General features: G+C 36.7%; 13 protein-coding genes and 1 long non-coding RNA gene across 22 annotated transcripts; 7 read left to right on the forward strand and 7 right to left on the reverse strand.

Moving 5' to 3' along the window:
• Positions 1-15,234: 15,234 nt before the first annotated feature.
• LOC147498720 (PRP38 family protein) lies at positions 15,235-17,706 on the forward strand. The gene is made up of 6 exons (XM_086560634.1): positions 15,235-15,579; positions 15,649-15,770; positions 15,841-15,931; positions 16,033-16,162; positions 16,233-16,306; positions 17,050-17,706. Exons 1-6 carry the CDS (start codon positions 15,290-15,292, stop codon positions 17,510-17,512), a joined length of 1,170 nt encoding a protein of 389 aa, XP_086416760.1. The 5' UTR covers positions 15,235-15,289; the 3' UTR covers positions 17,513-17,706.
• A 4,153-nt stretch (positions 17,707-21,859) lies between these two features.
• LOC147498721 (uncharacterized) lies at positions 21,860-24,313 on the reverse strand. The gene is made up of 4 exons (XM_086559065.1): positions 23,178-24,313; positions 23,055-23,106; positions 22,902-22,969; positions 21,860-22,518 (listed from the first exon to the last, which is right to left on the reverse strand). The coding sequence occupies exons 1-4, from the start codon at positions 23,316-23,318 to the stop codon at positions 22,072-22,074; spliced, it is 708 nt and encodes a 235-aa protein (XP_086415191.1). The 5' UTR covers positions 23,319-24,313; the 3' UTR covers positions 21,860-22,071.
• Positions 22,121-22,827, forward strand: LOC147498722 (uncharacterized). Its single transcript, XR_015194347.1, has 3 exons — positions 22,121-22,260; positions 22,369-22,420; positions 22,503-22,827. It is a non-coding gene; the product is annotated as an uncharacterized LOC147498722 (long non-coding RNA).
• Positions 24,314-26,633: 2,320 nt separating the features above from the next.
• On the reverse strand, positions 26,634-29,005 carry KIS (tubulin folding cofactor A (KIESEL)). Of its 3 annotated transcripts, none has more exons than XM_086560640.1 (4): positions 28,773-29,005; positions 28,493-28,651; positions 27,111-27,197; positions 26,634-26,881 (listed from the first exon to the last, which is right to left on the reverse strand). In XM_086560640.1, the coding sequence occupies exons 2-4, from the start codon at positions 28,643-28,645 to the stop codon at positions 26,783-26,785; spliced, it is 339 nt and encodes a 112-aa protein (XP_086416766.1). In that variant the 5' UTR covers positions 28,646-28,651; positions 28,773-29,005; the 3' UTR covers positions 26,634-26,782. The 3 variants fall into 3 exon arrangements, with proteins under 3 accessions (XP_086416766.1, XP_086416764.1, XP_086416765.1); XM_086560638.1 differs by having other exon boundaries at positions 28,719-28,998; XM_086560639.1 differs by having other exon boundaries at positions 28,493-28,978.
• A 267-nt stretch (positions 29,006-29,272) lies between these two features.
• LOC147498724 (fumarate hydratase 1, mitochondrial-like) lies at positions 29,273-43,315 on the forward strand. Of its 2 annotated transcripts, XM_086560637.1 has the most exons (15): positions 29,295-29,431; positions 29,552-29,635; positions 30,074-30,172; positions 30,307-30,357; positions 30,442-30,455; positions 35,986-36,022; positions 36,587-36,668; positions 36,796-36,890; positions 36,978-37,044; positions 37,204-37,254; positions 40,781-40,876; positions 41,171-41,413; positions 41,520-41,549; positions 41,667-41,732; positions 42,805-43,315. In XM_086560637.1, the coding sequence occupies exons 4-12, from the start codon at positions 30,314-30,316 to the stop codon at positions 41,273-41,275; spliced, it is 591 nt and encodes a 196-aa protein (XP_086416763.1). In that variant the 5' UTR covers positions 29,295-29,431; positions 29,552-29,635; positions 30,074-30,172; positions 30,307-30,313; the 3' UTR covers positions 41,276-41,413; positions 41,520-41,549; positions 41,667-41,732; positions 42,805-43,315. The 2 variants fall into 2 exon arrangements, with proteins under 2 accessions (XP_086416762.1, XP_086416763.1); XM_086560636.1 differs by lacking the exon at positions 36,587-36,668 and having other exon boundaries at positions 29,273-29,431.
• Positions 43,316-44,188: 873 nt separating this feature from the next.
• Positions 44,189-45,450, reverse strand: LOC147498725 (protein EXORDIUM-like 2). The gene has a single exon (XM_086560635.1). It carries the CDS (start codon positions 45,339-45,341, stop codon positions 44,358-44,360), a length of 984 nt encoding a protein of 327 aa, XP_086416761.1. The 5' UTR covers positions 45,342-45,450; the 3' UTR covers positions 44,189-44,357.
• An 8,954-nt stretch (positions 45,451-54,404) lies between these two features.
• On the forward strand, positions 54,405-63,069 carry FAS4 (RNA helicase family protein). Of its 2 annotated transcripts, none has more exons than XM_086560641.1 (13): positions 54,405-54,524; positions 54,594-54,656; positions 54,734-54,783; positions 54,858-54,918; positions 55,009-55,404; positions 55,981-56,226; positions 56,320-56,550; positions 57,957-58,070; positions 58,149-59,435; positions 59,830-61,495; positions 62,066-62,144; positions 62,403-62,507; positions 62,771-63,069. In XM_086560641.1, exons 1-10 carry the CDS (start codon positions 54,408-54,410, stop codon positions 61,306-61,308), a joined length of 4,044 nt encoding a protein of 1,347 aa, XP_086416767.1. In that variant the 5' UTR covers positions 54,405-54,407; the 3' UTR covers positions 61,309-61,495; positions 62,066-62,144; positions 62,403-62,507; positions 62,771-63,069. The 2 variants fall into 2 exon arrangements, with proteins under 2 accessions (XP_086416767.1, XP_086416768.1); XM_086560642.1 differs by having other exon boundaries at positions 62,066-62,092; positions 62,771-62,957.
• A 1,428-nt stretch (positions 63,070-64,497) lies between these two features.
• Positions 64,498-69,767, forward strand: ERS1 (ethylene response sensor 1). Its single transcript, XM_086560643.1, has 5 exons — positions 64,498-66,051; positions 67,355-67,723; positions 68,005-68,271; positions 68,631-68,758; positions 69,137-69,767. Exons 1-5 carry the CDS (start codon positions 65,146-65,148, stop codon positions 69,285-69,287), a joined length of 1,821 nt encoding a protein of 606 aa, XP_086416769.1. The 5' UTR covers positions 64,498-65,145; the 3' UTR covers positions 69,288-69,767.
• A 179-nt stretch (positions 69,768-69,946) lies between these two features.
• On the reverse strand, positions 69,947-74,307 carry LOC147498728 (putative protein phosphatase 2C 34). Its single transcript, XM_086560644.1, has 7 exons — positions 74,034-74,307; positions 73,631-73,835; positions 73,242-73,553; positions 71,867-71,984; positions 71,551-71,774; positions 71,228-71,440; positions 69,947-70,141 (listed from the first exon to the last, which is right to left on the reverse strand). Exons 1-6 carry the CDS (start codon positions 74,180-74,182, stop codon positions 71,261-71,263), a joined length of 1,188 nt encoding a protein of 395 aa, XP_086416770.1. The 5' UTR covers positions 74,183-74,307; the 3' UTR covers positions 69,947-70,141; positions 71,228-71,260.
• A 3,230-nt stretch (positions 74,308-77,537) lies between these two features.
• Positions 77,538-80,657, reverse strand: LOC147498729 (CST complex subunit TEN1-like). The gene is given in 5 exon segments (XM_086560648.1): positions 77,538-77,789; positions 79,790-79,880; positions 79,997-80,136; positions 80,139-80,149; positions 80,401-80,657. Coding segments are annotated over 5 exon segments (474 nt in total). The 5' UTR covers positions 80,511-80,657; the 3' UTR covers positions 77,538-77,667.
• A 248-nt stretch (positions 80,658-80,905) lies between these two features.
• PLDP1 (phospholipase D P1) lies at positions 80,906-97,278 on the reverse strand. Of its 2 annotated transcripts, none has more exons than XM_086560645.1 (20): positions 96,890-97,278; positions 96,711-96,812; positions 96,511-96,626; positions 96,249-96,390; positions 94,894-95,061; positions 92,799-92,972; positions 92,128-92,370; positions 91,908-92,024; positions 90,822-90,961; positions 90,546-90,695; positions 89,346-89,502; positions 88,728-89,264; positions 86,761-86,871; positions 85,498-85,644; positions 85,125-85,322; positions 84,869-84,970; positions 83,123-83,254; positions 82,776-82,841; positions 81,431-81,492; positions 80,906-81,337 (listed from the first exon to the last, which is right to left on the reverse strand). In XM_086560645.1, exons 1-20 carry the CDS (start codon positions 97,157-97,159, stop codon positions 81,088-81,090), a joined length of 3,384 nt encoding a protein of 1,127 aa, XP_086416771.1. In that variant the 5' UTR covers positions 97,160-97,278; the 3' UTR covers positions 80,906-81,087. The 2 variants fall into 2 exon arrangements, with proteins under 2 accessions (XP_086416771.1, XP_086416772.1); XM_086560646.1 differs by having other exon boundaries at positions 96,500-96,626; positions 96,890-97,277.
• A 626-nt stretch (positions 97,279-97,904) lies between these two features.
• Positions 97,905-101,758, reverse strand: LOC147498731 (uncharacterized protein C24B11.05-like). Its single transcript, XM_086560647.1, has 10 exons — positions 101,433-101,758; positions 100,653-100,719; positions 100,493-100,558; positions 100,313-100,410; positions 100,189-100,226; positions 100,016-100,103; positions 99,619-99,933; positions 99,356-99,421; positions 99,062-99,244; positions 97,905-98,137 (listed from the first exon to the last, which is right to left on the reverse strand). The coding sequence occupies exons 2-9, from the start codon at positions 100,711-100,713 to the stop codon at positions 99,089-99,091; spliced, it is 888 nt and encodes a 295-aa protein (XP_086416773.1). The 5' UTR covers positions 100,714-100,719; positions 101,433-101,758; the 3' UTR covers positions 97,905-98,137; positions 99,062-99,088.
• A 7,601-nt stretch (positions 101,759-109,359) lies between these two features.
• Positions 109,360-120,136, forward strand: LOC147498732 (uncharacterized). Of its 3 annotated transcripts, XM_086560651.1 has the most exons (10): positions 109,360-109,404; positions 109,786-109,958; positions 110,037-110,086; positions 110,169-110,238; positions 110,357-110,462; positions 110,709-110,747; positions 112,546-112,612; positions 118,259-118,334; positions 119,267-119,565; positions 119,744-120,136. In XM_086560651.1, exons 2-10 carry the CDS (start codon positions 109,805-109,807, stop codon positions 119,825-119,827), a joined length of 945 nt encoding a protein of 314 aa, XP_086416777.1. In that variant the 5' UTR covers positions 109,360-109,404; positions 109,786-109,804; the 3' UTR covers positions 119,828-120,136. The 3 variants fall into 3 exon arrangements, with proteins under 3 accessions (XP_086416777.1, XP_086416775.1, XP_086416776.1); XM_086560649.1 differs by lacking the exon at positions 109,360-109,404 and having other exon boundaries at positions 109,742-109,958; XM_086560650.1 differs by lacking the exons at positions 109,360-109,404; positions 110,709-110,747 and having other exon boundaries at positions 109,742-109,958.
• Positions 120,137-131,452: 11,316 nt separating this feature from the next.
• Positions 131,453-132,953, forward strand: LOC147498733 (uncharacterized). 2 transcript variants are annotated; one of them, XM_086560652.1, is made up of 4 exons: positions 131,453-131,916; positions 131,987-132,082; positions 132,164-132,229; positions 132,326-132,953. In XM_086560652.1, the coding sequence occupies exons 1-4, from the start codon at positions 131,802-131,804 to the stop codon at positions 132,688-132,690; spliced, it is 642 nt and encodes a 213-aa protein (XP_086416778.1). In that variant the 5' UTR covers positions 131,453-131,801; the 3' UTR covers positions 132,691-132,953. The 2 variants fall into 2 exon arrangements, with proteins under 2 accessions (XP_086416778.1, XP_086416779.1); XM_086560653.1 differs by having other exon boundaries at positions 131,580-131,916; positions 131,990-132,082.
• Positions 132,954-141,802: the final 8,849 nt, after the last annotated feature.

Raw genomic sequence — 141,802 nt, forward strand, 5'->3', positions numbered from 1 at the left:
GCGTTTCTAAAGTTTCATCGGAACCCGATAAACCCTAGATACACTACCCCTAGTTAGTACGTTAAGCGTTAATACTAGTTTAGCAATGTCGAGAGTGTGGACACGTGTCGGAGGAATTTGACGAATCGGACACCATTAGGTCGGAGTGAATTTTCATTTCGAGGTGCAGGGCGCGACCTGCGCTCATCTCTTGAAATTCTACTCACGCTCATTCTATGCATGTGAATTCAATAGGGCGCGGCCTATGCTCTTGCATAATTTTGAGAAATTCTATCTAATGTATCATACACTGAGTTGGCTCTTTGTGTATGTGCAGAATAGTCACCATGGATCCGGAAAGTACTAGTGGTGATGATGCTTCTGCGGATCGTGGTCGGAAGACCGAATGGATAGGCTCCTCTACATGATGAATCAAATGGCTCAAGCACAAAATGAGATGAGAGTCGATCGAAAAGTTTGAGGGCTAGTCGGAACGAGCCCCAAACTCTTCGACATCCATCGTTATTCCACAGTGTAACACCGGAGGTAGCATCCCGACCCGCGATGAGGGTTGAGGAGTTCGAGCCACCAAATGCAAAGTCAATCGGGGTTTTCTGGCGGCAAATTTCATCGAGTTCGTCCACCTGAATTTGTGGGGTCTTCCGAGGTTAAAGTAGTGAAGACCGGTTGTTAGACATGTCTAGTATCTTTGGACTCCATGATGTGTACCGATGCTGAGCGGGTTACTTTGGCTGCCTTCATGCTTAGAGGTGAAGCCAAACACCGTGGATCGATGTTAAGGATGTGGAGACGTTTCCTATGAGTTGGGCTAAGTTTGAGGAACTCTTCCTTTTTGAGGTATGTCAGCGGCGAGATAAGAAGCGAATGGAATTCCTCAAGTTAGAACAAGGAAACATGACCGTGGGACGGTATGAAGAGAGATTCAACGTTCTTTCACGATCACGGGAAGGAGATGATTTCCACGAGAAAAAGCTAAGGCTCGGAAATTCATTGGCGGTTTGAAACCGTATATCTGAGAGCAAGATGTCGGTCCTTGGTCGATACTTATCTTGAGGCTGTGAGAAGAGCTCAAGGAATTGAAAGAGTTGATGATCGAGTTATTGCTTCTGAGAGGCAAGAGGTTGGAAGGGTAAGGCGGTAAACCGATTCGAGGTAAAGCGGGATCACGGGGAAAGAGACAGTCTACCAAAGGCGGTGGTTCGTGGTCGCAAACGGATGTATAGGCGATCTTTCAAAGCCAGCACCACATGGAGGGCACCGGTATTACACGGGGTTTGAATGTGGTTAGGCGGCCACCTGAGTCTACCGGTTCGCGAGACCGATGAGTGGATCCGCGAGGCCACCGAGGTACACCTCCTTCTCGGACCCGAGCACCCGTCAGCAGAATTTGAGGCCTCGAGGTCGAGAGCTAGATTGCAATCTGTAATACCCCGAGTACCACGGTCGGGGAGAGAGTGTGGTTTGCTATGGTTGCGGTGAAGGGGGCATATCGGCGGTTTTGTCCCAAGTCGATTCGAGGGGGTGGAAAGCGAGACCACGGGCAAAGTGTATTATCTAGTGCGAGGAGGAAGAGGTTATGGATCCCCGCCCCATCGAGAGGAAGCCACGGTATATAATGCTATGGGGGCAGATATCGGTCTTTACCGATCAAGTGGTTGAAGGTATGATATGTCTGTTTACACATAAGGTGCATGTCTTGTTTGATACTGGGTGCTACTCATTCTTTCATTGCTAAAAATATGGTGGAAATTCTTGGGTTGGAAGTAGTTAATACGGGAGGAAGCTTATTTTATCTACTCCTCTAGGAAAGAAAACTATGTTCTTTGAAGTTTGTCACCATTGTGTGATAAAGATAGGTGATAGGGAGATGATAGTCGATCTAGCGGTGATGGACCTAAAAGATTTCGATATCATCGTAGGGATGGATTTGTTAGGGAAGTATCATGCCCATGTAGATTGTTTTGCCAAGACAGTGACGCTTAGAGTAAAGGACAGACTGAGGTTGTGTTTGAGGGATTAGAAATCGGTATCTCGAGTGGTGAAGGCCAAGTCTGACTTCAAGTATGATAGATACAGATTGTTAGCTGGTCTTAGTCTCCAAGGGCCGAAGTTCGAATCTTCCGAGCTTGTTCCTGTAGTTAGTGAGTTTGCGGCAGTGTTCCCAGATGCATTGCGGGATTGCCTCCACTGGCGTGAGATAGATTTTGTAATAGATCTAATGCGGGAGCGTCGCCTATTCGATGATTCCTTATCGAATGGCTCCTCTCGAAATGAGAGAGCTCAAGTCCCAATTAGATGAATTGAAAAGATTGGGGTTTATAAGGGAAAGTCAGTCACCTTGGGGAGCACCGGTGTTATTTGTGAAGAAGAAGGATGGGTCATTTCGGCTATGTGTGGATTATCGGAAGTCTGAATAATGTGACTATCAAGAACAAATATCCGTTGCCTAGGATTAATGACACGCTCGATCGGTTAAGGGGTGCCAAGTATTTCTCGAAGATAGATCTCGAGCAGGGCTACCATCGGATGAAATTGAGAAGAAGATATCTGAGAAAACGACTTTCCGCTACGGCTAGGGCATTTTGAGTTTTGGTGTTACCATTTGGATTGACCAATGCTCGGCTGCATTTATGGATCTCATGCACCGAAAGTGATGTGGAAATACTTAGATCAATTTGTTATCGTATTCATAGATGACATCTTGATTTATTCAAGACTAGAAATTTGAACCACGAGGAACACTTGAGGATTGTTTTCAAACATTAGTTGATCATCGACTTTACGCCAAGTTCAATAAAGTGTGAGTTACGGTTGAATGAAATGAGGTTCTTAGGGCATGTTGTATCGGAGAATGGAATCAAAGTTGATCGTTCAAAGATAGAGGCGATGAATAATTGGCGAGACCGGCGTCGGCAGACGGAAGAGAAGTTTCTTAGGATTGGCGAGGTTATTACCGTCATTTTGTAGAAGGATTCTCTAGCATAGCATCGTCCTTAACTAGATTGACCGCGAGAAAGGATGTGAAGTTTGAATGGACGAAGCATGTGAGAAAGCTTTCAAGAGCTAAAAGACGCGATTAGTAAATAAATTTTGACTATTCGGATCCGGAGAAGAGCTATGTGATTTATCTCGATGCCTGCCTCTAACACCGGGTTAGGATGTGTCTTAATGCAAGAAGGCCAAGTGATAGCGTATGCTTCTAGGCAATTGAATGCCCATGAGAAGAATTATCCTACTCATGACTTGGAGTTAGCGGCGATCATTCATGCTCTAAAGATATGGAGGCATTATGTGTATGGTGAGAAGTTTGAGATATTCTCGATCACAAGAGTCTCAAGTACTTGTTCTCATGAAAAGATTTGAATATGAGGCGAGAGGAGATGGGTTGAGTACATGGAGGACTATACATTCACATTGCAATACCATCCGGGTAAAGCAAATGTAGTTCTTAGATGCATTGAGTAGGAAGCGAGAACATGTGCGTGCTCGGATGATGATGATGAAGGAGTGGCAATTCTTTGGAGTCTGCTTTGCTTCTTATGGTTTTGAGATCACGGGGAAATGGAGGTGGAGATCCTCATAAGTGCTTGTTATTTAGCCACGGATAGCGATGTGCAGAAAACACCTTGGTTCAGGAGATTGTAGATGCTCAGAATACATCGAGGGATGGACCTAGGTACCGAGGATATGTGGATAATGCTGAGGATGTTGATTGGGAAAAATCCGGGGATGGAAGCATCAGATTCAGAGGAAGAATTTGGGTACCGTTTGATCACTCTTTGCGGAATAATATCTTGAGTGAAGCCCATAGATCGAAGTATACCATTCATCCTGGCGGTACCAAAATGTACAGAGATCTACGTCGTCAGTTTTGGTGGCCGGGCATGAAGCGACACATTGCAGAATATGTTAAGAAGTGTGCCACATGCCAACAGGTGAAAGCTGAACACCATAGACCACACGTCTTCTTAAACCTCTGGAGATTCGGAATGGAAGTGGGAAAATATAACCATGGATTTTGTATCCGGGGTTCACAGGGACCCGATGAGGGAATGGATTCTATATGGGTCATTGTTGATAGGTGACCAAGTCTGCCCATTTCATACACAGTTAAGACTACTTACTCTGGCTGAAAAGCTAAGTAGGATCTACGTGTCGGATGTCTTGAGGTTGCATGGGGCACCACTCTCTATAATTTCAGATAGAGGTACTTTCAATTTACCGGTTCATTTTGGAGAAGTCTTCAAAGGAATTGGGGACCAAACGAAATTGATCTGACATTTCATCCATGAACCCGATGGGCAATCGGAAAAGAGTCATCAAATCATAGAGGATATGCTTGAGGGCTTGCGTGCTTGATTTTGGGGGTAGTTGGAAGACTCATTTGGCATTGGCTGAGTTTGCTTACAACAACAGTTACCAATCTAGTATTGGTATGGCTCCGTTGAAGCGTTGTATGGCGGACCTTGCGAGAACACCTCTGTTTTGGTGAAACCGGAGATAGTATTATGTTGGGGCGAGAGATGGTTAGTGACACCACCGAAAGATTAGAGTGATCTGAATCGGTTGCTCCACAGCCAGTCGTCGAAAAAGCTATCACGGATAGGCGTGAAGCGTCCCTGGAAATTTTATGAAGGCGGCGGGTATTTACGAAAGTATCTCGAAGAAGGGAATTCAGAGATTAGGGATGAAAGGGAAACTTGCACCTAGATATGTGGGACCATTCCCGATTATTCAGAAAGATCTCGAGCTAGCTTATAAGCTCGAGCTACGAGAAAAGGTTATCACGTGTTCATAACGTGTTCCATATCTCGATGCTTCGCAAGTATGAGCGGATCCACTACATGTTGTCGATTTGGAATCGTTGGAGTTGGAAGAAGACATTACCTATCCGGAAGGGCGATTCAGATCCTAGATCACGAGAGAAGAAGAGATTGAGGTCAAAGGTCATTCCATTGGTAAAGGTCTTATGGAGAAATCCTGGCGTGGAGGAAGCAACATGGGAGAAAAAAGAAGCCGATATGAGGCAACAATATCGAAATTGTTCGAGGACTAAGGTATGATTTAATTTCGAGGGCGAAATTTTCTTTTAAGGAGGGTAGGATGTAAAGGCCTGAAATATTATTAAGGGTAATTTTGTAAATTTCATATCAACTCTAGGGTCGGTTATGTAAATTGGTTGTCGGGTTTATTTTTCAAACGTGCGTAACTTAAGAAAACTTAACTCCGACTCATAAGTCACGTTAGGTAAGCGACCATAGGCGAAAAAAAAAAAATTGACAAAATGTCGATTAGCGGCTTTTCCGCGTCGAAGCTGGCACGAGTTAACAGCTTACACGCTTGAGTGGGTTATTGTTATAGCCTGCGGTGAGATAGAATATAGGAGATTAAATTTAGCGGGATGGGCCGGAAAAATAATCTCGACGCGAAGTCAAATGACTTAGCGGTTAAGAGTGAATTAAGACTTTAAGTCTAATTGGGCATATTGGGCTTGGGCCTTAATAACCAAAAATCGACCCAACTAGAGAGAAAAAAACGAAAATCGCGAAATAGGCCCAAAAACCAAAAATCGCGAAAACAGTATCGCACCTTCTTCCCCAATTTTCGCACCTCTTAAAACCCTAATAGAGAGAAACTTAATTCTCCCCAATTTCAGTAATCCAAACCCATAATTCCTCACCCCAAACTTAGTAAAACTAAAATCCAAGCGTGAAGATTCAAAAAAATTATTGGATTGCTTCGTACCGCCGCTGCCGCCGCTGCCGGGTGAGTTAATCTGCTCCAAACAACTAGTTTGAATTCGAATTCAATAGCTTGAGTTGTATTTGATGAGAGATATTGAATGGGGGTTGTATAATTCGACAGTAGCTATTTGGAGAGGAATGGCTTGACGAAATCAGCCGAGAAGAAAGCAGAATGAAGCATTCTTACTAATTTGGTAAGAGATTGTGATATTCTCTAGTTCTATACTCTGTTTGATGAAGTTATTATGGTTGGAGTGTGGAAATTTGGATGGGATTGTGATGTATTGGAAAAAAAAATGATAATAATAATTGGAATTGGGTGTTGAATGTCGGCAGTAGCTGGTTTGGAGAGGAATGAGTTGAGCGACATCGGTGGAGCAGCAAGCTAGGAGCGATTTTTGGTTGCTGACTCGGTAAGAATTTTAAATATTCAATCTATTTTAGAGCATTGATGTTAGTTCACACTTGTTTACGAGCACGTTGAGTATCGAGTGAGTGAGAAAGAACACCCACTTAGTAGAATTGGATTAAATGCGAATTGAAGAGTGGAATTTGTTTGTAGTTAAAATTTGGAATTTGAATTGAGACGTGATAGGATTGACGTCGATATGAGGGCCTGCCATGGCCGAAATAGCCGTAGAGACCGTCAGAGTAACAGTGCCAGAAATGGCATGTAGCTCTGTTAACGGTAGTTAGATGGAAAGTTATCCGAAACCAAATTCTTAACGTCGAGAATTCTTCTCGACTTACACTAGATAAGAATTCCTCGTTGTTCGATCAATTCTAATAATCGACGTATTTGTATATGCTATTATAGGAATGAATTAGTGGATTGGGTTAAAAGCGGGATTGATTGATTAAGTGGGGAGGAGAAGCGGAGCTTGCTAAGGTAGGAACCTACATACCAATACATAGTCCGCTTATTTTCATGCATGATTTGAGTTGCTTAAAATGTTAAGAAATAGTTTATGTCAACCATGCATGTATATATGATATTCATGTTTTGCATTGTAGTTTTCCTCGATATGAATTAAGTATATGGATAGCTTTAGTGTGAAATGGTTTTCTGTAAAATCGGGGTAGCGAGGGGATTGTTTTCTTTGGTTAAAAGTGAAAAACTGGTTTTGGGGAAAGGTTAAGCGTCTCTTGTCTCGATGTATGGAGACAGAGATGGATTTTGTAATGCGGGTAAGGATTACCCGGTTGTTTGTAACTAGGTCGCGAAGTTAAGGATTGGTCCCCGATGGTCGTGTTATTTACGATGATTAGCCGTTTAGGAATCATCGGTTTGTTATTTACTATGGTAGCCCGTTTGGGAGTCATAGGTTGTTACGCTTTCGATTTCGGAAATCCGGGAACTCACACCTATATAATCAACAGTTTTAAAAGAAAAACTAGATATGTAACTAGAGTATTTGAAAATAATCGGTATCACAGTATATATATATAGATATTACTATGTTTATCACGAGGAGATTTAGAAAAGGAACTGTGAATTCTATAAAGAAGGAACTGCTTGTATCGCATTTCGGAGAGGCGGTTAAGCTCTAGGATTCAACTGTGGGTGTACACCTTCGAGGTGGTGGGCCACCTTTAAAGGGATGCATCAACTGGATGTAGTCCGGGAATTCCTTTTCTACTTTTCTAGATAACCATGCTTGTAGTGTCACTTGTATGGTGATTAGCTTGAGTGGGGTTACATGTTACCTCGATGAGGTTTTAGGCGCGAGAGTGAGAGTTTAGTCCACTCTCGGATGTGTCGGGATCCCGAAGCGTCTGCGATCGTCGAGCGGTTGACCACCGTAAGTTAGGTGACAGCCGTATGGGGATTAAGTGGTCACGAGGGCCCACACGAGCCCTAAAAGCTTTGGGGATTTTGTGTGTCTGAACACAACAACGGCATTCGACTCCCTGCCCGGTAAAATCGGGAAAACAACGGTGCATGGTTCACACCGGAAATCTTGAACCGAGATTGCTGTGTGGATCTGTACCGGGTCGTACCACCTCACCATTCTAATAGGATCACGTGACCACAATAGTTGTATGATGATTGTGAAAACTCTATTTTATATATCAATGAAGCATGTCAAGAGGATTTACGCTAGTTAGTGATGTATATATATACCTAGTCACAATATTTGAATACTATTATAGAAACCCGCATGTTTTAAATGTTTTCTATAAGTAAACTATTTATTGGCTATGTCGTTTCTCTGGGCATAGTTGTTTGCTCATCCTACTTAACATTTCGGAAGAGCGGTTCTTGGGAGGAGGGTTTCCACAACCCTAGTGATGGCGGGTATGGTGATTTGGGAGGATTTCCCCATGCTTGACGAGAGGCGAGTCAAGTTTATATTTTGAATTTGTATAGAGATGACCTAGGTTATTCTTTTGCTGTATATAATGAGCCTAGCTCTTTTCCTTTGGTTGTATAGAAAGAGACTAGTTTCTTTTGTTGTATATATATAGAGCTAGGTCATTTTGATGTAATAATCGTATTTGGCAACGGTTCTCCTTGTTTTGTAGTTATATCGTCATATCCCTGTAGTAGTTAGAGTTAAGTGTAGTATATATGGTTGTTGGATGTATGTATGGTTGGAGGAATGAATTATAAGATGTTCAGGGTTTATGACAGGTTTTTAGGGTTTACGAACGTCGATCAAACAAAGGAAACTCTGCCAAAATTTCGGTAGAATCGTGATAGGTGTCTGCCTCGAGATTCATTCCACGTCCTCGGGATGTGTGTTGGGTCTCGGGGCGTGACAAAAACCCAATTCTTTCAGTCCAAAAAGGCCTCTTCAGCTACAGTTGGCTTCAACAGACTTTTCGTCCCCTTCGGCTCCTCTGATTGGGTTAAGGCTTAGACCATTGGGAAGCTCTTTCCGAGCTGGTCGTTTTGACATAAGGTAGGCCCAATTCAAGTGTCGAGTCCAAAGATCTGACCTTCAAAGTTCTGGCGATTTTGAGTCTTTGTTTTACGCCCGCGTTGACTTTGACTTTTCAGCTTTGACCGGGCTTTAGAAAGGTTTTGTCTTCTTGAATCTTGGCCTTTAATCACAGAACTCCTTAGCAACCAACCATTGCTCCTTTATCTCATCAAAGTGGCATATTTACGCATAATTGACTTTGAAACACGAAAACGCATAAAAACACGTAATAAGTATTAACTCTTAATTATTACTCACATAATTGGTCTAAAAGTATGACTGTTACAGGGTTAAAACTACAGTTTTGGGCTCTTATCAGTAACCAGTAATACCAGTCCGACTCCCCTCCTTTTAGACTAGCCGGGAATATCATACACTGCAGCTCGTCATACCGAGACTCTTGCCATAGTGGCATCTGCTGTCGGAAATGAAAATGTGATCCGTTGGGTCTCCTTTACCGTCGTACCTCTCGAACCTAGGCTGGTTAAAACGCTTTGGGACCTCAGAAGCCCAGATACCGTCCGCTAGCAGATTGCGATTTAGCCCAGCCACCACTTGACTAGCGGCTCCCCCACGACCCTTCGTCTGCTGCCGGTTCACTTCCCTATCATTATTTATCATCTCTTTTTTAAATTTGTCAAGCCCGATCCACCACCGATTTTCAACTAGATTCGGCCCATCCTCTTCCTCTTCCGAACCCTCACTTGCCTCTCCACCTGCTTCTTCCTCTTCCCTTTCCTTCTCTCTTCTCAACTCCTCTCTTAACCTCCCGATCTCTTCTCTCATAAGTCGTGTCTCTTCTGTTTCCTGCTCCTCTCTTCTGTCTCCTTCTTCATCAATCACCGCCTCTGGCATTGGTTCCTGCACCGCCACCCTCTTCGGTCTACCTACCTGTTACTTGGGTGCCATTTCTAACTTGTTTTTATCTCTCCCCATAGACGGCGCCAAATGTATGAACCAAAACTCTCAACTTACAATAACTCACTCTCCTTTCTCACTCTCTCTCTCTTTCTCTTCTTGTCTTCCTTTTTCTTTCTTTCCCCTTCACTCTTCCGGCCCCCCTTTCTCTATCTATATCTTCTTCATCTTATACCCCTTCCCCTTTGGATCTCGATCATCCATCTGTCCTCTCATCTGATGACTACCTTTTCTGCCGACATATGCCATGTCCGCGGTCTAGGGTTCCGCGGCTAGGTTTCCATGCTCTCCGAGTTATTTTATTAAGCTGCATACCATTCTTCGTCCCGCTGACTTGGTCTCCTTCCTTTTACTGGGTTGCCCAATCCGGATCATCAATCTCTCTTTCCATCCATCGCTGCATCTTATAGCCATACCAGTGCCACGTCCGTGGTCTATGGTTTCGCGGACATGATCCCATACTCCCCAGCCTTCCCTGTTATACTACATCCCCCTTTTGTCTTTTACCCAGTCCACTATTCTATAACGGGCTACTACAGTACTCGTTTTGTTTCAATGGATCGGGGTAGGTTTTCCGGAGACAATTTCGAACCAGTGAAAAACTGTAGTTAAACCATAAAATTTTAAATGTATAATCAACCATATGAACACAATATGTATTCTCCAATTCCCCCGCATACAAAGTGAGCAAAAATAGAAACTTAAAATGAGCAGCAAAACAGAAAACTGATATCTTTATAACTTTGTCAGTAAACCCAAAAACATGCCGTAAGAGTAATAAGAGTAAGAAATTTCATGTTCAGTGAAGTGATGTATTCTCTACTCACCCGTAGTACGCTCTGACTATTAGCTAGCTATCATTAGATTTCCAGAAAAACTTTCTTTTCCTCTCTCAGTAAACCTCTCCCTTTTTTTTTCTGTGTTTCCAAACTCTCCATGCAAACTCCTTTTTGTTTTAAAACCCCGCGAAAAACAAGAAAGGAAAGTTTATCTTTTAACCTACGGGGTTTCTTATCCTTAACTAATGTTTATCCTATTTTTTGTAATATCTATTATCTTATCTATTATCTATTATTATTATTATTATTATTATTATTATAGTACTACGAAAAATAAAATAAATAAACGGGGTGTTATACTTGTGCACTATAGAGTGCGAGGCTTTGGATGTAGCGAGCTACGTGTTGACCAAGACACATACTGCCATCATATATTGCAAAGTGTGGCTGGATGAAATCATGTTGGGAGGGTTTGCTAAGTACCTCCGCTGTGAATGGGTTCGCTCGATAGGTTTTCAGCATTTTCTGGACGATCTAAGTGGCGTCCTTCACAGTACTCTGGTTAATTCGCTGGGACAGCTTGTTGATTTGCTGGTTCACCTCGTTTATGTCGTCCTTAGCGGTGACTCCGTTTGGGTTCTGGGCTGCCACCTAATTTTTTAGTGTGGCATTTTCTTGTCTTAAAAGGTTGATGTTGTCGTTCATGGCTCCCATCTGGGTGGCCATGCTCTTCATTTGGTCTTGGAGGTTTTCCATGCTTCGTGGGCTTGAGATTTGTTTTAAAGTTTTGTTTGAAGGTTTTTATGAACTCAAGAAATCGAGCCACAGACGGCGCCAATGTAAAGGTTATATTTCGTTTAACCTGACTAGTGTAGTCAATTTGGGGAAGAAAGGTCGATTGATTGAGTTTGACCGAGTTCGTTTGGATGAACTGCCTCCGTTTCAAGTTCTCTTTGATGGGGGCAGACTTGAATCAGGTCAGACGCAGTTCCTCATATATCCTCTTTATATAGGCAAAGCGCCCACGCCTCTTGTTTTCTTACGTCAGGTCAGATACAAGTCTTCAGGTCACTTGCGAGCTATGATGGCGAGTTAAGGACATTTATTACGAAGCGTGCCTGAAGCCTCAGTCTTGATGGCTGTATTAAAGACATACGTTACGAGCCGTTGTGGATGAAAGGATTAAGCGCTATGGAGGTCGGTTATGGGTGATCGAGAATGTTTACTTGACTCGAGTCGCTTCGAAGCGAGCTCGCAGGACGAGTAGATGAGATCGGTTGGTGGTGACATCGCCCTGGGCGCGAGTTGGATAGGTTGCTTACCTAAGTCGAGTCACTATGAAGCGAGCTTTGAAGACGAAAACATGAGGTTGGTTGGTAGTTATGTATATGCTGAACACGTGTTTGATATTCATTGGATTTTGAATATTACTCCCTCACATAAACCAATCTATTTTTTGAGCCTTCACAAAGTCTCCAATTATTTCAAAACACTATTGCTAATTACCAAAAAAAAAATACAAATCCCTTATTTAGTAGTTTCCAATATATAATCACGTAAAAAATTGTGAAAAAAATATTAGACCAAAAGAACTTGCGGGAGAAACCCGTAGTTTCCATTCATTTGACCCAGGATTGAGACAAAAAAGAATATTACTTATTAGAAAAGAATCAGTGGATTTACTTATCGAAACCATCTTTTGGCCGGGTGTACTGATCTATTCTTTTTGTTCGTCTTCTCGAAACACCAAAATTCTTTTGATTCTTAATTGGTTTTCCGACAATATTTTCATAAATTGTCACTTTTCCATTGATCATAATAGTACTAACTATCGATATCGATTGTGTTTTGGATGAGTCCATTCTCAACCTGGAAACTGGGTTAAATCCATTACTAAATTTTTCAATTGCTTGAATATATAAATGTTAGTTATGATCCATTTCATAAGAACTATAAACAAGAAAGAAGTTGGAATGTATCCCATCACTTCAATTTCTTAGCATCATCTACCAAAATAACAAGGTGGGATTTTATTTAGGTCTCCTCCATTCACAGTACTAGATAAATCCTTAAAGAGCCATTTCTTAAGTCACAAGCCACAACAACTCCTTGCCATTATCAGAATTCCAAGTTGGTCCTCTTTTTCCATTATTAGTGGCAGGTTTGCATCCTTCCTAAAAATATCTCCATTGCATGTTGTGTATTCCTTGCATATGAGTGTTCTAAAGAAGCAAAATTATCTCCATTGAAGCTGATTTTAACTCGAACCCTTTGTATCATGTGGCTAAGCAGCTAGGTTCATTTTCATTACCCGTTTCACTCAATTATGTGTCATATATTAATCTAAGAATATTACCAAATGAAGGGAGTAGTACCTTTGGCTTAATGAATTGAACCTTGAATTATATTGGAATCCTGCAATGGACATTGATAGTGATTATTGATGGTTTGTCCTCACCTAGGACTTTTATTGTGTTTTAGTGGATATTAGTATTGCAAGTTGAATTACAATATCTAATGTTTTGTAAAGAAACTCTTGCCTTTTCCTTTAATTTGTGGCTTTCAATTGTTAGTAACATTTACAGTGTCCGCCCTGCACAACTAATCGAATCACAACTATTACACTGCGACCAGATTTTGAACCACATAATACAAGATCACAATGCTAATGTATGTAAACTTTGTCCTTTTAGTATTTTTTTTAAACACTTTTAAATAATGCAAGCGAGACCACGATGCTTATGTATGTACACATGGAAATTCTTTTAAATTTAGGGTTTATATAATTCCATGTCAATTTCCACTAGATCTGGTTTTTTGTGTGTGTGGTTTCGCCTTCTTCTTAATGTGCATGTTAAGATATACATATTTATCAACTTAATAAAATTTAATGAAAGTTTATGTAAATCAAGACAACGGATTTCAGGCTTAGTGATTATATTCAATCCTTTAATCAATCTCTTCATTCCTCCCAACTATATTAAGAGAGGGAGTGCATAAACCATCTAATGATACTTTAATAGTAGCAGTGACATTAATTTTCTTTTTCCAACTTTGATTTTATTTTTCGAGCTTATAGGAAAAATGAAGATTACAATGTTCACTCTTTAGATTCAAAACTTTTGGTTTAGCGGTGACAAATAATTAGGTTAGCAATAACTCATCACTCATCCCATGACTCACTCACCCCACCCCTCAAGTGATATATAGTAAGCGAAAGATGTTTAGAATATTCTAGACAAAATAGTAACTACCTTTTTGAAAGAATTTTTTTGTTAATATATCAAGCTAGAGAAAGATGGACTTAGGATGTTTCAAAGAAAGAAGACCATCAAAGAGACATTGTAATCACGCATGAAATGGGATTCTTCATTTGTGCTGGTTAAACACATGGATCAATAGCTCCTTGATGAGAGGATTGGTAGTTCAAAAGTAAATATTTTTATTGTTTATTAGTCTTATAGTAGTTAGTTGATGTTGTATACCTCGAAAAAACAAAATTGTGTCAAGCTTGATTGATTGAATATATCACTATTGTTGAGTATACACTTGTGTCAATCTTGATTGATTGAATATGAAAATGACCATGTTTTTGTAATTATATTTTACTTTTTAGGAACTAAATTTGATAGAGGATAAATGGTATATAAAGACTTGGAACATGCACCTACATGGGAAGATAAAATGGTGACTAAATATTGGTCATTGATATTCCATGAACATGGCAAATACAATATATAGTCAAATGAAGTTTTTTTTTTTCCCTATGTATCAATCACATATCAATCACAGATTCATTATCGTTTAATCTCTTTGTTGTTGTTGCAGTACAAGATTGTGTATTCAATAATTTGAGATATTTAGAGTACAAAAGATCTTAACATAATGAATTCATTTTATTAAAGTTTCATCAATTCTACAAGAAGAATTTATTTTGGGCTCCTCAATGGTATGCTACATATGTTGATACCTTACCAAGTGACGAAATAGATATGAACCCTGCAACATTTGCATTACAAAGTCGGGTTGTCTTGACTAATCTTGAGTAAATGCATTGAACTAATCTAAAAAAATATTTAACGAGAAATCGAAATTAGATACAAATGTATTGAGCTAACCTTAAAGAATAATTAATGTGAAATCAAATACTATATGGAACTACATTAAACTAATCTTAAAGAATAAATAATGGGATTTCAGAAATTGGATGCAAATGAATTGAACTAATCTCAAAAAATAATTAATGGGAAATCAGAAACTGGATGGAACTGCATCGAACTAATCTCAATGAATAATTAACAGACAAAAAAAAAAAAAGGGTGGCTGCATTGAACTAATCTCAAAGAATAAGTAACGAAAAACTAGAAACTGGATGCAAATGCATTAAACTAATCTAAAAAATAATTAACGGAAAATTGGAAACTTGATACAACTGCATTGAACTAGCCTCAAATAATTAATAGTTAACTCGAAATTGGAAACTGATGTAAATCTTTTGTACTAACCTCAAAGAATAATTAAAGAGAAATTGAAAACTTGATGCAAATATATTGAACTAATCTCAAAGAATAATGAACAAAAAATAGAAAACTGGATGCAACTGCATTGATCTAACCTCAAAAATAATTAAGTAGAAATCGAAAATTGGATGCAGATATGCATTGAACAAACGTCAAAACAAAGTTGTATTATATATATTGGGAATGTCTCGACAAATATAGTTTTGCACTTAAAATGATGTTTATTTTTTGGTATGATTGGAAATATCTTGTTATTCAAGTAGTTGCAAGAAATTTAACAAATTTCTAGTGCACAAGGCCCAAGCCCAAGTACTGAAATACCGTCATATATATAAATAGCTGGCGATATTTTGCTCTTGTTCATCAATTTTTAGGGTTAGGGTAAATAAAAAAAAAAAAGAATGGCGAATCGAACAGACCCGACAGCAAAAAACATACACGGAACAAACCCACAAAATCTAGTAGAGAAGATATTGAGATCTAAGATATATCAAAACACGTATTGGAAAGAACAATGTTTTGGATTAACAGCTGAAACATTAGTTGATAAAGCAATGGAATTAGATCACGTGGGTGGTACTTTTGGTGGGAATAGAAGGCCGACTCCTTTTATGTGTCTTGTTATGAAAATGCTTCAGATTCAGCCTGAGAAAGATATTGTCGTTGAATTCATAAAAAATGAAGATTACAAGTAAGCCCTTGTTTTGTTTTATTGATAGATAAGTTGGGATCTTTTTTATGATTTGTTGTGTTTGTGCAGATATGTTCGTGTACTTGGCGCCTTCTATCTGCGTTTAACTGGGACAGATACTGATGTCTACCAATATCTTGAGCCACTTTACAATGACTATCGAAAACTCAGGCAAAAGTTAGCTGATGGACGTAAGCATTTTCTTATTATTTATTATTAATTGTCAGATAGCTAAATGTTTAACTTATATATCTCGTCTAGGTTTTGCTTTGACACATGTGGATGAGGTCATTGATGAACTTCTCACCAAGGACTATTCCTGTGACATTGCCATGCCTCGTATCAAGAAAAGGTACCTTTTATTTCTTAGTATAAGTTTGCTGCAAGAACTGGAATTTAAATATTACATGTATCTGAGTTTAACGACTTTACTAATGTATTCTATACGAACAGATGGACCCTTGAGTCAATTGGGACGTTGGAACCAAGAAGAAGTGCTTTGGAGGATGATTTTGAGGAGGAAGAAGATAAAGAAGATGATGACCAAATTATGATTGATTCGGAACCTGATGCCCGCGAAAAGGTTGGGATGCATTATTTTATTCAATCAAGTTGTCTGCTTTCGTTTTCATCTGTTTTTCTTTTTGTAACAGGATCACTATCGTGGTCGAAGTCCTGCAAGAGATCGAGATAGGGATAGAAAACGGGATAGTCACAGGCAATACAGGTATAACCTATTGGAATAAATATTTTTCTTCTTTGTCAATTTGATCAAGTGAAACCTGAGTTACCTCTCTACCAGTGTTCTTTGTCATCTTTAGGTTCTAGTAAATTTGTATTAGTTGGTCTTGTGGACGAGTCCCAGGTACAGCCATCAATGATAAATTCTTAACAAAAGCATGTCAGGCTCTAGGTTTACCTTGCCGACCTAGCCAGTGCCTGCACAAATTAAATGTTGGCGAGATGCTACAGTTTAATTTTCCCTTCATGCAAATCAGACCTTTTAATCATGGAATTTGCACATAGTCAACAAAGTTTATTAGGTAGTATTTGTTTTCTTATGCAAGAATTACGAATTTAGTGGCAATTTACTATTAACATCTAAATCACTGGAAGCTGGTACGCAACAACTCTCATTTGCAAGAGTTGGCTCTATTTCAAGAGTTCCGTTACTACCATGGTATTTCAAAGCCACGAGTAGAGTGAATGCTTCCTAAAGGAATAAATGATGACCCTACCAGGTTTCTCTGCACTGGCAGTGTGCAGAGAGAAGTATTATGGGCCACACAGCTATGCTATGGTGTGTTTGTAGTAATTTAAGTTCTTTTACTGTCAATTGGTTTGAAGATGGTTAGACGATATATGCTCTTCCTCCTTGTCTTTGATGAATGAAGTAATGAACACACATGAGCAACTTCTAATTTCTTAAAAAGTTGGCGAAGTGCTTATAGTTTGTTTCTCTCCTGTCAGGGAACGCGACTATGACCGAGATCGTGACCATGACCATGACCGAGATCGTGGTAGAGGACGTGACAGAGATAGAGGTAGAGAGCGAGAAAGAGACAGGGACAGATACCGCCTCCGAGATGACAGAGACCATGGCCGTGAGAGGGGCCGTGAAAGAGAGAGGGATGATAGGGAATCGGACAGGAGAGACAGGGATAGGTGTAGAAGGAGAAGCTACTCAAGGAGCCGTAGCAGGAGTAGGAGTAGAGACCGCAAGGAACGGGGTGGAGACCGAGATCACCGCAAAAGGCATGGCCGCAGCAGTGCCAGCCCACGGAAACATGAGGATGAAAATGGCAATGTGCGAGAGGAATCTAAAAAGAAGAAACAGAAGAAACCAAAGGAAGATGGAACTGACCATCCGGATCCTGAGATTGCTGAAGCAAACAGGATCAGAGCTTCACTTGGAATGAAACCATTGAAGTAGTGATGTGGTTATTTTGGTTGCCTCCAGTGACCGCTACTTGTAAAATTGAGGTCATGTAGTTATGTGATTCTACTTGCAATACCTGCAGAAAGAGTTGTTGATCATTTTGCATGTACACTAGTGGATACTTCATGTATAATCTCTAAATTCGTACTTATTGGGTATTATATTTTAGGGTGATTTGAGTTCCTCTACTTTTGATATTTTGTGGTAGTCAAATAGCTTAGAGCGGGATGACTTTCTCCGTCAATGAAAATATAGTGTTATTACGAAGATTTAATTATCCATAAGCTAGGTTAGAAGCTCAAGTTTCTAGTAGGATATTTTACCATAATTTTGAACTGTTTTAAAGGTTAAACTAAACAGCAGCTTCAAAGTATGGTTTGTGAGAATATATAGGAATTCCAATTGGTAATTTCGTACCATACACGATCAATGATTCTTTAGTTCTTTAGGTAGATATTTGAGATACCGTACATGATCATTGGTTCGTACTTGAACTGGATCAATGATGACTTACTTGCACAAGTCCAGAAGACCTATTTTGTAGACTTGTTAATCGGAGTAAAGTACGATGATTTACTTGGGTGCAGAGGTATTCCATAGCGAGACATTATCTCTGGTTGCACTTGTTTTAGTCGATTTGAGGAGTGAACAATACAATTTGCAAAAGTGACATTACAGGGACATCAATTCATGATTTAAAGATGCTCTTCACGACACATTTCTTTGAAAAACAGATTTCTGAACCTCATGTAAAATTACCATTTCTTTTTTCAGGCTACGTGTGGGTTTGCAAGTTACTTCTTCAACTCGAAGTCACTTCTTCACTGTAGATGTTAACTTAAATGCTGCAGCTCCGCAGTCTGGGAATGTTTTTTCATGAAGATGTGCCTTCTGTCCCTTTGTTGTGTTTAGAGTCCTACACAAATCCTCTATCTCTCAAGCTTTTAGGACTTAAAAATCATTTTGTGGATAGAAATAACAGAATAAGGATTCAAAGAAGGTACCCTCACTGAAAACCAATATGAGATGCCAAAGTGTACTTTCATTTGCTTCAGTGAGGCTAGCCTCTCCCAATCGTAGATATTGGTCACACCAAGACTGAAGAATCATGATGCAATGCATGGCATGGATGGTACAAAGGAATTAGGAATTAAACAGAAGTTGCAACACTCAAGTTGGCATGCTCTTTGCATTTGTGAAGTATTATGATTCTAAATAAGGATGATCTCTTGGAAATGTAAAACCCCTCAAGTTTTGAGGTAGCATCTAGTTCATATACTGAACCAAAGTTCAATTACGAGACGTATAGATAAACTTGAAACATTTGCTAATAGGAAAAGCTAAATCTAGTCAATGCTAGCAAATTACATTCTACCTTCAATAAAGATTTACAGAAACCTCAAATCCATTTATCTGCAATGGTGACTTATTCATTCGAGTATGATCCATTGAACATACTACCTTGGGTGATAGCTCTCACTTCTGATTCCCATTCTCATCGTTAAGAGGCCGACATTTCTCTCCCATTAGGATTTTCTTCTTACACAGCTCTTTGTCATCTACCTCTTCTTCCTTCGTTTTCATCTCTGTGTTCATTTTTTTACCTAACGAATATGGCTTCCATGCCTTGGGTCTAACAAATAATATTCTAGTTCGAGAAGACTTGCCATTTCTACCTGAAGAACTTGGAACACTTTTACTACTGCCATTACTACTACGAGAGGAACCATATTTATCTTTAATGAACTTCAAAGTTTTGGTCTTTGCCAGAAAACTCTTAATAGATGATTCAGGTTCGAAAGGCCTGTTGCAAGTTGGGCAAAGTTTTTGTTGAACGCTCTTTTCGCTGCATACAATTGGCTTCACATCTTCCTCTTCAATTATCGAATTCTCTTTCAATGAAGGGTGTTCAGAAAATGTAGAGATTGACAGCTGATCCGCGCTATTAAAACTATTACCTATGCTAGGAGTTCTAAAAGACTCTGAAGACTCAGATTCAGTCTTGTACAAGACCATGCTACCAATTATTTCGGAGCGAAGACTACCATATTCTTCCCCAGTCCTATCCATCATCAGGCTACTAATATTACTACTTCTACGAAGAAGACTATCTTGTCGATCACAACTATAAGTATTCTCTACCATTCTAGCACCTAAAGCATCAGACTCTTCCTCTGATTTCTTTGTAGAAAAAGTATTTGATATCAGCGACGTAACTTTCTTATTCCATTTCCTCACATTGCTCCGTTTGCTACCATCAGTAGCCTTCTTCTGATGTTCTTTCTTCCGAACAGATTTGGCAGTCTTAACAAGTAGCTTTCGGGTCTTGATTCTTACCTTTGTTAGAGGTTCATGGAGAGATTTTGATTTCAAGAAGTTGAAGTTAAGAAAATGGGACTTGCTTGAATCACTTTTGAGAATAAGTGCCTTGCAATTGTTCTTCTGTGCCGGCGTTCCAAACAGTGATGCTATTGTTGCCTTAGTACCAGAGAGAGTGTTTGTGTTCGAACTGTCTTTCTTCAGTAGTTGTGAAAGTGTGTAGGAGTTGCTCTTTTTCGTCCTCACTGATGTCATTTTTGCACTGATACAAATTTTTTGTTCTTCATGTACAAGGATAGAAAGATGTGTAGTTATTTTGTTGCTGGCCTTGAGGTAGTTATTGTTTCATCCAACCAAACTTCCAAAAACAACCTTCTTCATCTGTTGAAATTCTGTATTGGGGCGTTGTAACAGATTAATACTCATGGGCATGATAGACATTTGATGTTTTGGAGATTCAGAAATTGTAGGAAAGTGAGGCACGTTCCTAATAGAGGTTGAGAAGGAGTAGTAGGAGACAAGTTTCCCCACTATCTAAAGCAGTTAAAACAAGAAAGATACTTCCTATTTTTTCTCTCTTATCTCTTCAACAATTTTGATATGCTAGATTCTTTTGAAGATAACCTCTGTTTCATTTATATTTTCTGTCTCACGTGAGGTTGTTTCTTTTCAAACTTTAGTAGAAGGTCTGGATATCTCTGCAGAATGATTTTGTAATTTACAAGCTAAGTTGTATACTTGTATTACTGCATTTAGCTGCAATGTCAGCAAACATTTTTTTTATAATATCGCCCCCGTAGAAGGGTGAGTTAAGCCGCGGTAGAGAACCAAATGAGATCACTGTCAATATAACAAAATTTCCCTTGCATTCTACATTTGGGCTTGTAGTAAAGCTGTTTTTCATCAAATCCTTAACCGTTTTGTGTTAGTGGCTTAGTGCAATCCTAGAATTGGTGGAACCTAACCGAAATTAGTGGCTTTTCATCATATACCAACAAAAACCACTCAAGATTTTTAGTAAGTATATGATGCAATCCCAAATGTAGCGTAATGGTGGAACCTAACCAAAATTTAACTCCCAGAACTTTGCCAAAACATATCACGTTAATTACTTTTCAATCATTTGACTGCTTATGAATTTTATATGTAGGTGCCTGCCCTCTTTGAAGTAAATACAGATATATGTCTTTCAGTAAATTTGTCATTTGGACGCATCTTAACTATGAAACAGGACAAACATGCTCTTGTCTTTGAGGGAATAAGGGCATGTGACCTGTAACAAACATTTTGAAGTTTGAAATAAAAGTGAAGAATTGGTTGAAAATATCCTTAGTCAATGGGCTGCTTCACCTTTTCTTTTTACTCTATTCAAGAAAGTGAGCTGTAGACCTAAGTGCTCAGATTTCTCATTAAAACTGTGCTCTTTACTCTTGATTTTCAGAGGCTCTTAGCAAGTAACAGAAAATTATTTGATTTAAAAGGAACTATGTTTGGTCTTGTTTAGTCACCATAATAGTCAGTTAACAACTTATTCAAAAGTAAGAGAGAAAATCCCTAAATGACAGAGAGCACTTGTAATTGCAGTTAAAGCGTCCATGTGAAATGATTCTGCTACTATAACATTTATTGCATTCTGTATGTGTTAAACTGGAGCTTTTCATCAAACTATAGTCTGTATACTGCTTCAGACATCTTTTTTTATGAAGTGATAGCAAGCCATATGAGTATATGACCACATGGGGCGCAAGCTGCCTGTAATGGAGCTTCCATACATATAGCACATGGGGAAGGTTTGCTCTGTGTGACATCCTAAAGTGTACTTGTAGGACAGTAAAAGGCCTAAGAGCAATTTATGCAAAAATGAATAAAAGAATACATCTATTAATGAACAGGCATCAGTTGGGAAATGGGAACTCAGTCTTCTTACAATGAAGAAAGCTGGTTTAACTTCACAAGGGGAAAAAATGACAAAGAACAACATCAAAAATATTTTGACTGAACAGAGTAAAATTTACTGAAAGGAAAGAAAAAACTGTACTCCACGGTCCACGTGACATTCTGTTGTGCACATATTGTCACCGTTTTAAAATCATTACATGTGAATTAGAACATAAAGTTCAGAGATGAAAATATATATAGTGTAGTTCTAAGAGATTGTGAAGTTATTGATATTGTCTTAACTCCACCTATTACACCATAAATAAACCAAATAAAAGATCTACTACGATAAAGAGCTAGGCACTAAGAGAAACAAATTTTCGTTGGCCAAGAGTCCTTCCTGATCCAACTTCAAAAATTGGGGATTCACACTTCCCTCTTCTGTGATCAAAACTCTCAAAATTCCTTGCTCGCAAGTATTGCAAACCCCCAGGTTTTCTGCAAACTTCAGGTCTCTTATGGGAATAATGGTCTTGGAATACATGGTCAGAAGGATCAAACACTGGATATTCAGTATTAGATGCTTTGTTTACTTTCAAGCATTTCTCTATAATCCTAACTTCCTCTCTGAATTTTTCTCTAACTTCTTTCAGTTGCTGGAAGATTTTATTCGACGTCACCCGCTTTGCTGCTGGAGAGCTACAGGTCTTGTATGAGATTCTGTTACATTCCTGACATAATCTGTTACATCTCACTGAATCAAAGGCTTTCCTTTTTGCTTTATCAGATAGGCATGCATAGGCCTGCAATCAAATTCTTTTTGTTGAAATGTGAACCATGAATGCAGTCCTACTGATAACAAGATACCATCCACAGGGGCGGATCCAGGGGGGCAGGGTGTGTAAAAAGTGAAAATTTCTTGAACTGATGTACGTGTCAGATTGTCAAAGGCTGTTTTTCCAACAAAAATGTATTGAAAAATTCTTGAACTAATGTGTCATACTTATGTCATGATTGCTAAGATTGTTATGTAACTTGTGCAATGAGTGTGTGTAAAAGTGAATAAGACATTTGTTCTACAATGGCTTTTTCTATTTGATGACCTTCATGTGGTGCCTAGTGATGCTTTAAAGAGAAAAAAAATAACAAGAAGAACATCAACATAAAAATAGGCGAAGAATCTCACCTCTGAGACAAGCTTGAATGCAATTTCAGCCTTGGGGTGCCTATTCTTATCTGGATGAAGTTGCAAAGCTGCAAAGAAAACAGAAGTCATCAGACTGAAATTAAATGACACACACACACACTATACATCATAATTGCATGAAATGAGACATACCAAGTTTACGATATTGCTTCCGAATTACATCACTACGCGCGTTGTCATCAACCTATCCAATTCACTAACAACATGAACACATCTAAAAATCATATGAACTAGTAAACGACATAAAAGACTTACTCGAAGAAGAAGATACCAATCCATAAATGGCGTCTTAATAGTGCTATGTACGCGACAATGGTGAGCATTAGACGATATGGAACAGATTTCTGCCACTAGCTGTGACTTGTAAAGGTCTGACTCCTCTCCAACTCTCACCATTTTATTTTTTGAAGTAGACTAGAAAGAGAAATGAAAAATGAGGAAAGGGATGTTTTCTTATGGTTATGTTTATTAGAAGTTTAAAAATATTCAAAACTCTTTCCAAAATTAAGATGAGAGACTAATAAGGTGGAGCTGTTATGGTTCTAGGAAAGAAAAAGTGCTTATTTTCCGGGAGAGATTTTGAAAGTTGATTTGGTGAAAAGAAAAAGTTTGAATAAGTGAATGATTACCCTTGGATTTGACACTTGTCAATCTATGAGATGAGGATGTTGCAGTGATTGTTTTCTGCTATCAGCATGTATAAAGCATTGAATACCACTAGGCTTTATACGTGAAGCTTAGCGGCCAGTTTAATTTGTTGTAGAACAAGAATGCCGTGAGTCACATCAATGTGGTTTGGTTGTTTGGAATCGGAAGGGTTGAAGCAATTTTTGCTCCATGATCCAATCATTGGCTAATCTGAACTACTTTGAGCATCTTTATTGAGTCCTTATTAGTTTCACTTTATTGTCAACATGTCCGTTCAACATATGCTGATAACTAGAAATGTGGATCTGTTTCTTTACGAAACCATTCTTCTTTGTCCATGGCCGAGGGCAGCCATCCAAACGCAGGAATTCCAACAGAAAATACGTTCCAAAAATGTCAAAGGCCTTTTGTCATATCAAACTTAAATTTAACAGTCACTAAAACATCTGGGTATCATTTTTGGTGAATCAGAATTTAATACGATTGGAAGCTAACCTAACTTAACCCGCACAAAGTGAGATCGCGCCTTGATAATACCTTACAAGATGCTAGAATTCGGTTACCTTCAGCATCTGGGAATTTTTACTGCTTCATCAAACCTTATTACCTATGAAGCCTTACAGAGTTAAGAAGTGCACGTTTGAATGTCGTCAATAAAATGCTAGAAAATGTTGGCAATACACTTGCAGCAGATTCCAAATATCACACACTGTCCATCGCACAAACATTCTCACTGATCAGCAGGCCAGACGCTCCCTAATGCAAGACCTATGGAAGGGAACAACCATCACCACCCTAGCTAGCTAGTAATTAACAAAACGGGAAGCTCAAAATAGCATAATCTAGTATCAAGGAAAGCTTAACTAGTTAATAACTTCATACATGACATTTATCAAACCAGAAGAGCCATGGAAGGAGCACACCAACTGTCTAAAGGGCAGCTCAGATTCATACAACATATAGATAACTACAAGCTCTCAAGCATTTAAATATCCTACTGGTCTCTTCCCCTACCTAGCACCTTTTGGTGGGATGGGGTATTCCATTCTGGCAACATACTAGGCACGCTGATTAGAGACACGGAGCGCAAATAAACTGACTACTGCAAATTAGTTGGCATGTTTTCCTGGATCAATAATTTTTAACAACAAAAATGTTTAGCCGAGCCTAGACTTTTATTGGTAGATGACGACAAATTGACGACCCCTTTTTGTTGCGACCAGAAGATTAGTTTAGGCATACCAAAACAAAACAAACACTCTTTAAAGCTAAACATAAATTCGATATCCCGAAATAACATATCCAACCACCGTTCGATTCGCAAAACAAAACTACTCATTTCTATCCAGCTGACCAGCTCGCGCGCCACTTTTAAAAAAGTACCCTTTCATTGACCCAACAACATTTTACCATTTCAAACGGTAAGTAAATAGTACTCCTCCCATTAATTAATATAATACCCATAATACCTTCCTTCGAATGGGGCGCTCGTTGAATCGCGTCATCATCAACGAGTTTCATTCTCCACATCCTTCCGTGAGGAACGCAACACATTTGGCCCCATACAAGTCCCGTCAGATAAACCATGGGGAGCACATACACAAAGATCGTTACAAAATTTCCATATATGTGGTGAACGGGAAAGAATGCCTGAACCTATTATTCGGCTACGTTAATGCAGTATAAGCTCACGCCTCCTGTTACCTACGTGCGCCTAAACAAATCTTTAACAGAGTACATCACCAACCTAAGCAATAAATAAAAATCCTATTCCGTAAAGAAACAATGCAAAAGACGAATTTATCAGTGAAACCATAATAACAGAGCAAACTTGTCCTTGCACACACAAGCTCAGGGTCCCTCTTCCCATAACTATTGTAAATAAGATTTCATCTCAATGAGCCCTCTCAAAATCCAATAGTAAACACTCGACACACACTAAAAATTTTCTAAATGAACACCCGCTCAAGTCCATCAGTCCTATCTCTCAAGTTGGACTGCTCAGTTATTCCTAAATCACCATCCCGGGTAGAAAATAGCATGACAGAAAATCAGTTCTAAGAAAAAGCTTGACAATATTAGTATTAGTATCACCTCAAGAACATAAAATCGATACACTAACTGTCTACTCCTCAAGAAACCAGTCAAGTTTCGAAAAAACTTCCTCCCACTGTCTACTCCTCTTTGCCTTTTGTGACATCCCTTGGGTCTCGCTTACTTCTTCAACATAAACATTTTCAGATTGTGTATCTGAGATTGCCTTCCCAAAACTCCCTGTAGCTTAGTCATCCCCACAAGCAAGAGACAGCTCATCATATTGCTCTATTGGGACATTCAACAAGCCTTTTGCATATGGATTATCTTACATAAATTCAATATCATCTTTATGAGACCGATCCGACAAAGACCACCAACCAAACTATACTAGCTAACAAGCAAACCAAACTATACTACCAAGCAAATGGACATATATAACTGTACAAACAAAAAAACTAACAATAGTGAATAATAAAGTTTATATTGACGTTATATTGCCTAGGAAGAAACCAAGAGAAGTTCTTCACTTGTCAGAAAATGACATCAGTAAACCTAAGCACTGATTTCTTAGGGACAAATCTAGTAATAACCATTAGCACTGATTTACCAGGGCAGTCCATCATCTGCATCAATTAAATTCCCATAACAAATCTTTTGTGAGATACACCTTAACATGGTGACAAGTTATATTAGAAGAAACGGGAGAGATGACAAATTCTTGGGACTCTCTAGACTGTAGTTTGTCTTGAGTGCACTATTTGTATCCAAGTTCTTACAAAAATGGATGAACCAGTTCACCTCTTGTCCAGTGTCCACCAAACCTCCGGTACTCGAAAAATTAATAGCAGTAAAAGATTCAACTGTTGAGTTTGAAAAAATAAAGCAAATACCTCAATAAAATCTTCCGCGTCTTCTTTGTCAACCTTGATCATCTTAAGCTCATCATCCCACGCCCAACCGCTCTTTCCCTTAAGGCTCTTAATTGTTGCATATTTTGCCTTAGTAGTTTTCATACGACCAACAACATTTGGAAATACAACCTTATTCTTAATTAGAAATTATACTTGCTGGAAATACAGGTTTAATCTCAACAAGAGCTCCATTAATACATTTCAAGTCCCATAACTAGTAAGAACAAAAGCTAATTAATAAATTGCTTGGATTGATGGAACCAATCAAGATTCGGATGTTTGACGCAGAGCTTCCATTTCAGAAATGACGCTTCGAGCTTCCTCAATTTCTGATCCATCCTGCTGATTTGACTCCAACTCCACCTGAAATAGAAAGCATGCCTAAGAAAATGGAAACGGAAAAGTTTCTAGAAACTTTGACTTGCTCTATCGAGGGTCCAGACACTGATGTAGGTAGCTATGCCATTGTACTTTAGATTGCAAGGAGTTGGACGTATAGATACAATCTTAAACTAATTGCAAGAAAATATCTGAACTGGGTCGAAATTACAGGCATATATCTATGATTAGTTATTGTCAGAAGTTATGATACCAGAGTTTCTTTTATATCAGCTAAAGAGGCTTCAAGGCGCTTGCGACAATCAGGAATCATCATCCGTGACTCAGCCAGAACATTCTCCTGATCAAACAATAAAAATGAAAAAAGGTTACAAAAATAAATTGCATATAATAAATCGAATCATATTTACACACAACAGTCGTTAGGGGATGCACCTATTCTCTATTAAGATTGGTTGAGATTATCTAAAGTACTACTAATCATAATCAAAGCATATCTCATTAACAACAAGCTGTGGGCATCCCAATGCAATAAGCGGATCCAACTCTCTTTATCAGACATGTAACTTTTAGGGAATGCAACTTGGATAGTACCAATTACTCGAGACTTTCCTATTTCTCTTTTGGGTCTTCTAGCTAATAAAGTACACAATCTGAATTTCAAGGGAAGTAAGTTCCATTAACTAATTAGGTGTTCTCGTCAATCTCTGATTCTCCCTTTTGTTTGCGTTCTGTGAGGATGTTTTAAGCAAGATATAAGCTGCATTGAAATTTGAGACAAAAGAGAGCAGGAAAATATGTTCATGATGATGATCTGTCAACTCTATTGCTATTTGCAGACTGCCTTTCGTTCTCTTTTTTGGTGGTCTATAAGAGGACTTGAGAAATAGAAAGTCTTCGGGAGAAATATCAGTGGAGCACATGTCATCATTCAACAGATGGGGGGGTGGGGGGGAGGGGGGTGATAGTGATTTAAAACTAAACACAACGATTTCTACAGAGACAACTACAACAAGAGCTAATGAGTGGGGAACTAAGGTTCTTTCTTCTCATCAAAGCCAGTTGGTAACCGAGTGTCTATATATTAGTAATTTCATTGTCCGGTCACAAAAGAAGAGAAGCAAATAATAAGATACATTGTTTTGGAGTGGAATCCTGGGACACATAGGGTTATTAATTCCTAAATGGAACTGTTGTCGCACACCATTAAATGAAGGATAATATGCCTGGTGTTTTCTCTTTTCTTATTTATCTAATACTTTTTTAACCAATGATCTTATGATCTTGATTTTCATTGATTAACAACTGACATACAAGTATACAACGAAACCATGAGAGACGGGCACGGAAACAAAGATATCCCAACTAGGATGATACCCCTTGGCAGAATCATTCTTTGACATCCCACCATTGCTCCCTTAGAAACTCACACTATATGACTACAAGAGCATTGAAACACAAAATTACCAAATAACAGTATCAAATTGTATACAAAGTATTGAAACTCTAAGCTGTCTAATTGACATCACCAATAATCCATCTAGTCCCTTTCGTCAGATCACTAATTTCAAAGTTAAATCTTATTGTACATGCCATCCTAAGTGAGTAAATTAAAGAAAGAGATGGTATACATGCCTGTTGCTTGAGATCATAAGGGTCAGCTCTTTTTTCTTTCATATCAGCAGTTTTGGCTGCTTCTCTCTCCACCTCTTTCTCATAAGAATGAAGCTCTTTAGTAATGCGCTTGCATGTCCCAATCTTTATTTTCAGATTTCTTAGACTAGCCATTTTCACCTATACATTCTCAATTAAAAATATTTTAATAACTGATAAATAAATAAAAACGATATTTTTTACTTGCCTCAAGAACGAAGCAGCAGCCCAAGCAAGGTTTGAGTTGAAAATGAATTCTTACACAGAGAGAGAGAGAGAGAGAGTGCTTTTATATAGACTCTGTTAGGCTTGGGCCTCAAAACATCGGGCTAATAACTTTCAATGGCAGGTAAGTTTAGCATAGCGGACAGACTTATTAGTCTCGGCATTGATATATTTCTTTTCCAGTTCGCTAGCCGTGAGTTGTCGTCGGGATTGAAAATAGAAAAAGTGTTCCTTTTTTATTTTAAGTGACTTGTTTTCTTTCCTTTTTATGTTTTAGAGAAACCATTTTCTATGCTTTTAGTTTTCTGCATCTTACCAAACACGTGACACTATCATTTTCCGTGAACCATTAAAAATGTTTTTGATGTGTGGTCTAGTTTTATATATATTAATTTAATTAGTTTGGTTTTGTGATAGGTTAATATGGAGTATGGACTAGACCCGACCATAGGGAAGCGGCACAAGAAGTTTCTGAAGGGAAATTAGATGACCATTTTCCACTTGTTATTTGGCAAATGATTTATTGACTTCACTGACTTATGTATAAGTAGTGGCTTAGTAACAAATGTGGGTTTGTTTTTTCAGGTGATTGCGAATAGAGCTAGTGAGATTCTTGGACATAAACGTGGTGAGAAGTTTGTGCATCCGAAGGACCATGTTAATAGATCGCAGTCTTCAAATGATACGTTTCCTACTGTAAGCATTTCGCCTCGTGGATTATATGAATAGCTTAGCTATAATGAATGATTGTTGTAATGTATAGGGAGTGGTAAATCTGGTTTTATGTTGGTTGCTAGTGAGTATTTTTCTGTTCAGGTCATGCACATTGCTGCAGCTGTCGAGATGAATTCTGCATTTATACCAAAATTGAAGCAATTACATACTACATTACATTTTAAGGTTGGTTCAAATGTTTATTTTTATTTCCTCTTATATTGCATTTTATAAATTGCTGAACATTGTCCTTTAGCTTTTGAAAGAATAGATTTTAAGGAATTGTGCCCATAGTCCCATTTTCCCATACCAGACAGAAGGTAGCAAGTATTCCTAATACATCAGTTTCCAAGAACCGTTGTAGTAAAATTTGATATTAATGACAATATATTTAGATGTAGGTTCTTCATGAAGCCCTGTTTCTTGTGTCACCTCCTAGCTGTTATTCTCCTAAAAGGTTCATCCATTTAGAGGATTTCTTCCCCTTTGTGTTGCTTGGTGGAATGTTTTTCTTTTTCATTCTCGTTGGATTTGAGACTATTTGACCATTGACCAGTATCCATGGAATTTGCTATTTTGCTGTTTTCTTTGCATCCCATTGATCGGCTGGTTTTTTCTTTTCAGTCTCTTGAGTTCAATGATATCATTAAGATTGGTCGTACACACACTCAAGGTGCAACACCCTTAACTCTTAGGCAAGAATTCAGTGGCTACTCTACACAGGTATGCTTAACTTTTTGTCGTAGTTTTTACATTGAGTAGTTATTAGTATTATTGGGGACTTATATGATAGACTTTGTGCCTGATTGAGCCATAACTGAATTTTGGTTCAAAACTGATTAATAAGCCTCTTCCAGGTAAGGTATGGAATTGACCGTGTCATGTGTACTCTACCGTTTATGTATCAGGTCAGAAACTCTGCTGATATATATTGGTAGTTTTTTCTTTCTATCCCCTTGTTAGAGTTCTAACTGAAAGATTCTTTTAAGCAGCTTGCTCAAGGGCGGTACTGTTGGAGTTATCCCTCACATGAGGAGAGAAAACAGAGCTGGAGAGAAACGGGCGAATTCGGCGTTGGAAATGTCGAGGCGCCAGCCTTTCCGGATAGATGAAGCGACTTCAGCCGTCGGTTCCATAGACTAGGGCGACCCACGCCATGAGGGGCGACCAGCTTTTCGATCTCCAAGATATTGAAGCTTCCAGCGCTTCAAAGAGGGCGCCTTCAGCTTCGAGTCTAATTTTCGTTCGGCTTTTCAAGATTACCCATGAAGTTTGGTTTTGGAGATAAAACCAAAATCAAGATTTTGAAAAACCTAACCTAACAAGTCGGGAAGGATTGGAATCCGGACTAAAACAAAGAGAGAACCTTTACTGAGAGATCTGACCCCAGAAAGAGATAAGAGTGATCTAGTAAGGTGAAACCTGAAAGGAGAGATTGTAATCTTCCTTCCCACTTTATTAAGAACTGCTCTTGTGGAAGTAGGCATCATTAGTCGAACCACGGTAAATTTTTTTGTTGTGGTTTGCTTTTCTTGCTTTACATTATTATCCGTTTGTTAATAGTTGTTTTTATGAGTTGGGCATGTTAAGATAGGTTGTAGTTGATATTTAGATTTTGTCCGGAGTTGAATTGTGTTCAAATACAAGTTATCCGTGTAGTGGGAGAATCGATTGGTATTGATATAATCCCCAACAAGTGGTATCGAGCCTTGGTTAGAATAGCCTAGGGGTGTTATCCGAATCTTGGTCGGGCGGTGTTTGTGAAATTCCCGAGAGAAGATTTGAGGTTAAATAACTTGTAGAGATGGACCATTCCGTGAACACTGCATTGATGAGTCCTAATAGGAAGAACTACACCATCCGGAAAGCCAAGATGGAAGACTTGCTATACTGCAGGACTTGGCACTTCCCATTGAGAATGAGGGAGTAAAACCGTAGAAAAAGGCCCGAGGGCCGAGTGGAAAAAGCTTCACGACGTAAAGCGATTGGATACATTCGACGGTGGATTGGCGACGATTGTCTTTCACCATGTGGCCCCGAGACTACGACGCCCGATCTTCACATGGAAGAAACTTCGAAGACCTTTATGAGAGGGAAGTCGGGTGGAAACAAAAGTGCTAGTCGTTAAGAAGTTTGCGAACCACGGTACCAAAAGGTTCTTCAATGTCCGAAAGCATCTTAATGAAGTACGAGAATATCATCAATCGATGCATTTGATGAAGATCAATTTGGGAGACGAAGTTGAGGCTTTGTTTCTATTAGGCTCTACCCGAAAGTTGGGAGACATTAGCGGTTTCTCTACATGGAGTAGCCAAGGATGGAATTGTTACCATGGAGATGGCTACCACGCCTTTGTTGAATGAGGAGACTAAAGGAGTGCAAGAAGCAGCTCTTCTCACTCGGAGATCCTTTTACGAGAAACGGGGGAGAGGTCAAAACGAAAACCATCTCGCTCTAGAGGTGATGACGAAGTAAATCTAGGGGTGAAGCTAGAACTCCTAAGGCGAGAGGCAATGTTACTATTGTGCCAAAAGGCCACTTCGGATATGAGTCGCGAAACAAGAAGAGGGATGAGAAGAATAACCGTGGTACATGAAGACATTGTGCGGAGGAACGGAAACACAGAGATACTACCCGCACTAGTCGACGACCTAGTGGGAATCAGGTCGATTGTGGTGTGTGCTATCTTAGTACCTCATGTCGATACGAGTGGGTGATAGATACTGAGGAGCATCCTATCACGTCACAATCGCGACAGGATTCTTCACTACCTACAACCGTGGTGAATATGGTGAAGTGAGGATGGGTAACGATGGCGCCCTCGAAGATTATAGGCATTGGAGATGTTCATATAGAAACCAATGTCGGCTACACCTTGACACTCAAGGATGTAAGACATGTCCCCGACATACGGTTAAAGCCTAATTTCGTGGGAAATTAGATGACGATGGCTTTGTAAACTCGTTTGGTAACGGGGTATGGAAACCGAAAGCGAGGTTCCATTGAAGCGACGGCCGAAGGAAAGAAAACTTGCTCTCTTTACAAAACACGCTAGTTTGTGTAAAGCGAAGCGAATCTGTGAAGAAAGAAGCTTCATCCCGAACCGGTGGCACAAGAGACCGTATCACATAAACATAAAAGGGATGGAAGTTCTTGCTAAGCAAAAGGTCATGCCGGACATTAAAGGTACACATTTAAATACATGTACTCATCGTTTGGTAGGAAAGCAACACGGGTGTCTTTCCAAAGATTCCGTCTCACGTAAAGGACATCGCCCCGAAGCTAGTGCACCGACTTATGTGGTCCTATGAGAGTGAAGTCCCACCAGGAGCTTTGTACTTCTTGACATTCATTGATGATCGTCAAGAAAGATATGGGCCTATAGTCCGAAGACCAAGGATGAAGTACTTGGCGTGTTTGAAAATTCCACAAAGATGGTGGAAAGAGAGATCGGAAGTTGTTGAAATGTATTAGCCGGATAATGGGGGTGAAAGTACATTGGGCCATTTGAAAGAGTATTGCCGAGTCATGGGATTAAGTCATGAAGCGCACCGTTCCCAAGACACCGCAAATGTAATGGAATAGCGAGAGAATGAACCGTACCATTGTAGAGAGGATGAGATGCATGCTATCTCACTCTAAGCTACCTAGAAGCTCTTGGGTAGAAACAATGCGCGTCTGGCCGCATATGATCAACTGTCATTTCGCAAAGCCTCTAAATAGTGATTATCCGAGAGAGTATGGTCGCAGAGATGTTGATTATGGATACTTGAGGGGTATTTGGGTGTAGGGCATTTGTGCATATTCACGGATGAGAGATCCAAGCTTGATGACAAAGCCAAGCAATGCATTTTCCGGGTTATGGAGATGAAAAGTTTGGTTACAAACTCTATGATCCGATTAACAAGAAGGTAATCCGAAGTCGAGATGTTGTGTTCTTAGAAGACCAAACCATAGCGGACTTTGAGGAGGTGAGAAGTTCTGAGCTTTCACCAATGATCTTGTTGATTCGAAACGAGAAGTTCCCACCGTGGAACGTCACGTAGAAGGCATTGAGAATCAGAATCATGAGTTTGAAGCTCATGATGAGAATCCTATTGCTTTCATGATGGGATAGAACCTATTGGTATAGAAGATCACGGATGAGATGCATGAACCACCACCGAGAAAGCGAGCGTATGCATCCTCCCCGGCACCGCCAGATGGGGCAAGGAGGTCCGACAGAGAGAGACTAGCTTCAACGGTATCCACCACATATGTACGCGCTACTATCGGATGGTGGAGAACCTATGTACTATCAAGAGGCACTTGAAGGTACGGACAAAGAAAAGTGGTTGAAGGCCATGCATGACGAGATGGATTCTTTGCATAAGAATCACACTTATGAAGTTAGTTGAAAACCCACAGGAGAAAAAGTTCTCAAGAATAAGTGGATATACAAAGTCAAGCATGAGGAGAACAATCCTCACCCAAGGCACAAAGCTCACCTTGTTGTGAAGGGGATTCTGGTCAAAGGAAAGGAATTGACTTTGATGAGATTTTCTCTCTGTAGTGAAGATGACTTCTATCCGGGTGGTATTGGGTATGACCGCAAGTATGAACCTAGAGGTTGAAAGCAACTAAATGTTAAGACGACTTTTCTTCATGGAGACCTTGAAGAAGATGTCTATGGACCAGACCCAAAAGGGGTTTGAGGTCAAAGGCAAGGAGCACCTAGTATGCAAGTGATAAAGAGCTTGTATGGGTTGAAAGCAAGCACCGAGACGATTGGTACATAAAGTTTGATTCCTTTATGGCGAAGCAAGGATACAAGAAGTCCGCTTCCGATCATTGTGTGTTTGTTCGAGAGATTTCGGATAGGGGATTTCATTGTCTTTATTGCTGTATGTGGATGATATGTTGATAGTTGGCCCAAACATCAACAAGATATCCAAATTTGAAGAAAGACTTGAGTAAGTCCTTTGAGATGAAGGATTTGGGTCAAAAAAAGCGGATACTTGGGATCACGGATCACTCGTGATAAAAGAGTGGGAAGTTGTGGCTTTCTCGAAAGCTACATTGAAAGGTGTTGAAGAGATTCAACATGGATCAAGCGAAACCGATCGGTTAATCCGCTTGGTGGCCGCATGACCAAAAGAGATGTGTCCTAAGGGTGAGCATGGCGAGTCGGATGGAAAAGATTCCTTATGCATCCGCGATGGCAGGTTGATGTATGCCATGGTGTGTACTAGGCCGGATATTGCTTTTCGCCGTTGGGGTTGTAAGCGATTTACATCAAACCGGGTAAAGAACATTAGGAAGGTGTTAAGTGGATATTGAGATATCTCAAAGGCACTTCCAAATCATGTTTGTGCTTTGGTGGAAGTAAGCCCTTACTTGAAGGCTACACCGATCACGCGAACATGGCGGTGATGTTGACTTCGATGAAGTCCACCTCCGGTTATCCGGTTACTTTTGCGGGGGAGCGGTTTCTTGGCAATCTAAGTTGCAAAAGTGTGTTGCCTCTCCACTTCTGAAGCGTAGTATATTGCGACCGAGTGTTGCAAAGAGTTGCTATGGATGAAGAGGTTCTTCGACGAACTAGGGCTAAAAGCGTAAAACAACGGTTTGTAGTTATGTGGCGGTCGGGCGCCATCCACTTGAAAGCAAGAATCCGAAGTTTTCATTCTAGATCCAAGCACATACACGTGCGTTATCATTGGATTAGAGAAGTACTTTCGAAGACAAGCATTTGTGTATCGAGAAGATCCATACCGACAAGAAACCGGGTTGGGATATGATGACCAAAGTCTTCTGCCGAAAGGTAAGTTTGATGTTTGTTGTGCTATTGCGGAATGGCGGCCACACCTCCTGATTGATTTGGCAATTGCATGGAGGTATCCCCCACATTTGTTGGGGGAGATTGTCGAGTTATCCCTCACATGGAGAAAAAACAGAGTCGAAGAGAAATCCGAGACCGGCGTTGGAAATGTCGAGGCCGCGCCAGCTCGCTATAAGATGAAGCGACTTCGGTGGTTCCGGGTTCGATGGACTAGAGGCGACCAGCTTCGATCTCGATACATTGGCCTTTCAGGCCAGTCTAATTTTCGGGCTTTGCTACAAGTACCCGCGAAGTTTGGTTTTGGAGATAAAAACCAAAATCAAGGTTTTGGAAAACCTAACCTAACAAGTCGAAGAAGATTGGAATCCGGACTAAAACAAAGAGAGAACCTTTTACGAGATACAACCCTCGTAAAGAGATAAAGAGTGATCTAGTAAGGGTGGAGAAAAGAGAGATTGTAATCTTCCTTCCCACTTTATTAAGAATTGGCTCTTGTGGAAGTAGACATCATTGGTAGAACCACCGGTAAATCTTTGTGTTGTGGTTTTTTTTCTTTTTTTACATTATTATCCGTGTTAATAGTTGTTTTAGCGAGTTGGGCATGTTAGTATAGGTTGTAGTTGATATTTAGATTTTGTCCGGAGTTGAATTGTGTTCAAATACAAGTTATCCGTGTAATGGGGGAATCGATTGGTATTGATATAATCCCCAACAGGTACTGCTGTAGGAATTGGATTGAACACAAAGAAGGGGTATGTGTGTGTGTGTGTGTTTTTTTTTTTTTTGCACCCTTAATTTCTGTGTTATGTTATACGTTACAAACGGAATGCGAGTCTGGAAGTGAAAGGAATCATTTGCTGCTGACAATTTGTTAAGCTTTTCACACAGTATGCTTTTGACCATCAGTGAGAGCTTTGAAATGAGAATCTGTGCAAAGATACTCGCATGAATCAATACACTCTTGAGTTGTGAGTTGTAGATACTGAAAAAGACCCTATCCACGTGGGGACTAGCCAACCTGCATCCTATTTGGACAAATCTGGGGTTTGGAGGGCCAAGATTGGGCGTATCTTTCTGAGTCGGTATCCAACCCATAACATGAATTTTGGCATATCTAAATGTGGTCGCCAGAAGAGTAAGAGTTCTTAGGCAGAAGCTTGTTAAAAAATAGGAATCTGCAATACACTTAAGAGAACTTCATTGGAATAGTGTTGGAACCAAAGAGAATTTGATATTGAGATCCAGTGCTGCAATATATTTGTCTTGACGTATCAGCAGAACTTTTAATTCAAATAACATGTGAATTTTAATTGTAGCTTTGATGTGAAAATTGCTGATGCCGTTGCGGAGGAAACTAACTTACCATTTGTTACAGCAGAAAACAAATTTGAAGCCTTGGTGGGTATCTAAACCTCCCTCTCTCTCTGTCAATGGTAGAAACGTGTTTGTTATATACACCTATAGCTAATTGTCTGATCTATCGCTTTATGACTGTTCTAAGTTTATAATTCAAATGTAATACCAGGCTGCTCATGATGCTTTTGTTGAAACTAGCGGAGCCTTGAATACAGTTTCTGCTTCTCTTATGAAGATTGGGAATGACATACGTCTACTAGGAAGGTCTGCAATTGTTTTAATATCTTTGATTTAGCGTGGTTGATTTCTCATCAGAAAGTTCGAGTTATTCACTGTGATTTATATTTTCAGCGGTCCACGTTGTGGACTTGGTGAGCTCATTCTACCTGATAACAAGCCTGGAAGCAGTATCATGCCTGTATTTCCCTTTTTCTCCTACCTTCTATATTTCTTATCCATTTTTTCTTAATCTTTCTTTAAATTGTTTATAGTTAGAATTACAATTGGTTATAATTGGCATTTTTATTTTTCCTGGATTAATACTACGATCCTGAAATCAAGATCTATATTGTTTCAGGGAAAGGTTAACCCTACTCAGTGTGAGGCACTTACAATGGTCTGTGCTCAGGTAATTGTACTCTTATACCTCGTTCATGTTAGCTTAATTGATGGGTAAATCATTAAATGCAGCTTTAAACATTTTTTTATACAGTATAATTTTTCTTTTATTCTTTTAAAATAATTTTGTGTTTTATGGAGAATACTAGGGGCAGATTATATGGACTATTGATAAGTGCTTTATGCTACCTTCAATATGACTTCATGAAACTATATAATGAATTTTTATCTGACCCTTTTCTTCTCCTTTGTTTTCCAGTTATATTCTTCCCCTTTCACCGAAGTTGGCTTTAACTTGTTATTTTAAATTAATAGGAAAATTTTAATATCCCTTCCAATTTTTCGTCCTTCTTTTTCAAAATCAGCAAGAAAGTTCCACACTAGCTATAAATCTGCAACCATAAGATCTTCCGAGCTCTGGGAACACCAGGACAGTGTTGCTCAAATCCCCTCCATCCCCTCAGTTATACCTCAACTAATAGTCTTAACTAAAACTCTAAAAGTTATGTAACATTGACACTTCACATTTGCAAAAAAAATTGTGTCGGATACACCGAGACTCATGTTTGATGCAGACATGATGATGCATATGATTTTAGGTTCAACTTATTTCCATTCTAAGAGACGAAGATGAAGAAGAAAGAAGAAGTGAGAAACAAGAAGATATAGTGACATTTGGAAATTGGAAGAGAGAAGAAGAGGTTAATTAGAGAAATAGAATTCTCTCCGTCAAAATTATGGTTACCAGTGGACTTGAGTGTTTTTCTTGGTTAAAATAGGTTAACTGGTCCTTAGAAGTGAGAACTAAATATATCACATGCTGACATTGATTAATTGACCCAGCCGTGTCCCCTAACCAAGTGCTTTCAAGATGTGTATCGGCACTTTGTACCCCAAGTCAGACAGATACAGGCGACTGTCATGTTCCGTGTCAGCGTCTCTTTCGCTAAAATAAATCTCAGGAAGAATTTTGAAAGATATGTCTGCCCATGGAATATGCTATTTCATATTTAAATCATGTCTTCGGGTTAAACCACCAAGTTCTAGTAGTAATAGAGATCTTTGCCTGAAATATTAAGATTGTTAGAGTGGTTGATGCTACGACAATGTCGTATCTGGTCCTTGTTGTGTCTCAATAGTGATTTTGCGCATGGGATCTCGTGAATCGTGATTATGTCATTATGGAGCTCATATTGCAGTGCACCTATGATCCATATAATACATATACTGAACGGGTGTGCTCCACGCCACAGGTAGGGGTGGATATACTTCATAACCATGCACCTGCAATGGTATTTGAATGTGAAAGTTGTTGTGATGTGAATTAAAGGCGGATGCAACTTCAATCAACACACCATTGATAAACTAAGGCTAATTCTAATCCTAATTTGATGGAAAAGGGGGATTTTAGTAAACCCTAAAATCAACACATTTTTAATCAGAAAATTACTACTAAATTCTCAATAATTCAACCCACTAATTTGTGAGACCAAAGGCGATGTAGAACATTAGTCAAGTCTGTCAGTGTCATAGGTGTGCGCCTATGTTCCCTCTACATTTCATGGGCGTGAGCCCCTTAGTTGAGTCCAAGCCCATGGTTCGAGTCCATTAGTTAGTTGGACACATGTCATGTTTTTATTTGTTTATGCTTTCTAGGTTTACTTTAAATAACATGCTTATAGTTAGGGTTTCGGTAGTTGTGTTTATGTGTGTGATTTGTCATTGAGAGATTCAATAAAAAAGTGATTTTTAGGTCGTCTTTTAATTGTGTTTCAATTAAAGTGTAGATTCAATTAAATTGAAGCTTCCGTCAGTAAGATCTACATTATTTGGTATTGGAGCATATTAATTCCAGGGGTTACTATTTGCGATACTGTTCACCGAAAACACTGTTCATCGGGTGCTATTTATGAGTTACTGTTCACTCTGTTACTGTTCATCACGAATCCAATTTTATTTTTGTAGATCAAGATATGTCTACAACGTCAAAGATGAAGAATTTATAGAGAACTCATGGATTCATATTAACCCCTAGAGTTCGGGTTGCTTTATTAGAAGAGTTGAAAGAAACGTTAATGCAAAACAGGTTTGATCGATTAGAAGAAGCGACTAGTCGATTGAGGGAGGCTATGGTGGAGCTTTTGCAGCCCAAACCCCCCATCGTTGGTGGCTTCTATAGCCCAATTTAAAACACCGGTTGTTATCGATGACAACAAAGAGAAGGAAGGAACTTTTGAAGCCGTTGTGTTGTGTCTTGCGCGTGATTACAAACAGGTCCAAGGAAGCCCACACACAAATTCTTTTGGGACGGCTTTTAGTGAACATCAATTAGTTACTGGAATGCCAATGCGACATTCTGGATTTGGGCCTCCTATATCGCATGGGTCAGTACTTTTCGACAGTGGTTATGTGGATCCTTTTCTGCCCAACATTAAGACATTTTCTCTAAGGCAAAGCAGAGAAATACAGTGCACATTTGTGACATCGTGGTGCATTATTCCCTTTGTGAGTAGATACAAAGCCAAAACTCGTGGTCGAATTCCTCCGAACCCCAAGAGGGTGATGTATACAAGAATGAAGAGCTTTTGCATATTGGTGGGTTTCATGTCAACAAGCTTCTGGACAAGCTTCTTCAACATGGGGAAAGTGATGTAGAACATTAGTCGAGTCTGTCAGTGTCATAGGTGTGCGCCTATGTTCCTTTTACATTTCATGGGCGTGAGCCCCTTAGTTGAGTCCAAGCCCATGGTTCGAGTCCATTAGTTAGTTGGACACATGTCATGTTCTTATTGGTTTATGCTTTTTAGGTTTACTTTAAATAATAGGCTTGTAGTTAGGGTTTCGGTAGTTGTGTTTATGTGTGTGATTTGTCATTGAGAGATTCAATAAAAGAGTGATTTTTAGGTCGTCTTTTAATTGTATTTCAATTAAAGTGTAGATTCAATTAAACTGAAGCTTCCGCCAGTAAGATCTACATTAAAAGGTTTTATTTATACAATCTCCAAGGAATCCAAAATAAAAACCAAGTACTAAAATAGATAAATCCTACTAGAATACCAATTACTAAATAAACTAAGTTACTAAATACTTAAAACTACCAATTCCATCATGTTCTGTTATAGAAATCATCACTTTCGATTCAGCTATTCAAGCATGTCTGGATTTTCCCCTCTCTTCGTCTACCTTTCTGATTGCTTGTCCAAGATTGGTCTCATCCATGTGCAGTAGTGCTGCCTTGCAGCTAGATTTGTATAATCTGTTTGGAAACCTATTCTCATGGGGATGTATTTAGCTATTTTTTGTACTTGTCAACAGAAAGACCCTTTTATAAAATACAGCTATAAATTGTGTCTAGGAGAATTGATTACGTCACTCCAACTTGGCAACTCCAAAGTGGGATGCCGTTTAATTGATATTTTTTTCATGTTTCTGTAAAGATGATTTTCATACACTTTTTGTTTTGTATTACTTTTCACGTGGATCTCCTTCATTGTGGATAATTTTTTGAGATAGACTAACTGTTTATCACCTTGCAGGTTATGGGAAACCATGTTGCAATTACAGTGGGTGGATCTAATGGTCATTTTGAACTCAATGTATACAAACCGCTGATTTCCAGTGCTCTTCTACGTGTAAGTTTTGTTGTTGAAGTACTGTATATGTTATCATTATTATTCAAATAGGTGGAACATTTAATGAATAATGAGACGTTGCATGCATAATGAACCCTTTAACATCCTTTTTGTACTGTAAAGTGTAAACAAGAGTTCTATATTTCTTTTTATGGCCTCACTTGGGCTGTTTCTTCTCCCAGGAGGAATAAGAAGTCCTATTGCATTGAATATAGTATTGGGAATTTTTTTTTTTCCGGTTAATCTTTGCTTGTTTTTCTTAAACCTGACATCTTTGGATGACTTCATTGACAGTCACTGAGGTTGCTAGGGGATGCATCTGCATCCTTTGAAAAGAACTGTGTAAGGGGGATTGAAGCGAACAGGGAAAGGATCTCAAAGTTACTGCATGAAGTTTAATTTTTTTTTTTTTTTTTTTTTTTATTGGCAAGCCTGTTTTAAATGAAATCAGTAACTCTTTGATGCTGGCGGTCGATCCCCAAACCTCTAGTATTATCACCCAAAGGTTTTACCGACTTTGCTAGTCGGCACCTGCAAGTAAGTTTAATTTCATTAGAAGTAGAATTTCTTATTGTACTATTTGAATGTTGGAGTAACTTACCAGATTTACATATTTATTTACTTATTCTTTATGGCTTTGCAGTCATTGATGCTTGTTATGTCTCTCAATCCTGTAAGTTTCCATTCAGTAATTGGTACTTAATTTGGTTTGTTATAGGATTCTTTTATTTCTGGGATGTTATCGATACTCTTTTCTTATCCCCTTATCCCCCTCTGTCCACTCTTCTAGAAAAATGGTTATGATAATGCAGCAGCAGTTGCCAAGAAAGCTCACAAGGAGGGAACTACTCTAAAGGTGATCATTCTCATCACTCTGGAATGTCTAGGAAATGATTAATGGTTTGACGTAAGACAAAGTTTGGTTTATCGATAAACATAATAGAATGAAACCAGTTTTTATGAAATATAACCCACCCGTGAATCTATCCTAGACTAATATATTTGATGATCATAAGTAATATAGTGAATGTTTGCACAAGATGGTTCCGGAAAACCTTGGGTTCATACATTCTCCTGGGAAGGTGTTGGGAGTGTGTGTGTTGGGGGGTTGTTTTTAAAAGTTAACAGTAATAACCAATATACCAATAAATATATATGCTCGATCCCCCGTAATGGTAATAGTAAAAATTATATTTAGGCTATTGAATATGAGAAGAAGAACAAAGTCTGGAAAAATAGAGAGAAAAGATTTTACGGCCTTAATTAGTTCCAGCCTTCTTGGGTCACATAATAGAAAGATCCTAAAAAAGAAGGGGGATGCGGCCCCAGCCCTTAAATTCCCTCGAGAGATGTCCCTTCCAACTCTAACAGTAATAGTAGTTCCACATTGAATTTTTAGTATTGATTGATGGGAATGGACTTTGATCTGTCGAGTGAACATAATAGAACCTAAGCAGAGGGAGAAGGATAAAAGTAATTAATGATAATTGTTTGAGGTTGTCAAGATGGATATGTCACCTGCAGTTGGACTGCGTGGGTGGGGCTGTAGAAGTCCTAGAAGGGTGATTATCATCTTCTTGTAACCTACTACATCTTGTTTACTAGCTTAGTTCCTGCTCCTTTATACATAGTGTACATGGGAATATATTATTAAAGATTTTCTCTGCTGTTATTTCTCATATTCCTAGAGTTTAGATTTTAGTCAATCACATCACTAAATTTTGCTGGTATTATATTAACAGTCATATTACTAAATTTTGAAGTATGTTAAGTTGTGGAGTTTGAATAATGATAAAATTGCAGATGCAAAAACTTAAGGAGTATGAAATCGTTATTTGGAGAGTCGTCAAAACTAAAGTTGGTTAAACTTGCTTACCATTTACTAAATGTCTTTGGTTTCTTGACCTCATAAAAATTTTAATTTACAGGACGCCGCATTAAAATTCAAAGTGCTTACTTCTGATGAGTTTGACTAGCTCGTGGTTCCTGAGAAGATGATTGGTCCGTCCGACTAAAAGATGAAAGATTTTGCTGGACTTTGATATTTCCATTCTCTGACTTCAGAGTAATTGTCCTGAAGTTCCATTTTTTCCTCCTGTCTGTCCTCTCAAACTGTTGGCAGTGAATGGCGACAAGAGGTGTTCAATACTAGTATGCCTGTTTCATGTATTATCTATAATTCTTTAGCTGATTTTGACAAACTTGTCATAGCTCATGCAAGTCATCTTTGCAATTGATTGGCCTAACTATGGAAGGTCCATTCACCACCTTGTAACGGGAAATGAACCAGGGATATAGGATAATAATCAAAAGATTGACAAAATAAACTTTTGTTAAAAATGTGTAGCTGCAGTATACAGAAAGTATGAGATGACTAAAACCACTATTTCTGTATTTGAGGATAATGGCTATACCAATACTATTTCCAGTTTGACCTTTTATCTCTCTAATTGATAATATTTCAGCTTTAGTGATAGGGAAATTGTGATCAGGAATGCGTCTATACAGCTGAAGAAAGAAAAAGATACAACTAAATGTTCATCTGCCATTCTGGTTACGAATGCTAATCCTTGTGTCATGACTCATGATACTCTTGGTGTGGTTCACGCTTGCAATCCACTTAATGTATTTGTATGTCAAATAACAGAGCGGTTGAAGTTGCAGAATCAGGTTTCCCTTGGTCCCATACGTAGTCTGGTTAGTTGGCCATATGTATTTCTGTGTACTTCAACATGTTAAATTTCTGGAGAAAGGGAGGAAGAGGGAATGAATTCATCTAAGGAATTTGTGTTTAGAACGAGATAAAGCTGCCTTGGGCAAAGTGAAAATTATAAGATGCTCTCATAAAAGTATAGATTTCACCAAAGAATGAAATTTCCTCAATAAGTGTATGCAAACTTTAGTCGTAGAAAGTTATCAGAAGAAGCATGTGAAAGACGATCTCTTCTAATCACTCAGCTCGACTCTGTCTGACATAACATTACTCTGTTACTCTGAAACTCAACAATACTTTCATGGGTGATTTTGTTCGCTAAATGTACAAAGTAGTAAGTAAAGCTTTTGATCGAAACCATTCAAGCAAAAGTGTCAAATCATTGTTAACAACTTGATAGGTGAACATGTTTCATTTATTTTCCATAATGTTGAATATTCGTCCATTTTTTTATTTGGTTGATAGATGTACGATGAATGTGCAATGTTAAAATTTGATGGAACGGAGCAGTAAAGTGTCAGATGTATTTTGCAATTTTGTGTTTCTGATAATATGCAATGGTATAGCACGAATTATGAAACCATTTAGTGCAATCAATATAATCATTAGTATATGGTATATATGTATTCTTGATCCATTAGTTTTTAACGAAGTTCACTTTTTTTTTGTTTTACTGTCACAGTTTGTGGATTTAAGCACACTCTACAACAGTTTGAGAACTTCAGTTAATAGTTCTTCAGTACCTATATCACTCCATTGATATCATACTCAACCAGTAACCGTGCAAGTCTTAGTCAATAGATCCCACATGGCCGGGAGAAGGAACTTGTGACCCTTTACACCGTTTACGTTGTAACTCGCTTTGCTTCTGCGATCCATCAATAGTTTTCCTGGATACCCTGGATAAGCACCTTTACCAAATATCCCAGAACAAGCCGTAACAGCCTCTAATGGCGCCAAAGCGTTTCCTTGAAAGTAACCAGTATTGAACGGATTAGTAGCTGTGCCAGCAAGAATAGTTGCAACATTCATAACCATCCCATCTATGCCAACACCATTGGGTGAAACAAGAACCTGACTAGGAGGACCATGTGCTGGAGCAGCATATGGCCATGCACAGTAGCCTGGGCATTGAGTACCCGGATCACCAACATGTGCATAGACCACTCTTCGCCTTGGAGATACCAAGACACTATTATGAAATCCACAGGAGTTCAAGCAAAACTGCTCTACTCTAACATCAGAAGCAGTCAACACCAAGTACATTGCGGTTTTATCAACTGGGAAAGCTTTCTTTGCAATTGTTTTTTTCACTAAGGTGGCTATGTCGGCGCGCTTGAGGTTCTTCCCTAAAGAACATTTTGGGTCTGACACTTCACCGAAAAGCCTAACTCTGCTGGGAACTGATTTCCCCTTCACGTTTTTGTAGGATTGAGTGGTGCTCCACCATGTGGAGACGGTGGGATGTCGCTTAATTATCGGATTCACAGACTGATTGAAGGAGGAAAAGAAGGCAGTTATGGTAGTCTTATGTATGGGAGAGAACTCACCATACCATATGATGTACACATGGATCGGTGCTGGTCCAGCAATGATTCGTCCATTGTGGTATTTGAGTTGGCTAGAGGGTGTGACTGATGAAGAAGGTTTGCTTGATCTTTGGTTCAGCGCATATGACCATGGGGCTGCAGCCAAGATTATGGTAACGATAAGAGGGAAGAGCAGAGACCCTAATAGATTTGGTGTTCTCATTTTGATTGTTCTTTGTGTGAGAATGGTGATCGAGGTAGTTTTCAGAAGATTTAAGAAGAGGTCCCTTTTATATAAGTTGTCAGTAGGAGATATGTGGTGGAACTGAGATTGCGACACTAATCAATATCTTGACATCCAATATTATTGTTACGTAAACCAGAAAACTGATCAATGTAAACGGAGGGATGGAACATCTAGTCGTACGAGACTTACAACTTATTAATCTCAATAACTTTTGACCCAATAACAGTTTTTTGCTATAACAAGTCCATGACCCATTATAGGCTCTACTTGTTTTGATATCTGCCTAAAGCTAAACGACCTTCCATCAAGCTATTTTCTTTAATGGCAAACAAGAAATAGACAAATACCTAATAAAGGTTAATTAATTATATGTATTAAGTATTCAACTTGGCGTCAGTTTCCCTGGAAACTTTACCAGGCAAACAAGCACAGCTTAGATCGATGGGAATTTTGTAAATGTTGCGTCCTTTGAATTTAAAGGGATAGACCAGCTCTTATATGAGTAAATCATATCCTAAAACCTTAGATGGCTTTCTAAGACTTAGAAAGGAGAAGAAAAAACTAAATATATTTTAAAAACCCGTTTTCAGATAATTATTTTTAATATTTATTGTATTTGAAGCGTATTGTATGAAATGTATCGTGTATCGTATCGCTCCCTGTATCACGTGATATATGAAACTTTAGATACTCTAGTGTAGTGTGATACTATCGATTTGCTTTCGATATAATACGTAATGTAGAGATTTCAATTTTTTCTAAACTTTATTACTAATTACGAAAAAGTAAGATATAAATAAATAAATAATCTCATCTAGAGTTTCACATAGTCTCCAACTTTTCTTAAATACTATAGCTAATTACGAAAAAAAATAACAAAAAACTAAAAACTAAAAACTTAATTGCTAAAAACAATAGTTTCAACCAAAAACGATTTTCCTAAAACCCTTACGCCACAAAAAATAGTATACACTGGACTCAGTATTTATTTATGTTGGAGGGATCCCATTTGCTTAGTAATAGGTACGTAAGTAATGATTGAGCATACGGGATTATGCTTTGTCTTCACGTTACCAAATTTTTAGGTTTAGAAGAGAGAACGTTAGGAATTCTTAATTACGATAAGATAAATTGTGGGCGTCTAAATGGTGAAGAATTCAAGGCAGCACCTAACGACATTTAAAAGTTGTCTTTGAGGAAATTTTGAATTTACAAAAGGGTCAAAATTTTCAGGTGTGTCATGTGAAGAAGGGAATGGGAAATAGGATAGTGGATGATTTAGCTGCTTTGGCTCAATTGGCTCATAAATTGAAGAAAAATGATATTATAATGAAAGTAGATTTTGAGAAATCCTCCTGTGAAGAATGGAATGGGAAATAAGGTAAGGGGTGATTTAGCTGTTTTTGCTCAATTGGCTCATAAATTGAAGAAAAATGATATTATAATGAAAGTAGATTTTGAGAATTCCTTCTTAGATATATATTATAGTTATACCCTCACCAATCTATTTTTTTGATATAAATAGACAAAGTCATGGTATCAATATTACAATCTAAAACAATCGGAGAAAAAAAATTAGAGCTAGGATAAGTTTTTGTTCTAGTTTACATCATTGCATCTGGCTTCAAGAATCATATTAAGATTGGCGCGCATATCGCTTCCCTCCAAACAACTGGGTGTAACGATAAAGGAGTCAGGATTGAAAGGTTGGGTAGTCGTGACATCGGCGAGATTTGTCTCGGTTTCGATAGCCTCGATCAGTGACAAGGGTAGCAGATTTGACAACTCCTTTATCAACATCAGGGTCAGCAGTGTTGGACGGCATATCACTCTCATTATCAGATTCAATGTTATACTGACTAATAACAACCTTAATTAGGAAGATAGGATCTGAAACTTCATGGTGGAGACGCAATAGTTCATATTGTCCTTAGCAGGAACCAGCTCGAGATTAGCTTTTTGAAGTTCTGTCTCAAAATAAGTTTTCTGGGTCACCAGTTTTGTTTTTTCATTGGCAAAATTTGTTCTTTCTTGTTCGAGTTTCGCCTCCATATCGGCATAAGAACTTTGCAATTTTTTCTAAATTCTATTACTAATTACAAAAAAAAGATATAAATAAAGAAACAATCTCATCTAGAGTTTCATAGAGTCTCCAACTTTTCTTAAACATTATAGCTAATTACGGAAAAAAAAAATGAGACATTAACAGATAATTACAAACAAAAAAAAACCCAACCATATTTAAGATAAAAATAAATACACGATTTCAATTAATCCCTCAATCCCCGAGAACACACCTCCTTATTAAACTCTTTGGCAATACTTACCCCACTCGTTACAAACAATTAAAAAAAAACATTAAACCAACTCATAATTAAAACCCAAATTTTTATCTATATCTAAAAAATAAATAAAACTCTTCTGTCAAATAACAAAATCACGTCACTCGCTCTCTCTTTAGTTATATTGAGTAACACAAGTAAAAAAAAGTGATAACATTAACGGATATAGAGCCACATTCTATTGTCTTGCTTTTGCAACGCTCTTTTGCCAATAAAATTTGTTGCAAAAACCATCTTTTACAACACCATTTGCAAAGAAGATCATCCATCTTAATAGAATTTTCAATTTGGAAAATACCTAAGTTAAAATGCGTTGCAAAAGTGTGCAAAATTTAAAAAGATAATTAAATTGAAAATATTTGTTGTTGGCAACGTGGGTCAAATCCCTATTACATGACCGGCTTGTTTGTTTTGTTGCGATTGGTTGCTAATTGGCTTTGGTTTGGAATAGTTTTTGGCTTATTTTTCAGCCAGCTTTTTCATGTTCCTGCTTCCAATTCTCAAGAATTAGAAAATAAAATTAGAAAGAACAAAAAACCCTAGATTCCATTCTCCTCTTCTATCTCAAGCAAAACTTCTTTCCTCCATCTCCATTACACGTCCTCTTTCTCTCCACATCTCGCAATCTTATCTCTCCCAATCTTGCTTCATTCCTTCAAATTTTTCATACACAATATCTAATTTAGATTAACTAACATTCAAACCAAGATCTACCTTCCACTAGATTCTAAACGATATTCATTTCACTTAATTTCATCTTCATTTAGATCTTTAAAACTTCAAATTTTAATCTTTACTTATTTTATTTCAGATTTTAAGAGTGTGTTTAAGGGCTTTGGATTGATGAAAATTTTTCTTAAACATTGTTATTGTTTGTTAAAAGGCTTAACCAAGAAGGTTCGGGGACACAAAAAAATGGTTGGTAAGAACCGCTTACTTTGCTTCTATGAGATTCATGTTTAAATGCATGTGAGTTTAGAAGCCGGATGCAATGATTGATGATGGACCAAAACGGCATCCTACTATAATTTTAACAAAATTTTTCTCATAGTAGCTTTTTGAGGGTGTTTGTGTTTTGGAAGTTTACTCAATATTTGTCATCCCTTTGCAGGATTAATTATTTGGGATAGTTCTACCATCCTAATCTTGTCGTTGGTGGGATATTGCTTAAGGATGAACACCACCGCTAGTCTGTGAGTTCATGCCTAGAGGGAGCTTGGAGAATCATCTCTTCCTGAGTAGGTTACCCACATTTTGATATTCCCAGTTTATATGCTTCATAAATGTATCACATATGCTCTGCTCCTTTGCATGTGTGTTATTTCTTGGAGATGGGCATTGTTTATATGGCATTAATATCCAATTTCTTGTGAATGCAGGGGTTCTTATTTCCAACCATTATCTTGGAACCTTTATGAAGGTTGCACTTGAAGGCTTTAAAACTTGCATTTCTTCCAAAAACAACAAAAGTTATATATCGATTTTAAAACTTCTAATATACTTTTGGATTCGGTATGTGGCTTTAATGCATAATTTATTTGTACAAATCATACATTTCTCCCTCTTACACAAACACATGAACACACAAATCTCCTATTGACTTCTAAACTTTTTATAATTTTCATTCACTTTACAATGCAAATTTTCGATTTTGGCTGGCCAAGGATGTACCAACTGGGTGATAAGAGCCATGTCTCTACTAGGGTAAAATATGGATATCTTTGCTCCCGAATCTTGCTACTGGGTATATTGAATGGCTCACATGTCTCTGATTTTAAATATCCATGTGCAACTTCTTGCAAATGATCCTGTCCATCCGGTCCATGTCTTGCTTTCCTCCATTCTTTTGGTTGGTCAAAATCTATTAAAACTTCTATTCAGCAATGTCTTGAAATTCCAACACAAATCCAATTCTTCCATGACTATGATTTTGACATGGCTAATCTATCGAAGCACCATCTGTATCAGATGTGTGATAACCCTTTGGAATACCCGTTGACAACTTTATTGGGATTTCATGTCATTTAGTTATGTCTTGTCTCTATGTTCTTCATATTTTTACACATTAATACTTGTTTTATTTTATATTTTTTCGTTTTCATCTGTATAGTTTTCCGTATTCCTAATAAAGGACGTAATCCTTTTTTACTAGATATAGTTCACATAGGATATCTTGCTAATTGAAGTGGTGAGTGGCTTGTTTTGTTTTTATGTTTATTGTTTATGTAAGTTGTTTGGGTACTTGAGAGTATTAGCACTTTGTTTAAGTTTTTGATTAATTAGGTGTCTAAAGTTTGAGTTTCTATCGATTTTGTTGTGATTCAGTAAAGATTTCATGTCAGATGAACTGAAATATTGAATTTTTATACCAACTAAAAAAAAAATATTGAATTTTTATTCATTATTTCAATTAATTGTTTCTGTCTATCATAATTGAACTTGAAGATTGGGTTTCTTTTTGCTATTTATTAACAAGTTTTAAGGTTGTGAAGTTATGAACTGTCTATCATATTGTTTCTTGTTATGATATCTTGTTGTTTCTTGTTTATTTTAAGTTTTGCTATTTTTGCTATTTTAAGGTTGCTATTTATTAACAAGTTTGGCATTTACATGTACAATTTAGTTCAAAATCCATTAGCTTTTGGCTATTTTTGTCTTCTTATTTGATCCTTGACTTTCATGAATGTGATCGAGTTATAACTTTGATAAGTTCTTTCAAGCTTTTGGCCATGGGCACCAATTTACGATATATAGGAGGTGCATAGTTTCACATGCATTGCCAACTTGTGTATATTAGGTTTATTAATGTTTCTAATAAATTTACTAAATTGATTTTTTTTTTTTTTTTTTTTTTTTAATTTGTTGTGCAATTGGTTGCCAAGTAGTATAATCAAGAAAAAGCTCAGTGGATCTTTGCTCAAATTAGCATGTTATAGACATTATTTGTGAAATTTTAGTTTTGAATAATTCGTTTAAATTTAGTTGAATGTTGTTAAGATTATGTGAGATGATATTTTTTCACAAAAAATAGTTATGTGAATTCTTTAAGATCTTTTGTATTGAATGATTTAGTAATGAAATTCATTTTGTTATGATTTGTGGTGAATTGTTTATAGGGTTCCCCTATAAAATTTGTTTTGGGCGGGATTATGTAAATGAAAATGTACGGTATATGTATGAATTGCACCATTTGTAATGCTAAATCGTCCCAAATAAAGCATGTGTTTTTGGAATTTATATCATTCAAACAATTTTGGTGTAGCTAAAAGATTTGATTCTAATTAGACACCTTTTGCTTGGTGTGTCGCTAAATTTATGGATGTCTATTGCCACGCCAAATGTACAACTAAAAATTCAAACTTTTACGAACGAAAATAGTGTAGCAAAAGGTTGCCTTTTGTGACGCCTAGTTGTTACCAGCTAAAGATATCATTTTGCAACGCCATCTTAGTTGTTACAAAGCTCTCTTTTGCGGCCAAGCCCCGAAATAAATTTGTAATTAATTTAATTTTCATAAATGAAGTAGCAACGAATTAGTGTATTAGCAGCGGCCCATAGGTGTCTCAACAAAACTAGGAACATTTGCCACGCCACTTTTGGCGTTGCATTTGAATTTGAGACGCGCTTTTAATGCGCCTTTGCAACGCCATCTATTTGCTCTTTGCCACTCAAAGGCACCTTTAGCGATGGGGTATGGCGCTGCTAAAAACATGTTCTGTTGTAGTGCCACCAAAATATTAGGGCAGCAATGTGTTTGATTATATTTAAGAGTTTATGAGACAAACTTTGACCCTTTTGATCCTCTTGAGATTAACTCGAAACCAATTACATATGTATAGTTGTATACCGATTGGTAGGGCAGGGATCGGGTCGGGTTCGGGTCGGATATGGCTATATCCGAATCCGAATCCGAATAGTTTTATAATATCCGAAACCGAATCCGAACCCGATTATATTCGAAATTTAATATCCAACCCGAATTCGAACCCGATTATATCCGACTAACCCGACGGATAACACTAAAAATTTAAAAAGCCCAAAAATATATCCAATCCAATTCGAATCCGGCAGACCGAACCGAACCTTGTAAAAATCAGCAACCCGAACTAACTATTCGATTCGTTTCGGGTCGGGTCAAACCCGACCCGATTCCCTGCCCTACCGATTGGTGATCGATTGATAATATGAGTTAATGTGATGCATGCACATATGTAAGTGCCTTCGAAATTGACATTGTACCAACAGGAGTTATTATTGTAATTAACTCTGAATTCATAGAGGCTCGAATTCGTATGGTCCTTCGTATACTTGTCGCAAAAAAATTTTAAGCATATTTTTTTTCCTTGAAATTCTATCTGAAGAGAGTCAATTATACTGGCGAAGGCTTCTATGGTATGTTTTGCTTTTTTTTATGTCAATTGCCAAGAATATTTCAACATTACGTTATGAATGAGTTTGGCTCACTAGAATATGAAAATCCCTTAAAATTAGAGTCTTTTTTAGTTATCCCCTAAAGTTATGTCGAGTTTTGTGTTTAACCCCCAAAATTTGAATCATCACAATTAGACCCTCAATCTGTCTCAGACTTCTAAAAACACTGTTCATTTTTTTCCATAATACCCAAACTACCCTTTCAAGAAAATTACAGAGCAAAATTGTTTTTTCCCCAATTAAACTGAGCCTCAAATTCACATTTTGAATCCAACATGGGCTTTCCTCCCACATCCTAGAGAAAAGCTTCAAAGCCTCCTCCCCATTCTCACTATAGCAAGCTGCCATTCCAGTCCAAGAAACCATGTCCTTGTCAAGAATCCCAGTAAACACTTCTTTCGCATCTTCAACAAACTCACAAACAGTATTGATCAATTAACGTCCCAACAAATGCATTGGAATCATGACCAAGCTTACAAATACAAGCATGAACGCCAACAAAGCTCGGCATACTCCATACAAACAAACGACTTAATAACGGTAGTAAACACAAAAGGATTAAGTTCATGACCCTCTCTACAAAGCCTAACAAAGAACTCAATCCCTTCACTAAATCTACAAGACCTGTATACCCTTGAATCAAGTTTTTGAGGTCGATCAAAGCTCAAATTGTTCTTAGTTCTTAATCATGCCAATTCTCTATGCGGCTCGTTCTACATTTTTCGTGGAGGAAATGATGTTTGAGGTCGATCTGAATTCTCAATATGTACAACTGTGAAAGGGTAGTTTGGGCATTATGAAAAAAATGAACAGTGTTTTTAGAAGTCTGAAACAGATTGGGGGTCTAATTGTGATGATTCAAATTTTGGGGGTTAAACATAAAACTCGACATAACTTTGGGGGGATAACTCAAAAAGACCCTTAAAATTATGGGTAATTAGTTTTTTTTTTTTAATAAAGCTTGGGGTTACATACCCCCTGTTCATTAATTAACATCTCAAATACAAGTGTCCTGCTTTGTCCTCACCCACAATGTCTTGAAGTCTAGCTTCAAGGGGGGGGGGGTACAAAGTAGTTGCAGCCATTATAAATCTCAAGAGCTGCCAAGTAATCAGCTGCCCGATTATATTCTCTGAAAACGTGAATGAAATCCACATTTTGCATCCTAGAAACAACATCTTTGATGGCCGCATGGATGTCCCAACAGTACCAAGGCGCTAGTTCCTCTCCCATCAAAATTTGAATTACATTCATGGAGTCAGAAGTAACTAAATTTTTTCGTTTTTGGATCAAGTCGCAACCAAGTAAGCCTTCATAAATGGCTTTCATCTCTTGATATAACACTGACCTAGTTCCTCTTGAGCCAGTGTACGCAAGAAGTACTTCTCTATTAGAGTCTCTAATAAGACCTCCAGTACCAGTGTGATCATCAGTCAGTGAAGCATCCGAGTTGAGCTTGACCGTGTCCACTTCCAGTTTGGTCCATATGGATTGAATGCATTGTTTGTAGGAAGCCTCGATGCCAAGCCTGTCCAAGAGGGACTTTGCATTTGGATTGAGCTTCACTTGAATTAAAAGCTCTTGCAGAGAGATTGGTATAGACAATTTGCCATGGCAGTGATTTATGTTCAAAGCGTCTCTGGATTCCTCTCATTCCAAATGAAGCTTATAGCTGCCCAAGCAAAAACTTTGATAATCTCAGCTGTTGCTGAGTTAGAGCTACAGATACTCATGCTATGGTGCCACTCACTGTTTAAGCTCAAAATTGATGCATTGACGCCTAACATAGATTTGACTCGGCTCCATATGTATTGACGCCTAACATGATGATATGGTATAGATATATGGCATATCAAAAGAAAATGGGACTCCTTGTACCAAACATAGCCTACATGTGTATCTGAAGAAGAAGTTATGACTATTGATTCTAAATACATACAAACTCGCACTCATCATTTACCAGAATGACTCAATCCATATTTTCTTCCAATTCAAGAAACACAAACCGAAAGTAAATAGTCTTCATAATCAGTTTCATTGAAAAGAGAAAAAAAAAAAACCCTAACTTTAAAAAATGAAATAATATTTTTTTTGCAAAATTGAAGAAGTCCGTAACATTATATTTATAAATTTACACTTAAATTCGTAATTAAAAATCAGAATAAAATTGAAAAGAAAAGCATGTGGGCCAAGGCCCAAGCCCTTTTGTTTCTGGCCCATTACGATTGATATATAAATATCAACTGGTGTGGAATTGAGTATGAATACAATGGATGAGCAGTGGAAACCTTGTTCGCATATGTGTTTTGGTAGTACAAAAAACGATGACAGCAATGCGTTTGTATTACCGGGAAAGAAAAAAACCAAAAGAAAAGTCGTTAAACAGGTATTTATTTAGTGAGAACTATTAATGCTTCCAAACACTTGTGATAATATTGGTTTTGGTTTTTGAAAGGATAATTTGAAGAAAAAGCCAGCCCTCAGCAACTCTGAAAAACGGAAGTTGAAGCAGCTTCAGGTTTGCAACTCCTTTATTTTGTTCATGTATGTATTACGTATTCGTTTCTTGGGATTAATTGTTTGGTATGGGCGTAGGAGGAGAAGGCGAAAGAAGCATTGCAATCTGAAAGCATTAAGACCTTGCAGTAAGTTTTAATATATATATATATATATTTATGTATGTAGTGACTTAACAGTATTGTTATTTCTTTTCATTCAGGAAGTACCAGATACGAGAGGATGCATATTCACTACTAAAGTCTTCTGGGAATATTGGGCAGGTTGGTACTGTTTAACTACAAAAGCATTGTTTAGGTTTTAAGGAAATCTCTTGTGACTTTATACAACTTAGTTGGTTCGTTCATATGCAGGTAGAGACTAAGAGGGAAAAGCGTGAAAGAGCTGCACAGTTTTCCAAGATAGGTTTAGATGTGCCAAATGATGACCAGCCATCGAAAAAGAGAAGAAAAGATGGGGACTTCTGTGAAACTGAATCTGATGTGGATAAAGGCCAGTGGAAGCTGGAGGACCGTCCAAATAATGTTCTGCAGCTTGTGCTGGGAGAAGAAGACCTTGATAATGCGTGTCTTTCTTCAGACACTAACCAAATGATAATTTGTAGTAATATACTAGATAAAAATAGTGAATCTGCTACCTCTTCCGCCAAGGAATGTTTTGTTATAAATTCCAAAAGCATGCAAGATGATAAGAAGAAACCTTCACTTATACACTGCAATTACAAAAGAAGAGAAAGCACTGAGCCAAAGGTATGTTTGTATATTCTTATCATGACGCTATTTTGACTAAAATTATGGAACTACTAGCACATGGATAAGTTTTATGCCTTATACTTTAGAGCTATGATACGAGGATACCGCTATGTGGCCAGATTATTAGTTTATTTAAATACCACCCTAATATGGACATGGATATGGTAAATATGGGTGGGATTAGACGAGATACTTCTGTTTTCTTATCCCCAATCAGTTCAATATTACAAATTTACGATAGATCATTATAAGATTATCTTCTTTTACTAATTTAAAAGTAGAGGAAGGTACACCACTTGTTTTCTTTGTAGTTCGTTTTTTCATTTCATACCCAGTGCCTCCTATCCTTTCAAGGTGGTGACCATATAGGCACCTGACTTCTTAACTCTAAGTGGAATAGCTGAAAGAATATTTATCAATAAATTCTGAAATATAGTTACTTGCCATAATTGTCTTTATCTTTGCGATAGCCCTTGGAAATCAATGAACCTATTTATTGTACCCGTACCTTGTATTCCTTAATGGAGATTGACTGTCAACTGATAGAAATGATATTGTTTTATGCTTGGATAGGATGTGGAGTTAGTTAGTGCAAAGGCAGATTGCAATAATAGTAGCATCCATGTTGATAATGCTGTGCAGAGGCCTGTAATTTCTCCAACTGTAGTACACGTATCAAGACCAAATGAGGTTGAGGAAAACAGGAAGGATCTTCCTATAATCATGATGGAGCAGGAGATAATGGAAGCTATAAATGAACGTTCCACTGTTATTATATGTGGAGAAACTGGTTGTGGTAAAACTACTCAGGTTCCTCAGGTGCGCTACTTCTGATTTGAGAAATGAGCTAAAACTTTATGTTTTTTTTTTTTCCCTTCTTTATTTTTGCTGAAGTTCTTTTTTTGGTTGCAGTTTCTATATGAAGCAGGCTTTGGTTCAAGCAAGACTAGTGTGAGAAGTGGAATTATTGGTGTTACTCAACCACGCCGTGTAGCGGTTCTTGCCACTGCCAAGCGTGTAGCGTTTGAACTTGGTCTGCGTCTAGGGAAAGAAGTCGGTTTTCAAGTTAGGCATGACAGGAAAATTGGAGACAATTGTTCCATCAAGTTCATGACAGACGGAATTCTGTTACGTGAAGTACAGGTGTTTAATGGAATTATACTGTTTAATTTTTTCTATGATGCAAAACTATTATCGCATTGATTTCAAGTCTAACATAACAAATGAATAATAGTACATGCTTAGGATTGCCTGAGAAAGATTATACAAACAATTTCTTGGGATTCAGCAGAGCAGTATTTGTTGGTTGGTAAGCCTGAAACAGAATCAGTAAACCTGATAAATCTGTTTGAACTTGAGAGCTGTTGCACCGATCCTATACTGGTCCATACATACTAAGTCTAATAGGGGCCTTAGTAATATGATATTTTCATTCATATGTATTCTTTTGTTTGCATTGGCGTTGCTGCAAACCATTGAATTTGTTTGCAAACCTTGGAATGAGTTATACGCCAGGACCATGAGCATACTGTAATCCCTTCTATCTATCTAACTTTTTGTTTTATACTAAATAGTCATATATGATGGCAAAATTAGAAAAGAATGCCGTAGATTGATAATTGGTAATCGTACAAGCACCGGTAAATTATGGCTCTCCACTTCTTATTGACCTGACATAGATACTTTAAACATAAGCACCCTTAACCTAGCGGTTTCAGCCCTCGACTGGACCCAGATAAGGAGGCGTGGAACACATATAGTATGCTATAACAGTGGTTAAAGAGCTTAACATTGCAAAGTTAATAGATCAGTGAGATGCTAACCTAGTTTGGTAGGCAATCCCACAAACAATGGTCAGTTAGTGAAAAATTTGTTGACATTTTAATTCCCCTGGTGGTTGTTACTTCTTAATGTGTATTAGATTTGTTTTGTTTCTATAATGAGATGTGTACCCCCTCTTACTCGGTTATAGTGTTAAACCACTGAATTGACAGTTTGAGTCCATCAAACATTATACACAATTTTAGAAATGGTCTATCCTTAAGCATACTCTGTTTTAGTTTTCGAAGTTAAATATGCAGGTTTCCAGAAGTTTTGAAGAATATTCTCCTTCTGAAAGGAGTGTAGTATACCTTCTAGATTCGTGGCTAGAGTTTGACCCAACAAATTATATTTTTTGTTCATTACTCATTACAACAGACTCCCATGATGCCCAAATTATCCTCATTGTGGAATGTGAGACAGCTTGAAATAATTAAAAGGTCCAGGAGTGTGTTCTGGTTTATCAGTTGGGTACTAATTGTTTTTTTTTTAACTCAAGAACTAATATTGTATGGACTTTAGTACGAGATCCTATGCTCATTATTCATTTTATATATTCATGATTATAAATTTTGACTTTGTCATATCTACTAATGTTTGCTTCAAATTATACAATTTTCTTGAGAAGTGTTTAGATCTTGTAGGAAAGACCTGTTTTTATTGAGAAATATTAGTGCAAATGATTTCATTGCCACTGTACTCATTGACTACGTTATGTTGTGGTGCAGAGTGATTTCTTACTAAAACGGTATTCTGTCATCATTCTGGATGAGGCTCATGAGAGGAGCTTGAATACCGACATACTTATTGGAATGCTTTCCCGTGTAATACAAGTCCGGCAGGTAGTTTTGAACATTGTACTATAAATGTTACGATTTTCTTGGTGTGATATGGATTGTGACGCTGTGCTTGTTCAACAGAGAATGTACCAGGAGCAGCACGAGAAGGTGCTTTCAGGAGTATATGTCAGTCCTGAGAATATTATCTCTCCGCTAAAACTTGTCCTTATGAGTGCTACATTGCGAGTTGAGGATTTCGTTTCCCAAAGGAAGTTATTTTCTGAACCCCCACCAGTTATAGAGGTATCAGCAAGACAATTCCCTGTTAGACTTTACCACACAAAGAAAACGGACCCTAACCCTGAGGAGGACTACCTGGTCCAAGCTTATAAAAAGGTCATAACGATTCACAAGAGACTTCCACCTGGAGGCATATTGGTTTTTGTCACTGGGCAGAGGGAAGTGGAATATTTGTGCAGTAAGTTACGCAAGGTTTCAGAAGAGCTGAGTTACCTCAGTTCCAAGAGAAAGACAGAGAATGAAGTCACTTTGACCTCAGAAAAAAACTCCATAGTGCAGGGGCTTGATATGAAGGACATTAGTGAAGCTTTTGAAAATCATGATCGTTTTACCCACCAGCAAATTGACAAGTTTAATGCTTATGAAGAGGATCACAGCGATGCAGACTACGACGACTCGTATAGCTCACCTAACTCAGGAAAAGAGAGTGACTTGACAATTAATGATGAGGATGAGGATGAGGATGAGGAGGACGAGGACGAGGACGAGGATGATGATGATAGTGGATTCCTAGAAAATGGTGGCAAGCATGTTGATGTTCTAGGAGAACCATCAAGCCTTTCTGCATTAAAGGCTGCTTTTGAGTCTTTGGCCGGAAAGCATCCTCCAAATGCTGATTCCGATGTGTTAGATATTTCTGACCCTCCATCTACCAAAGGATGCTCGATATCACCTCCTTTTGTTTCTGAGGAGAAACCTAGAGGACCAAGTGTTCCTTGTGCTGGTGGATTGCATGTCCTCCCACTTTATGCCATGTTGCCTGCAGCAGCTCAGCTTCGAGTATTTGACAAGGTTAAAGAAGGGGAGAGGCTTGTTGTGGTTGCCACCAATGTGGCTGAAACCTCATTAACCATACCTGGCATAAAGTATGTTGTTGACACTGGCAGAGAGAAAGTCAAGAAGTACAACTCCACAAATGGTATGGAAGAATATAAAGTACAATGGATTAGCAAGGCATCAGCTGCTCAGCGTGCAGGGAGAGCTGGAAGAACTGGACCTGGCTATTGTTATCGCCTCTACTCTAAAGCCGCCTTCAGTAACATATTTCTTGAATTTTCAACTGCTGAAATATCGAAAATACCAGTTGACGGTGTCGTCCTTCTCATGAAATCCATGGGCATTGATAAGGTGTGTTTGGTATAAATGTTAAGGTCTATTTCTCATTATTTATAACTGGTGCACATGCAGTTGTGTTCTGGATCTCTGACATTTGCCTAGTTTACAAGTAATTAGTCAGAATGATCAACCATAAGTATACCATTTGCAGTTATCTTCTTACCCATTGCATTACCATGTTCCTCGTCCATTTTTGAAGCATCTGGATTGCTGAGTCTACTTTTTTTTTTTAAGTTAGGAAGCCTAGCATAGTAAGTAACTAAGTACAGTGCAGATCACACTGCCCATGAACTCTTAGCAATTTTTGGGCACTCGTCTCTCTGTTATTTTGATTGAGCACCACACTTTTCACCTTTTATCAAACACTGAAGGCTTACTCTTTATTGTGGTTTTGCTGATGTTCCAGGTCGCCAATTTCCCATTCCCAACTCCTCCTGAGGCTGCTGCTTTGTTGGAAGCTGAACGCTGCTTAAAATCTCTTGAAGCGCTTGATAACTTTGGAAGACTTTCACTCCTTGGAAAGGCCATGGCACAGTATCCCATGAGTCCTCGTCACTCCAGGATGCTCTTGACTGTAATACAAATTTTGGCAAAGGTGCAAGGTTATGCGAAGGTAAATTTAGTTTTTGGATATGCAGTTGCTGCTGCTGCAGCTTTGAGCTTGTCAAATCCGTTTATAATGCAATCTGGGGGAAGTGGTGGTGATAAAAATGATCTACAGCAAAATGAAAATTCTGGTACATCAGGTACCCAAAAAAGGCTGGACCAGCAAGAGAAACTGAAGCAGAAGAAACTGAAAGAAGTGGCCAAAGTTGCCCGGGCCAAATTTTGTAATCCGAGCAGTGATGCTTTGAGCATAGCTTATGCTTTGCAATTGTTTGAGCTTGCAGAGAGCCCTGTGGAGTTCTGCAATGAGAATGCACTATTCTTCAAGACCATGGAGGAAATGTCCAAACTCAGGAAGCAGCTACTTAGACTAGTGTTTCATCAGAAATCTACGCATCAAGAGTTTTTATGGACTCATGGACCCCTTGAGGATGTAGAACAGGCTTGGAGAGTTTCTTCTGATAAGCATCCTCTCTCAATGTATGAGGAGGAACTGTTGGGGCAAGCTATTTGTGCTGGATGGGCAGATAGGGTGGCCAGGCATGACCGAGTAGTTTCAGGGTCGACAGATGGAGATAGAAAGGCTAATGCGGTTCGTTATCAAGCTTGCATGGTTAAAGAAACTGTTTTCCTTCACCGTTGGTCATCCGTAGCTCGATCATCTCCCGAGTTCTTGGTTTACAGTGAATTACTGCAGACAAAGCGGCCGTATATGCATGGAGTAACAAGCGTGAAAGCAGATTGGCTTGTCAAATATGCTGGATCTTTATGCACGTTCACCCGACTTACGGATCCAAAACCTTATTACGACCCTCTTACTGACCAAGTCTTGTGCTGGGCACGTCCACTATTTGGTCCACATCTATGGGAGCTCCCATTGCATACTTTACCAATCAAGAGTGATGATCATCAAAGAGTGGCTGCATTTGCTTGTGCTTTGCTAGAAGGCCAGGTACTACCATGCTTAAGATCTGTCCAGCAGTTCTTGGCAGCGCCGCCAGCTAGCATTTTGAGGGCAGAGTCATTGGGTCAACGGCGGGTTGGTAATCTTCTAAATAAATTAGGGGGCAGGTCAAAGAAAATTGATAGTCGTGCCATGCTAAAAGAGACATGGAATGACAATCCGCACGAATTGCAGTCAGAGATTTTAGATTGGTTTCAGGAGAGATTGCGTGATCGTTTTGAAGAGCTTTGGAAGCAGATGCATCGTGAAGTTTTGTTGGATCCCCAAGAACTATATCCCAAAAATGTAAAGCGGGAAAAGAAGAAAAAGAGATAGCTATGAGGATAAAGAAATTGAAAGTCCCTGGATTATCGATGTTCTACTTTGGAAGATGTGCACATGTTCTAAAGCACTGACTCAGTATATTACTTGATCCGGACCAGAACCGTTAACATAAGTAATTTGTGGAGGTTTATGTGATCTTTTGTATACCACAAAGGTTGTTAGTGAGATAAAGGAGAAGGTACACTTCCATTTGAAACATGCTCTTCTAATTCTTTTGTGTTCTACTCCTCGCACGCACTAAGTGAGATAACCTTTTATCCTCCCTAGACTCATCTACATACATATAAGCTAGAAGAATAGTATATGCAGTCTGTTGTTGAGTTACCTGTTTTTTGCAACTTTTTTGTATCTTGAGTTCTTTATTGATATAAGCTTATGAGAATAGCTAATAAGAAATAATAGTTAGATAGGAGACTCAAAGGGTCAGAGCTTCACTGAAAAGTTCGATTGATTGTATTTTGTGACCATAATCAACTAATCAAGCACTCATGACAAGGATTGAGGGATGGTATACTTAACCATAGTACCCACCAGTTCAATTTAAGCTTCAATGTGTATTTGTCCTGCAATTCAAGGGTAATCGAAGCAGGGCTAGCCAAAACCCAAAGTAGTCTTTGTGTGAATAACTTTTAAGAGTGGTCGTTCTCAATAGACACATGAATTACTTCACCAGTCGAGGTTGTGAGTTACCACTTGGCTTATCAAATCTATTCTTGTATTTAATAGACTAAATGTTACATTTTTGCAGGTTAGGTTTGACGGTGATTAATAATAGGTACCCAAGGGAACTCAATTTACATCTGTTATCGAAAGCATCAATACAAAAGGTTATCTAAGTTTGTTTATGGTCAATTGTAAAAAGAATAGTGTACCATATGACCTTCTGACTCTATATTTTCTTATGCTCGAGTCAAATATCTAATCAAATTTAAATTTGCTCACACTGCCCCTTAGGTATAAATATCGGCAAAATTACAACATTAGAAAGTCAAGTTATGTCGGGCTTGCTTATCATTTAAGCGCCATGGACCATGGCTATTGTTTTTTAATAATAGTGTTCTTATGTTGTTTTCACATCTTTACAGTTCACTGCAGGATCATGAAACTTCTTATATTAAGTACAGTACCGAAGATATGTAGGTTGCAGATGAGAAGTTAAAAGAGGCAAGAGGAAATCTAGGAGTTTAAATGTAAGTTAGTATTTTCCTGCTCAATACAGAATCACTAAAGGAGAGATAGACATGTATCTAACAAGCATAACAAGGGTTATGCCTGGGAGGAGAACCTGAGTCCCTGATGGCTTCGGATGCCCTCAGCGTGTTTTGATGATTTAAACCCCCTCTAAATATGTTACCTTAATTGTCACACGTGTTGTACCAGATGGCTGAAACACAATCAAAGTTGTATTGATTTTAGTGGAGTATGGTATATTGATTTTCTTATATGGCTGCAGGATTTGTGTTTTCCGGTTTATGATCAGTAGAAGATCGGAGAACATCCTATTCAGGTACTGTTTCATGGCTATGGTCATTAGGAAATGTAATGAAAGATAGAAATTTACGAGTTGTAGGATATGGATATTTGTGCTACCCAATAAACGATAGTTGGTGCATATCCAAATTAAAGACTTGATTCTCTTTTGTCGATGTCCAATTTTTATGTTTCCTTTTATTTTTTAGCCCCTGAAAAAAATATTTCCAACCACAACTTCGGCATAATACTGAATGTTCATTCTAGGTTCTTAAAGATAAATTGTCGTGCGTTTTATTTTTATGTACTTTATATATTCGAAGCAACCATTGCTCACTCTATCCTGTGTTTGCATCCATGTTAAATATGGATTTTGATTTCCACTTTTAGATGTTTGATGTTTGCATTTTGTGGAGTTTGGTTAAGTTTCAGTCAAACTGAAGAAGTTTTCATTGCACTTTATATGTTCAACATTCATTACTTAGTATCGATTGTCATGAAGAACTTACTGTTAATTGACTTTGAGGATGAGAAGTTGATAAGAGTCTGCCTCAAAGTTGATGTTATGAAGTTCATTTTTATCTCAGTGTTTAGCTGTTTTTTTTTTGTCTTTTTTAAGAAGAATTACATGTATATTTTCATAAGCTGTTAAGCTTTTGTTGGTGAAGTGATCTTTCGTGTTTCACTGTTTGGTTTCCTGCTGTTTTCATTTGATGGAAGTATTTGTCAGCATTGGGTCTGGATATGATGCCCTATGCTTCTCAACTTTCTTACTTCCCTCAGAATGTTCATTCATTTCATGGCCTTTTTGAATTTTTTGAAAACGAATTTTTACTAATATGATCTTTTATTTTTCCATTAGCAATTTTAATACTTTGTCATTGATTCACCCAATCTACTTTTGCATCCTTGTACGTGTTACAAAATCATCAAATCTCATTGAGAGAAATTCTTTGAAAATCAAAAGACTTTTTCATTGGTTGGTTGGTCTGAGGGATCAGTAAGTTTTTTACTTTTAAAGCAGAATTAATCTGTTGAAAGGGCGTATTAAATTGGCTTTGGTGATATTAGACGATGATCACTTGGCTGTCATGGAGTCTTCTACCGTCTACTCAAATGTCTCCATCAGCATTACTAAGATTTTACGGTTTTTACCAACCATATATGATGTGAGAGGTTGTTTCATGAATCCGAAAGAGAGTAAGATGTTGTTCGATGTAGGACCTAATTGCCATGTTTTAATCACAATTCCTACAGTTACTATTTCTATGTATTTATCTCAATAGCATTACGTAGCTCTGGCTTGGTGTATGGCCAACTGAACATCCACAAAGAACGCAATTCTTTGGATGATAGTTTGGAGTAGATACCAAAACTATGAATTTGTTACAGTCGTATTTAATATTGTTGCGCTCTTGTAGGAGTTCGACATCTATTGCATTTTCTTTTCTTCTGATGGCAGAATAGTCTGGCTGGGAACAAATTCTTGCCCAACCCTTTGTAACTTGTGTGTATATGATGCTTAGCTTTCACTAACAGGTTTCTTGCCACAATTTGAGATAACATTATCTCATGATGGTAAATTTGAGCTGATTCAGAAATCAGAATAATATTGATCTGTGTTAAGTCATCAAACCGATAGTGGTTGGACTGGTGCAACTATTTAAATCGGGTTGATTAATGGCATTCTCATTCATTTCTGGCACTCAATACTGAGCCGTCAATGAATCTGATTTAAGCAGCAACATCCCATCTGTTCCATTTCGATAATGCTGAGAATCAGAATTTGTTCTATATACCGTTTTGATTAGCATATCCAAAGCTCCAAGCTATTAACAATCTAGGCCTAAAACTTAGTGAGTCTTGTGAGTCTTGGGGACTTTAGTTCGAATTCGGATCAAAACCAACAATAGATAACGGGTCACCTACAATTGAGGTCTGACCCGACACATTGAACAATCACATTAAAACGGAGGAGAGGTGTGACATAATGACTTTTATAAATTTTAGTCTAAGGTGCATGTACCAGGACATGGAGACGTGGAAAGCGTATCTGTGCGCTGGTTATGCAAATGAATTTCCCAATTTTTTTACAAACCGATTTGAACTAGTTAGAATTTAAAAATTGTATCAAGTATCCTAGTAAAATCTAAAAATGATCTTGTGAATCACGTGGGAACAAGAAAGCGGACGACTTTAAATTTACTACATACGAGTCCGTGTGGTTATTATATCGGTTGAAGCTGAAGGCGTTCGAAGCTCGTCTGCAACTCGGTAATCCCATTTCTCTCTCTCTTGTTCATGTAGTCAAATTATATATTGAAAAGTGGTTCGGAGCTAGGAATGTAGCAGTGGAACATGGAGTCCTGTGACTGTATCGATACACAATGGCCTGCTGATGATTTGTTGGTGAAATATCAGTACATATCGGATTTTTTTATCGCGGTAGCCTACTTTTCTATACCTTTGGAGCTTATTTATTTTGTGCAAAAGTCTGCGTTCTTCCCGTATAGATGGGTGTTGATGCAGTTTGGTGCTTTTATTGTGTTGTGCGGGGCAACCCATATGATTAACTTGTGGACATTTTCAATGCACTCCAAAACTGTTGCGGTGGTGATGACAATTGCTAAAATATCCACTGCTGTTGTGTCTTGTGCCACGGCTTTGATGCTTGTTCATATTATTCCTGATCTGTTGAGTGTTAAGACGCGAGAGGTATTTTTAAAGAATAAGGCTGACGAACTTGATAGGGAGATGGGTCTTATACGGACCCAAGAAGAAACGGGGAGGCATGTAAGAATGCTAACTCATGAAATTCGAAGTACACTTGACAGACATACTATATTAAAGACGACGCTTGTTGAATTGGGTAGGACTTTGGGTTTGGAGGAATGTGCCTTGTGGATGCCTTCGCGTACAGGGATGAATCTACAACTGTCTCACACCCTACGCCATCAGATACCCGTCGGCTCTACTGTGTCTATTAACCTTCCTATAGTCACTCAAGTCTTCAATAGCAATGAAGCAATAAGGATTCCACACACTTGCCCATTAGCAAGGATCAGGCCTGCTGCAGGAAGATATGTGCCACCGGAGGTTGTTGCTGTACGAGTACCGCTTCTACATCTTTCAAATTTCCAAATTAATGATTGGCCTGAGCTATCTGCAAAAAGCTATGCAGTGATGGTTCTGATGCTTCCGACAGATAGTGCCAGAAAATGGCACGACCATGAATTGGAACTTGTTGAAGTTGTTGCAGACCAGGTTATTACTGAATCTTTTGTTTACTTCTGTTCTTTACTTTTCATGTAGTCCATATTGATATTCTAGATTCAGAATTCTACCAACTAGAAAAGGGGGGAACCCTGGGGCGGATCTGGGGGGTGCAGCCCACCCAAACTTTCCCCAAAAATAATTAGTGGTAGTACTAAGCAGTAACACTAAAAGAAGAAAAATAGAACCCATAAGCCTTAGGGCTTAGGCTGGTTCAGCCTGTAAGCTGTTTAAGGTAGGTTTGACACGTTGGGCCACGTTTAGCTCACTCCCTCTCACTTTCTTTGACTTTTTGTTCAAATATCGAACTGCCAAAATTTCTTAACTATAAAAATTACTAATTGAAAGCTCATCTAATGGGAACACATTATTGCAAACACAAATTGACTCTTAATCTCAAGTAATTTATAAAAAAAAATCTTTCATTTATTGTAGAGAAATGTAAACAGAATGTTCGTATTTTGGAAGGGATGTCATATACATTGTAATATATTTCAAAAAAGTGTAACTTTATCTTGTAAAATATCAGCAATACATCTACGCTATATGTGGAATTCCCTATGGTTGATATGGCGTGATATGCACATTCTGTACTACAGTTCGTACAACCCATCCTGAAAAAAAAAATCTGGATTAGCCCCTGGGGGGAACCTACAAACTTGCGTGATCAGTGATGACAACTGTGGGCAATTTGTAGTGCGTTATATTTAGTCTAGTTCACGATGAGTCCACTTTGTTTTCATGATTTTGCTAGTCGTGCACGAATACGGAGTTGGAGGTGCAAGATTTTTTTGTATATATCTTGAAAACACGCATTAAAATTTCATCCGTTGGCTTGTGGAAGTTACTGTTCAGTATGAGATTGTACTGTGCTTCGTTTTGGAGAATTTTATGTAGCCCATACTCTATTACTCTTGCACCAAATGAGAAAATGTCGACAACAAACGTTATTTTTTTTTTTGAAAGACGGAAGGTCAGTTGTAGACTTCTAGGACAACAGACACAGATAGGCGTGTCTGTATCCGACGCAGATACGAAGTGTCTGACGCGGCAAAATATCCAAAATTGAGGTATATTACAGACAATTGTGTCCGGTATGTGTCCGTCACAGACACGCGGATATGTATCCGATACGGATTATTTTAAAATTATGGCGCGTCCATGTAACACAGATTTGTTTGATACTTCCCTATTGTTTTGTACTCTGTGAATTATTATTTTTTTTCTGATAATACTCGGAGAATAATGTCGAGCACATTTTGTTTCAAAATTTAACTTGTTCCCTTTTCTCCAGGTAGCTGTTGCTCTTTCACATGCTGCAATTTTAGAAGAATCTATGCGAGCTCGTGATATGCTCATGGAGCAGAATGTTGCCCTAGATTTGGCTCGACGAGAAGCAGAGATGGCCATCCGGGCTCGTAATGATTTTTTAGCTGTCATGAACCATGAAATGCGGACACCAATGAATACAATTATCGCTTTATCCTCCTTGCTGTTGGAAATTGAACTAACTCCAGAACAAAGGGTAATGGTAGAGACTGTGTTAAAAAGTGGCAACCTTTTAGCGACTCTTATTAATGATGTTCTCGAACTTTCAAGACTTGAAGATGGAAGCCTGGAATTAGATTGCAGAACTTTCAACCTTCATGGAGTTTTTAAAGAGGTAAGTTGTTGAATCTTTTTCGACTATCTATGTTAGCTCTGAATCCAAATAGTGTTCAAAGTCCTATATTTGTCGAAGAGGCGGTAGCAAGAAAATAAGTATTGAAACTCCTCGCAGTTTGATAATGTGTAATGATGTTGATTGAAAATACTTTTCCAACTTATCCCCAACTTGTGACAAACTACCTTCATTGGGAAAAAGGAAATTAAAGGGTTTAGGAGAATAAAAGTTTTAGCTATCAAAAAAAATACTGATCATCTGATTTCTGTTTTAAATTGCAGGTCATAAGTATGATAAAGCCTATCACTGCTGTGAAGAAGTTATCACTTACACTAATGTTGTCACCTGATTTACCTGTATGTGCTGTTGGAGATGAGAAACGAATCATCCAGATAATATTGAATGTTGTTGGTAATGCTGTGAAGTTCACTAAGGAAGGCTATGTTTCAGTTATAGCTTCTGTTGCCAAACCAGAATCCCTGAGAGACTGGGGGGCTCCTGAATTTTACCCTGTGTCAAGTGACAGCCATTTCTATTTACGTATACAGGTCAGTGAATGGCGCATGTGAATTTATTGTGCATTAAGTAGTCTAAATTACTATGTTGTTCAATAAAACTGTTAATACTTGCTCCATACAAGAAAAGAAAAAAAAAAATTATACTCGATAAATTCTACAATATAATTGATATGGAAGAATTTAAGAATAATAGAGAAGAAGGGCGGGGTTTGGGTGGAATGGGCATCAAAGAATACTAATTTGAACTTCAAATATACCATGAAGTGTTTCTGATAGACATGTTACAGGAGTTAATGCTCATAAACATGTTGAAACGGCAGTTGCTGAGACGTTTGGTTTCTTTCTATGTTGCACGTTAATTTACATTGTCACATTTTTTTTATTTGCAGGTTAAAGATTCTGGCTGCGGAATCAGTCCACAGGATATTCCACATCTTTTTACTAAATTTGCACAATCTCGTAGTGGACCAAATCGGATTAATGATGGTGCAGGACTTGGCCTTGCTCTTTGTAAGAGGTACAAATAAACAATCTGGTTATTATAGTCCTGACTCATGAGTAGGAACAAAGAAAACTGATACTGATAACTTCATTGTGGTCACTTGCTGGTTTAATTCTGTGCCACTGATGTCTGTTGATCTGGTGGCATATGTTTTTACTACAAGATTCTAATGGAATGAGAAATGTAGGTGCTTGAGCTGTTGCGCTATCCTATGAACGATAGCACAGACTCTGCTAGCTTGTTTTTTTTAATGGCACAATTCCTAATTTTTTTTTTGTTTTTTGTTTGGGCCCTGATAGTCAAGCTCAGCTCTGTAGGTTTACGTTTTAGTTATTGGCAATTCTTTTGTTGAATTTGTAAAATTATCATCTCACATTTCTAGGATGAAATCAGGTTTCTTAATCTCATGGAAAGTCATATTTGGATTGAAAGTGATGGTCTCGACAAAGGTTGCACAGTTACTATCATTGTGAAACTTGGAACCTGTGACAATCTGAGTGAATCATCAAGTCTACAGATTGTGTCTAGAGCTCGTCCAGTTTGATATCATATCTCACTGGACTGAAACAAAAGCATCTTCCACTTATGGATTGTGTCTAGTGTTCGTGACCACGGGATCTATTTTGGCATCACAAGTCTAAAGCACACAACAGTTTTCATATTTATGACTCGCAGGTGAAGAGACATATGGTCAATGGTTGGGTTCTAACCTGAGTTCTAGGAGGTGTGGTATACTGTTAAGTCTGCATCGTAGTAGCATAAGAAGTTGGATGAAATCCACTTATCAAATAGGGTTTTGGACTAATGTAATATACTCAGATTTATGGGGGGAGTTTGTTATCCTCTAGACCTAGATATTTGATACTGAACTGTAATCACTGAAGGAATATAGTTTTTGCAATTTCAGCATGTCTCTGCAAGTTTATGTATTATTTTGTGATGACCCAAAACAACTTTGAATGAACTTGTCGAAGAATGGTGATGAACTGGACTTCGTGATTGAATGATTATATTTCTTTGACAAGTCAGGTCTTCCGTGGCGTCTGAGATTATCCTTGGCCCTAATCACAACCTGATGCCATGCCACTTGTTTAATACAGTTGTTCGTTGGATTTTTAAATAAACTTCCATGGATAGCAAATGTAAATCCAGTGTGCATTGTGCAACGATCAATGTTAGAATTGAACATCACTACACATATAATAATAAGTAAAACTTAATTATATTTTATAGAGGAAAATGTAAATTCTAGGATAAAGCAGAAAAAAGTGCTGCAGAAGATCAAGAAAAGGAGACAAAAACGATGTTATTCTATAGATCTTATGGTTCATGCACGCTGTGGATCACTGGAGGCTGGAGCCCTCTCATCAAGCATGCGCCTTCTGTGGGTGGCTCCATCTGCACATACATTAGAGAATAACTTGCACAAGTTAGTGAAAAAGCAGTCATAACTCACAAGAAAGTATATAGGATTGTAAGACAGATTACCGATGGATGTTGAAGAGCCTGAATAAATACCATAAACAATGAATGGATTCAATGATTGTTATTTTCATCATCTATACAAACATTATGACTAGAGAAAACTGAACAACTTAAATCATGAAAGAGTTGTGAGTGCTCTATAAGGAATAAAACGTTTGGGCTTTATAGTCGTACTGCCGCTCTCCATTCACAAATATTCTTTTATAAAGTCATCTTTTGCGTAAGAAATCAGTGAAACGAAAAAAGTGTTACAAGTAATTGGAGCAAGTCGTACGTAGGAATTCTGATGTTTCACTATGCTTGAAGTATTTTCTTTCTCCTTGTCAATTGAAATACAGTTTATTTCCTACTGACATCACATAAATTGAGTGCCTTCCTACAGCTCTAGGAAATAGTCAAGTGCCGCTCTAATTCTCGAGAGTCGCCCTTTACTTTAGAGTATTAGTCACTTGTCCAGTTGTCTATGCTGTTGCGCAAATGCTATATGCCGGCCTCAAATTTTCACAACTACTAATTTACCAGCCAAATGGAGAGAATGATGATTAAATAGGCATCTCAACCAATAGCATAAAGTTTCTCTTTCCCCTCTATCTCAGTTCGTTTTTTTCCAGGATCTGACACCAAATGCAAGAGTGCCAGAACAAAACCCTGGAAGTCCACTTAACAGTAGTAGGAACGTTTGTCTACACAGTGCATTCTAAGTTAGTTTCCTATGCTGTTGGATCTTTTGTCAAAGATATAGGTCTTACATATAAAAAAAACATACTTATGATCTAGCAATTTGAAACTACGCCATATCATAATAGGCCCAAAATGAAAAAAAGACCAATAACCTTCATCTTTCTTGTGCCTAACTATTACAGATAAAACATACATCTAATACAGCAAAAGGAGAAATGATGCGAAAGACAAGGTGCCTTAATTTCCATCTAAATACTATACAGGTCAGCATGATAAGATGGTGGAGAAAAAGCGGAAGAATAGTTATCTTGCTCATGCCTGTTTTGGCAGCTAACTCGAATCAGTCTTTTGCTAGGATGGAGGACAATGAAAGAAGAGGCAAACTGCAGAAATATCATCCATTGCGATCCCTTGTCTCTTTCGTTTCCATGCACGAGCTGCGCATTCAACCAGTCGCTTTGATGCTTTTTCCCTTTGTGGAGTTGAAGAAACAATCTCCACTGCTTCTTGGTTTGAGATTACATCCCATACCTGAACAACAAACACAAAATAAGTTTTTGATCAACTAATAGTCTAATAAGCATTGAAGCAAGGCATACTTTTTCTCCAAGGAAAAAGAGAAAAATAGGTTCAATACAAACCCCATCTGTGGCCAGCACAACAAATTGGTCCCTACTAGTTATATTCCTTTGTGTGACTTCAGGAACAGAAATAAGTCCGTAGTCCTTCATGCAGTAATCTCCAAAAGCTCTTGACATTGCTAATCCTGGTGTCTCACCATCTGGTAACCATACCCTATGCACCCCAGGTTCATCACGTAAACAGAACACCCGCCCTTTGCACTGCATTATCCGCTCAGCCTCCTCTATGACCAACATGAACAGAGGTCAGAAAATCCATGGAGGAACATACTGGCGAGCTTGTTTTGAAATCAATAATTAGCTGAGGAGTGCTTACGAGGTAAATTTGGCTTGAAATCAATAGTGAGCTGAACAGGAACCAAGCTTCCATCATCAGAGGTCGAAGCTAAAACGGCACGAGAATCGCCAACATTTGCTATAACAATGAGTTCACCCTAAAACAATTCCATTTAAGAAGCTACAGATCAATTATGCTAGACTAAGAACAAGACCAAGATGCTATTGTGCAGAAATAAACTAGTAATGATCAACAAATGATAGGTCCCGAAGTAGCTGCCCAAGCCAGAAGGATTGCCTAGGCTAGAATTAAAAGTAAAACCTTTGCATGATAGTTACTGCAGAATATAACTATGAAGTATGAACAGCCTTTGAAACGATACAGAAGAGAGAATATGAAACTCCTACAGTCCTATACTATGCAATAATTTTGATGAAGTGTGTCATCTCTTTGACAACCTCCAGTTCGTCCAGTCAAATAACACGATTAAGAGAATTGTGTGTGTGTGTGTTTGGAAGCGGGGATGGGGATGATGTGGAGTTCTTAGAGCTCTAGCAAGCTGTAGAGAGTCACATACAATGTGTAACAATGTAACAATTCTAGGCCAAAATCATCAAGTACACATTCTGGAATTCCACATAATAACAGTTCCACACAAATAGACAACATTGGTAACATACTCCACAGTTTACATTTATTTTTCTCACAGATATCTACTTGCTTCAATGGAAATAAAGCCTTTATTTTGCTTGCTCAGTTGCTTTTATCATTTCCTAGTCTCTTGAACTTGAAAAGGCATGATTGTTATCATTGTAAAGGATACAAGGCATCTTTGTAAAAAAAATTTGATCCACTCAAACAACTGTGGTGTACCACAAAGAAAGGGTTCGTACAAATGCAACTTGTCAAGTTACCTTTACAAAAGATTCTTGCACGGATAAATTGCTTCATGTCTCTTCATTGAAGGTTTCCATTTATTGAAATGCAAAAACAGTTAAAACAACTTTCTAGTCCCTAGAACGAAAGGATTCAACATTTCAACCGTCATGTTGTCTATTCACTAAAACAGTTGATAATATCAAAGATCAACATATGGTGTTTATTGCATCGACCATAGTTGGATGTCTTTATCATTGCAATAATTTCTCAGTTATGCATCCTAGAAACTTGTAAATGAAAGCAACTAGCCACTCGATAGGGTTATCACCTTCAGAATCATCTCACTAAACTAAAGAGTGCAATCTTGTTGAGGAACTTTATTGTATTGCATATTCTAAGATACAGCAATCAACACAACAAACGAGGACGGGCTAAGAGCAATGGGTAAAACCATGAGACTGAACTGAATAATAAAATGTTGGAAGAAAAAACTTATGGAAACAAATCACATTCTAATTTATACATCAAGAGTTACCTGTCGAACAATTGTCAGAGCAGTGGTACCACTATTAAAGGAATCAATCCCTCGATGTTTCTTAAGCTCTTGATCAATGAAAGCACAAGCCTTCAAGTAGGACTGTTTCCATATATTAAACCTATGAAATTTCTTATCCAGTGCCAACTCATAATTCGGGTCAAGCGAAGCTAAAGCCAGTGTCTCTTGCTGCCAATAGTTTAACAAAGACGATGGCATCGTTTCCCTGACCTTTTTGGCAACATAGTGACCCCAAGGACCATGTCCATCAAACACTCCACAGAACAGCATATCCTCTTGACATCCAAATTCCTAGCATATTCAAAATTTCCCAATGAATAACTAACTAGTATAAAATTGGATATAGACTAAAAGAGAAAATCAATTACCTCCCAAACAATGAAGCGGTCCTGATTAACACCTTTCTGTCCTCTCTTTGAATACAAAGAAGCAAAATTATTAGACTTTTCGGCATTTACAATGCCCGAAGAACGCAATATCAAGTCCTTCTTCTTTGCTTCTCTTTCCATAGTTTCTGTAACTTCTCTCCTTATATCATTCCTCTGATTCTTTACTTTTTTCATTGAAAAAGACCTTAACAAAGATGAAAAATGGATCATTTTTTTTTCCCAAAAAACTCTCCTCACTCTTTCCAACTACTAATGAAAGAAAGAAAAAAAGCGACCAAGGAAACAAAACTATATAAACTGAATAACTCTCTTAACAGAAAAACAGAGGAGATATTATTTTTTTAAAGCCAGTTGCAAAACAAAGCTACGTAAACTGAACAACCTTTTTTCACAGAGTGTTATTATTGTACTGAAGAGTGATGAGGTGATAGTTGGCCGGCTTCTGAAGAAATTCCTGGAAAAAGAGCTGAGAAATGAAGGTTGAGAAGTAGATAGAGAGGTGTCCGTAGTAATAATACTAGAATCCATCATACGTTCTTTTTTACTTTCTATTGTATTGTTATGAATGAATACTTAGAAGAAAGAGGTGACAACACAACTTCTGTGTTTGTGTGTACGTATATTTTTGGCTCTCAAACTGAAGCCATACACTAAGAAATGAATGCCATTATTATTAGACTAGATAAACAAACAATTTGAGATGAAATTTTACCTAAGTACCCTTCCACTTCTCTTTCTTTTAGGTGGATTAGTACCAAAATCATTAGGTCATGCATGTACTATATTTTTATGACGAATGGGGATTAGTATGCACTATTAAATATATGGAATCAATGATCAAAGTGGTTATCTAATCTGTATTGAGGAGAAGTGCTTTCTAATGACCTTACTGTGTTGATTAAGTAAAGATTGTACTGAAATATGTATGATATTGGAATGTTTAATTACGAAGTTAAATTGTCGACATGACATAGGGAATAGTATTTAGTCTATTAGTTAGAAAACTATGCTTGGCCACATAACTTATTAACCACACAAGTGGCGCATTGTAAGCCTTATATAATGTGGTGCGGGAAGTATAAAACACCATGTCTACCAAACAAGTACTAGCATACTAATCATCAAAATCATGAGCTGGTGTAATAATATGAGGATCATCTTGAAAGCTAATTAATATTATCTCAAGGTTGGGTTTATTAAACAATTTCTATTCTTCAGTAAGCATTTTAGAATGAATCAGATCCAAAGAGCATACACTTATACTCACAAACAAGGCGAGTGGCCGGGTGCATAGATTCATAAATGCATTATTCATATATCAACTGTAAAATGAGCACTAAGGAAAAATGTAGTAAATACTAAGGAATGGTGGGTAAGGAAATTTTAAATTTCCTAAAATTTCGACATGGATAAATCTCATTTGATGGTTGTAATAATCTGCAAAAGGAAAAGGCTCATGTCACTCTAGACTCAGGTACTAGAATAAAACCCAAGTACACCAAGTGGATTAGTGGATATATCGCATAGAGGCCGGAAAAGGTAAGTATATATCCCAAGCGGCTTTAGTGCATAGGAGAAACCTTAGTACACCAAGTGGATATAGAGCAAGTGCGTAACACAATTGGTATTCACTTGCAACTCTGAAACCAAAGTACCGCACTACCGCACAATTAGGTGGCAAAATGCTTTCAAGAGATAAATGTTACATTTTATTAGGTATCGGAGCTAGCTAGCCAACAAAACTTTTATGCACTTTTTTTCCAGTCACCTTCTAATTTCCCAATTTGGAGGTAGTTGAAAGTTGGAAATTTGCGGCAACTATTATTAGGAAGAGTGGAAGTAGACACTAGAGTTAGGTCTTTACAGTTTTACCTAAACCCCACTAGTGACCACAAATTATTTAGACCCGTTCAAAAAAAAACTTGCAATTAACTGACGCAATAGCCATTGTAAAGAAACATAGAAGAGTTTGTCATGAATATTCAGTAGAGTGTATAGTTTGGAGATTCATGCCTATTTGATTACCAAAACTTAATCAACAATTAATATAATAAAGAAAAATCAATGTCATTCCTTATAGAACTTCCCGGCAAAGAGAATAACTCCAAAAAAAAAAAGTAAAAAATGCATGAGTTCGAAGACTTTTTCAATTATATAAGGACAATAATACCTACATGACTATGATATTTGATCAAATCTTTCTCGATCAAAAGTAATATATCATATAAGATACATATAATGTTGCGGATATTCATTCATACCAATAAGTAGGGGTGCCAATGGTACCCGATTATTCATAACCGAAACCGAATGTTTCGGTTTTGGGTTTTAAAAAATTTAAAAATTATACCCATTTAAAATAGATTACCAATAAAGAACCGAAATCGAATCGAATAGTAAAAAACTCATGGGTATCCGAACCAAAACCGAAACCGATTATTATGATTTCGATATATAAAATTTAATATTATATTACATTTAAAATAATCAAACTCATATAACATATTATAATATAAAACATGTTTTTTACGTGTAAAAGTCTATTAAATATATGTAGCATAATAGTGAATGTGTGTTGTTAAATGTATATTTTATAACAATACGTTAAACAAGTGTATCATAGATGTTAATAAGAATGTCAACGTGTATATTATGAATTAACTAATATATTTTATATTTATTAACTTATGCATGTGTATGTTTAAATAGAATACACTGCACATGTTTGATATATTGTGGTGCACATACTTATTATAAACCCATATGTAGTGTTCTTATTAAAAATTACTGATAAGATGTAATTGTAAGACGCGTGTACTTGCATGTTCGATTTAATACACGTATACAAATATATGTGTATGCACGTAAAATATATTAAGATAATAAATATATGTGATTGCACGTGTACACGATCGAGTTAATATATATATATGTGTGTGTGTGTGTGTGTGTGTGTGTGTGTGTGCGTAAAATTTTTTTTTTTTGGAGTTAGATATTTAATTATTTTAATTTCTATATCAAAACTTGAAATTATTACATGAATGATAAATATTTTAACATGTATGATTGATATATGTTCATAGATTGATGTAAATATGATTGTTGATACATCACTAATTATACATAAAATATTATCATGTAAGAAAAAAAAAATAAAATAAATTTTAGTGTTTAAATGATTAAAATTGTTTAATAATTATAATAAATAATAAAGACCCAAATTAAAATCGAAACCGATAAAAAATACCGCCAAACCGCTAGACCCAAAACCTACCACCAGTTCGCACCCCTACCAATAAGACAAGATGACCAGTAAAATGGTAAAAGGACAGAATATCATCGCCCCAAACTCGGAAACTCCTCATCCATATCATGGAACTTTACCATCAAAAAAATATATATCATGGAACATGAGGAAAGAAAAACATGTGCTGTGGGTGGTACATCCAGCAAGAATAGGCCAGATATGCTACTGAAATCGTGCCCCACGAGGATAATTTTGATGTCGGTATAAAGAATAATTGTTATGCCACGTGAATGAAGAAATAAGGTTTTCAAATGCAACAATAACGTATGGGTCGGTGAACATGAAAATGACATCCAAGTTTCTAGCAACTTTTTCCACTGAATCTCTTCTTATAATTAAACACGCTCATGACTCACCCATGGCGTCAAAGAATCTAACTTCCAACAGCAAGCGTACATAGATTGGACCAACCAATTAATGTATTCTCATAACAAAACACTAATTGGGTTTTGAATATAGGAATACTGCATCATCTCCAATCATTTGAATTTGAGAACGAATTTGAAACATCAATTTTTCATAGGTCCAATTAATTTTTGGGCAAAAAAACAAAATTTTCAGCTAAATAGTTTTTTCGGACAGCAAAACTACCAATCAGCACTTAATGTTTTGTAACAGTTACCTGTCTACAAATTTGTTCTGTTTGAATTTTTACGTTGACGTGTGTTATCATCCTATGCACAAAAACTTCTTTATTTCATTATCCCACTCACCATAGGCCGAATAACTGTGGGCCGGAGTCATGCCATCCAGACATCCAGATTGCAAGTTTGACGAGACTGATACATAAGATCACAAGTTCTGGCACAAGTATCGCCCAATCCTGCATAACTACTTCACCCAAACCCCAAGTTACTAAATAGTAAATACTAATAAAACCCAACTCTGGAGTGTTCATATCGAGTATAATGTTCTTTTTTTTTTTGATAAATAGGCATCTTATTCATAAGTATAATGTTCATTAGTATGCTTCAAGTATTGCAACATCATCAAAATATTTTTTTACAAATTCGTTAATATATTTACGAAAGGAACTCAAAACTAAGGAATGAAGTAAACAATTCTTAACGAAAAGAAAAAAAATCAAAATCCACCAGACTTGGGTGTTACCAGCCCAAATTGGGAACAAAAACGGCCCGTTCAAAATTGCACCTAAGTGCGTAAGGTCTGTCAGAAAATGTTGGATCACATAATTATAATTTATTAATTTATAACAACTTACAAACACCACATTCTGTATTTTACTGATTTGCTGATACTGTACTATATACTTGGATAAGAAATTTGAACAATGCAAAACTGCAAATTCAATAATTCTCGTCATTCTTACCGTTTATAACCACATAAATCAGTTTCTTCTGATACCACCCGTTTTCATTTAACTAATCCTAACTTTATAAAATGCAGCTATGTTTATTAAATTTTTATTCTTGTAAACGACATGTTCACAATCACATTTGGATTTGGGAGGACTTCTTAAGGAAAATGAACTACACGCATTATAAAAGTTGTAGACTTAGATTAGACACACATATTCGTATAAGAGAAAATGCATGTAAAAGTAAATAATACTGAATAGCAAGATTATGATAGAATATACTATGCAACTTGGTAGTCCAGAATGTTGAAAGTTTGTTGGAGAAGAGAATAATCCCCTTTACCATGGTAATTATCTTTATTACTTAAATGTCAGTATTATTATTATTTTGTATATTTGATTTTTGTTTGTTTTTAAAGTGAAAATTTTATTGATAACGATTTTTACAAATAATTAAAAGTGCAACAAGCTGCACCGCGAGTCTTTTCTGAATAGCAAATCATATCCTCCTAAATACAAACTTGTTAGAACCAGCTATCATTATGTTATTGTCTATAACTTTTTGCAATCTTTTAAGGAGCTCAACAGAATGTTGTGCTTAGAAACTAAAAGTGGCGAAAATCGAACAGAATAAAACAATATTGGTTAGTCCTACAAACTTTCTTGTGTTTTTCCATCTTCCTTGTCGCTGCTCTATTAGCAATACAATCAAAATTTTGTTGCCACATCAAACCTGCAAACTTTTGAGTTTCATTTTAGTTTTTAAAAGGAGTCATTGGTTATAACACTGGCTACAAGACATCCAAATCCCTTGCAGAAACTCTGTTATATTTACATTCTAGCAAGCACACTTCTGCCAAGTTCCTAGGATGACTAACTTGAATTCATACGGCCCTTCACCAAGTTCCCCTCTCCTTATAGTAGAGTAGTTTTTCAGAAAATCAAATGATGTTAGGTTAGTCTTAGCTGCACTTTAGAACACTATGCTCTTTATATTACTTCTTCAGAAAAGAACTCATGAAGGCAAACTATGATCACTTCATGGAGTGCCAACCATGTCAAGCACTAAATGAACCACCACCCTGTACCTAATGTGAAAGAACATCCTCTGTTTGTTACGACGCAAGACACTTGACTTTATTGCTCCGGAATACTCCAGATCCACTCTCAGTGGGTCTTTATATGTCGGATTAATATCTAACCATTAGACTTCAAACTTTTAGGTACACATGAATCCTAACATATAATTGAACTACAAAAACCTCCCACATTCAAGATTTACAACAAGTATCTAATATATCTATTTGTTTAGAACACATAAATGCTCCTCCATATGTGAGAGTATATAGCAACTAACAATACAACTTATACTAGTAAGTAGAAAGACTCCACTAGGATTGACTAAATCTACTTAGCTTCAAACATAGATTTGAAACCGCATAGTCTAAACGTCAATAAGCCTTTAGAAAAAGGGATTAGTAGTGGATTAGGTTCTAATCACTCATGTGCTCACCTTGGAACTGTCTTAGAAGCTGCAGTGATTGGTAATATAGATTGAGGTCAATACCATCCACATTCCTCCCAATGCGAGCTTGCAGAACGGCCTAAACAACAGCAAAAATAAACAGTTAAATATACATTACAAATGCTCATCAATGCCGTAGAAACAAAGAAATTAGATGCCTGAAAAAAATTCAGAAGAAGAGTGCATGCCCCTTACCTCAGTATCAGGTTTAATAAGTAGTTCACCAATGAACTGATAGATGGAACCAACACGAAAACTAATGTTCCTCAAATGCTGGGTATCAATCTTAAGATTATAACTCCCATCAACAATTACTGCAACGGCAGTCTCTACCAAAAATCTTGTAGCCTAAAAGTAAAACCAATATAATATCAAACATTTAATTTCATGTGAATACTACCACCAACAATAAGCCAATAACACATAGGGGTCGTGCCACCGAGGCCAAAACATTCCAATATTTTGACTACAACATTTTGTACGATTTAATGATTATTTGACTACAACATTAGTGTAAAATGTAAGGGTGTGCATGCCATGTGTGTAATTGAAACGAGTTTTTGTATGAAATAATATGGAAGTGGTAATATGATACGTACTTGCCAACAACACGAAGTGAAGCACCGTTCTTGAGAAAAGGAGAAGTGGGGTGAAGGTCTTGTAAAGTAACCAAAATACCAGGTTTTATAGCAGATGAACAAGTTGTCATTAGTATCTTCTTTGGCACTCGCAGTTGCTCTTTGGCGGTAGCACAACCCAGAGAGAAAGAAAACAATCGCGGGTACTCATTTAACCACTACACCATGGATCCGGTACTTGGGCTTGATTCGTTTAGGGCTCGTTCAACTTTACCTCGCTCGAAGCCATTACAAGTCTCAACAGGACCCATTAGATTTCATGATTTTGAGAGCAACACCAACACACTGACAATTTCTTTGTTTACATCCACGCACAAGGAGTGAGCAGTCCGATTCTGCTCAACAACCAGTTCTTTATTCTCGACAAACAAATGAGAATGTCATGGTGCTCTGTCACCAGTAAATCCTGATAATTAAATTACTTTAACTAGACTTGCCTTTTTGCTATTAAAGCTACAGCTGTGTGTCAAAGAACAGCTTATAATTTCTCTTTATTTCTCCTTTGTGCCTTTTCGCGGCATTTTTTCTATACAAAAAATACATCTGAGGTCCACCCCTTCAGGAATAAATGTATAATACAAATATATGGCTGCACAGTTAGTCATTGCTACAGAGCTTTACATATTTTATACCTAGGAGGAACGATATCTAATGAAAGACCTGGGGAGAGGCATAATACTCGCTCTCATTAAATACTGGTCTTAAATCTTCTTGACACATAAAATCTAAGGGAAACGAAACAAGATGGCCCTTAATAGATTCTAATCTTTCTATAGGATCTGTAGCTTTAACGTCTCCATTCTGGTATGACTCTAGCTTTTCTGGAGCTATCCCCAAATCAATGGTAGTATGGCCTAGTTTCTCTTTCCAGAATGACATGCTTTGTCTGATTGCACCTCTGTACATGATAATTCAATAGGAAGTAAAGACTTTGGCGCATATACGCAATCAAAAATTGTTAAAGGATTTTAGCTACTGCTGAAGTACATACCTAGAGTGTATAAGATCGTTGGGGATGCATGCGAAGACATCTTGGTAAATCATTGTATTTGTCTGTAACGATAGAATAAAGAAAATTAACCACTTGGAAATGATCACACAAAGTAGAAGGTAAACACATTCTAAGCACAATGATTGTAAATTAATAATAAATCTACATTCACTGCGGATCGGTAGGGAGCATTTGAAATTTTTCATTTGCAAGAAAGGATGTTTTAGATTGAAAATCTGTTGCCAAAAGCAGCAAAGAAGAGATATGAATCTAACCAAATGGTGTCTATCTAAGAAGAACTTGCAGCATTTGAAACTAAAAAATGACATCCATGGTTCTTAAGACGTTGGACTGTGAGAGTGTTTGGACATGTATGTAATGCACTAATGCCTGATATGTGTTGACCCTCATGCAAACTTTAAGGGTGTGCTTGACTTGTCGGAATCATTCCCACACTCCTTTAAGAGAATATCCAGGCTGGAATCCTGTTAATTAGTTGATTTTAGTGGGCCATCGGTCAAGCCTAGGGAGATTGGGCCCAAGCTCTTCGGCTCGATTCCCAAATTCACTGGGAAAAAAAAGGGAGTTAAGGGATTAAGGGGATAAAATTCTGTCAGAGAGAGAGGATATAAAAAGGTTAGTTGGTTTAGTGGGAACGTTTTCAGTTCAAAAGCTCTAATCTCACCCAAACTCTTCCACTTCCCCTAAACTCCTACTTATACAAAGTTTCCCATGCAACTAAGATAATTAGCGGTCAAAGGTTTCCTATGAAATCAAGAATTTGGTCCAAAATTACCTATTGAACCCACAAATCAAAAACACCGAGTTCAGATAAGCAGTTTCAGGGATCATTACTCATTAGTATCTCTTCCTAAGTGCCGAATAATGAGAATTTGTAAACACATATACACACAGAGTCGGCCATCCCAAACTTTTTTTTATCTATATCTATTCAATGCAAAACAAGTTGGTCAAAGTTAGGTCTTTGCCAAATTATTATCAGATGTGGTCTTGGTCGCTTGTGTGACCTTCCCATCTCAACACACAAATGACAACTCTTTAAAATGTCTCAGTATGAAGGTCATGAAGGGATACGTAATGGAGATTTGTGCTTTTTTACCTTAAGAAATAAAAAAATAACTACAAATGTTCCTACATCTTTTATATTCTTGGATAAAAAAGCAGCTTTAGAAAGAACAAAAGCTCACTTACAAACATCCTTGTTTTATCTTTAGTAAAACTTTACTCTGCTTTTCCATATAAGCTCCAGATAATGTCTCAAAGAACTTGCATAAACCATATTCAAATATGCTCATTACGAAGTATTAGTCTATTTTCCTCTTACCTTTGCAGTTGCCATCCAAATTTCTTTGTATGTTCTATCAATCACAGGATCACTTATTTGATCAATCTGAAGGATAAAGAATACATTTGGTCAGATAAAATGACATATACTACACTAAATACTCATTGGACTTTTAAATTCAAACTATCGATTGTTGTTATAGCTACATCTTCAACTCCGTGATCCAAGCCCAATTGGCAATGGATAGAGTGAACCAATGAGTTGTAAGAATACATCTCCCACACATTCAGAGATTTGTGTGTGTGTGTGTGTGTGTGTGTCGCCATTGTTTCATTCATGCAAGCCTAGTTAAAAAAAGAGAGAGAAGTAGCAATGCTCATACTGACCTCTTCTGCACGAAGACCAAGGTGTTCAGACCACAGTGAAAGACGGAGGCTAAAAGAAAACTTTCCAGCTTTCCAAGGCTTCCCGTTCATCGCTGAATCAACAAATTCTTTATCTTCGACAATTATGCCAATCTGAAAAGGAAGCAGCACACTGAATGAAACTTGAAAGTACGAAAATAGGTAAGTGAAAAGAAAGGGTCAAACTTCAAAGGAAATATCCTTCATAGACAATATTGACTAGTCTCTCCCAAAAAAGGTTTGTTTTTTTTTTCGTACCTATAAAACAATAAATTTTATTTTGAGCAGTGTGATGGAGGGGGTCACACTATATCCCATTTTACAAGCAAATCAACTCATAATACAGCCATCATCACAGATTCCCAGTTGAACATAACATCATCAAATCTCCCAAAAAAGATTTTACAATGCCTGAACTTATTTGGAAATAAGTATCTGATAACAACTGATAACAGATGCAAATAGCGCAACAATTTATTTTCTGTAAGTTGTTTTATTTTGTTTTTTGAAAAAAATTCCTTTTTCTTGTTAATGTGAAAAGCAAGGCCAAAAATTTCCAGTTTCTGGAAGAAGGCGATTTTGTCAGGTGTCCCTTCAGAATATAGGTCAGGCAGCACTATCCCATGCGCTCAGTAAGTGAAAGCAATGTTAGGGAACAAAATTGGGAGTTTGGGCCCAAGGCATTCGGTGTGATTACCACCACCTTCACGGGGAAAAAGGGATTTAAGGGGTTATGCAATCACGGAATGAAGTTCTCTATAAAATTAAATAACAATAAGAATAACAATAATACTAATAAAAACAGCAGCAACAACAACAAAAATAACAACAACAACAACAACAACAACAACAATAATAATAATAATAATAATAAACCTGAAAGTAATGTTGTGTCATCGTGCAATTCTTTAGACCAAAAAACCAAATGACACAATGCACTTTATCGAAAGTACAAAGTAATACAATGCACCTTTTTGTGACAAGGAAATACAATGTACTTTTGATGATTGACCAATTACTACTTCAAATAGAATTCCGACTAAAATCCATCACCGGAGCGAGTGCGTGTCAGGCCAAGTCTTACATGGATTGTGACATAGCATAAATATTTAGTGACCACTTCACCAACCACACAAGACTTGACCTGCCACGAAGTCACTCCGGTGATTAATTTCAGCCGGAATCCAAGAGAATATACTAATTGGTAAATCATCCAAAGTACATTGTAGTAATTGGTCTCCAAAAAACTACATTTTACCAATTTGATTTTTCGACGAAGTACATCGTATCCTGTGGTAATATTGTCATTTCTTTAAAGAGTGAGTGAGAGAACTTTAATGTCATTTTTAAAACAGGATAAGTTGCTAGAGCGTTCCTTTATCGGGTTTTCTTTCTAATTCATGTAGTGATTGCTGAGGTGAATTGTCAGTGGTGAAGTTAGGAGTGGGAGGCCTTATGTTCAATCTCTTACAACTTGAGCAAAAATGCCCCATCTTACAATTTCTAAAATTCCCCAATGGATCACAACACATTGTATTTAAGTTTTTATAATTTGCAGTAATAGCTAAAAACGAAGTATACCCAGGTGATTTAATCTTCCTTAAAACAAATCAAACTGGAACAATTTCATTGAAACCACAGATTTTTCATAAACTTCAATACAAATTACTATTGGTGAACTTGCTGTATATCAGCCTACAGAGCCTCAATACGAAAATCTAATGATACCTCCGAATCTCTTGAACCCAGTAAACTCCTATCATTTATGTTAGCTGATCCAATTAAAGCCATACGGTCATCAATGATCATCACTTTGCTGTGCACATAGATCTGGCACAAGTAATAACAACAGATCATTTTACGAAGAATGGAAAAGAATGTAAATACTGACTAGAGATCGTCCATCATATTACTTATAAGAGTAATTCTACACTGCAAAACAGATATACTTGTAAAGTAAAAGCAATCTAATAAAGGATTTCACCTGACTAGTGGCAAGAGGACCGCTATCACACAGTTGGCCATAAGTTCGAAGACCATAGAAAGAAATGTAATCATGTGCTCTAGGACCAACCAGGTTATAAAGATTATGCAATATTGAACTTGACCCTCTGCAAATGGTTCGATACTGCCAATGTGTTAAGGCTCTCACAGATGCCGCACCTCCATCATCAAGACCGCCCTGCAAAATTGAAGTTCAAAAGTTAATTGTTTAGAAAGAAAAATAACATCAACAAATTTCATCATGGCCAACATCAAAACCTTACTTTCTGAAGGCATCTACCAAATAACAGGAAAAAAAAAGTTGAGCATAGTCTGATCTGAAAGTAGAGAAAAAACAACCAAGAAATCCATACCTGGAAGCCAGGTAGAAGTGGAATGACAATGATAACCCTGAAAAACTTTTGCTCTTTGTAAGCTCGCATTATACGCCTATACAGTGCTTCCAAGACACGGTTACGTATTATTTCATCTCCTGACAGACCTGATATGAAAAATTGATTCTGGGAACATAAAACCAACAATAGCAGAAATGATGATCAGTAATATGATGGAGCTTGAACCTCACTTCTGAAATTTATAACTTAACAAAGGATCACAATTTTGAATACTTCACTTTTATTATAAGGTTCACAATTGTTTTAAAGTTGTCTTTAACAACAGAAATTCAATTAACTACATACTGTAACATTTCCAGAGTAAAGAAACATGTAATCACAATTGTAAACATTTAATCGAAATTGTATTCTTATCAATTTAAAAAAAACCAATCATATTCTGACAGAAGTAACATATCAGCTCTTAAACTCCAGGGCATCCAACGAGTAGAGCATCCCCAGGAACTTATATATTTATTGTCTAGGCTATAAACTCCCGATGTGATCCTTAAAATCTCAATAGCTCCCCACCTCCTCCTCCTCACGTGCGGTGTGACTTAAGCCTAACGCATGGACTTCAACTTTAGCAGGTGATGTGGAGCAGACATGGCCCAAAGGGCCAGATACTGAAATAGCCTGTTCTAATACAATGTCAAACTTTGGAGCTTCCAACTCAAAACCAATTGAAATGAGTGGAGAGGGCCTAGGTTAAACGGATCCACAAGGTAAAACCTGAAAGTGATTACTTTTGACGTCTTGACCCATTACTTGAAAGGAAAACAGAAAAAGTCAAAGAGGATGTTTACAGAGAAGCAAAAGTGGTTGTTGAAGTTGAGTTGTGCTACAGGCATGTGAGGAAACATTCCAAATGAACTGAAAGGTGGATTTTATACAATACTATGTCTAGCTATGTTTTCTGTAGCAGCATCTTCGATAATTGATAAACAACGAGTTAGTAGGTTTATTACTATATGAATATCAATATGCTGCGGAGGACAAATTTCACAAAAAGATGCGTCCAGAAAAAACACAGGAGCAGCCTCCATAGGTGAAACTAAGAAAAACTAAATGATAATTAATCACCATGCAGCATGCTACCTCATGAAGCTATTCTAAAGCTCTACGCACAACTGAATGGAGTAAAATTTTGATCAGCCGAACATTTCACACAAAGCATTGTTCTTGTAGAAAAAAAAAATGAAAGTGAAAATTATAATAAATTTCAAAATATCAAATCACTACCTCAATGTAAATGAAGTATTCTGCTTTCTCTATAAGTGAGCAATAAGCACTGTGGATACTGTCTTCAGTTTGGCTTGTTCCAGCAGACCATTGACCAACACTTCTGACAACCTGCACATAGGAGATAGAGGATGTCATTGGTCAATACAATAGAAACAAACATATTTTACGCATATAGTTCAAAATAGAAACTTTACAAAAAAATTGAACATTGTAATCTTCTAGGTTTCAACTTTCAGTAATCCTGGCTAAAAACAAACACAAAACTCCCAAATTTAAAATTACTTAAGTAAAGACTTCTTAGATGAAAGCTTGTAATGACCAGCGAGTGAATAATGTGCATCTAGCATGAGTAAACTTCAAGTTTTCTTGGTATAAGTGTGTCAAATTCCAAACTCAATACAACGTCCCAACTTGTCCACCCAAAGGTCCAAAGCCCATTATGGGTGTGTGGTTTTCCTTAAAAGGCTACATTTTTATGGTTGATTATTACAATTTGTTAGGATCAAGAATAGCCTCTTACCCGATGTGGGACTAAATCCCATGAGGTATCACAACCCACCACCTTAACGCGTTTCCCTCAACAATCATACCAATTCATAATGGCCCACCACATACCACTTACCAATACAGTTCCAGGCTCCCAGCACACAAGGCTCAAATCCCATTTTGGGTGTGGCCTTTTCTTCAGAAGGCCTCAACTTATGTGTGGTAAACCATTACAATAGATCCAGTACCTAGGAGTCTAGGACGGCTTCCTAACCAATGTGGAACTAAACCTTCATGACATACCACAACAATGAAGGAAGGACTACTTAGAGACAATTATTCAATTTTTCAAAAGACAGTTCTCCCACAATTTCTAATTTATATTTTTTTGGTAGTTAGAACTTTTATTTCATTACCCCTCAAATCCCCTATTCCCCCTGCAGGTGGGAATCGAACCCAAAACCTTAATCCCAATTCCTAAAATCTATTATCAAAAGATAAGGTCAGTTAGACTCAAGGCTGGCCCTGACTTCTTGGGGAACATAGGACAAATCCCCAACTCAAAATCGAAATACAGTGTGACGATATTCTTACAGTAACTCTCTTTTGCAATGTTTTTGAGCGCTTCTCACAGCGGTATGTGGTATTAAAGTTTTAGGTTTGATTCCCTTCCCATTCATCTTTTCTTTCTTTCTTTCTAGGGCGTTTTGAAAGAGAAATAGAGATTAGAAGACACGAATTGGGCCAGAATGCCCTTTGTGGTTACATTTACAAAGTTTACACGGCAGACAGAGTGGTATACAGTTAAGTATTTACTATTGGACTGGCGTCCAAAATTTTGGGCCAGCAAGACTTCTACTACATAGTAGCAACCCATAGGATCACAACTTAGTTTACGAAACCTGGATACTTCGCAATGGCATCATGTTGAAGCCGTATTGCAGCTTATCTGGGTATGGTAGATGAAAACCATAAAAATAAACTTTCAACAGCTCAAATATGATTATGAACCAAGGTTTTGACCTACTGCCTGATAACTCTATATGGTGGTGAACCAAAAGGTCCTATAAAAGTATGCCCAACAACTCAATAACCAATATAATATAAGTGAATTTATTCCAACATCTATCTTCTTATTGTCTTCCTCATGATTAAAATTTAAAAGAGGTAAATGCAGAAGAAGAGTGCATCATGTTAGTACCCTAGACAATATAAGTTGCCAAGGACATTACACACTCCTAATTAAATAAATAGATAAAATCTTTGAAAGACTTAGGGTACATTTACGTATAAAGAACTCCTCAGAACATAGTTTCCAAACTCCAAAAGGAAGGGTGCTTCTTTTTCTATTTCTTCTTTTTCTTCCTTACCTTTTTTTTTCCCTTTTTCTTTACAATAAATTGTCACTAAAAAAATGGCCCAAAAGGAGCAACAACCAACAGAAATAGAAACAAATGATTAACATGATGGGAACCCACCTGACAACGGCATGTAGTACGAGGACCAACTTGTCCAGCTTCCTCGACAGAAGCCACCTGATCACCCCGTTCTTGTGTTTCCCACCACTCCGTATCTGAACCATGTGAATTTGCATATGCTAACCTATCCATAGACAATTTACTCTGACAATCCATTGAATCAAGGTCATCTACGAAGTCTTTCATCTGAAAATCTGAAACTAAAGGATCAACTTTGGACTTCCGGAAAGAGAATTGAAGACTTCGACTGACCCTGCTTGGCTGATTGACATGATTGTGAGTTACGTCCAAGCCATTTGAGTTCTGGTTCACACTGCCAGCATCTAGTCCATCAGTCTCTTGAGGCAAAAGCAATGGGATGTCTTGTACTGACGAACGGGAAGAAAATGAATCCTGTCTCTTTATACTTATGTGATTGTCCTCCACTTTCTTACTTGCGGTTTCTATCTCTCTGCTTCTTCCCATAAAATGGGGAATAACCATGTGGTGCTGCGGCATAAGTAGTGGTATTGCTTGCTCATTTGGTGCTTTGTTTCTCTGAAAGAATGTGCAATGACACATAATGTCAAAAGACGTTTCACACAGTGAAGTGTACCACTAGAAGAAAAAGAACCCTACCTTAGCAAAGTTCCAGCGCTGAACAAAGTGCCTTGCAACATCACGACAAGGTGGTCCCCAAAGAGCACAATGGACATCATGCCATGGCATTCGGGGGTATTTTTCACGTTCCAATTCATCTTTCATTGTATCCTCCCAAGAATTCGGTTCTGATTCCCTAACAGGTTAGAATTGAAAACAAAGAAAGAAAAAACTTTAGAAAGCTAGAAAAAATAAAGCCCATTTTTACCCTTTCTTAGCAGTAAGTAATGACTGAAAAGGTAAGAGCTTCCTAAGGTTTGTAATTAAAAGATGTGTTACAATATAAACAAGGCTATTACTTTGAAAGACATACATATTGCAGTAGAGCTAAATCATGCAATACTTAGGTAGCAATTTTCAGGTACATAGTGTTCAATAGCCATGCAGTCATGCACGTTGACAAAAACCACCTACTTTGAAATTTGGACCAAAGCCCAAAGGCATCAGATTATAAGAACACCATAACATTCTGCTTCTGGTGATGATATATGAAGTACAATAACTCCCCATAGTAAATTCCAGATTAATAGATGATTATTAATTCATTACAAAGATACGAATCTGAGAGTTCTTTCCATTGATATGCATCTATACCTCACTGTTTTGCACTTACTTTCTTTTAAACCTAAAATTCCATCTATTATTATCATTTTTGTTGAAATGCAAATTTGGAAGCCTAAATTTTTGTGTACAATATCAGCTAACCATTTAATAGTTGATACTCAATCGGGAGTATTGTATACCAAAGAAAATCGATGCATGGGTCCAAACCTGACACGGTTCATAGTGTCAGAGGCACTAATCCATAAAGATCTAATGCACAGGTTAATTGAAATGTACTGGCAAGCGGCAACAATGAAAAATGGAGTATGGCATGCTATCAGACACAGAGCAAATTATTAAAAGAATGGGACACAGCAAATTATTCAAAACATGGGTGTCCTTATAACAAGATTTTAGAAGGGCAGTGTCCTACTATGATATATACTTACCCAGAGTTACATTTGGCTTAACCATCAAGGTATTTTTCGCGATTATTTTATTCGACACAAATATAGAACTAGTACAATAGGTCATCTCAAAAGAACTACTTGCTAAAATATTTTAAAAAAAAAATGTACCTACAACAGTCCAAGAAAATTTCAATTGAGAATTCCAGAAGAAAGCCATGAAAATTACCTGGGATTGTAATAGTCCTTCCCAGGCCATATTTGAGAAGGGAAGTCGCCAACTCTATGCTCCGGTGTGTCATACCGTCCGAAGCATAAATCAAGACCACCAATAAAGCAAACACGGTAATCAACAATAACAAGTTTTTCATGGTGTGACCTGTATGTATCCGACAATGATCATCAGCACACTTGCCAGGCCAATGCTGATTAATCAGAACATATATCATTACTCTAATTCAATCCAACGTGAAATTTATACATGTTTCCCAAATAAATTACATACCATAAATAAACTCCAGTTGAGAAATGGTCTGGGTAACGCAATACTTTAACATTTTCATGAATGCTAAGAAGTCTCCGCTTACTATACACACTGTTGATTTTCAAAGCAATGGCAACTTCCTTGTAAAGAAGAATGTAAATCTGAAACAGGCCACAATGTCATCAGAGTCTAATAATCATTAAAAACATATATATCTAAACATCTCAATTCATCCAGTATAGATCTTAATCAAAAGATAATCATTTTCTCCACATAAGCTGCTTACATGAGAACTTCAGATTTGCACATAACTGTCTATGAGGCGCTGCTGTATTAAGGTAGGAAGAGCCTTTATATGTTCTAGTTAAGTAACATAAGACGACAGAATTTGAGAAAATCTGTTTTAAGGCCAATGAATTGCTTTCATATATTTCAATTCTTCCTCATCATGTATACACTACCACATAAAAACGTTTACGGAAAAAAAAATCAAAACCAGACTGTTTTGTTCCCTACAACAAAATCAAGGTTAAGCAGCCTATTAGCATATGCTGTCAGACAAATCAAGTGACAGGTAGAAAGCATGCAAGAACAAGGCACAACGCTCATGGGGCAAAGAGTGTTATTTTAGCAGTGCGAACAACTGTTGCCTTCATTCATTTTAAATTTCATAACTCATGATGTGCAAATGTAGAAGAAATCTGAAATTTCTGAGATGGACATGCACGAGATCTTATTGATTGAAACAAACTTTTTTACAAATATGAAGTTACAATTTTATTTTCCCTAAACCTTTTAAAAAAAAACCTGATAAAGGTGGCATTCCATCCCAAGACCTTGGGACCAGACTCTCAAGGTTTCACCAAAAGACCAGTGTACACCTTCTGAGTGACACCTATCTACGTATCCACTATTCTATATAAAACATGAAGCCCTGTTGACCCCACTCTCCTATTTGGTACCCTCTTGAATGAACGTACCACGTAGCCAACTTACCAGCTCATATATACATATATGACCATTGTTTTATCAAAAAGATGCAATACATTTTAATATCCAAAGCATATAGAAAAGGATGGGTCTAAAGATGTAAGGAGCAAAAGGCACCTGAACCCCTTGCTTAGCTTTTGCCTCCAGTAAAGCATCGAGCCGAGATGACCCATGTGCATCAAAAGGACGTCGTAGATACAGTTCAGGACACAGCCACCAATCAGTAATGAATATCTGCAATGAACGCTCAAACATTTCAAACTTTTCTGATTAAACAAAAAGATAAATATTGGAATGGTTTTTAATTCAAACACACTCAGTGCTAAAGGAAACAGACCTCTGACTTCGCTTCCTCAATTGCTGAAGCAATTGCTCCAAATGCTGCTTGACCATCCACAAACCATTGGGCCTCACTACCGTCCTCAGTCAAACCCCTCGGTGGAGCAAAAGAACCAAAACGATGGGGGTGACACCATCCTTCAGGTGGCCTTAATCCAGCATCATTAATTGCAGCGACCCAATCTCTAACCTTAGAACTAGTTCTTCCCCTTAACTTTACATTCCGATTACCACAGGAAACCTTTAAAATTGTGAATGGAAGTAAGATTGTGAGGAAAGCACAGGTGCCTACTAAATAAGTCATGTGCATCGTTTAACATAGTGAAGAGTATAGACAACCTTTTCAGACTTATACAGAGCTAAACACAACTAGACCCATCAACAGGGATGTTGCAACTGAATTGGCATACCATTCGGGAACCAAATCATTTTCTTCCCTTCCCAAAAGAAAAAGAACAATCACCATAGATGTAAGAGAGTCTATGTATTGTTACAACTGTCTTCTACCATTGCTTCTACAAGGTTTTCTTATGGTATTGACACACACACATATATCACTGTACCCTAATTCAGCACAGTTCTACCTGTTAATCAAATTCCAAAATAGAAAGGAAACTACCACACAATAACGCATTATGGAAGGTGTGTTTGAAGGTCAAAGAAGCCCACCGTAAACGCATAACGTAGTGGGTTGCGATCCTTTGTCTCATTTGCTAAAGACACCCGCCCTTCTCCATTTCCATCTGAAGCTGGTAATACATCAAAAACTATAATATCTAAAAGTTTGGTTTCAAAGGGATTTTCCAACAATGCCAAAAATCCAGGTTTCAACACAGCCCAGACCTACAAACAAAATGTAGACTAAGGTAACTAATTTGTAGTGAACAAAGACACCTTGTAAGTTAAAAGATCTCAAACCACATCTAATAGACATAAGAGAAAATTGAAATATTAAATGCATACATAGACATGTACAAATTTTATTTGGTATTAAGGAGGTATTATAGCCTTTTAGCATAACATAACAAGAAGAGTATGTTTCTTCAAAGATGGAAGACACGTATGAATCTTCTTTAGTAAAATACATGACATCAAATTTCAAACTTCGACCATGTTAAGATATTTAGTATAGTTCCCCATGCATGGGATGTTTAAAGCCTTGCAGTTTAGTATGAAATTTCTTTGGCCTCTCTACTCATCACCACTTGGTTTTGACTTGGATGCTCATAAAGATTAAGATGGGATCATATCACACTCTTGTATTTGGCCCAAAGGGACCGTATTCTCCATGTCACCCAAGTATGTTGTCCATGTGAGGGGGGCATGTTAAGATGCTTAGCATAGTCCCACATCTGATGTTTAAAGCCTTGCAGTATAGTATAAAAGTTCTTGAAACTGTCCACTCATCACCAATTGGTTTTGAGTTGAATGCCTATAATCTATGTTACATGGACACCATATTTCAAAAATAATCTGTGTCAAAATAATTTGTGTCGGATACGTATCCACGTGTCTGTATCGGACACACACGGACACATATTGTGTGTGATATACCTTAGTTTTTTATATTTCGCCGTGTTACACTCCGTATCCGTGTCGGATATGGACACGCGTGTGTCCGTGTCCGTGTCCGTGTCAATGTAACTTAGCCTATAATTGAACAAAGACTCAACTAAATTGGAGGAAAAAAAAAATACACCTATCAACTCAAAAAGAAAGAATAGTTAGTAATCGGTTTCTAGCGCAATGAGCAAATAATAAAACAAAAGTCGGTGGAAATGCAAACCTACAATGTGTCGATGCATGTAGGTGATAAAGAAGGAATCAGTTGGTGGGGGAAATTACAACTAAAAAAAAATGGTGAAGGTTCAAACAATAAAACAACTAGAGATATTCAATGACACTATCATGAGATACATAACCGCTCATGTACAGGATCAAGGGAGACCGGAGAACAAATACAACATTCCACACTTCCAGTTACTGAAGAAACCAACCCAATTCAGTAACATTTTGATAATGTTAGACTTTAGCATATTTTGACATGACCAAATGGTTAGCTGATCTACCAAATGCTATAGTGTGGACACCATGGAAGAAAAGAAACATCAGCATTTTCGAACATAAGGAAAAGGAGGTGCATAAATTGGTAGGGGAAGTCAAGGAGTTTCTATTGGATTAGCCATGTGCTACTCCATTGTTTAGGAATGTAAAATTTGTTGATTTATGTGCAATTGGTATGGGCTAATCAGGCAAGCGAGCTATTGTAATTAGGGAATTCGGGGGGTTTGATTAAGGTCGAATAGCTCCTCAATCAAATACATAGTTTGATTGATTTATATATTTGCACAAATACTTGCCATCCGTGTAAATGACCTTATGATCCATAACATCAAAATACAATTCTTTCCTAAACTTTATAGTCCCACTACATATTTTAATTTGCGAACACTTCATTTTTTTCAGCCCTTGAAAACTGCAGCCCATTCTAGACTTTGAGTTAGCAGTTTAGCCACAATCCTACCATCTGCTTCCCTTAGATGCACTTGCACAAGCACCAGGACACACATAGGTTTGCGTTCATTATTACACAGTACTGTGATACATACTATACAGTGCTAGCAACCACATGATGATTAAACGTAAAAATTATTTTAGCCATGTAAAAGAACAGGCTCGTGTTCATCATATATCTTACAGATAAGATACCTTGCAATTATAAACAAACAAAACGAAAATAATATTTTTAAATTTAGAATGAGACCTTTTGCCAGCTGTCGTTACAACAGTTGAACCACTGACATGAACAACATTTTCTATCATCATCCTTGGAAATTTTTGGTAAATGCTTCACCATGATATAATCTTCTTTCAGCTTGGGCCCATATTCTGGTGCAAATGATAACCTTGAAACCTCCAAAAACTTGCACACCTACAGCCCAAACCCATGTCATTACAAAGGAGGAGGCACATCTTATGTTCAAAACTTAAAGCTACAGAATTTCATTCAGTCCATACATTGGTTCTCTCAAGAATATCATCACAGAGTTGATGAAACAGATGCATCATGAATTAAAAATTCACAGCCATATTCAACTAACTAGAGGGAGAATAAAATTTCGAAAGCAATAAGCAAAACCACATACAACAACGTTATCACAAACGCCTATTGCCTACAAAGAAAAATGCCAGAGTCTATATAGCCACCGAGTACATGAGTGTAGTTAAATTATGTTGCAGCAGGTCATGATGATGGTAGCACAGAGCATTTGATTGTGAATTATTTAGGCCTAACCCTTGTTTAAATCTCTAAAAAAAATAGAAGACCATGATTAGAGGTAACATGTGAACCCGTCACGAGATAGAGACCTATTAAACACTTTAGCTCACACATAAGCAAGACAAAACTCCAGCTCTTACCTAATTGATCCTAGAACACATACATTTGAATGAAACTGGAGCCTTGCAAACTACTCTAGATTTGGATTGATCATAATTATGACAAGTATTAACACATATGTAGTATATTCTCTTCAAGAAAAAGAAGGTAACAATAGGAAACTTACTAACAAGTTTTCACAATATCTACATGTATAAAAAAGCTATCCACCATTTACTAGTCTTCTTGGGTATCTTGCCACATAAAAATGGAAAAGGTGTACCCAGACCACGGTCATCTCAGAGAGATGGTGACATGGATTCATCTTCTACTTCTAGGTATAAGATGTAACAATCATGCTCAAGCAACCAAGGAGGACTCGTCAGTATAGAGAGGTAATTCCCAACTAGATTTAAACCCTAACTCCTACCCATCACCTTCACAACCCCCTTGTCATACTCTAATACAAAAGTGTACAACAATCAAAACAAGCGCGAGAGACCATAATTCAACAAACCATATGCTATCTTCTCATCAAAATTCGAAACTTGGCAGATATACAGAGCAAAAAAAGAGAAGCATTAAAATAAGAATCAAGAAGAATAAATAGTGCAATGTCCATATGTTTCCAAGGATAATAAGAAGCCACATGTTATCTTCTGATCAAAGGTTACTATGTTACACCCCAAGTAGAAATATAATGGATGAACCAAATTACTTAGAATTTCATCCGTACCTACCTCTCTGGAATTTGCAATGTCCATGTTTCCAAGGAAGTGATTCAAATACCCTTGCATTGCCACCTTGGCAGTGTCTGAAACAGACTGTTGTCTTCCTAATGCAGGACGAATGATTGGCAATGCAGCACTGGACGGAACATCTCTGCCGAGAGAAAAAAAAAAAAAAAAAACACAAAGAAAAGTTACAAAGACTACAATAACAAAGTATCGTAATAATTTAACTAAAACTTCAATTTTAGCAGATGATGCACCATGCAGCGACCTATTCTTAGCACTTTCATCATGATGTATATGAACAGCATCATCATCAGCTTCATCCTCATCTTGCACAACTGTTGTATGTTCCCCTATTCCTAAACTTTGAAGCCATTCTTTCACCTTAAACATAAATTTTCAATAACATCACATTCCATAAAAAAGACTCGTCAATATAAATATACAAATAATAATAAAAAAAAATACCTGTCCTTGTTTCTCGTGAATTTCTTCTATAATTAATCGTTTCTTCAATGCAAAATGCAAATACATTACTTGGGACGCTTTCTTTTGTAACCTCCATTTAAACTAGTCCACAAAACAACACATATAAAATATCTACAAGTAAGTAAAACATACATTGAAATATAGATATAGAATGAAACCTGTTTATAGCGGAGTTCAATTGTATAAGAAAGAAGTAAAGGACTAATATCAGCAGGATCAGGTCTAGAAACAGAAACAATTAAAGCTTTAGGTAATTCATCAAATATCCAATTAGCCTGTTGTTGTTGTTGTTGTTGTTGGATTAAATGAGACGACGACGATGATGATGATGATCTAATCAACGGTTCAGATTGCATTTTTACGTATCTATAATTATTATTATTAATATTATTGCCACCACTCGATCCAGATTCCTCTATTAATTCCATTATAAAGGTTTCGATTTGTTTTTTTGAGATCCGGAGAAAAAAGAATATAAGTTTTGGATATTCGGATTTGTTTTTTAAAATGAAAAAAAAAAATACTACGACCTCATTTTTTTTTTTTTTGGTTAAGAAAAGTAGTAAACTGAATTGTCTTAAGTAATTTTTGTTTTTTTGGACTTCTGGGTTCCGTGTAACAGTTTTATGCCACGTGCTAAAAGTCTACTTGGCAGTTGGCATCATGTTAGGAGGAGGCAAGCTGATAATGCGATAGTGAAACGAGTCGTCATGCAGCTACTTAAAAACGAGAATCTCTTGGAACTTGCCACGGGCCACGGCAATCTTGAAAAGGTACCACTTAAATTGATGGACTATGCGAAAACAACTCAGTTCCGTGCTATTGGCCAAAATGGAAAAGGTAGAAAAGGAAAACATACTGGTATCACTGTCCTTTTCATCGTCCTAGAAACGTAATAACAAAAGATGCCGTGCCACCCACGATCAGCTAGTTTATAGAGATTATTCTTCAAATATGCTTATATAAGCTAATGATTAATAGAGTTTGTGTGATAATGTGTCGTGTTATATTGGCATTAGGTGATTTGATTAAGTATTTGATGACATAAGTTACTTGATTAAACAAATAAAAATAAAGGAAGAGAAGTAAAATGGCATAACTTGAGTACTGAGTACCAATTTTACTTGATATAATTGACGTAGATTGATGTACCCTGGTAAAGTTCCTTCTAGAGATAGCAAGCTCGGAATGTCATTAAAAGTAGCAGATGGCAAATAGCAATTAAGCACATGAAGACATGTAACAAGTTCCAGTTATTCTCATCAAAAAAATAAAACAAGTTCCAGTTATCAACGACAACTTGGTCAGTCATATTTAATCGATCTCCAATGGGACGCACAGAAAATTGCTTTCGCACCTTCTTCTCCATTGGTAATCCCTGCATTAAGTTCCTGCTGCCTGATACTCTGCAAAAGAGTTTGTCAGAGTAGTTAGAGTTGGCTTCAGACCACAATCTTTTTACCACTCTAAAGCTCATCTGTCAGTTAAGAGGTACGTGCTAGAGCCAAGAGGTACTAGAAAAGCAGATAAAGAAGAATTATATGCTGCTTCAGTGTGCCCTCGACAGTGCCAATAGTTTAAAGGCTAAAACAATAAACATCCATATTGCATATATGGTCTTTCGATATCCAAACAAATCATATAGTAAATTTTATTACAACCCAACATAACACAGAGAGCCTATGCACTAATGCACCATACAATCTTAGAACAATACATTTGTGATGACCAATTGACCACCAATGAATACATTACCAACCAAATCAGACTTTTGTGTTATGAAGAGGCAAGTCAGTGGTTAATGCAGTGTTATTCGACTCATCAAGAAAATTACAATGTTGTTCCAATCAAATCGTTTAGTAAATTTAATCAAGCCAACATAACACAGAGAGCCTATGCACCATACAATCTTAGAACAAGCTATACATTTGTGATAACCACCAGTGAATACATTACCAACCAAATCAGACTCTGGGTTATGAAGAGGCAAGCCAGTGGTTAATGCAATGTTGTGTGACCGATGAAGAAAATTACGGTGAAGAAAAAGGAGATCCTTATTCAATGATTTTATAATAAGTCTCTAGTTTCATATTCTTTTATATTTTACTTGGATAATAATCTTGTGCATAATAAGCAGGCCATTCAGTTCATTGAATTATCTACCTACATTACCAAATATAACATGATAATGTGAGGTGATGCAGCCAATTATTCTTCTTCTTTTTTCTGCTATATGCTAAATCTTCTTCTTTATTTCATAATATCTTCAATAATGTCTGCAGCATAGATCGGGTGGGAGGTTAATCCCATGTGCATATTGGATTTCTTACCCCTAATATTGTCAATTTGAACAGATGTTATGCTCTAACATATGTTTCCATGGCCACCCTGCCAGAATATGTGATCTTCTCTGAATTCTCAACAGCTTCAAATAGTTCTGGCAAAGCTTCTCTAATGTTGTGAATACTCTCTAAAGTGGAATCTGCTCCTTGTACCCTCTGTGAAGTGCCAACCTACACAGCGATAGTTTAACACTTTTAATTAGCAAGGAACATTTGCTGTCAGTGGCCAGTTCAATATGATACTCATAATTCCTTCCTCACAGGACACATTCTTCAACTTACCAGCACAGTTTGGAGACCAACACGCTTTGCAGACTGTATATTACGAACACTGTCATCAAAGAACACCTGGAAGAGGACGGAAGTGCAAAAAATGAAAAACCAAAAATATCTTAAGTGAGGAAGAAAGATATATTCATTTATGACGAATACCACCAATTTACTCACAGCTAGCGAATTCTAGATTTCCAGGATAACAAAGCTCTTCCTCCCTGACAATTATTGCGTTTCTAAAATAACTAAGATCTTAAGTTTGTTCATCTTACTGTTCTCTGAGGATTGATCTTAGCAATTGTAAGAGCTTGTTCAATAGTCGCTTGAAATGGTTTGCAGATAATTGGTGTCTCCGGAAGTTCTGACTCAGCATAAGATTGAGCAAAATGTTGAATGATGTCATAAGGCTTGATGCCGTGACTATTCAATTTAATACGTCCATCCTTGGAGTCATCCTCATCATATGAAATAGTGTTCATGTTTGTCGGGTTCAAGGTCTCAAAGCATATTAGCCCTTCAAAGCAGTCTTCCAACCCAAGTCTGTTAATAACCTTAACTGCATGAGCCCTATCTCCATTTGTGAAAATCTATGAACATAGAGCAAAAGATGTTAAGTAGTCAGATATCAGAGGAAACTTTTTACCATCTCAACATTTGCAGGTCACTTACAACTTTCCTAAAAGGCAGATTCAATAATAGACCCCTTAGAACAAGATCTGGTTTCAACTTTTCATATTGTAATCTCCCATGAACAAAGCTATAAAACAAAAAGTCGAGTGTCATAATGCATTTACAATGATTCAATAGTTGAGAAAACACTTTTTAGGGGCAAAAATACGCACCTGTGGAATTCATCATAGTCAAAGTCATAACCAATTGCCTGAGAGGGAAAAAATTCACAATGTTGATTAATATGCCTTTCCTTGAGTACTTTCAACATTAGCAAAAGAGAAACTTAAAGCATACCCTAAGACCAGCCATTGTAGTTCCATATGCTTTATAAAGAAGAGTACATATATCAGATACTCTGTTCTCCTCAATGCCAAGCTTTTGAATCATGAAATCTAAAAAGACATGCATTAAAAACGTAAACGTACTGAAACTAATAACAAGGAACAAAGAGTGAACCATGTCAAATATCTTTACCTTCAATATTCTTGTGAATGTCTGCAGCAATACCAGAACTAAGGGGATAAAGAGTATCATCTATATCTGTAAATCAAAAACACCATTTATCATTTTATATACTATTTCATAGCTGCTCCAATTAGGAAGAAATAAAACATTACGCATTCAACAAACTCACCAAAAAGAAGGCAATCATATTTAGACCTCTCAGTCTCTTCGTATTGATTCTCATACTCCATTATGATCTTGAAAACCCAAAGAAAAAGGTAAGCACCAGTATAGTATGATCGAATTCTAATATAATACAAACAAGCCAGCAAGTCTTTTCTGTTATTTTCTTTTTCTTTTTTTTTCTTTTTTTTTTACATTTTGCACTTATTTCTTTGTTGATGAATAGTGATTGATTGTGAAAAGCAAGATTCAACTCACAAAAAGCAGAATTCAGCTTCAGTACAATAAAACTAAAACCCTTTCCAATAAACTAATACAACTTATGAGGAAAACAAAAATCTAAGTAGTATATCATTTAATAATAATAAAAGTGATGACCAGAGACAAAGGGCTTTAGCCAAATGTAGGAGAACTAAGAAATGTATGTACAGAAAGGGAAAAAGTGATCACTTCTCAGGCATCATATCTAAGAATCTAAGATGCCGTTATTTTGTTAGATCTCATATTCTATCTAATAAGACACTTAGAAACTGATGGTCCTTACCAGATTTCATGGACAAACTTAAAAACTAATGATTCTAATCAGTTACGTTTCGGAGTTGATCCTAAATATCTCATCACACTAAAAATATACTCTAAAAATGAATTTTGAATCAATGGTATTTTACGTACATAGAGCATGAACAAATATATCAGTATTTTTATAGTTGTACGTCCAAAAGTTACAAGACAAGTAACAGCATTGTAGAACAAGATCCCGAAAGTAAATTACAAGACGTAAGCATACCTTAAGACTTTACGATCAGATGCGTTGTTGGTAGAATGGTGGTTTGAAGGCAGGAACAAATGGAGAAGAGCAACTTTGAGTGAGAAAAAGAGTTGACAATAAGGAGTGTTTTCTATCTATTTTTCTGGTTGTAACATGGGTTACGTGTATATTTCATAAAGATACGTTGTCGACCAGTTATTAAGCATGGACTATGATCATGATAGATATGATGCTGCCTGCATTTGAAAGTAACTACAAAGCCATCAAGTTTGGAGGGACACGTATTACTGTACTAGTTTTATTTTATTTTAATGGGGTTTTTGCTGTATGAATAATGACTTCTTGTTGAACGATTCGCTTCTTGGATTTTTTGGGGATGTTTGTTTTTGGGTGGTGATATGTGCACCCACTATATTGATGACCAAACCCACTTAACACCTTTTGACCTCTATTGACGAAAATATCCCCACTACTGTTGACAACACCCTGATTGGATAAATTGTCATCTTTTTCCTTTGGATTAATACTCCTTTTAATCGAATAGATACCTGAATTATCGAAAAAAATTATGTACCGTCTTAAACACAACTTATCGAGTCAATTACTCAATTTCACCATTTATTGTTTTTTTCACTAAAGAGGTCATTTATAATTTAATTAGTATTTAAAAAAAACATTTTTCTAGCTTTATCCCCCAATACTCGAGTCAATTAGTTTTACCTCCGAAGCACATCCGAGTCAACCTTGGTTGACCACGTTCTTTCCATTAAGTGCATTTGAAAGTACGTAAATGCTATTTATCCAATGCTATTACTATAATGACCCTTGACTTGGAGAATACTGAATTCAAATTTTTTGGCACGTGTCATCATCTCGACAAATCAAATCGACTAACAAAATCAATTTTCTTTAAATCATCATAACCACGGCAAGTTCAATGCACCCATATGAAGAATGAGCAAGTTATTCCAGTACTGATTTTTTTCATACGTTTTTAATCAACTCAAAGGATAATTGTTGCTTGATCTTCAAGGTATGAGAGCCACCTATCCTTACGTTTGTTGAAACAATGTTGTCACTAATATTCAGAACGGATCATACTTTATCGAATTCTGTCTTAGTAAACCTTGATTTCTACCTTAACCTTAGCGTATGTTCCCGAAGTCTTCATGCTTATTTCGTCTAAATCAATTTTTCTTGATGTCTCGGCCTCGACTCTATCACCTTGACAAATAAGATTGTAGAGGGACCAAAGATCACCATCTTCTTCATCAACAAGTTTAACCGTGAATTCGTCTTTTATAATCAACTTCATCTTGAATAACTTGTTAATTGGATTCTATGGTGGGCAGTGTTTTGAATAGAGAAGAGATTTGTATTTAAGAGCAAGTAGTTGTGAAATACGAAATTGGTATTACACAAAATAATTCTATGCCAAGAATCCTAAGTTAGTAGGTCGGTTAGTGTATAAAGTCCGTGATTTTAGAAGGCAACTCCCCATCAAACGGACTTATATCATACTTTAAAGTCCTTACTAAGCCATAGTTGTGCAAACTTTGGGATCTACAAATAGCCCTCATTTTCTTCAAAAAGATTGTTGGTGTCATTGGCACTATCAGGAAGAAGAATTTGCATCTCTTTAATGGTTGGTTTTAAACATTGAAAAAACGTTAACGATTTTGGACTCCGGTAAAAAGAAATAGATTATTAGAGAAAAAATGTTTCTCGTTATGATGATTTAAAAAAATATATATTGTCAGAGAAAATTGTTTTTGGTTGTCGATTTGATTTATCGAGATGATGACACGTGTCAAATTTTTTTTAATTCGGTGTTCTCCAAGTCAAGGGTCATTATAGTAATTGCACTGGATAAAGGGCATTTACGTACATGCAAATGCACTCAACATAAAGAACGCGGTCAACCAAGGTTGACTCATATGTGTCGTGGTAAGCCTCTAGATGAAATAACTAGGGGTGGGGGGGTAAAGCTATAAAACTGTTAAAAAAATGTCACTCACCAACTTTCACGATAACATCTCAATATTCATTTGTTGTTTCGAGTGCTTTGAAGTATCTTCTCTATTTGTTTAAGGAGTATTAATAGACAAAATTGGTTTAGATCAAACAAATAAACTCAATTTTCAAGTGTTTTTTTGAGTTCGACGAACTATATTAATTTGGATGATTAATTGAAATTTGAAAATAATTGTTTCGATAAAGATAATAAGAATTTGTTGAGAAGTTTTGTGGATTTAATAATAAAGTGAGTGTAATATGTTTAATTAGTGAGTTTAGTGATCAAGTGGATTCAACCAACAATGCGATGGGTGTATACACCGCCATTGTTGTAGCTTGGTTGCTCACTCTTTTTGTTTAGGGTGAGGATGCGAATTACTAAGATGTCATTGAATTTAGTGTATCACAAATGGTATAGTTCTAATTCCAGGGACACAAATGCAAATTACAATCTTAACTTGTTTAATTTGAGTAAATAAAACCAAACAAAACACAACTCCTCTAGCTAATTTGATGTGCATGGCTAATTTGATGGAATAGCTATTTATTTTTTTCAATGGTATAGCTATTTATTTTTTTCAAATAACATTTTTTTTTCTTTATTATTTAGTACCAACTGGTTCTAAAATACAAGTCACATATCTCTCTCTCTTTCTCCCTCTATCTCTCTCTCTCACCATGTTATTCATTTCTAGAGTTTGTCTCTTAAAATCTATTGTCTTCCCTTTCATATTTTTTTTTCATAACTAAATCACATTATATACATGAATTGTGTAATTGTGTGATCAAAACATGTTCTCCTCTCTCTTTCTCATGATCTTATTAATTGGTAGAACTCATCATCTCTTAAAATATATTGTCTTTCCGCTCATTTTTTCCCAAAACTAAATTACATTCACTACACCATAACAGCCTATTTGTAACGGATACACATCCGTTACAAAAAATATTAGTAACGGTTATCTTGTGTTGACACAAAAGCGTGACTAATATTAGTAACGGATATCTATAACACTTATTATCCGTTACAAAATTTACTAACGGTTATAAAGTGTCACTAAAATTAATTTCAGTAACGGATACGTAACCGTTAGAATTTATTAGTAACGGTTACCAAATTTGTTTAGAGCGTCACTTTGATTTTCTATTGCTAACGGTTCTGTATCCGTTACTAACGAATTTTCATTGTAAAAAAAAAAAAAATTGTTGCTAACAGTTTTATATCCATTACTAACGAATTTTCATTGTATAAAAAAAAATTGGTTTCTCTGGCCCTTTTATATGTGGGCCACCTATACTAGTGCACGTACCCATACCTGCACTTTTTTTTACTCCACAATGTATCACTTGAGTTATTCTATTCATCTATAACTCTAACAAACTCTAGTAATTAAATTCCTTCCATTCATCGACACAACGAAACGTAATGAAAAACAACAAAATATCTCACCAATAGACATATATATTGAACAATCATCATCATTCAACTTATTGTTCCATTCATAAGTTATTCATAAGATTGTTCCATTCAACTTATTGTTCCATTCAACTAAAATATCCCATCCATCTAGAACATGTGAACCATCATCATTCAACTTATTCTTCATCGACATCAATGTACGTTGGTACTGCAAACAAAATCAGAAAAGTGAGTTACCCAAACATCCTAATGACTATTAGACCAGAAAATTGATTTAAAAAGAATAAAAAAAAAAACATATCAATGAAGAATAAATCAAAATTTTACCATTATTAATGCAAAACCCATCAACTTAAGAAGTCTCATACCTTCGAAGTTGACACCTTTAGGAGAGAGAAGGTTGTCGGACGATTATTCTATTGCATTTTCTTGCATCCACAATTCAGATTGAAGTTAAACCTACAGTCAAATACAAGGGGCAGACAACACCCCACAAAAATAAATACACGTGGCATCACCAGTCACAAGTACATCTACACTTAAAAACAGATTTGAGAACTACAATTCAACAAGAACAATCTCTTCAAAGAGAACCAACAGTGATGCTAACAAAGTAATTACTAAATTCCATCAAATAGCATACATTTTTCATCCAACAGATGACAATATCATAGATAAACTGTACACAGTCTATTACACCAAAAAGCAGTCTATTACACCGTTCTCTTTTCAATTTCTTTGTATCTCATAGATGCTTTTTATCCTGCCTCCATAAAATGCTTTAATATGTTTCTATGTTTCCAACAAATTATCAATTGAAACTAGCTGCATAGTTATAGTATATTAATATGAAAATAGATTTATATCAATGCAGTAACTGACTTCCATTTAAACTTCAGAAAACTTTACTCACCTATGCATGTATCTTGCTCCATAATGTATAAAAGATCTCCTTTACACTTGCAGTCATATGAACCCCATCTATTTGAACATGTGCAACCATCCCACTGGCAAGCAAGACCTTCCTTACATTCACCAACATCTGATGCACAACAGTTTGTTGATTTAAGAATCAGAAGAGGACATGAAATAAAAAAAAAATTAACGGCATGAAAAGTATCAATTAAGAATCCATATGGCATAGTTGAATATCAACCTTCACAGTTTTGACCATCCCCACGGAAACCAAATGGACAGCGACAACCTGTTAGCTCGGTTTCCTAATATAAATAAAAATATAAAAAAGTTTAAGATAATGAAGAGACAAAACAAAAATTGAATCATAGTTGCATGAAGAAAATCAAACTTGCAATATGGCAGTATAGTTAAGATATGAAAGCATGTAAGAAAAGGTTTGTCAACGTTAAGAACAAAGGATAGGTGACAGAACCAAGCAAGCAGAAAAGTCTTGTCCATTTTTACTTTCTGACCAGCAACCTCCATTATTCATCGTACATCTTGCAGGTCCCACAGCTGCCATTACAAAGACAATAGATGTAAGGTCAAAGATGATTGTGGTGTAGTCGTCGTGCTTATAGTTCACACCAGTGCAAAACCTCCAGGCATGACCCAAAAATTCACAATGTGTTTAATTTTGTTTTCAATAAACGTGTTTAAATTTTTTACGTATGTGTGAGGTCACTCATTTAATTAAAAGATCACCGTTCTAGTTCATGTATGTTTGCTAGCTGGTTACAAAGTCAACGAAGGGAGAGTTCACATCCCCAAAAAAGGTAAACATGTGTACCTTCACAAGTGGTATAACAATCTAATTAGTTTCAGCCAACAACCACCGTTCCTTTCAAGGCACTCATTAGTTTCAAGATCTGCACATATAACAATCTAATCATTAGAAAACAGATGCTGAAGTCATGCATATAAGTTTCATCTACCAGTAATGAAATAAATGAACAGGCATTGACCTCCATTTAAACAAATTGGAGGATCAGTAGTCTCTTTGAAACCAAGCCGCGATACAACTTTCAAAGACCGAAGTTCTCTCTAGTTTTCCTTCAGAACAAGAAAAACATGAGATTTACCAATAACTAAGTGTTCTCACATGCAGATATTGGCTTAAGATAATAGATTAAGGGAAATTAAAACTGAAAGTATGCAAGTACCAGAGCCACCGACCCAAAACCAGATGCAAACTAATAATAATACATTATGCGTAACAAACCTCGATACTGGACATTATTGATAACGAGGGTTGGCAAGACGGTAACATCACCACGAGAACCTCGACCAACCTATACTTCACAAAAAGAACAGTGGTGATGACTAGATATAAGATGCTGTATGAATTTTGAAAAGCATGCAAGTATGGCAGCACACTGGAACGACAAAGATGTAAACCAAAAGATGCAAGTATGAATTTTTCACGAACAACACGGGGAGCGACAAAGATGTAAACCAAAAGACCCTTTATACCATTCATTTTTTTTTCGTTATTCTATCACCATTACAAGTGAACATTTCTCAAATTGAAGTTGATATAAAAGACATTAAATTAAATAAACTTCATACAAAACTCAGAATGTCATACAAAGCAAAGCATATCAAGCAATTATCTTGGACACAATTAAATATGCAAAACTCATCACTGAACCCAACATGATAAATTACAGTAGAATATTTACAACAATTTATCTAGTCTAGAATATCCAACATGCAGCACACATTGAGTAACACTAGCAAATTTCAAATAACTCATGAAAAGAAGTAACATTCATCTAATTCTAAAAAATCATGTCACGTCACAAAAATTAAACAGATCAAACACAAATCTAAATTTGTTTTCAAATCAAACAACTGATAACATAAAAGATACTTCTTTGATCGATAATTGTGTAACCAACCCCATAAGCTAAAAACCCAATTTCAATAAATCGGTATATAAAGTTGTTACCTTGAGCAAATTGATCTCTTTTGAGAATCGAAAATCTTATGGATCTATTCCAAGCTTTGCGATTTCCATCGATCTAGATTTGAATAGACAATATTCTATCGACATTCAAGCCTAATTCAATCAAATCTCCAAAGAAGAAACTTGTAATACATGAGAAGAGAAAGAACAAAAGGAGGGAGAGAGGACGACTAACCAAAATCAAAACCCTAGCAGCAGCAGCGGCAGCGCAACAACTCGTTTCTATTTTTTCTCCAGTTAGATTAGAATTGAAGATGTGGGCCAGAACTAAAAAAACTCCCAATTAAGTTTTCGTTTTTTATTCAAGTGTGATTTTTATTTTTATTTTTTTAACTTTGTCACACATTTGTAAGCGTTACTAAATATCCAATAAATGTTACAAAATAATTCAAGTGTTTGGATAGATACTTACTAACGGTTAGAAACATTGCTAACGGATGTGAAAGTGTGACAAATTACCTAACGGATCAATATGTGTTACAAATAAAAAATCCCAAATGTTGCAAAATCACCCAAATGGTGTAGTGATTATATACTTGAATTGTGCGATCAAAACATGCACGTGTTTAACAAATAGAAAATTATACAATATAATGTGTAAAACCTTCTATACCCTAGTCTCTAAACCTTCTATACACTTTATGAAATACCTACAATAAAACCTGTCAAATAAACCACAACCTACAACAAGAATATAAAACACAACCATACAATACACACAGATCTAGATACAATAGAAAATTGCCTACGGTAAACATTTATACTAACAACTGCTAAGACATCAGCTACAATCCCATTCAACAATTTCTCCTTATCATTATGAACTAAACGTCATTCGATCTCTACATAATTTTGTATAGTTGTAGGTGAATAAAAGTTTATAAGTTTACCCAACATTTTTTCTCCTATCATATATTTTTTTTCTAGGGTTAGCTACTTGGTTCTAAGAACGACTGGTATTGATGAATTTGAGATTTTTCTTGCCGCAACGAATAAGTAGTTTGTTTTAGGAGGCAAGGGTTTGCAAGAAATTGGGGTTGAAGGACAAATTAATGTTCATACCTCAACAATTTTTATTCTTACCTCAACATAATGGATGAGGTATATATGTTCATTTATTTGGGGTATAAACAAAAATGGTTCATACCAAAACGACAAAAAAGGTGAAACCAAAATATATTAATTTCAAATACATGCTATTTGTCCTTAAAAATTTTTTTTACCCGAAAATTAGGTTTGTGAGTGATTCCGAAAAGAAGGTGTCCTTGTCCTAAATTGGTCGAATGACACGTGGACAACATACTATAAGTTTATCGAGAAGGTATCTAATGGTGCGGAGCTGAGCCCATCAAATTTTTTACACAAGAAAGTTTTTACCAATTTTTTGTGTAAAAAATTTGATGGGCTCAGCCCTGCACCATTAGATACCTTCTCAATAGACTCATAATATGCAGTCCACGTGTCATTAAAATCTTTGTAGCTGCACGGTTGCAACAGCAGCTTCCATAAAAGGCTGTTTGTAAGCACTCCCGTTTTTGGCTCTTAAACCCATAACCCTACACAAAATGACAAAACTTGGAAGTTCTTCCGCGGTCTCCTCAACTTTGGCATTGCTTTCAGTTTCTGGAGTGAGTAAAGTCAGCACACTTTGGTCATCTGTTTTATATATACTAGTCACTGTGCACGTGGTACCCACGTGGGGGCCATATTAGATTTTTTAAAAATTTATACAAAATTACTATTGTACCCTTCTTTCTCCAGCCACAGGGACCCACTAAAGCCCACATATTTATAAAAAAAAACTATTTTTAAAATAGCAAAATTACCATTTTATCCCTCCAAAAAACAAAAAAAATATTAAAAAATATTAAAAACTGCAAAATGACAAAACTACCCCTGTGACGTACGTGAAACACTATTCATCATACCCCATCTTTTTCTATATAGTAAGATTTGTTGAATTATAAAATTTGACTTTGCTTCCTTATCATGCATGAACTTGCTTCTAGAGACTACCGAAAAAGAAAAATGGATGCCTCTGAAAATTTGGCAGGGGAGATGTTGGAAGTGGATGCTTTTAGACGCCTCTTCCCTCTTCGCTTCTACGAGCGTCATCTTCTCGAGTCAATACGCCCTGATGCTAGGCCACTAGGAAAAGCCAGAGATACGACTGTGGCTCTTGGTTAGTATTTATTATTATTTTTTTTTGAAATATGATCTTTGAGCCTTTACCTAAAGCTACATCTTCCTGTTCATGTAGGGGGTGTGGCATTTGCTGACGGGTCGGCATTGGTAAAGACTGGACATACTGTAAGCAGATGATCTCTGTTATCTTTTTAGGTATGTATTGATTATTGGATTACCTCGATGATCAAATTCGTTTGTTGGACAGACCATGTTGGCTGATATCAAAATGGAAATAATAACTCCTTCTGTGGGTTCACGTGACGAAGCCTCCTTAGGTAGGTTCTCTATGTGATTGCTTTTCCCTTCTTACATCTATTTTTGGGTTAGATACTTATCCGAAAAAAAAAAATCTTTTTGTAGGAAGTTATTATTAACACTGGTTTATGGCTCCAGCTATTGATTTTCACATGCCTCCGATATGTTCTCCACTAATTAGACCTGGCCGGCCAGCTGAGGTAGCAGCTATCATTTCAAAGCAGTTAACAGATGCTATAGTAAGGTAAAATTTTCATATGTTCATAAAAAAAGTCCAATCTCTAGATCCTCATCTGTGCTTATTTTTGAAGGGAAGTTTTGAGTATGATCCTCGATTTACTATCATCGTTATTTGCCTTTATCTTTCTCAAAGTGTTTCTATACATAAAAAGAAATGTTCCTTTTAAGTGATGCTTGAACTGTCCTGTATTTTCGTGAAAGATACTTCTGTTATTTTCGTTGTTTGAGTTAGATTTGAACTCTTGCGCAGAACTATAAGAACTGTGTACAAACACCGGGGACTGTTCAGGTAGTACTCACATCCCTTTAGAAGCCTATAAAAAATTCATTTCATCAGATACTTCATAGTTCATTTCTAAAAGATACTTGTTCTGATAATCCGGGAAGCAGCGGAGTGTTTATGATCCCTTAAGAGTACTATATAACTATAAAACTGAAAAATATTTGTAGTTTTTAATTTTTCATTGATTTTGCAGTATTCATTCACACTCACATGTTTTAAATCGTCAGGTATGCATTTTCTGAATAGGATATCCAGAGACAAACAAGAAAGGATAGTGTAAGACGCATTATGTCAAGAAGCACCATACAAAACAAAACAAAGACAACTGTATCAAATGTGTGCCTTATTCTTCTGCATGTTCCAGATGGCCTCTGAAATCTCAGTCATCTGTAAAAAACACTAAGGAAAAAGAAAAAAGAAAGAAAGGAAAAGAAAGATATCATCTAAGCATTACTTAAAGCAAAGACCAGTGGTTCTTTTATGGGGCATTTTTGTGAGTGTGTTTAACCTAGAAAAAGAATAAAATTGATTTGGAAGATCTTATTTTATTATTATTTATTATTCATCTATTTATTTTTTTACACAAGAATATAGTTCGAATATTTTTAGAATCTCCATGCGGAACTTTCACCTTAATCCCCGATTTGCATCAGGAAGATCCTGACTAGACAACATTCTGAGTAAAACTTATTTTAAAGCGCATTGGAGTAAAACTTATTTTAAGGCGCATTGGTGACATTTTTTCAGATGGAGGCTCTATTTCAAAGTTCATATAAGATATCTTATGTTTAAGCACCATATCAAATATAATGTTATGAAGTTCCTGCTTCATGAGTGGTGTTGATTGTATAACAGCCGACACAACACTGACCTGTTCAATATATGTACATTTCATTCAACTTCTTATAATTCTCAACGAGAAGTTTAGTATGTTTTATTGGCATAATAGTGACTCCTCCATGATAGTCACAGGTGAACAATCCTAAGATTCTTTTAAAGAATGACATTGTTGAAATTAGTATCATGTTCTTTATAATGTCAGATCATTTATCAGAAACTATATTATTTCAGATTTGTACCGCTCAATTCCTATAATTTTTTTTTCCAAATTTATTTATCTATTTAATTTTTTGTATTCTTGGTGGTTTGCATAATCACCCTCATTGAGCCGAGCCTTAATTCCAGTGTATTACATTGTTACTGCTGATTCAATTTGCTGTCTCTTTTCTTGTCCTGTCACTCATATGTTATTTACTGTAGTGTCAGTCAAAGGTGCTTTTTCTTCAGCATGATATACTCCATTAATAGTGACTATTGCGGCTAATTTGCCAGTCATAGTTGTTGTTTGCCGTCTTATTTATCATAATCCCTGAAATCCCCTCCTACTTGGTTCAAACTTGTGATATTGGCTTGGGTTATGTTGAAACCTTGTTACCCACAACTTGTGAGCTTCATGAAAAGCTTACATTTCATATATGACCCACATTTCCCCAAGCCCAATTAAAAGTAAATCTGGTTCTTATTGTTGTTATAACTTTAAAAGGCTAAGTAAGAGTCTTCCTTGGATTCAATAAAGCTACTATGCGCTTATCAGAAGTTCATATAGCCTTTGGCATATTTTATGGCCTGTTGCTTGTCTCTCTTCTTGTGGAAAATCCTTGAGAGGTTCCTGTCTGACTAATTTATTAGGTGTTGCATAATACTTTCAAACTTGTGAGAGTTTTTATGATTATATTACTGATTTGGATTTTAGTGGGATATTCATGTTGTTAGTTTTTCACACCTAATTATTTATAATATGCAGTTCTGGAATGGTCAATTTAAAGGAACTATGCTTGATCTCTGGGAAGGCTGCTTGGATGGCATACCTAGTACTGTCGCTATTATGCTGATTCTGTACTTTCATAAAAAAAAAACTCAAATATTCATACGCACATAGAGCTGCCTGTCTTCAAAAATGATTTAGATGCCATGCTCTTAACTGAAGAGTTAACTACATTGTTTATGTACCCACACTAATATTATATAGTTGTTAATGGTGAAGAAGGTTGATGATAAAAGAGAGAAAAAGAGGATACAACTTTAGTTGGTTTCAGCTTTGTATCTTTACATAATAGAAACTTCCTTAAAAATTCGGGTCCCTTCGGGAGATGTCCCTTAGAACTCTTACAACCATGTACAGGGGAAGTTGATAGGGGTGCAAACGGATAGGTTCGGATGCGGATATGTCTGTATCCGAATCCGAATTCGAATCCGACGGATAGTAAAAAATTTATCCAAATCCGATTTCGGATATCCGAAACGGATATCGGACAATATCCGATCCGAAAATTAAAATTAATTAAAATTTTATTTGCTTTAAATAATTCATTTTACCACTATAAAAACTAATATAAATATATATATTTGTTATTTATTATTATTATTTTGTTATTATATTTTTATATTATTAGTTTATGATTTTATATAATATTCTATACAATAAAAAATGAATAAATTAATTATATATAATAACTATTAATTTTTTAAATCGGATCGGATATTATCGGATGCGGATATGGCAGTATCCGAATCCGTATCCGAAACCAGTTCGGACATAAAAAAAATATCCGAATCTAAATCCGAATCCGAAATTTTTGGATAATATCCAATTTTTCAAATACGAATTCGAATTGGATTCGAATATTTGGATATCCACTTGCACCCCTAGAAGTTGACCAACCTGTAATAGAACCAGTGTTACTGATGTAGATTAAACTGGCGGAAGCTTCAGTTTATCAAATCTACTCTTGAATTAAACAAAACAACTAAAACTAAAACAAATCTTTATTTCTTTCTGAAATATTCTTAATAACACAACTCTCCCTGAACCCTAATTACCAGCCCATTATTTATACTAATCCTAAAAACTATAAACCAATAGGAATACGACATGTGTCAACAACTAAAATAAAATAACTAAACTAGTGGGTTTGCGGCCCATGGGCTTGATCATGCTGATGTCCGCATCACTCTCCCCAAGTTGAAAGAGTTTGTCCACAAACTATAATGGTGGTGCATTAGAAGCGGGAAAAACTGATAACGCTTCATGCTGGAAATCTGGAACAGTGTCTGGTGGTTCCTCAGTAATCTCTCCAATATCGTCATCTCCTTCTGCGAATAAAACAAGGCGTTTCTTTTTCTTTGGGCATTCAGCATCAATGTGGCCAATAACACCACATTCAAAACACTTCCTAGATACAAAAAATGCACTGACAAGATGAATTGTAGTAGAGGCAGTACTAACAGGTGATAGACCAACAGAAGATGATGATAAATTGGACGACTTGTGGAGATCTTCTGACTTTCTAGCATAAGTAACTGCATTTGCCATGGTTTGAATATCAACAAAAGACAAATCAGCTTGAATGCGTTTCTGTAAGCCATTGACATATCTATGGACCTTGAATTCTTCGGTCTCAGTCATATTTAGGCGAGTGCATAGCAGATTGAAAGCTTCAGTGTATTCTTGAACAGTAAATAAGTTTTGCCACAAATTATGTAGGTGATTAAACAAATCACGCTCATAATTATTAGGAACAAACTCTTTGCGCAATGTTCGTTTCATCTTAGACCAACGCTGCACCAATTTCTTGCCCTTAAACAAAGGTCGACCTCTTTGGTATTCATCCCACCATACCTACATGCATAACCCCCTAATTTTGTAGCCGGTAAATTTACACACACTTGGCACCGAAATACTCTTGTATTCAAAAATCTTTTCAATTCGAGTCAACCAATCCACAAACACATCAGCATCCATCTTTCCATCAAACTCAGGTACATCAATCTTAATATCACCATGATTATTTTTTTCTAACAAACGAATTAAACGATCAACAGTATTTAAATCAGTAGGTACACGATTACCAGTTATAGGCGCACTGCAGAAGAATCACTGTCAGAAGAAAGAGAGAGAGTATCACTAGCATGTCGCCTGAGTGGTAGTGGAGGAGGTTGAACTTGCCTAGCTTGCCAAGGGGGAACATGCTGAGTATGAGGTGGCCGACCACCCTTGCCTCTATTTGCACCGCCATGACCACGTCCTCTAGGAGCCATGCCATAACTAACACCCAAGTGGTTCGGCTGAATAAAAGGACCCTCCTACATGTTATTTACTGGCGGTAGACCGTGTAGTTGATGTTGGCCCACAGGTTGCACTTGCGGTTGTACAATAACATGTTGTCTCTGAGGGGGAACAAATCGCTCCAATAGTTGGAGTTGTGGTAAACCTGGCACAGAATTAGGTCTTCCCCCACGCTGAGGAGGAATAACAACTGGAAGATTAAAAGGTTCACGAACTAATGGAGGAACCTCGACTGGATGGTCATGCTGGAGCCATTGTTCAACTCGTTTACGCCTTTCTTTGTTGCAGAATAACCGTATCGATAAGACACTGGATGAGGAGTTCAAATGACCGACCGAACATCAAAAGGACGCAGTGGTTGGTACCGGGTGCGTAACCTATTCTAGCAAGGCGATTATCGTGGGTGTTGAATTATCAGAAGTGTCTGCCGCAGTGCGAGTAGTAGTGACCAAGGTAGGAGGCGAGAATACTATAGTCACAATAGGCGCACCCACCATTTCAAGACCCTGCGGCGCTGGAGCAGTCTGTAACCTAGAAAATTCTTGTTGAGGATAGCTTGGCATAGGCGCATATCCCAGATTAGGGTTAGGTGCATACTGTGACACAGATTTATACTGACTACGATTCCAAAACTGATAATAAGGAGAATAACCCTGATACATCATCTGCTGCTGATAGAGATCTGGAAAATAGCCGAATGGCATAGAAACTGGCGGTGTCTGAAAACTTTGAGAAGACACCATTAATGGTGGAATCTGTGACGGCTGCTGAAAAGGTAAACTAACTTCTGGAGAAACCCTAGAATTTTGTTGTTGGGCGGCTAGAAGCGCATTCAAGGCTTCTTGCATAGCTTCAAACTTGGCATTCAAACCCTGATAATTTTCTTCTAGGTGTTCCATCTCTGGTTTCTTGATATACGGCATAAAAATTAAAACTTTGATCTTGAAAGAAGACAAAGACAGAAAATTAATTTTCGGATGAACAGTAACGCAATGAATAGCAATGTGTGAATAGTGTTTCCGATGAACAGTGTTTCGTGAACAGTACCGATTAACAATAACACAGAAAATTAAAAACGAATAAAAAAAAGAAAAATTGTATTTTACTCAGGAATGATTCGTGCTCCGATACCAAATGATATAGATTAAACTGGCGGAAGCTTCTGTTTATCAAATCTACTCTTGAATTAAACAAAACAACTAAAACTAAAACAAATCTTTATTTCTCTCTGAAATATTCTTAATAACACAACTCTCCCTGAACCCTAATTACCAACCCATTATTTATACTAATCCTAAAAACTATAAACCAATAGGAACATGACATATGTCAACAACTAAATAAAATAACTAAACTAGTGGGTTCGCGGCCCATGGGCTTGACCATGCTGATGTCCACATCAGTTACAGTCATTCACATTTTTGCCTCCAAGAACCTAAAACCTTTTGAACCATATTAGCGCAATCAATGCCACTTGTGCGATCATCTTCAAGGACCAAAGGGTATATAACATTTGTACTTGTCCTCAATCCTGCTTCCCTAGAGTCTGCCTCATTTTGGGATCAGAAAAGCAACCTTAGGACCTCGACTCCAGTAATTATATCTTCTTCTCTATCTATGTGTTCTGAAGTAACTTTTAAAACTGCTGTACATATCAAGTTATAACCAATTCTTGCGTCCGCTTAAATGCACAATGTTTGTCCTAAAGCTGTAAATGCCTCCACATCAGGTCTTCTTTCTTTGATAATCTAATTCCCTGTAGAACGATGAAGAATAACAAAGTTAATGAGAAAATATATAGCGTTCTAGGATTATATCAGGTGTTCTGTTACGGTGACACCACTTAAGAAGGATGAAAGAATCACAAAGAAACGTCTAGCTTAATCTTTAAGGTACAGTGATTCTTACTAGTACATCTGAACATACAGTTTTGGAAGTCTCAAAACGTTCCTGTACTTGATAAAAACTCCAAATTTTGGTACTCTTTATTAATTTTCATGGATTTATTGCGTGTTTTCCAATAAATTGTTTGGGTTCTTCTGTCGCTACTGTGTTAGCTCATTTTCATCTAATAATTTGGAGTTTAAATTCTGGGAGCAACATTTAGTCATGTAGAGGCTTAAATTTGATGAGCTTGTGCTTAACTGGGACTCCATCCTGTTGTAATTTTCATTCATCTATTTGGGTGGTGTCTCCTTTCATTAGTGCCTTGCTAACGAAGTAAGAGGTGGACTGGAAAATGATGAGTGGGCCAAAGGATGCACGTGTAGTTAGGATGCCTATAGACCTCCCTTCTATTGGTTGTATTCTAACATATTTTCTCTTTAATGGAACTGAGTTTTGTTTGTGAAAACAACTGGAGTTTAACATTGTTGTAGTCATAGGTAGGGGACTGTTGAATTAAAGGAATAAGCTAGTTCTTGAAGGGAGGAGAAAAGACTTAATAGATTAATAGTACAGTAAAGAAGTATTTTTTGATGAGATTGGATTGTTTGCACCAGGAAGTGGAGGTTTAAGTGTTCAACCTCTTGTCTGTCTGTTTTCCCTCACAAAAACATCAAGTTTGATGTTATACAACATCACCACTTCGGAATACAAACCACGACTGTTGCGTCACATGAAATGTGATGTTATTATGGTGATAAAGAGAGGGAGCAGATGTCAAACCTCATTTCCTGGTTGCCTTTGATCTGGTCTCTTGTCAGATGGAGATCCCATGTAAATGATTGTATCTTGTCTTAGCTCCTGGCTGCTTCGCAGTTTCTATCTAAATTCTTAATGAGTTTTTCTAAGTCCCATTGACAATACACGTGTCGGTGTGTCCAACATGAATAGGGAGTGTTCGACACGACGACCTATCTGAAGTAGGACATGGGGACACAGCTACTTAAAAAGAAAACTATTACTATTATTTAGCTACACAACTAATTCTTGGGCTCAAGACCTTACAAAGTGCCTCCTTGCAAATAAATAATTGTGAAAGTGGCATATCATGGAGTTTTACGTTTGTAATTATGTTATTAGATTTTTGCTTAGTCTTTTAGGGTATAGAAGAAACCCTAATTTGAAATCGTATGCACAAACGTGTCCGTGTGTTCTACATGACTACACGAGTGTCTGTGTCAATTAATGGAATTTTTAAAGAGTATGAAGTGTCCATGTTACTTAAATTTTTTTTACAATCTCTCATCGTTGTTGTCATCTCATCGTATTACTATTAGTATTGTTATTAATACTATTTGATTTATCGAGTTGTGGATACGCGATTGCTGAAACCCACATTTTTTATGTCGTAGCAAGTCGCTGACAAAACTCATTTAAACTTTATGTCATTTTTTATAAGATTGATATATCCTTGTTGGATGAATAAACAATATATTGTGTCTTACAGGATGTATATTGTCTAGACGCAGATGGTTCTCTTTTCGACGCTGCCTTGCTTTCAGCTGTTGCTGCGTTTTCACATTGTAAGATATGCTTATCTTTGTTTCTTTTCTTTATGATTTTTTTTTCCCTTATTTATCTTTATTTCTTTTCTAAATGTCATTCTTGTTGACTATTTAATATTGCTGAAAATGTTTTATATTGTTACATAGTGATTGTGCATTAAGGTCTTGGGTTGTGATGGAATCTGGCGGTGCTTAGTCATCAATGTCATGTAGTAGTGCATAATCACCAATTATAATGACTAATGGGCATTTGGTTAAACTTAATTTCATCTTTTAAGTATGAAATTCAAGAAGTCAAGACTTAGAGGGTCTGGTGACAACCAAAAAAAGTTGCAACATTTCTTAAAAATAAGAGGAAAAATGTAAGTCACCCATGGGCAATTTTTTTTGGAGAAATATGAAAGTTTTGAATTAGTTAAGTCATTGGACCATCTAGCTACCTCGCTTTCGGATGGTTTGCTAAGCAATTCATTCATTACTCTATTCAGTTTTGTTTATTAATTTAGACTTAAGTTCAGTTCAGAGTTAATGTTAGTTTTACCTCTAAGACTTGATGCTTGAAAAAGAAGATTAGGTAGGAAAAGACAAGGTCGTTCTCAATTTGTAGTACAATTGTTTTGTGCCCTTAGAATCACTTGTTATAGCCGTCATTGCGCTAAGGAAGAAGTAGGAATGTCCCTGCTATGCAGTGGAAGCCCATGTAACTTCCATTATACCAGACTTCACTGGAGCGATCCTCATTATGTTGTTCTCTTGAACTTCTTTTGACATGGATGTCAATCAGTTCTAATGGGCGTCTCAATAGTGGAAAAAGTCTAAACTATCTTGGAACACTATCCAAATTTCAGTGTACATGCTCCAACAAATAGAGCCTGGTCTCCTTGTGTTTCAGTTAACTAACCCTACACTTGTCCTTGCCCTATCTTACTGTATGTATGTTTCCCTTGTAGTACACATCCCTGCCATTTCTGTCAACGATGATGGAAGAGTAGTTGCTGTTTCAGAGGAGGAAGTAGAATCCAATCTGGTGAAAGAGCCATTTAACCAATCTACAAGGAAACTCAAATTGAGTTGCATGCCATTCTCATTGACATGCATTCTTCACAAAAAGCATATATTGGCAGACCCCACTGGAGAGGAAGAGTCTGTCATGGAAAGTTTTGTAACTGTGGTTTTGGATTTGTCCGGCCAGCTTGTGTCCTTTAACAAGCCAGGTGGACCTGTTCTTGCATACACTTCAGCTGTTCAGGTTTGTCTCATGTTACTCAGTTCAAGAAGCTATAAGATCGTAAGTTGCAAACGGTGAACCACATAATGAGTCACCTTGTTAAATGTTTCTGAAATCTAATTCCATGTTTTCAAATCTGCTTTCACATGAGAGTGTTGGCATTCGATGCTGGGGGTAACAGGTTATATGGTGGTTGCAGGATTGTATTGCACTCACAAGGCAGAGAGTGAAGGAACTCCAGAACATTCTAAATGATGCCATTGCTGATATGGAACTTGATTAGGTTCCTATAAAAGCAGGGTGCTCTTTTTTTGTTTCAGTTTCTTTTTGGGAGGGAGAAAGAAGCATGTTTGTTACTAAGCAATTAAGCAGGTAGAGTTTTTGCTGTGCTTTTCAATTCTGTATATTCTCCTGTTATTGTCTCCTGTTCTGATATTTGACATGGTCATGAAACAGTCTTACACACTGAAGGCTAGTTTTAATATATTGAATTCGCTTGGTTCTTGGGTTTCATAGTTTTGTTGAATATCTGGTCATTGCTTTCCAAGTGTTTTTACTCCCGAATTGATAGTTGAAGAAGCTTTCCTGTGCAGTTAGTTGCATATTGGCCTATCGGCATCTTTATTGGCCGAAAGCAGCTTAATTAGGCTAACTTCCTAGGGGGTGGCAAAAGAAACAAATCAGCTTAGTATAAAGGTCTAGACTGACTTCTCTTTCAAAACAAACCAAATTTGTGGTGTTTCATTTTATTCATTTAACTCTAAATCGGTAGATAAATTAGTGTCTTATCTCATTGGCATTTAGTGCTTAGATTCTCAACGTATGGGGAATTATTATATATATTTGCAGTTGAGAGGTCAGATGTTACTACTGAAACACTAATTATCTAATAATGAACTTAAAATAAAGGAGTCTCAATTCTCAAACAGCTTGTCTAGAACTCATTAATATATATACCCTCATCCAACATCATCAGAGACGGGCAGAACATAACATTTCTTCGTCCAAGGAAAGCAATGGCGTCCTTTAGTGTTTCTCCATGGTTTCTTCTTTGTGTCTCTTTCCTTGTCTTCTTCTCGACCCAATCTTACGCAAGCCATTACCATCAGCCCAAACACCACCACAATAACCAGCACCAGAACCACCACCGTGGCCACATTATCAACGCTGAGGCAGTGTGTCGCGAGGTCCACCCAGTCAACTACAATATATGTGTGTCCTTGTTCAAATCTGATCCTGGCGCTCGCAAGCCTACTAAGGAGTCTGCTCCCAAGATATTTATTAAAATTGCCTTGAACAACGTTACTAGTGCACATAAATACGCTCGTAACCTTTTGCAAACGACACTCGACCCTCCTTTGAAGTCCACCATAATAACTTGTGATGAATTCTATTTTATGTCCATTCACACAGTACGAAAGGCTCTCTTATTTTTAGATAAGAAAGATTTTGGATCCGTTCGCAAGGAATTGCGGTTAGTTCAAAAACATTTCACGAAATGCGAATCACTGTATGGTAAAAGGCCTGGGTTGGTGTCTCCATTGTCGTCAATTAACAAAGCAGCAGAACAAATCTTGGCCATTTCTATTGATCTGAGCCGTCGTGTTGTTGCGCATAAGAATAAAAAAACTCAATGAGATGTTTGATTTTGTTTTTCAAAATCCGCTCATTTTTTCTAGATTTTTAAATTAGTTTTTCATACGCATACTTGCTATTAATATTTGTTTGGATCATTGCATCACTTAATTAATAATGGCCAGGCTCGTTACTCTAATGATCAGCTCAATAACAGGTATATTTCATGCTAAAGAAGTACTATAATATATATAAAATAAGCGATTTTCCGTCATAGCAAAAAAGCTTATATTTGTACGTGACTATGACTCCATGAGAAAGCGTAGTTCCATCTTAGGAAATAACATCCTTGCATCGTAACTTGTTAAAACATTCCCAATGCAAGTCAGTATTTTTCATCTCCATATAGGCTCAATTTCTCCTTTTTGCTATCGTTTTGGTGAAAAGCTTGAATCTCGAACGGAATGTTTGATTCCATATGAATGTCCGAAAAAAAAATTGAAAAAATATAAAAAAACACACGAGACGGAATAAAAAGTTCCGTCTGAAGTTCACAACTCAACAACTATCTCGGTAGCAACTGCTACTCTCGTTTTGACTTAGTGACAAGTAATCGACTTTGTCACCCTTGCATTGGGCAAGTGTTTTTTGATAAAAAACGGTGAAAATTCTCGATTTCCCTCAATACTGACTTGGGTTGGAAATGCTATTAGGCACTATCTAATGCAAAATTGAGTTTAAAGACCCGATGGAATCTAAAATCCAATGTGTGCACCATTTTATGATCTAATTCTTACAACGACTTTGTAAGGCTTAACCTTTTTGCAATGAACACCTTCAACCCCAATAACTGTTTAAAAAAAACGAAACAAAAGAAAAAAAGAAAAATTTGTTATTTTAACTCACAATAAAATTATTTTGGAAACTCTACTTTGAGTCAAATTTTAACTACCTAAAGTTACATGATACTTAAATATATTTGTTAAGGACAAAAAAACTGTTAAATAGGAGCAAATATTTTGCTTTGTTAGAGCATTCCCAATGCAAACAACAACTTGTTACCTCCATATAGATACCACATATGACCATTTCTCCTTATAGTTATTTTCTTGGTGAGAGGCTATTAGGGGTTGCCTAAGAGCAAGTCCAATGGGGGGGGGTATATGGGCTGCTAAAGGGAAATATAGTACCCCAACCACAAAAATGTCATTCCAATGGGGTCGTTAAAAGGGTCTTAAATTTGGAAGGAGTTAAAAACCTAGCCAAAGTTAAGACCTTTGATAGCAGCTGCTAAAATAAGTTCGGGAGACGGGCGACATAATTTCTGCCGTCTGTGTATTAAATTTCGACGGACGGCTGCCATCCGTCCAAATTTTTTTTTAAAAATAATAGACAGACGGCAGAAACTATGTCGTCCGTATCATTTAGCACTTCAAAACAGAAAACACGATTGGATTGGTTTTTTTATTTTGGGGAGCCAAATTTGGCTGGGCAAGCTAAAAGGCATATGTGACACTTTTAGCAGCTCTCCATTGGACTTGCTCTAATACAAATGTGACTTTACAATTCAAACAGAATGTTTTATTTCGTCTGAATGTAAAAAATGAAAAAATATATAAAAAAAAAAAACACACCGGACGGAATGAAACATCCTATCCGAAAGAAAAAAAAAATAGAAAAGAAAAACAAAACAAAAAAACTCGAAAAAAAATCTCGGGACGAATGAAACATCCTGTCTGAAAAAGACGAAAACAAAATCGAAAAAACACACGAAACGGAATAAAATATTCTTTATTTTTACCATCCAAACTAACTATTGACTATACTACTTTTAAATGTACAAAAAATAAATAAATACCCAAATAATTTCAATTACTTCTACTTGAAGTTGCTTCTAGTTATATTTTTTTTGCCAAACCCCCATAAGATTCATGACTTTGCAGTGGTGTATGCATTGATTGTGAGTGATGAAGACTGAAAGGGGACTAGAAGTTGGTCAGAGCAAGAGTTCGTATGTCCTTCCAGATTCCTATTTTTCTTTTCTTTTGTTACAATGATAATGACTAGGACTTGATAAGAATAATTCTCTTTTTCCTACTTATACCTTCGGTTAAACATGGTACGTTTTGTTAGATTGTCCATACTTTAATTGTGACCAGACGCTCGTTATTCAAAGGAAGATGCTAATGAATCATCATATTCTGGTTTGGTTGACAAGTAGTTTGTTTCACGATGGCATTCAGTTTACAATTTTTTTATTATTTTATTATTTTTTTATTTTTTCGATAACTTTGTATACCATCCTTAGATATATATTATAGCTATACCTTCTGGCTCTATTTTTCAATGCTTCAGAGAGTCTCTAATTTTTTTGTAAACTCTAACACTAATTACGAAAGAAAAAAGGATTCCAAATCCTTAGATATATATTATAGCTATACCTCACAAATCTATTTTTTTGAAGCACTCACAGATCCGGACTCCAATTTTTTCTAAACTCTATTATTAATTACAAAAAAGTAGAATATAAATAAAGAAATAATCTCATATAAAGTTTCACAGTCTCCAACTTTTCCTAAATAATATAGCTAATTAAGGAAAAAAATTGAGACGGACAACTAAATTGCTAACAACAGTAGTTTCAACAAAAAACGATTTTTCTAAAACCCTTACGCTACAAAGAATAGTTTCCACACTAATCTCAGATGAAGTTTAACATAACAAAGTTTCTTTATAGAAAATGACAATGAATCTATGAAAGAACAAAGGGAAAAATGAATTGAGTTGCTTGAACATTTACCACATATATGACTGGAAAAAAAGAAAAAAGTCAACGAATCATAAAATAAGTAACAGTGTACACAAAAAACAAATAAAATTGTATTGTATGCACTATATATATGGGCCTAAAAAATAAAGTTGGATCAATTTAATGTGTCATCCACTGTGGGATTTAGACATTTAGTCATAGTTAAGAATTTCAAAAACCACAATTCCGCCCACAATAATTACAACATATTCCAATTAAATTTATGAATTTTATAATTTCTAATTTTAACTATTTAACGAGATTTAGTTAAAGCAGACGTTGGCTTAAATAAATTATATAACTATGGATTTAGTTAAAATGAAAGTTGGGCTTAAATAAATTATATGCCAAACCAAAACAAATTACTATACATATGGAAAATTAAATTATACAAAAAATAACATCACAAAATATATAATAAAAAATAAATAAATAACGGTAAACCAATAATGACAAATATTTTAAAATATATATAATACTACATGAAACTACCGTCAAAGAACAATTAACTGGAAACAGAAAACTAGATGCAAATACATCGAACTAACCTCAAATAATATTTAACGGGAAATCGGAAATTGGATGCACTTGCAAGCATTAAACTAATCTTAAAAAATAATTAATGGACAGTCGGAATATGGATAGAACTGCATTAAACTACCCTCAAAGAATAATTAACGTTTGGTTATCGAAAAAATAATAATAATAATTAACGTGAAATCAAAATTTGGATGCAAATATATTGAACTGACATAAAAAAATGATTGTGGGGAAATCGGAAACTTGATGCAAATGCATTGAATTAACTCTCAGATATTAAATTAACGGAAAATCGAAAACTGGATGCAACTATATTGAACTAACCTAAAAAAATTAACTATAAATTAGAAACATGATGCAAATGCAAGCGTATAACTAATCTTAAAAAATAATTAATTGGAAATCGGAAACCAGATGCAACTACAGTACTACATACACTAAACTAATCTATAAAAAAAAAAATAAATAAATAAAAAATAGATGCATATGCATTGAACTAACCTCAAGAAATAATTAACGGAAAATTGAAAATTGGATACAAATCCATTGAACTAACCTCAAACAATAATTAATGAAAAATCAGAAACTAGATGCAAATGCAACCTTATCGACTAATAAACGAGAAATCATAAACTGGATGCAAATGTATTAAACTAATCTCAAAGAATAATTAATGGGAAATCAGATGTTAGATGCAAATGCATTGAACTGATCTCAAAGAATAATTAACATAAAATTAGAAATTGGAATACATTGAACTAATTGCAAAAAATAATTAACAAGAAATCAGAAACTAGATGCAATTGCATTGAAGTAACCTAAAAAAAATAAATAACATAAAATCAGAAATTGGATGCAAATGCATTGAACTAATTTCAAAATATAGTTGTGTTATATATTCTGAGAATGTCTCGATAAATATAGTTTTGTATTTAAAACGGTATTTTTCTTATCTTTTTTCGTATGATTGGGAACACCTTGCTATTCAAGTAGCTTAAAGTAGCTTATTAGACAATCTCACAAAACTTCAATCAAACTTTCATTATTAAACAACAAAATGAAGTTGAAGGGTTTTATCAATGGTGAGTATTTTTTTTAGTGGAGAGTATATACGTAGGGTTTTCATGTTATAAGAAATTTGGATGAGTGATCAATATAAAATTTGTATATAATAGTTTTGCATATATAGTTGCATATATTTTTCAGAATAATTAATATGACAGGACCTGTTCGTAGATAATCTTTGAAGATCCCACATAGTGAGTCAGATATAATTTAAAGAATAACTAACGGAAAATCGAGAACTGGATAATCTTTGATAATCCCATATAGTAAATCAAACATAATTTATTTTTATGTCATGTTTGCAAGAACACTACAGGTGGATTAGTAGAAAGTTAGTATTACACACCACATTGGATAATTAAAAGGAAGTCAAAAACTGGATTCAAATACATTGAACTGAGCTCAAAGAGTAATTAACGGGAAATCGAAAATTTTATGCAAATGTAATAAACTAAACTCAAAAAATAATTAACTAGAAATCCAAAACTAGATGCAACTGCATTAAACTAACGTCAATAACTAACGGGAAATTAGAAATTGGATGCAAATCCTTGAAAAATATTTAACGGGAAATCAGAAACGGTATGCAAATGCATCAAACAAACCTCAAATAATAATTAACTGTGAATCAAAAACTGGATACAAATGCATTAAACTAACCTCAAAAAATAATTAACATGAAATCAAAAACTGAATGCAACTGCATTGAACTAACCTCATAGAATAATTGGCGGGAAATCAGAAACTAGATGCAAATGCATTGAAATAACTTCAAATAATAGTTAATGGGAAATCAGAAACCGGATGAAATTGCATCGAACTAACCTCAAAACATAAATAATTAGAAATCATAAACTAGATGCAGATATATTGAACTAACTTCAAAGAGTTATTAATGACAAATCGAAAACTGGATACAAATGCAATGAACTAATCTTAAAGACTAATTAACAAAACATCGAACACTGGATGCAACTGCACTAAACTAACCTCAATGAATAATTAACGGGAAATTGAAAATTTGCTGCAAATGCATTGAACTAACCTAAAAGAACAATTAATGGGAAATCGAAAATTGGATACAACTGCATTGAACTAACCTCAAAGGATAATTAACTAGAAAATTGTAAACTGGATGCAACTGTATTAAACTAAAATCATAGATTAACTAATATGCTAAGAAATCATAAATTGGATGCAATATCCTTGAAGAATATTTAACGGAAAATCGGAAATTGGATGCAAATGCATTGAAATAACCTAAAAAAATAATTAACTGGAAATCGAAAACCGGATGTAACTGCATCGAACTACCCTCAAAGCATAAATAATCGGAAATTAGAAACTAGATGCAAATGCATTAAACTAACCTCAAAAAATAATTAACGGAAAATCAGAAACTAGATGCAGATGTATTGAACTAACCTCAAAGAGTAATTAACAGAAAATTAAAACCTGGATGCAAATGCAATGAACTAATCTGAATGAGTAATTAACGAAACATTGAAAACTATATGCAACTGTACTGAATTAACCTTAATGAATAACTAACGGGAAATCGTAAACTTGGTGCAACTGCACTGAACTAACCTAAAAATATAATTAACGGGAAATCAGAAACTTGATACATACAACTACATTGAATTAACCTCAAAGAATAATTAATGGGAAATCGAAAACTAGATGCAACTACATTGAACTAGCCTCAAAGAATAATTAACGTAAAATCAGAAACTTGATTTAAATGCATTGAACTAACCCCAAAACATAGTTTTACATTAAATCGGAAAGTATAGTTTTACATTTTAAGTAGTATTTATTATAATTTTTTTATTATGATTGGGAATGTTTTGCTATTTAAGTAGCTTCAATATCATCTGCGCCACATTGGACATTCTCACAAAACTTCAATCAAACTTTTATTATTAAACCTAACAACAAAATTATGTCAATGGGTTTTATCAAGGTTTGGTGCTTTCTTTTTATAGAGAGTGGTGATATAAATTTGAATGAGTGATTAATATAATTTCCACATCTCATAGCTATGCATAGTCGCTAATATTTTTTAGAATAATTTAATATAACGACACCCGTTCGTAGGACGGGTTCGAAAGCTAGTATATTAAAGAGTCGTGATAAAGAGAGATCATTCTCTCTAAATTTTGGAGATGTTTCGGCAGTAAACTGCTTCAACATAACGAGAGCAATGGTAAAGAACGCACTAAGAAACAGAGAAATTTGATGTTGGGGGAGATGAAACTGAACCAAATAATGGCTGCCTACGTACCCAAGATCTATTCTCTAGGGATCAAGTTTCAACGTAGTTCCTTATGAAAAATAGTTTTGGTATTTATATAGGTAGAGTAGAGAATCCTTGTAACTCAAGTAATCTTGTTGCTTGAGTAATTGTGATAGAATATAACTGTCAACTGATAATTATCTTTTTGATAAGAAATGAATCTGGACATAAATCAATGTACATTAGTGGCAAGCCATGTGGCTAAGGTTCAACCTTAGACACATGAATTAATGGGCCTGTACATTGATTAATGATATTGCGAATTGGGCTTTAGCCCTGTTGATTAAATGAATAAAATATAGACCCCTACTAATGGACGTTTGCCACGTAGGTGGGGGTCGAAACAGGAGAGATCAAAGCAAATAGCCGTTGGATAGAGAAATTCTTTCTCGAGATCGAGGTTGTTGCATGACCCACAACTGACAAACCACACCAAACCATATGATCATGTCATCCAACGGCCGATATAAAGTGCGCACTAAATTTAAAGAGAATGATCTCTCCTTATCATTTGCCTATATTAAATCTCATAACCATATTGGAACAAAGTTTGTCTCCACCATACACTTTGGCAGAGCTGTCATAGGTAGCTGATGGATTGCCCACTGAGCTAGCTGATGGGCATCATCATTACCATTCCTACTTAACTAGCTAAAACTAACCGATTCTAAATTACTAAAAAATATTGTTATAGCAAAATCTAGAGCATTTAGACTCCACCTACACCTTCCTTCATTAAAAGACTGAATGATCTCTTCACAGTCTCCTTGGACCACATAGTTGTATCTGCCCAGATAGCAAGCTAGCAACACTGCTACTTCACTCGCCACCATCTTTGCCTCCTTAGGACTTGTTGCTTTAAAATTCCTAACAGCTGCTCCCACCATATCTCCAACATTATTCCAAGCCATACACCCAGCACTCGCAGATCCAGTGGTCCTGTGAAATGCAGCATCAAAGCGTATAAGAATACTATCATTTGGGATAACTAGAAACAAATTATTCAAAACATTTATTGGAACAGGATTGTTAGGAAGATTAGGAGAAGCTTCTCTGAATGCTTTGTAGCAGCTTGCTGTGATAGTTGAGCACTTCCTGAGAAGCCTTGTCCTGCTGGGGATCTTGTGCTCAAAATTTGCTTCATTTCGAGCTTCCCAAATATGATAGAGCATCACACAACAATACACTCCAGCGTGGGTGATATGTTCCTCACCACTTGAGCACCATATTATAGACTGATCCACCCAATCTCTGATAGTATTATCACTATCACTCTGTATTCGAACCCCAAGGTCTGATTCAAACCAGACATCCCTGATCCACTGACATCCAAAGAAAATATGTGTATCTGATTCCATGATACTCCAGCAGAAAGGACATGCAAAGTCTCCATGTAGCTTTCTTTCCATCATTAAGTCCCCCATGGGTAGGCCTCTTTTATAGACCTTCCAAAAGAACATTTGGATATTGGCTGGGAGACTTGATCTCCAAATTCTAGAAATGGTTTTTAGGCTGAAACTAGAAAAATGCCATTCCCAACTCTTTTTGGTTAAAAACTTATAGGCAACCTTCACAGTAAAAGCTATTTTCCCATCTCCAGACCAAATCATTTTATCTTTTTGAGCGCTCAGTTTACAAATCTTTTCTTTGTTTCTTATAGTTTAGTTGTAAGTATAAATAGTCTAGGCGCTCGATTCATTTTACAAAATTTAATATTCCATTAGTATTGGATCCAAGTTCAATAGAGATCTAATTATGCATTAAGTTCAAATTCAACAACGTTACTATTGTGCTTGCAAAATTATTTATTTTTTGTTACAATGATCTATCCTCTAAAAATATATAGGGCACGTGATTTGTTCCGCATTAGCTTGTTTAATTGGAGGTCCAAAAAGTCATATACTTCACATGCATCTCTACCACCTAGAGGACGACACTCAATGTTGGGATGGAAGAGTGAGGAAGACAAGACTTCTTAGTTGGGATTGAACATTAAAAGACATGACGTATTACAAATTTATTAATTAATGTAATCTATTATGTATAGTTGGTATGCCTCCCATATACAACTATTATTTTGCTCCATTCTTTTCATTTGTAACACTTTTCAGTTTTGGCTATTCAATACAATTACATTTAGCTAAAAAATATAAAAAATAAAATACTTGTCATCAAGATTGAAAACTTAAAATACACGTGAAATGAATCAGTGCTTGGACATTGGACTATATTTCGTGTTCAGCAAAATTTGCGCCTGGGCAATTACATTCGCCATTAGTCGGCAGTAAGAATTGAGGCCATTTCTCCATACTAGTTTTGCTTTATATATAAATCAAAGTGCAAATTCTTCTTATAGGCCAGTTTGAGATGTTATGGTTTGGAAACATTGGATGGTTACAAAACTGTTTCCCAATATGTTACTCTTCATGTATAGGGTGTAGAAGGGTGGTGTTGGATATCCATTAAACACCACCCCCTAACCTTTGGATTTAGCTTATGAGATAGCAAATTCTAGGACTTATAAGGTGTGGGTTGTTTAATAGTGTGGAATAAGAGTGTTGCATCATTATTAAAGTCAACAAATGCGGCTGGATTTTTAGTGGATTTCGGTTGGGTTTTTTTGTCGGGCTTTTAATGAGTTTCGATAGGAGTTTTTTTAGTAGGGGAGGCGGCGAATGCATGCGCATTTGTGCGTCGGGGCGCCAAAGGCGCACGTATCTGTACTGTACGACACGAGCAAATACTAGTATCTAAAATGAAGACGAGCATGAGCTACAACTTTCAGATGTTTATGTGGAAAACCTAAAATTTTGGAAAGGTAAAAATTATAAGTTTTAACCTAGAATCTCAACATTGTTCCTTTTAAGTTATAATGGAAGGGTAAGTATGGGTTTAGAGCATTCCCAATGCAAGTCAATATTTTCCCCCTCTTATCATCTCCACGTAGGTAGTATTTTCCCCTCTTATCACCATTTTGGTGAAAAACAAGGTGAAGAGCTGCCCAATGCAAATGTGAAAAATAATCTCAAACGGGATGTTGGATTCCGTCTGGAGACTTTTTGATTGAGACGGAATGTAATATCTCGTCTGGTATTTTGTTTAAAGTTAAAAAAAAAATGAAAAAACACGCGAGACGGAATGAAATACACACGAGAAATAAAAACCCATTTTTTTAAAAAAAATACACACGAGACGGAATTCAACATTCCATCCGAAGTTTACAAATCAGCAACTATCTCGGTTGAAGATTTCACCCTGGGAATGACTTGGGAAAATAGTCACCATCTTTTTCACCTCTGCATTGGGCACTGGTTTTGCACCAAAAGGAGGTGAAAATTTTCATATCCCCTTCTTTTTCACTTGCATTGGGAATGCTCTTGAGATAGTGGCTGACTTGTGAACTTCGGATGGGATGTTGGATTCCGTCTCGCATGATTTTTCGATTTTTTTTTGTTTTTTAAAAAAAATTTAAGACGGGATGTTTCATTCCGTTCGGAGCGTTTTTTCGATTTTTACGTCTAGACGGAATCTAACATCCCGTCCGAGATTAAAATTCACCTTTGCATTGGGCAGCTTTACTTTGTTTTTCACCAAAACGGTGATAAAAGGGAGAAAATATTGACTTGCATTGGGAATGCTGTTTTGGAAAAAAAAAACTTTCTTCATGTAATCATGATAATTTCACCCATGGGTACACTGAGTAAACTCCCCAGAAGAAAAAGAGTAGAAACCTTGAAACCCTGATTTGATTTTTCACGATGGCGCTCATAGCAACAAGAAGATCACTCACAACACTGATTACACGAACTTTGGCTGTTTCAATCCTTAACAAGAACCAAAACATGATTCATGATTCAAGAAAGATCCCATCAACACCCCGGTTCAAAACATCTGGGTCGGGTTACTCACCATTAAATGACCCATCACCAAATTGGAGTAACAGACCACCTAAAGAAACTATTCTTCTAGATGGTTGTGATTATGAACATTGGCTTATTGTTATGGAATTTCCAGCTCCGTCCAAACCTTCTGAAGATGAAATGGTTCAGTCTTATGTCAGCACTCTTTCTTCTGTTCTTGGAAGGTAAAAATACTAATTATTATTTCTTTTTTTACAAGCTTTCGTTTTTTAGATATTATTTTTTTTTTTTTAGAAGAGGAGGCAAAGAAGAAGATTTATTCTGTTTGTACAACGACTTATACTGGTTTTGGTGCATTGATATCGGAAGAGCTTTCGCATAAAGTTAAAGGTAAATGGAGTTTTTGAGTTTTGAAATTTGATATTTGTCAATTTTTTTAATTGGTTGGTTTTGTTTGGATGTTGTTGATAGCTTTGCCTGGTGTACTTTGGGTGTTGCCTGATTCGTATCTCGATGTTCCCAATAAGGATTATGGAGGTGGCTGTTTATTAAATGAAATTTTAATTTGGTTTTTAGGGTTTAATAGATTGAAATGTTTTGAAATGGTTTTTTGGTTTTTGGGATTTTTGTTAGGGGATTTATTTGAAGATGGGAAAGTGATACGTAGGCCTCAGTATCATTACGACCAGAGGCAACCAGCTGGTCACAGGTCTCGTCCTCGGTATGATAGACGTCGGGAAACAATGCAAAATGACAGGAGAGGTCCAATGCAAAGAAGCAATCAAGGGCCTGCTGCTCAATATCCAAATCAAGGGCCTGCTTCTCAACATCCGAATCAAGAGCCTGCTGCTCAATATGCTAATCAAGGACCTGCTTCTCAATATGATAATCAAGGACCTGCTTCTCAACCAGCTGCAATGGGTGGTCAGAATTCACTTAACACTGGAGAAAGAGTACCTTATCCCAATCAAGGAAATTATTCCCAGGGTGGTGCCTGAGTATCTATGGCTGAAGTACCGAGTCCAAACTTTGACAAATGAATTGAGGTTTGTAGGAATTGTTGTTTTTAGAGTTTTAAAATGAACTTGGTTCTCTTGAATGAACAAGAATATTATGTCTACTATCTATTTAGAGGTGAGGAATGTGCATGTTTATCAAATATCATTTTGTGTCGAAGTTCTTACAAGTGAGAGCAAACTGCGGTTTCATTGCATCTCCGCATTGGCATTATAAAGATGGAATGATATGAAACTTATCCACATCTCATAGTTGCAAGTAACCTTTGATTCCCTGAAACGCCAATATTACTTGTATATTTGTAGTCCTAATGCAGGCTTAGTTTGTGTATTTTCAACATGATTACATATTTGTTGAACTTAGTTTGTGTATTTATAACCTGATTACATATTTGTTGAACTTTTAATGTTGTGCCGTTCTGACTTAGTAGAACTATCAACTATCATAATTTTTTTTTGCTTGGTACTACCTTGTGATCCGTGATATGGCCATTGGTATACCATTTGGATTATGGTAAAGCCCCGTGTTACTTTTATGTGGTTTCTATTATTTAAGGTAGTGGTGTCTATACATGTACATGTACGTATATTTAGGTTTTAGAGAAAAGAGGAAAGGAAAACACGCTCGATTAGAAATAGTGATTTAGGGCTAGCAGATTGAGACATTCGAAGCAATGGGAGAGGACATTAATCCAAGATCAAAGAAAGGGAATCGACTTTCGTGCAAGAGAGGCTGTTATGCCTTTTAGGTACCTATTAGGGAGTAGTAGGAGTTATATAGTTGTCGTAAAATAGAATTCATGAGAGTCAGAGATGATGGTCTACTTGAATTAGAGGCAAAAAGTTGAGAAAAATAAGGATGGTACAATCTATGACAGAACAGTGGCTGGTAGGAGTGTACGACTTAAATAGGAATATGCAGTTGGAGCAACTGTTTAAAAATTTGGCGGGTGATGTTGGAGAAATCAATGAGCCACAGCTTATGTTTCAGCCTTTCAGGGCTCAAAGCTTTTCAAGAAATCAAGTTTAAGGAAAGTTTGGAAATCTCTGGAAAGCTGAGAGTAGTTTATGGTTGGCCAGCTTGACCATAGTTTTGCTAGTGTTATTTAGTGTTAATTGTATATAAGGAAATGATTTTTAATTTATGTTTAATATTGGTGTCAACTTGTGATGAACTCCAGAAAAGAAGTGTGTCAACTTGTTTGGTATCATTTTGTCCTTACGTTTAATACAGCTACCTTATTGTTCCTTCCTCTGCTTCTCTTCTCTTAGTATCTTTTCCTGTATTCTTTTGTCACCATTTTAACTCAACTAGTGTTCGTTTTAAGACAAAGCATGGAGGAGTTTGATGATAAGTTCTAACGGAATTACTAGACATCATTGCGTAACAAGGCCTCCATTCTGCTCGGTTCTCTCTTGAGATCACTACTGCTGTAAGACAAGGATAAACTTGGTAGATAGGGGAATAACATAGCAAAAGAATAAGTGAAGGCAAAAGGGACCTGGACTTCAACAAAATATTGGTTGGAGTCCACGGAGATGGTTGTTGGTTGTCGATGCATTAGTTGAGTTAGTTCAGTATTATAACCCTCTGTTCTATCTTTATCAAGCATCTTCTTAGGATCTTGTGAAACCTCCTATCTGGCAGTATAACTGCATTCGTGCACCGTGTTCTGTTTCAGTTTCTGGCTTCCGGAGTGCAGTGATATAATTGGGATATGTTGCTAGTTGTGGTTCATACTCTGCTTTTTCTTTATCAGTCATAATTTTAATTTCATAGAAACTTCCTTTTTAGCAATTATAATAACATTCTTGCATTTTAGGTTTTGCTAGCGACTTCAGTGAAGTGCAGTGATATCTTTGGATTATTTTTCAAAATTAAGACAAGCATCTTTAATCTGCATGTCTAAAAACACATTTACTGTCTCCTTTTTAAGATTGCTCAGATGCTAAGGATCCTAGTCAACTTATGTTGGCAAACTAGTAGGACTTGATTCTGTAGTATAATTAGGTTTTAGGCATCTAAGTAAGGCTTCTCTATACAGGCTTGCCAATCAAAAAAAAAAAAGTAATGCTTCTCTATTTCATGTTTTTTTTCATTTTGCGGACTGGATTGCGTCATTTGTGTGATACTTAATAAGAAAATGGTAGAAACTGTTGGTCCCGCATTGTATGATGCTTGTGATGCATGCTAGAAACTGAACCTGTGACGCGTGCACTGTCGAATTTTATTCACTTCCTTCGGTTTCATAAATTAGTTGCATGGTTAGAGATTTGGGATATTCGACTCAGTAAGTCCTAATTGAAGTCATCTCTGAATTTCCTTGAAATCCAAATTCTGCATTCCATTATCTTCTGCGTAAGATCAAAGTAATGCACGGAATGGTAGATAATACAAAAGCGAATCATAGCGATTTCAGATAATGTTCCTTTTTTTCGTTTACATGCTAAATTGTGTTTTCTTTTCATTTTTCTTGAAACAAGCACAACCTTCACTACACTTAATTAGATAGGTTTTTACACATCCTTACATTAGACCTTCCAATGGCATCAACTCATACAATCTGACTACGTTCATGATTCACAAAAGTAGTTAGAGATCCCAAACTCTTCTCATCAGCTACTAACCTAGCAAGATAATCTGCCACTTCATTTGCTTCTCTGCATATTATAGTGATTCTGACTTCCGAAGAGTTGCTCAACAAGCGACTGCATCGATCAACTCTTGTCCATAGCTCCCATCTAAGACCTGCTACTTCCTCCATCAGTTTTTGCTTGTTGATCTCCAAGTCGGTTCGGATGACAAGCTTCTGAATTCCCTGTTGGACAATAGCTTCAGCTACATTATTAATAGCATGGCCACGAGAAATGTCTATAAGTACACATCATCTGACCCATCTGGTAGCAAGTGACTCCTCATTTCCTACACAACCAGATGAGCCAGGATTTCCTTTGCTACCTCCATCATCATTTAGGCATTACCGTTGAGCAGAGGGGCTGTTCCAGGAAATTTAATTCTCATAGTTTTTAGTTTCTCTCTGCTTATTCTATTGAGAAAGCAGCGTTGAGTTTAGATCTTATGCCACACAGTAGAGGGGCGCTGAGTATTTCCACCAGCTGGTTCCTGGATTTCCACGTGTCATTGTGCCAACATATCAGGGAAAAAGTTTAGGTATGTACTATGATTGGGTTCAACCCCGTTCAAGTTATTGTATCAGTCAGTAAACTCCCAAACCCTTTGGCATGTTTGCAAGCACGAGTAAATTAATGAATGATTCTTGTTCAGAGCATCATATAGGGACTAAGGCACTTGGGCTAATGTTGAGAGGGTGGAGAAGTTGTTTGCTGGGTAATGAATCATGGAAACACAACCACAGGAAGTGTCCAAGTTTGGGTGGGCAACCTACACTCTTCATGGGTTCCCTGCATTAGATATTTAGAAGGATTGGCATGTCTGACATGGTTCTAATGGTGTTCTCTCCTTCAATACTGTGGTGCTAAATCTGTTGGATTTTGTGTTCTTCAAATGGTTCAAGAAGAAGTTGATGGGTAAGCTGCAGTGGATGTGAGAAGTCTGCATTAGAAAGAAGATAGTCAAGATGCACATTTACACGTTCTTACCAATTCAGCGAATCTTTGCAATAATAATGAGATCACTCGTAAAACAGCTATGTTATACACATATACACGTTCTTACCAATTCAAATCTTTGCAAAAAAATATAATGAAATCACTCGTGAACCAGCTATATCCAAAATATATTGATTCCGTGAAACACATATACAATTTAAGCAAGCAGATAAAACATACTTGAGACATAAAATATAATGAAATCATTCGTGAACCAGCTACATCCAAAATATATTGATTCCGTGAAAAACATATACAATTTAAGCAAGCAGATAAAACAAACTTGAGACATCACTCCTTAGTGGGGTGTCTAAAAACATTTTCAAGTTTCAGCCGAACATTAAATGGATGGCTAAATCTACCGTGCGCGAGATGTACTGAAACTAATGGTGTCTTGCGTTTCTAGCCACACATTTTATGAGGGTAGAACCGAACAAACCGGTGAACAAGTCAATGCAACAAAAAAGTCACATAAACTACTATTCCGGGTCAACAAGTTAATCCAACCAAAAAGTAACAAAAATTACATAACATTCGAGTATGATATATATAGAGTCATATCTATCAGTGATTCGAGTGCTAATATGACATATATAATGTCATATATGAGATAACATTATCAGTCATATAAAAAGTGAGATAACATTCGAGTAAGACATATATAGTGTCATATCTATCTGTGATTGTTGGTATCGAACGTATAAAACTCTAATTGACATATATTATAAAAAGTGACATAACATTTGAGTATGACATATATAGTGTCATATCTATCAGTGAGTATCTAAAATTATATGACATAACTCCTAGGAGGTCGGAAGATATAAAATTATTGTGAATATACCTGCTGGTTCCTCCTCGTATGATGAGGACTTGCCTGATTAGTACTAATTACAGTAATGAGATTAAGAAACCAATTCTTGATTGTAATGTGTGGGGGGAAAGGGACTATGAACATCTATTATTCATAGCTACCTAACTATGAACAATTCTACTTTCCTAGATGTTTCTCAGATAATCGTATGTACTACTTAACAATCAATGTTCATAGTCATGAGCTATGAATATTCTTTTGTTCAAACCACAATTCGACTATGAACAATGATTGTTCATAGTTCTAGGTAGCTATGAAACGATGATTGTTCATAGTTCGGTAATATGAACACTCAATGCTATGAACAATGAGTGTTGAGCTATGAACAATGAGTGTTCATACCACAATTGACTATGAACAATGATTGTTCATAGTCATGAAGCTATGAACATTCTTTGTTCATACCACAATTGGACTATGAACATAACGTAGGTTGAGAGCTTTGCAGAGAATATGTCATATGTTAACATAACATTCTAGTATGACAAATATAGTGTTATATCTATCTGGATTCTTATGATATACTACCAAACGAATATATTATAAAAATTGACATAACATTCGAGTATGACATATATAGTGTCATATCTATCAGCGATTCATATAACATTTGAGTATGACATATAGTATTACATATATAAGTGATTGTAGCGCTTATGACATACTACCAACTCTATAAAACTCATACTAGCATATATTATAAAAAATAACATAATATTCGAGTATGACATATATCTAATTGTGATTGCTACGCTTATTGACTACGCTCATATATATCTAATTGTGATTGCTACGCTCATATATCGAGTATGAGACCCAACGTATAAAACTCTTATTGACATAGCTTATAAAAAGTGACATAACATTTGAGTATGACATATAGTCATATATATCAGTGATTGTAGCGCTTATGACATACTACTACTAAACGTATAAAACTCTTATTGACATACTATCCTCTTAAACAATTGTTTTATTGTACCATCCATAAAGTATGATATACTTTCTGTTTATAGAACATGAGTACGATATACCATAAAGTATGATATACTACATCCTATATGACATTTTTTATAACATATATCCATGCTTTTACAATGCAATACCGGTAGTAGGTCACGTACTCGTACTCTATGAAATATTAACTTATAAGTAATACTCGCCACACCCGATTGTCTCTCTACACACGCAAATTTATTCCAAAAAAACGGTCTTTGCTCTCTCCACACCCCATTTTTGTTAATATGACCATTATAACCTTAAATAACTCTCAACTCTCTCCACACCCCATTTTTGTTAATATGACCATTATAACCTTAAATAACTCTCTCCACACCCCATTGTAATTCAAACGAGCTCTTCACCGCATTTCTTACTACTCCCGAACACTCCTACCACTCATGCTCTCTGAAATTTCTCCCCTCCCTCTGTTGTTCTCTTTAGGTTAGTCTTGAGTCACCCACAAAATTGTTGTTATTCCCACCAAATTTTCACTTTAAGAATGGACTCATGTCTTTGGAAGCAACGCTCAAGATAAATTCTCCCGCCAAAATCAAAATGATAACTTTGATTAGTGTTAAAAGTGACATGAAGTCAGCCTTTAACACTACCGCAATCAAATTATTATTCCGATGATGAACTTTACAACAATGTTGAAATTAGCTATCCCGATATGACCGAATCATTTACAACAATTGAGGTAATAATGTAATTTGAAAGCTTGTATTTTTATTTATTTTATCAATAACTTAGCAAAAACAATTTTTAGCCAATAGTATCTAAAATCAAGGGTTTACGAGGTTTTGAAGATCGCCACTTGTTGATCCGATGGTGTTCGGCCGGTTGGTATGATCATTGGAGTTGTGGTTGTGATATCAAGGTCCGATAATTCGACTTGGGCGAAGACTTAGAGTTTTCTTGAGTTGCGAAAGGAGTGGAAAATTTAGACCATCCGTAAAAGCCGAAAATATTGAACAAAACCAAAGAATATAGGCAATCCAAATTTGAAGAAATGTGGTCATCCATTTGTGTTGAAAGGGGAATTACTAAACGAAGGTGGATGGATACTTGAGTGTTATGTGTGGAACTCATAATCATACTATTGGGGAGCATCTTATATGTCGTGCATTAAATTAAGGTTAAAAGTCAAGAAAAATTGATTGTTCAGATTTGTCTTTGAGTGGTATTAAACCGCGTGAAATTTTACCCCTCTTGAAACAGAGAGATGACAATAATTTGTCAAACAAAAGCACTTTATACAATTATCGTCCACAAGAATCAGGTTGGTTCGGTTGAGTGGAAGAAACCAAATGCAAGAATTTCTAAGAAATTTAGAAGAATTTGGGTACATAGAGTTTCATAGGGATAATCCAGTAACAGGTGAATGTAGAGATTTGTTGTTTGCACATCCCCAATCAATTCATTTGGCAAAGTGTTTTTCCCGAGGTCATTGTCATGGATTGCACGTACAAGACGAATGTCTTCAAGATGCCATTGTTTGAAGTTGTTGGGTTCACATCCACGATGAAGACATTCTGTATTGCTTTTGGGTATTTGGAGATTGAGAAAGAAGGTTCTTACCTATGGGTTTTGAAGAGGTTGCGTGATATTTTGGACTACAAAGCTACTTCTGTAAAGATAATTACGACTGATTGTGAGTTGGCACTTATGAATGCGATAGCTATAGTGTTTCCTGAAGCTGCACACTTCTTGTGTCGAGTTCACATCAGGAGGAACATCGAGACAAAGGCCAAAAACATTTGAGAAATTTGTTGAGTATGAACAATTTATGTTTATGTTCAAAACAGTTGATAACAGCTAAAATGCATCAAGTTGAGTACTTGGAACACCCACGTTGTTTTAAACTTGAGTACGGAGATCATTATGGTGTTGTGGAATACATAGAAGACCGCTGGCTTTTCGGCACAAAGAAAGGTTTGTCTCGGCTTGGATAGATCTCCATATGCATTTTGGTACTTCGAAAGCAAGAACCGAATTGAAAGTATGCATTCCTCTTTGAAGAGGCATTTGGCGCTCTAGCAATAATGGTAACTTCAAAAACTTTAATTTGATTAATAATCTCTTGACAAATCAAGTGACGAAATTGAAAGTTCTTTTAATAGGAGCTTGAATCTTTGGGATCATCGTTACAAACAAAACACATATGTGCAACTTAGAGGGTACATTTCTAGAGATGCATTGGATTTGATAGCAAAAGAGCTAATAAGGTCCGTTAGAGTTGGGACGATGAAATTCGTTGTCGTTGTGTTTACAAGAGTATGTATGGGCTTCCTTGTGCTTGTGAGTTATGTGAAATTGTTCTAATTGGTAGGGGAAGCATCCCCTTATCTTTGATACACCCTAGGTGGAGACAGCTTAGTAGCACTCGATTGATCTTCCTAATGGGTCCTTTGATATTCAGCCCGAGCTTGCAGACGCATTCGGAAAGAAGTTTCATTAAACCTCGGATGAACAAAAGGTTTTGATGCTGAAAAAGTGTGTAGAACTAGGTGATCCAAAGGCAACTTTCAGGCGAGAGCCTCGGGTCAACACCAATGTGAGGGGTAGGCCACCTGGAATAAAAATTGGTGTGAAGACTTGTAAAGATAAAAGGGACACAAAGAGAGCCTCCAAATTGAGTATGCACAAACAGTTGAGGAACAAATTGTAACTCAAGAAAGCAAGAATAGTAAAGCCAAGAAGTTGGTACCATGCAAAAGAAAACCAAGAAGAACTCATATTCAAGTGTTTGTAGATTTACCTGAAATTGGGTCTAATTGGGATGATGGGCTACGTGACTTAAATCCATTGATACGAGACTTCATTGTGGATTGGCAAGATGTTGAACCGAATGGACATTGTGGATTTAGCGCGATTGCACGATGCTTAGGGTCTAATGGAGGTGATGCATGGATTACTGTGAGGGCTCTTATGTTGACAGAGTTGATTTCCCATGAGGCAGATTATACTTCAATGATGGGTGGAGAAGAACGAAAAGAAGCGATCAAGACAAATCTACGATGTACAGTTCCATATACGATGAACCCCAAAGAATGGTTTGAACTTCCTTCAATGGGATTTTTAGCCGCTAATACTTTTCAGTGTGTCCTTGTCGTCATTGGAGAGAAAGAATGTATGTCATACTTTCCTTTGTGGACTGCTCCGATCCAACTCGTGTCGGATAAGCGGCAATAGGCCACATTGGAGGAGGCACACATTTTGTGAAACTCGTGCTAGAAGATGATAGTCCTATTCCACCACTTGCTCCAGGGTGGGAGTCATTTGCATGGACAGATGCTTGGGATTGGGAAACTATAATGGAACCAAGGATCGTGAAGTGGTATAAAAGGGTTCCAAAAAATGTTATGGATTTAGACCTTTCGTAACTATCCTTTGTAATTGACAGGGTTTTGGCTTTAATATCTATTTTGTGTATGTGTATATACTTGTCATAAATTGCGTAATGTATTAGAATATGTCGAAAATGGTATTAACTAGTTTTTGTTAAGTGCTCTGTAAATAGCATTAAAATGCAAGAATATGGTAAGTGCTTTGTCGGTTTAAAGGTAGGAACCAAAGGCGTGTCGAGCT

The sequence above is a fragment of the Coptis chinensis genome, chromosome 5, assembly GCF_015680905.1.
Source record: "Coptis chinensis isolate HL-2020 chromosome 5, ASM1568090v1, whole genome shotgun sequence".
Lineage (NCBI taxonomy): Eukaryota > Viridiplantae > Streptophyta > Magnoliopsida > Ranunculales > Ranunculaceae > Coptis > Coptis chinensis.

Bases quoted from the DNA above. Each gene is read 5' to 3' on its own strand.
- LOC147498731 (XM_086560647.1), bottom strand. From the start codon at position 100,713: ATGGAGTATGAGAATCAATACGAAGAGACTGAGAGGTCTAAATATGAT. The intron at 100,227-100,312 runs GTATGCTTTAAG...TTTCCCTCTCAG, and splicing joins CTACAATGGCTGGTCTTAGG to GCAATTGGTTATGACTTTGA. The intron at 99,934-100,015 runs GTAAGTGACCTG...CTATGTTCATAG, and splicing joins ATCTGCCTTTTAGGAAAGTT to ATTTTCACAAATGGAGATAG.
- LOC147498728 (XM_086560644.1), bottom strand. From the start codon at position 74,182: ATGATGGATTCTAGTATTATTACTACGGACACCTCTCTATCTACTTCT. The intron at 73,836-74,033 runs GTTGTTCAGTTT...ATCTTTGTTAAG, and splicing joins ATAACACTCTGTGAAAAAAG to GTCTTTTTCAATGAAAAAAG. The intron at 71,985-73,241 runs GTAACTCTTGAT...GAATTGTTTTAG, and splicing joins CTCTGACAATTGTTCGACAG to GGTGAACTCATTGTTATAGC.
- ERS1 (XM_086560643.1), top strand. From the start codon at position 65,146: ATGGAGTCCTGTGACTGTATCGATACACAATGGCCTGCTGATGATTTG. The intron at 67,724-68,004 runs GTAAGTTGTTGA...TTTAAATTGCAG, and splicing joins TTCATGGAGTTTTTAAAGAG to GTCATAAGTATGATAAAGCC. The intron at 68,759-69,136 runs GTACAAATAAAC...GGATGAAATCAG, and splicing joins GGCCTTGCTCTTTGTAAGAG to GTTTCTTAATCTCATGGAAA.
- LOC147498733 (XM_086560652.1), top strand. From the start codon at position 131,802: ATGGTTGTGATTATGAACATTGGCTTATTGTTATGGAATTTCCAGCTC. The intron at 131,917-131,986 runs GTAAAAATACTA...TTTTTTTTTTAG, and splicing joins CTTTCTTCTGTTCTTGGAAG to AAGAGGAGGCAAAGAAGAAG. The intron at 132,230-132,325 runs GTGGCTGTTTAT...GATTTTTGTTAG, and splicing joins TCCCAATAAGGATTATGGAG to GGGATTTATTTGAAGATGGG.
- LOC147498724 (XM_086560636.1), top strand. From the start codon at position 29,555: ATGCACATTGCTGCAGCTGTCGAGATGAATTCTGCATTTATACCAAAA. The intron at 29,636-30,073 runs GTTGGTTCAAAT...TTTTCTTTTCAG, and splicing joins ATACTACATTACATTTTAAG to TCTCTTGAGTTCAATGATAT. The intron at 36,891-36,977 runs GTCTGCAATTGT...TTATATTTTCAG, and splicing joins GACATACGTCTACTAGGAAG to CGGTCCACGTTGTGGACTTG.
- LOC147498720 (XM_086560634.1), top strand. From the start codon at position 15,290: ATGGCGAATCGAACAGACCCGACAGCAAAAAACATACACGGAACAAAC. The intron at 15,580-15,648 runs GTAAGCCCTTGT...GTGTTTGTGCAG, and splicing joins ATAAAAAATGAAGATTACAA to ATATGTTCGTGTACTTGGCG. The intron at 15,932-16,032 runs GTACCTTTTATT...CTATACGAACAG, and splicing joins ATGCCTCGTATCAAGAAAAG to ATGGACCCTTGAGTCAATTG.
- LOC147498725 (XM_086560635.1), bottom strand. From the start codon at position 45,341: ATGAGAACACCAAATCTATTAGGGTCTCTGCTCTTCCCTCTTATCGTT.
- FAS4 (XM_086560641.1), top strand. From the start codon at position 54,408: ATGGATGAGCAGTGGAAACCTTGTTCGCATATGTGTTTTGGTAGTACA. The intron at 56,551-57,956 runs GTGTTTAATGGA...GTTGTGGTGCAG, and splicing joins TTCTGTTACGTGAAGTACAG to AGTGATTTCTTACTAAAACG. The intron at 58,071-58,148 runs GTAGTTTTGAAC...CTTGTTCAACAG, and splicing joins GTGTAATACAAGTCCGGCAG to AGAATGTACCAGGAGCAGCA.
- LOC147498732 (XM_086560649.1), top strand. From the start codon at position 109,766: ATGCATGAACTTGCTTCTAGAGACTACCGAAAAAGAAAAATGGATGCC. The intron at 112,613-118,258 runs GTACTGTCGCTA...TGTGTCTTACAG, and splicing joins CTGCTTGGATGGCATACCTA to GATGTATATTGTCTAGACGC. The intron at 118,335-119,266 runs GTAAGATATGCT...TTTCCCTTGTAG, and splicing joins TGTTGCTGCGTTTTCACATT to TACACATCCCTGCCATTTCT.
- KIS (XM_086560640.1), bottom strand. From the start codon at position 28,645: ATGGCTAGTCTAAGAAATCTGAAAATAAAGATTGGGACATGCAAGCGC. The intron at 27,198-28,492 runs GCATGTATACCA...TTGTTTGATCAG, and splicing joins CTTATGATCTCAAGCAACAG to GAGAATGTTCTGGCTGAGTC. The intron at 26,882-27,110 runs GTATCATAACTT...TTTCTATTTCAG, and splicing joins CTGATATAAAAGAAACTCTG to GTGGAGTTGGAGTCAAATCA.
- LOC147498721 (XM_086559065.1), bottom strand. From the start codon at position 23,318: ATGGTGAGAGTTGGAGAGGAGTCAGACCTTTACAAGTCACAGCTAGTG. The intron at 22,970-23,054 runs GTATGTCTCATT...TTTTCTTTGCAG, and splicing joins GAAGCAATATCGTAAACTTG to CTTTGCAACTTCATCCAGAT. The intron at 22,519-22,901 runs GTGAGATTCTTC...ATTTGATTGCAG, and splicing joins CATTCAAGCTTGTCTCAGAG to GCCTATGCATGCCTATCTGA.
- PLDP1 (XM_086560645.1), bottom strand. From the start codon at position 97,159: ATGGAATTAATAGAGGAATCTGGATCGAGTGGTGGCAATAATATTAAT. The intron at 96,391-96,510 runs GTCGCTGCATGG...TTCTCTCGGCAG, and splicing joins GATGAAAGTGCTAAGAATAG to AGATGTTCCGTCCAGTGCTG. The intron at 92,973-94,893 runs GTCTCATTCTAA...TTTTGTTTGTAG, and splicing joins GTAACGACAGCTGGCAAAAG to GTCTGGGCTGTGTTGAAACC.